The following is a 143,315-nucleotide window of genomic DNA, read 5'->3' as shown; positions in this document are numbered from 1 at the left end:
CAGTTAATCGTTTGTAATGAATTTTTGGTGTTGAGAAGGAAAACAAATAGTTGATAAAGGTTACATAGTTGATCATGCTTTATCAAGATGATCATCAGTTTATCAATGAAGGGAAAGAGTTGAAAGTTAATTCATTGAAAAGTGATTGTTAAAGAAAACAAAAATTGATTCCATTGTACCATATGATTAGAGTCAATTAGGCGATGAAATTTAAACTCATCAAGTTGAACATCAACATGAAGGTTGATGATGAGCAAACAGGAATCAAGATTGTTTCAAGATTCTTACAGGGATTGGCCTTGTTTTACTTTTCACCAAAAATGTTGTTCAGTTGAGAAGAGGAGAGAATGACTGAGCGTAATATCATGAGAAAATGTTGAGGAAAGTTGAAGGAACCAGAGAAAAGAGTGGAATAAGATTTTGCGGATTTAGACAGTAAACGTGATTAGAATTGTTGCCGGAAGAAAATATTATTTTTCTTCTTGTATTGTCAAGGGAATTTGATATGAGCTAGTTGATAAGTCCGTTTAATAAGATAACTGTTAAATTAAGAGGAAAGATTTAGTTTAAAGATTTTGTTGAAACTTTTTGCTTGGGCTTTGCCTTTTCACTTTCATTTACAGATATTCATCAAACATTTTGACGGAAACTTGACTTGAATTGATAAAAAGGATTGCAGTGTTTTTGGACAGTTGAATGATGAGTTAATCTAGTTGAGAGGATTATTTATGTAGATCTATGAAGAGAGAGGAATGAGAAAGAAAAATGCATAATTCGTTATTGCATTCCAACGATTTTCGATTATATCATTTTGATAATACCATCACGACGGTAATAAACGTCTAGATGCAGCTGGATATAAATAGATATTCAGTCTCATTCACTACACTTTTTATTAATATCTCGCGATTCGATCAAAACTCTAGGTTATTTATACCGAGCGTTTTTTACTTCTTACGCCTATTTGCAGTCATAACTCGCGAACGAATCCTGCTATAGACTTCGGATTCAAACCATGCGCTTTCGTAGATTGAATTGATATAAGTCCTAACACTTAATGTCGTTCAAGGTCATTTCGTCATATACCCTTGAAAGACATTGAGTGTTAGGGCTTATATCTATTCAATCTATAGAAGCTAAAGGTTATTCAAGGTTATACCATTATTTGACCTTCAAATGTAATTTAAAGGTCATTTTCTGAAAGTGCGAAGTTTTCAGATTGGTTGAAGTTTGTCACCGGATCACCTAGATTAGCTGAAGAGCCCAGAAAAATCACGTCAAGCCATAGAGTTTATCTGATAAGTAAATTTAGTTGGGCCTGTTCTCTCGAGTTGGAGGGTAACATCGTAAGGTGAGACATAACTCAAAATTGCCAAAGCATCTTCATTATCATCTTTTTGAATGCAACTTTGATAGTTTTGACTCGATCCCCTGCTTTAATTGTTGTATTGGTTGGTCCAACGTCTTCAATGAAGATTCCGTCGCTCATATTTCCAGTAATGCTGAAACCAAGCCAAGTAAAATCATATCCAGTCTTTTTAACTCGAACTTCTTCATTTTTCGTCATTATAGATGATTGCTTGGTTAACGGTGAGCTCTCATCACTTGATGGTGTGGCACTTTCAACATCTATAATCAAATGACTATTGCCTGGCAAAGTTGTAGTTTCTTCCAAAGAAACCAGATAATTCCTAATGAATTTATTGATGTTGATACAATAATTAGAACAAATGTACAAATGATACTCTTGAAATCTTCACTGGTATAAGGGCACTTAAATGGACTGATTTCAGCCGTGTACATTTCAGATCTTTCGTTGGATGCCTGACCAAAGTGCAACCAGATAGAAATAACATGGGCTTACCATGAAATGAAAGTAACAATTGCTGGGAGTACTCTTTTCTGAGTTAATCTGAAGTTTTGAGTCAACAAGATTTGCAGTCAATCGCAAATAGATAGAAAGTCATTTAGCCAAGTTTTTTCATCTAATTAAGCGAAAAAAAAATCAAAACAAAAATGAAATTGTGAATTATTAAAATTTATTTTAATAAGATTATTCAAATTTGATTTTGAGGTGAATTTTCAACGTGATTTTTTACAGTTTCGGCAACTATATCCAGTTTCATATTCAGACCTAAAAGATGTGTGAGATGTGATTTTAAATCCTGCCAAGACTCGTCTTTGTTGTCAATTGCAAAGGTGCAAGGATCAATCGATTCATCTAGAGAATAAACTGCACCATAAGGTTCATGGTCAGATTGGTGAGCTACATTTGTTGGTTTTGCAATTTCAACAGTATAAAGATATTTTAAATTTTTGGATGTACACAAATAATCAATTTCGTATCCACGGCCTTTGTCTTGCCATTCATTTGGCACCAAATTAGTGAATAATAATAAATAACATAATAAGATTTGTATTTTATTTTTCGGATCCTTTGGATTGTAATTGCGGTCAACTGATTTGCCATAATAAAAATTTTGCAAATCGAAATCACCTGCAAGAACTATTGCATCAACTGCGTCCCACTAGATATCTCGAGCGTCTTTACAGCCGTTTGCAGCCGCATGACTGCAGAAAAGACGTCCACTAAATATATAAATTCATCTTTTGATCCTTTACACGTCCGTTGGCAATTTACGATTCCAAGCGTTTTGTCATCACATTTCACGACTGTCACCAAAAAATCTCCACGATTATTGGCAAAGGTTTGGATAGTCCCTTGGAAATCCTCTCTTTTGAAACATGCTGCTCGTTTAGTTGGCGAGCGCTTAGCTTGGTTATCTAGTTTCCCAGACAGTCTATGTTTGAATTGATTGCTTGCACTTGGTGAAATTTCCTGGAGGCAAACTACACATTTTACATCATGATAAGAGCGTTCGATATATCCTAAGAAGAGCAATTCGAGCAAAGAAGAAGAGGAGAAGGAGAATTTTTAATGGAGCATAATTGGCCATTTGATCATCTATCAGTCTACTGGATTTAATCCATAATTATTGTGCTTATGAGAGAGCCTTGCCTCTTTCCTACGAACAGTTTAACCTGTTTGCCCATTTGAACCTCTTCAGCTAATCTCCTTCAAATGAAATTTAGAGGTCGAATCGTTGAGTGATCTTGAATGACCTTGAGCATTCGACTTTATAATTCTTCAATCTGCGGAAGCTTATGTTTCGTATCTGAGGTCTGCAGCATAAACCTTTCGTGAGTTGTTACTGCAAACAGGGGTTTCCGGACTAAAAAACGTCCAGTATTAACACTGTATGCTAACAAGATATTTGAATTGCCAAAAGTGCTGACCTTATGGCCTGGAAACTTTGAAATAAAGGTCCTGCAATTCTCATAAGCATACAGTTTAGCATAATTTAACCAGTATGCTTGGTTCGTGAGATATTTAATAAAAGGTGAAGTGGATGGGACTATGTTGATCCTGTATAGACTCAGAAAATAGAGCACAATTACCGAACAATCGATGCTAAAGATCACTTAGCCATTGGTTTCTGCCAAGCAAGAAATCACAAGTTCAAGTTTTCAAGGTCATTGCATCTCTGACTCATATTCGAAATTCATTTCTAAAACTTCAACTGTATGCTTTCAGTTACGAGGCGGGAACTTAAGTTACGAAGATACATGAGTTTTCTTAAGACTAAACTTGTTCAGTTGAAGAAGAGTTAAAAACTCTTAACTCTAAAATTGCAGGGTGCTCTAGCCAGCAGCTCATATACTCATCCAGTGTATTAATAACAAAACAACTCTTTAGATAAAAGCAAAAATACAAGAGCATTGCCAGCTTTAGCCTTAGACTAGGTCACTCAGCTATGTAACTTTTGACTGAAATCTAAGGCTAAACTTGAAACTGCTTTCTCTTTGTTGATGTTTATTGTCATTCGATTACTAATGTCACAAGATAATCGAGTTTTCCGTGAAAGCGTTTTACGAAGACCTTGCTCTCAGAATCGATCAATATGCATTGTTCAATAAAACAACCTTGGATTTTGCATTTCATCAGTGATTGGTTCTTGATTAATCTGGCATTTGAATTTTGAACAGCATAGCAAATTGGTGACACCAATTTAGATTGCCTCTTCTCTTTCTTGTTGTACACTTTGTTTCCTTTTGTTTATCAAAATTTCTGCTTACCTCATTGAATATGATAAATAAGTGTAATCATGTAAAAAACAGAGATGCTTGTTGTTGTGTATTTTACATGAAGATGAGAAGGAAAAGAAGGATAAAATGTCAAATGCAAATGCAAAAAGACATCAGTTTTGTTGAAAGAAAAATATCTATCATGAAAACACTTTCTCGACTCAACACAAGCTAATTTGATATTCAGTAAACCATTTCTATAATTATTTATCTCAACCATATTGGTTAAATTGTGATCCAAGCAACTAAGAAGAAAAGGACAAATCATATTTTCATTCTTGTACTTTTCATTGGAGCACAAATAAATTTGCATACATCAAGCGTTAACAGTTTTTTGAAAGCTTTACAATCCAATTTTGTTATTAAGAAGGAAAAAATTTCAAGAAAATTCTGCCCATTAGAAGGGAAATAAACTGAAAATAGTTGTTTGAAATGTCGTGTTGCACATTGGCTTATCCTTTATCGACTGATTTGAAGATGACTTTTACTGTTGAAATTGCATTGAATTGAAATCAAAGTGACTTTGCGTGTTTCTCAGAACAATGATGAAGGAAAATAAATATCAAATGAAATGAGTTTTTCTGTCTTATTTAAACTCTTTTCAAAGCCCAATCAAAGTTGCAGTTCAATGTTGATATTGATACAATTGGAATTTACACGCAACCATGATTGGTTCAATTGTTCATGATTCAGCAAAATTATCTGACAATCTTGATCAGAAAGATTGAAAAATTCAGAGTTTATTCAATCTCCAAATTTTCACCTTAAAAGTTGAAATTGATATTAAAAACGAAATTTTTTTTTCTCAGCAAATTCCAAATGCACAAGTTTCAGAATTTGAATATTTTTCAGAGAAAAAATGAAATTCTCTTCTCAAGAATTATTGTTTTTTCCATCAAAACTTATTGATAATGTTGAGTTGTGCTGCGATTTCAGTTGCAATTTTCAGTTGGAAATTCATTTTGAAATATTTGCAACATTCTTTCAGAATTTTTGTTTCCATGGAAAGTGAAAAGACTGTTTGAAATGCTTTGATTCTGAAGCATGGAAAATTGTCTGGAAAAGAAGAGAAGAAATTCAATTGAATAAAACTGAAAATCAATTTACAACTTACAAGTTTTTCTTCTTTACTGTCGTTCACTTTTACCATGAAATGAAGTAGCAATAAACATTAAATCATTAAGCAAATAATTAACATTTACATTTGACGAATTAAAAAAAGTGAAAAAATCGTCATTCCATGTATAAATAACTATTAACCAAATAACAGTAAATGGTTCATTATTGATTAAATAATGATAAATAAACATGAATAATCAAAGAAGCAAAAAAGTTGAAAATCGATATCATTTGAAATAAATGTTGAAGAAAAAAAATTGTCCAAAAATTGATAAAAAAAAGGTTGAGAAAATGGCAAAGAAAATTGTGACTTTACCATGAAAATATGTACAATTGAGCTGTACATTTGGTAACATATTCTGGGCTCTCTTGGTGCGTCAAAAGATGAGCAAAATAGATGAAGATGAAGATTATAAATAAACATGAAAAAAATGTAAACAGTAAATGAAGTCGTTTTACTGTAAACGAGTGAATCCATTAGGGCTTTGGGTAAGATGAGAAGCATATTTGCGGCAAATTAAATTTCATCTTATACAACAAGTTAGTATTGAATTAGGATGTTGGGTAAAAGGCTGAAAGGCAAAGAGAGTGAATCTCGATTAGATAGACACGAAGAGACTATTTATGGTTCAATAAATCGTAAAGCAGAGAGAGAGAAAGAAAATGTATTCGATTCTTGCAAGGTTTTGGTGTTTTGGTGTCTTTCATTTCTCATGATTCTGTCAATTCCCTTGTAACCATTGAAGCTTTCACAATTTGCAGTTGGAAGATGAGCAAGAAAGAACGGAGAGGGAAAAAGAAGAAGAAAAAGAAGATGAAATTGAAACTGAAATCATTTGATATATCTTTTGATATCAAAATAATTTTCTTGTCTCCAAGTTTTTGGTACACTTTTTGGTCTCTCATGGTCTTTGTATTACAATCAGGATATCAGATTGAATATTGTCTTTCGTTTTTGTTGCATTAAAGGTGAGACAATGAACGGGGAAAGAAGATGATGAGGAAAGATCTTCATCTTTTTGCTATTATCCTTTTTGCTTGTCTTTCACTTGTTCATCTTATTGGTTCAACTCACGTACTCATCATTTCAACTAGAAAAAAGTAAAAACTTTTTCTTCTTCTTCTTTTCTCGCTTGTTTCAGTAAACCTTTTCATTGATGTGGTTTGATATTGTTTTGCATCAACAACAATTTTACTTGAAAATGTTATTTGTTTACTTCTTCTTCTTGCAAGGCTTCATCAAGCATTGGTCGAATAAATTGTTTACCTTGACCAGAATAGATGGTCAGTTGATTCACGATTCAAGATTATCACGAAGAGAAAAGACAATTGAAGAAAATGAAATCAACTTTTCAAGAATGTTCATTGAATATGAATTTCCATCCATTTCAAGTGTTTATCTTTTTCCCTTTACTCTTTGACTTGAAACTATTTCATCCATTTTGGCAACGTTTTATTGTTCCTTTCAACAATTCTCAAGTTAATCAAGTGACGATCAAAGGTGAGAATGAAAACTGAACCAGAAATGAAATGGTGTTGAAAAGCATTTCTACTTGAATGAATCGAAGGCGACTCTCAGGGAAACAGCAAATGTAAAATTTTAACAATGTTTATTGACTCTATTGCTTTGCAAGTAAACAACTTTAACAGGGTAAATATAATATCTAATAAGAGTGAAAACAAAATATGACATGACATGAATATTGACAGGAAAAGTTCAAGGCAATCTTTTGCTCTCTTTGAATGTCACTGTTTGGATGAAATGGTAATTTTGCTTCTTGTACTTGGGACCAAGCGCGAGGAAAAAGACTGATAATTGTTTTATTGTTTTGGTAAAACAGCGAACAAGGATTGTAATGAGAAAATGTTTAAAGGTTTGTTTAAATGTTTGCCAGTCACAAGAGTCTTTGATTGATGTTAAGGAATGAGAAAAGAAATGAAAACAAATCCATTTTCACTGCAATCAAATAAATCATTTCTCTTTTCCTTTGCTCAATGGATGGATGAAAATGTAGTTATCACCAATCTTTCATCCCTTGCAACTATTAATATCGTTAAATAAAAAAAAAAGGATCACAATCCATCATCATCATCGGCACAAATCTGTTTGCTTCCAGTCAGAGTTTATCTTTGATGGAAGAGACATAATCAAGCAAACAAACTCGCAAGATTCCAATGTAACATTGTAATTGACGGCAGTACACAATAAAAAGAAATTGCAAAAAAATTTGCTCTCTTGTTAAACTCCAAGCAAAGAGTAAACTAATGTTTAGATGAGCAAATGTGCTAAAAACAAGACTAAACAATATGCAATACAAGAGCAATAGCAACTCAATTTGTTAACGCCAATAAGTTACTACATTTCCTTATTTTTTCGATAGTCTATCATGATGGCAAATAATATCGTAGACAAACGAGAATTTGAACAATCATTCAATAAGAATGTAATTGGTTGCGACTTACTTCCACAAACGGCACTGACTCCTTTTAAAGTCTTATAAGAGGGTAATGAGCATCAGAACTCCGTACAACAGTATTTTCCCATTCTAGTTCTGCAACTAACACCGTCTGGCCATAACAGCCCTTCTCATAATAGGTAATGCATTTGTAATTGTAATCACCATCATCGGCTTTGGCTGTGACATCAGTTGAATACCGATCTTCGTTTGACTAGATAGATAGACTTTGTCGATAGACTTATTGATCCCTGAAACTCCTGGCAAACTTGTCATTTCCTCCGTTATTGAAGTCCATTTTAACATTTGTAACTGGTTGAGTAATAATTTTGATTGCTAGATCTGTCTCTAGGCAAATAAATTCGCAATATATGTGAGAAGTCGTTTCGGCCCATAGTCACACAAACATAAATGGATAATATGAGAATAAAATTATAAAACGAGGAAAGCAGGAAGAAAGAGACTATAACGGGAGAACGCTCGAATAGCCGCCTTCTATGATTTCACTATTCAATTAAAGATATTAAAACAATTATGGCTAATGCAAGTTACTTCGTTTTGTGCGATCTTCTGAGTAATATTACACCTTAATTTGTTTTTTATCTTCCAAAAAGCATTTCAATCTGGTTTTTGTATAATCGAATCTAGACACTGAATTCCCTCGCAATTGTGCAGAAGTGATTTGAAATATGCGCATTTTGGCTTGTTAACAATGTATTTATGAACATATGATACATTTAATAAAATGCAAAGTCAATTTTGGTGAGTGAAAAAATGGAATCAATGACAATAAAGAGATGATGAATCGACTTGCAATCTGTCAACAATAGAGTCGACAACAAAGGTTGACAATCACTTTGAATTTGATTGCCAACAATTTCAATTCTCCTTTTCATCCTTCAGTCACATTGTGATTAAAATTGAAACCTAATTATATTTTATAATCAACTTGGTAAAGCAAGCGAAACAAGAGCAAAAAAAGTCGAAAAAGGAAAACCAAAGAAGCAAAAAAAAGACTGGAAATGAGCTTGAATTGCAATGATAAAGGTGTTATTGATGCATCAACCATGTTGTTGGTCAATTCAATCTTTCACCTTTCATTCAACTTTTATCGTTTGATTGATGATGAGATTATATTGAGCTTTGATCACCATAATTCCCATTGATAATCAATCCCTTCTCTTTGAGACACTTTTTTCCATCGCATAATTGCATATAATTAAAGTAATCTGATTAAACATTTTTTGTCAACTTTCCATGTAAAAGAAAATCTTTTCAAACTTTCAACCGAAATTGTTAAATCTTTCAGAAAACACTTTCTTCTGGTAAAATCAAAGTTCAATGAAAAGTCAATTATTTTGAAAAGCTGATTAAATTGATAACAATTGATTCATTAATAAACTCAACAAGCGCAAAAAGAGTTTTTACTTACATTGATTAACAAGTCTAATTATTAAAATGGAAAGTCGAGCATTAATATTGCATTGTGTTTCTTGTATCATCGGTTCATCTTCAATATTAATATTCCATTGAATAATTGATAATGATTACATGATGATGAATAGAGAAGTTGATAATAATGATTTATAATAATCATTTCATAATTTCTTTTTCATCAGCATTCTCTTTTCCTTCCCTGAAAAGTTATCAATTATTCCAATCGTATCATTGTAATAATTATATTTTTGCTACAATCAGAATCGCCTTTAAACTCGATAATGCGATGAAACATGATATTAAATGTTATCAGATGGAAAATTTTATCAAAAATGAATCATGTAATTTGCATTAGAGAGACGCTATTCTTTGCTTTGGCTCATGATAATGCCAGCAAATATTGAAGCATTTTCAGTCGACTTTGACTCTGGATGTCTTTGGCATTTTGTCAAAGAGCTTGAATTATAGTTGCTCTGCTCAGGTTTGATCGATGAAAGTGAAACTTTTGTAAAGACATTCGCTATTTATCTTGATATAGACTGCACTCTAGGTTGATATTTCGAGCCAATTTGCGGTTCAAGAATCGCACCTAATTATTGATGAGCTAAAAGCAGAATACGAGTTCCCTGCAGAGTCTGATAGTTATTCTTCGATTTTATGCAAGATTTGAAGATTTGAAGAATAATGGATAAAATGTTCGATTGAAGTGCGAACCATTTGTCAGAAGCTAAAATTTTTTTTCGTGGATTGAATGAAATTCAATGAAATCGAGTTGCATTTGATAATCATTTTAGGTTATTCAAGGTCACTTTTCTAGCATCTCAAGTCATGATAATTGTTGCTTTTTCATTTTTGCTGAACAATCTTTTCTATCAATGTACTTTTTCTGATCATTAAAACACTTTTTTCCTCTAAAATAAATTCAACAATTCACAGCATTTCTTAATGATCACATTTTTGGTAAAACTCCCTGCAGGGATGGAGCTTATTAACAGTTATTAAAGTAGAAATGACAATCAATTCAACTCTCTAATCACATCGATCAATACAGATATTTTTATTCTTTTCAATTGACAGTTCCACTTGATTCTCACACGCACAATGCTCCTCATTTCAGTACAAGCATTTTGTTGGCTCATTATTCTTCAACCGTCAAAAATTTCCAATTATCATTACTAATATCTAATGCATTTAGTGGTTGCTGTAAAACTACCCTTAATAAGAAACGTTGGTCAATCTGAATGGAAAGCAAAAGAAAAAAGTTTTCTTTAATTCATCCAATTCGATAAACTGGCATTCCATTGCGATTCTCCAAATAGCCATTAAATATTTTCTCAATTAACATCGACTTAGTATCAAGTCTCAATTGCAAATCAGTAACTTTCAATCAACATTTCTGAGCTTTGTTGGAAAAACTAGTTCAAGAAATGAAAAAATTGATGAGTCAAAGTACAAATGAGGAGAGTAATAAAAATGTTTCAGATCAAAATCTAGAATGACTCTTAAGGTGAAATTATCAGAAAATGAAAATAAATTATTGTCCGCAAACATGATTCTCGAAGTTGAAAGGTGAAGAGGCAAATTTGTCGAATTGTAAAATTACATGAACTTTCAAAATTCAAAAGTTCTGAAAAGTACAATTCCATCTCGACCATTGCATCATTTTCCATGTTTGCATTCCCTTGCTTGCCTTTTGCACTCCCAGTTGCTTTATTAAGCGATTATCAACTTTTGTTAAAATGTATATTTTCTGATGAAAGACCTTTTGACCTCCCAGGTGAGCCTTTGAAAAATGTGTCGAATGTTTGATTTTATATTGATTTTTTTTCTCCTTCTCTACTTATCATCTGAAATGGCATCTTTTTCCATTCCAACAGCTGAATCATTTTTTCATTGTAACAAGGAAAAAATATATAAATGCATTTATGTACAAAGAAACGAAGAAGAATCAACATTTTTTTCAATATCGACAATCGAAATGCTTTTCAATTTGATTCTTTACCTTTTCACTCATCCTGTTCATCTTGAGCTTGTATGAAGCAAACAAGTTTTCAACATTCAAGTGAATGAATTAAAGGTAAAAATGACGAGATATTTGGTATTATATTTCACTTAGTTTCATCTTCATCTTCAACTTTCACATTAAACCTTTTCTCACCTTTACATACAAGAGAAGAGAAATTTTTTGCCCTCCAAAATGAAAATCAATTTTCATCTTCATGTTACTTTGAAAGAAATCATTTTTTCATTTCATCTTCCTTCATCCTCATCTCCAACTTGAAATGATGAAAAAAAGCAGATGAAAAAAAGTAAAGTTAATCTGCATAACAAAAGTATTTTTACATTTACAAAGCATTAAAAGGTAAATCTCGCGATCAAACATTCACTGTATTGATATTTAATTATGTAAATTTTCACTCGTAAAACAGCGAAAATTGAACTTTTAATTGTATCATCGTATTAATGGTTAAATTAAACATGGTCATTATCAGTCATGAGAGTTGAAACAATTCCAAGCAATAAATTTCATGAGATTTATGGAAATTAAATTTTTCTAAAAAAAATTCATTCCAATTGAATGTTGAAATGAAAAGAATAAAAATTTCAGGAAAATCGAGTTTAAAAGATTATCTTGCAATTTGCCAATTTCAAAGATTGACTGGGAGTATTTTGTTGTTATATCGATTGTAGCTTCATGATTGTTTCTTAAATTGTATTTTAAATGATGTCAAATGATTGATTATTTACTGATCCAATTATTGGTCGACCCTGTAAACCATTTGCCTCTCTAGAGCATCAACTTTGAAATGTAAATAGTGTGTCCCAATGGGAGTCTAGATTAGGCATTTGGATGAAAATAATGTTACTCATGATGATGTTAGTATCGTGATGAGCTTTTCTGGGCGGTTTTCTTGATCATTTAAAGATTGCATTTTGTACTGTCAAATTGATTCATGTTGTGGACTTTGTTTTTTTTCTTGCTTGTACAAAAATAATACTTATTTGGATTGGCATTGTGTAAACTTTGAATCATTTTTTAAATTTGTTTGTATTGTGATTTCATTTCATTGCCTTTTACCCCGTCTTTTTGTGTATAAAAGATTGTAATGTAAAAAAAAGTTGGATGACAAAGAGTGACACAAGATGAAGATATTGAAATGATTGAATGGCTTTAGTTGACACTGGGAATGATCAGTTTACTGGGAGTTTTTTGTTAAACATTTTAAATTCAATTCAATGTCACTATTGACTGTGTTTGTGAGGCATGTTTAATAGATGAAGTTGATGCTAGTGTGAATGCATCACTCGGTTCACTTTCACTCAATGGTTTGCCTTGTATCATCAGGATATATCGAAGGGTAATAAAGGTGTGTAAAGATGGATAAAGGATAAGGATGAAGATGAGGAAAAAGGATGATGATAAGGATGATGAGAAAAGAAGAGGAAATGAGACTTTTCTCGATGCTATTCAATACTTAGTTTGTGATAAAAGCGGAAGCACAAACTGACTGGGATTGACTGGGAAGGAGGTGGTGGGAGGTTGGAATCCTTAATAGAGACTAAAAGTGCTAAGTGATCTTGTAAATACAAGAAATTAAAAGAGGCCAACTAAGCATTTAAAGGGAAGCCAATTTATATGGGAATGAGGCTGGGAGTGTATGCTGGGAGGGGAAGCTGGGAAGGATAGAGATGATGATGGTAATGGAGAGATGAAGAGATTCAAGGGAATGGAGGCGAGATGATTAAGGATGAGAATGAGAAATGTAATAAGATGTGTTTTGGAAGGATAAAGATGAACAAGAAACAATGATGAAGTAAAAGTTGACATAATGGGAGGACGTAAGTGTTGTTAAGAAGATGAAAAAGAGATGAGTGTGACTTTTTTTTTGTTGCTCATCATCAGGCACAGCACCATCAGCATTAGCATCATCATTTAGGCAAAAAAGCGTAAAAATGGTGAACATTATTAAGTGATTATGAGAATGGCAAGTTACAATTTAGAATCAAACTGTTCCTTTTAACTTGTCAAATTGATGATGAATCTGAAAATGAAGTCAATTTTCAATTTTCCCATCTTTTCTATCAACTCTGTATTCTTGCAAGTGACTAACTCTTTACATGCAAATGATGAGCTATCTTGAGCAACTGAATAGCTAAAGAACTAGACTAGAACTGAAATTGAGCTAAAGAATGCAACTTTTCTCATGTTTCGATTGAAATCTAATTATAACAATAATCGCTTTTATACTCTTCACTTGTTTTATGCAATAATGTCATTTATTTTGATCGATTCAATCTTGTTTATTGTTGATCAACTTGAGGTAAACCTTGATTCACTTATTGAATCAGGTTCATCTTGATACGCTTTTGCCAATAAAATTTTAAACTTTAATTTTCTGATCAAAAGTGACATTTGAACATTTTCACTTTAAATTTTTATTAACCAGCAATGATTAAATTGTCAACTTTTGTTATTATTTGATCAAATCAGTCAACAGTTAATCGCTTTTGTCACAAAAGTAAATCAATTTAAACTCTAAATGCATGAATTTTGCAAATGCGAAAAAGCTTTTCCTATCAAATTGAACAAAAAAGCAAATGAAAAATATAAAATGTCGAGACTTGTTATCTCGATCAAATGTTGATTAAAGACAAAGTTTTCATGATAAGATCTCGATACTGAATCAGCAACTGAATCGACATTAAAATGCAGAGTTTGCTTTTGTGAAATTATCTAAGAATTGAATGAACAGGAAAAAAGTGAACACAAAATAGGAACCTTGAACTTTACTCAGGTATTGGGTGGAGTTGGTGAACAAATGAATATCAACTGATAAGGGAGGTAAAATTGCACACAAATAAATGACGAAAAGTGATGATAAAAAATTGAATTTTGCCAACAAAAAAATCTTTTCATCTGTAACTACATTGCAAGGTTGCATAAAATATTGAACATTAGTCATTTAATATTCGACAATAATGATTAGAAGATGGAAAAATGAAAAGAAAAATGAAAAAAAGAATAAAAAAGAAGCCAAAAATATCTCTTTTCCTTACAACTTATTTTCTGATTTAATAATGAGCTCTTGATCAGGCAGTTGGACGGTCAGATATTTTACTTTAATAATGTTAATACCTTTGATGTTGGAAGATGAAAGATTCACGGATGACCGGAAATGTTGTTTCCATTGCTTCTTATTCCATGGCTTTTCATCATTTATCCCTTTTCCCTGATAATATATATAATCTTGTTTCTCTAACCAAACCTTTCCAGTTCAATTGACAACCCAAATTATAACCATAATAGTAGTTGTAATAACGTGAAACCCAAAGGGATAAGTCAACTTATCATTTGCTTTCCCATTACATTGAACCTTTGTATAATTAGTTTGTGATGAATGAATTGGAAAATATTTTTTGTTTAAAGTTTTTTTTCTTCTTTAATTTCACTTTTTTATACATTTGAAGTTTATACATTATTACAGTTTGCTGATTGTTTCTTTACATGATACAAATTGACTGAGATCAGAATAGAGAGTTTCGTTGATTTTCCAGTTTTTTCATGGTTTCAGTTTTGCCAAAGTTTATATGTCTTTTGCGGTACTTTGAACGATAATCTTTATCATCGCTAATTGTCTATTTACAGAAATTTAATTCTGCTCTTCAATCAACTTTTCCAACTATTGAATCTCACAAGTCTTGACCTTTTCCATGTCAATTGCACTTGAAATTTCCAACTCCAATCGGCTCAAAATAAAAACTTATAACTCTTGAATCGTCAACAAATTCATCGATAAATTTGAAAATGAACTTGGATAAAGGCATTTTATTCAAAGGTAAACAGAATCGAAAGCTCATGAGTTTAATAAAAAATGAGAATCCAAAAGAAAGGATTGAAACGAAAATGAACTCAACATTGACTTAGGAATGGAGTTGGAACAATTAATATGGAAAAGGCCAAAGATTCATATTGTTAGCTAATATGGTTCACTTGAAGTTTTGGTTTGCATTTGAAAATAAATATCAATATTTCCACTTTTCCCTTGTTGGTATCAATCATTGCATAGACAGATTTGAATAATCTTTGAATAATACTTTTCATCCCTTTTTGGCCTTCTATCTAATTGAATTGAAAATTGACTTTAACCGATTGTCGGTTAAAAGTGATGAATAATTTGAAAAGATAACAAAACATGGCAAAGTAAAGGTAATGTTTTCCTTTTATGGCAAACCAAGAGATGAAAAAAGTCAAAGTTTGTTCAAGATCGCGCGCTTACCAAACGAGTTAAATGGTTGACTTTATGAGTGACTCTGATTGCTATCAATTGATGGTTTTAAATACAAAATACAAAAAGTGCCAATCAGTTGATGTATAAAAAAAAGATTTGAAAGGATGAAGGATGAGAGATTAATGAATGTCGAGTTGGCCAAGTTTTACATATAATACAGTTAACAAATTAATACACCTTTACACTTGACTTATGGGACCCATTTTAACTGGTGATTGTATAATGATTAGACTGGAAGATGGATGATAAGGTGAAGTTGAATGATAGTTTGGATGGCGATGTGAAGTGTTGAACTGATCGGACTGGTGTCGATGCTGTTCAAGGTGAGGTTGGTGGTGAAGAGGGTGAGGGTGATAGGGTGAAGATGAGGGTGGAAACATGACTTGGTTCTCGATGAAACGTCCTTTTTCATAGACAAACTCTTCTGTCAAATTATTGGTAAACTTTTTGTGTCTCAGTAAGATTAGGGGAAGACGAGTTCGACACCAAAGAACCATCAATGCAATTGTAATTATCATTATAAGGCCAACAATTAAAGAGACAACAATCAAGGTTGAAGTCGAGTTTGGGTTTGAACAATCGATATCATCATCGGGTGACAATGAGGTTAATCGTTTACCTGACAAGGGTTGAGGTGAGAAGCAAATTAAATCACTAAAAGTAATTGACTCTGTTGGTAAACTTGATAAATTGTTATTGTTATTGGTATTTCGGTTGGTAAAGGAATTGCCATTAACTTTCCTTAAATACTTCCAAAGCCATAAAATTGAACAATTACAATTCCAATGATTATCACGAACATCAAAGACGGTTAATTGTGTCCAATGAGTTAACAACGAATTGGGTAAACTTGTTAATCCATTGCTTCGAATACGCAACTCTCTCATTGAACCTTGTGAATCTTTGAATAGTTGACTTGGTAATGAAGTCAGTTTAGGACAATATTCAATTGTTAATCGAGTCAATTTGGTTAATCCGTGTAAAGCATTTGGATGGAAGTTAATCAATTCCCTTGCATTTCTTATATCAAGGGATATAAGGCTGTTTCCAAGTGAATGAAAAGTGTAATCTTTAATTGTTGTAAACTTGTTTGCACCGATAAACAGTTCCTCTAATGAGGTTATGTCATTGAAAAAGTGGCTCTCAATAGTTTCCAACTCATTACCGTCGAGATGTAATCGTTTTAGGTTGACCATTCCATGAGCAAATGAGGTTGCTATCGAGGAAATGGAGCAAAGATCAAGACGTAAATCGGTGAGTCTGGCTAGTGAGGCAAACCCATTGTCAACCAGTGAGGTTAGGCTGTTGTGGCCCAAGTCTAGTAGAGACAGACTGGGGACCAAGTAGAGAGCTATTGAGGGAACACTAGTCAACTGGTTTGACCGTAGACTGAGCCACTTCAACGAGTTTAAACCGTAAAAGGCTTCATCGGAAATTTCATTGATTGTGTTGCGAGACAAGTCTAGCTTCTCCAATTTGGTTAGTCCGGTAAAGGTGCGACTGGTTAGGGTTGTCAGTGAGTTTTCAGCCAAGTTGAGGGACCGTAAAGAGTCGAGGCCGGTAAAGGATTCATTGGTTAGATGGGTTAACCGGTTACCAGACAGGATCAACAGTTGAAGGTTACGTTGGTGTTGAAAGTTTTTCTTGTGCAATGAAGAGATTTGGTTTGATGAGAGGTCAAGGATTGAGAGGTGAGTGTAAAAACTAAATGATGATGAGATGCTTTTAATTAGATTGTTGGAGAGGAAAAGTTCACGAATCCCGGGATTCAGTGTGATTGGGACAACATCGAGAGATGATTCTTTACAATTGACGGACAACTTTTCCTCCAAACAAGTACATCTCATTGGACACAAACACTTAACATCCAAGGGTTGAGTGAAAATAAATATCAAGATCACAATGGTAATTGGTGAGGGTAGCATGATGATTGTGATGAACCTGAATAGAGAAAAGAAAATAAGATAAATTAATAATCAGATAAGGAACAAGGTTAGACTTGAGCTGACAAGAAAAGGTATAAAGAGTTGCTGGCTTTTCTGAATGCTATTTGGACTAAGTAATACATGATGAAGGTTGAGCTTCTTTATTAAATTAGACCAACAAAGAGAGAGACACAGAGAGTAAGAAAAGGTAAATTAAATTGCTCACAAAATTGATTAAGTACAGGGAAGGGAAAAATAAGATGAATCAACATTACTTGATTGAAAAGAGTTTAATATGATTCTCTGTTTGATTGATAAAAGAGTTGACAAGAAATTGAAAGGTAAGCATTTTCGCCTTTTGCTTTTTACTTTATCTGCTGTTGTATGGCATATTTGACAGACTTGAGCTTTTCTTTCACCAGATTATATGTATAAATGCATGAGCCAAAGGAAAAGGTTATCAGTCTTATCAAGGTTTTCATTGAGATAATTTTCACTCCCAGTGAGAGAATGGTTCATCAGAATGTAACCTCAGGCTAAGCAATGATTCAATTTGAAGGTTGATTCTCGTTGAACGCTTCCAGCTTCAAGTCTTGTAAGTAAGAAACTCAACCTTTCATCGTACAGAAATCTTAATTAGATCAATTCAAATTGTTAAATTACTTATTAGGATTTGTGTTCAACAGTGAAATGATCAAGACGCATGCAGTTGTCAACAGTAAATCTCTAGGCTTGAAGGAAACTAATTTGTTTAAGGCATTTGTTTGAGTTGAGAGGGTAATGTTGGGTTATTTAAATGATGTTAAATTTCAATTTAGAGTTGATTGTTTTCTGGTCGAGTTTCAATCTTACCTTTGCTTGAAAAATAACTGAGTCTATCATGGTGGTCCAACTGAAAGATGGTCAACACAGTTGCTGAGTTGTCTTGCTAATCCGACTGATTTTACTTTTTTACACATAATATTTGAAAGTTGTAGTGTCACTTTGGGTCGAGCAATTAGTTTGTTCACAATTAAAAGTTGGAATAAATCAATTTTAGTGTTTGGGTTTGTTGCGAGTAAAAGTTTTAGATTTGTTGATTAGTCGTTATACATTTTTGTCCAACACTTGAAACTTTTATTAGGATAAACAACGGGAATAAAAGATGAGTATACAGTTGATGATGATACTCAGTTGAAAGTTATTGAGCTAATAATGTATGAAAAGAGTAACTTGAACAACATTTTCATTTGGATGAAATACCTTCTCACTCGCAATGCTATCAGAACAGATTCTGCGTCAATTTTTTTCATCAAAACTTAAGAATGGAATCGAATGTAAATGCTGGTGCAAATTTAACATTGCCATCTATGTTACTAGGAATTGACTAAAATTTGATTGATTCGTTGTTGCCCGGACAAATCTTTGGTTATCATTAGATAGGCGTCTTTTTTAATAGCATTTCTTGCAATCTCGCGCCATTAAATCAAATCAAACTGCAATTCAGTTTACAATGATGTGTCGGATAATGGGAATATTAATAATTTTCAATGGTCTTTATTGGAAAAGGGTTTTTAGTTTGGATTTCGTCAAATCTCATTCAATGACTCAATCATTTAATTTATATTTTTTAGTTATTGAATAGCTCAATTGCATTTTCCTTTCGGGAAATATTGATTAAAAACTCAAGCATTTAGCTATTGCATCGTAAAATTACACAACATGAAAGCCCGAATTCAACTACGCGTATTTTCACCGTTACTAGTGATTATTTTATCTTTTAGAAATTATTTCTTTTTTTAGAAATTAAATCCAATATACCAATGTTGGACATTTAATTGTTTACTTTCAATTGAAAATGCAACAAAAATAAACATTGAAAAATACTAATTGTATGTTATAGTAACATCACTTTATAAAATATTAAAAAATTCTCGACTTTTTTCGTGGAAAACTATTTAACTGTCAGAAAAAGCATTAAAGTGTGAATAAATTAATCAAGAAGTGTCAAAAAAGAGGGCTCACTCGATGAGTAAAAAAGTACAAAGTGCAACAAATTTGTCACTTTCATTCACTCATGCATCGATTTAAATCTTCTTAAGATTTTTTGGTTTGAAGTTTATTTTTAATATAATCATCATGAATATTAAACGTCAAAAGTTCTGTATTTCATCTTCTCCTCCACCTCAGTTACCCCTTTCATTACCTCTATTAACAATAACTGCACAAACAGGACTTTTTGTTAGTGCGCCAACTTTAAATTTGGTAACTCCATCACATGCTCGATCATCATGTGCGGCTAGTGCAACAGGAATCACAATTCAATTGTCAGGAAATACTCAGCAAATATCATCACGGAATGTTCATCAACTATAATTCGGCAAAGTGTTGCAACTCCAATTTAACTCCAGCTCTAAGATGTGCTGTCCGGTGGCTCGACATGATACTCCATCATGGCAATAATCGCTTGACTGTTTCTCCAGTAAGACAGATTTTTGCTCGAAAGCCGAGTAGAATGTGAGTATTGAATGATAAATATTATTTTATTACGTTGCATGTAGCTAGTAGACTACAAGCAGCCCACTCTGGCACACTGTGCAGCTAGAGCTGAGAAAATTTTGTCACAACAGGAGAGTTCTGACTCTTCTGAAATTGATGAGCCCGATCTTCCAACAATAAGATGTAGTCAAGCCGCAGGTCCATCAAATGTCAGACCTCTAATTCAGACTCGTTTTTCTGATTTTCTTAGGCAACTCGTGCAAGATACATCATCTGACGATATGATTATTGAACAACCCCTGTTGAGCCAAGACCAGTTTTTCATGAATCATTTGCAGATGCAGAATTACCACAAGTAAATACAGTTTGAGAATGTGAAATTTAAGGTTGATTACACAAAATAATACATCTGTAGGTAAAATGGTGGAATCGAATTTGGCCCTAAAATGTGTGTTGATATTTATTACAAATGGGGTTATACATATAAGATAATAATCAGTTTAATTTTTATTTTGCGGTTAACACAGAATGAGTGGAAATTTTTAGGAGAGCAGATGTCAGCTTTAAGTTGAGGTCAATCAGAAGGTACACTTAAGGGTCTCAACGGTGAGGTTTTGTTTGCACCAAGATGTTGAGATGCACCTCCAGTTGAAAGGTATGGCTGATTTCTTAGATGAGATTCACCTCCAGTTGCACAGTTTTAGTTGAGTTATTAGATGAGATTCACCAGTTCACAATTCTAGTCAATATACCATCTAGTCAGTTAGTTCATTTGGTGAGTCAAATCATAACAAATTGTAAATCACCTTTAGGATAAACTTGGTTATCTATCAATTTAACAATGTACATATTTCCACAACAGTCAATTCACAGTTAACTTGACCAGAGCTTCCGCGGGGTCCTAAAATGACCTCAAACAAAGAGATTGTCAGCCATTTTATGCTATCTGAGGGAGAAAATCTTCTGCTTCGAATAATCGCCGACCCACGAAAATCCGACCAATTGTGGCCTTTCCCTACCTCAAGTAGGTAGGTACAACAGTAGTTACAACACAACAAAAAAACTGGTTAGGACCAGTTTCCTAACACATCTTTTCATGAAGATGATTTGAATGAGTCTTTCAATTTACCAAGAGTACCAGATCCACTATATGCACCTGCATTAGAGTTGTATCCTTCTATTTGGGTTGCCAAAAACTTTGACAGAACTTTTGCAAATATACAATGGAAAAAATGCAATTTGTGTGGAAAAAGAGTGGCGATGCTCAAGTTGACCCAAAAAAGGTTTAAAAATAAAATGATGAAGTTTTTGATGTTTTTTGCTTCCGGAAATGTTGTATATTGTTGAGAATGGTTGTTTTAGGGGAATTAAAAACAAAACAAGTATGAAAATCCTAGAAACACGATGTTTAAGTTGACCCAAAAAAATTTTGGAAAAAAGTGAATAACTTTAGATGAGTATATCAACAACTGCTAGTCTTCGCTTCGCTCAGACTTACCCTTGCTGAAAAAATGACAAAGGTCACAATCTTTCGTAAGCTATATCTTCTAAACCACTAAATATTTCACTCAAACTTTCTCGGTAGATGACACTAAGCACAAAAAATTCTGAAAGGAGAACGATGCTAAAGCACATTTTTCATAGCAAACCAATTTTTTGTGATTTTCACTACTTTGAAAAGTAAGTTTACAACGTGTTTTAAAGCCACTCAGTCATCTTTAGCAAGCTTATTTTACCATTTTAAACTAGAACATTCATCAAATCAGCGTGAAAGTACATTTTTATCGAACAACTCAAAGCGTGCAAGGCCAACCTCATTGCCAGTGGCAATTATGGTTGAGTTATATAATGGCCATACATATGATGGGTATGGACCAATGACACCATTAAAAAGATCATGGAAAGTAGGGGAAGATAGGGTTATACGTACTCAATTTCCTTAAGCGGTTGCACATGCTATCACAGCACATAAAGCTTTAGGACTCACACTCGAATAAGCTGTTGTAGATATAAGTGAGACTGAAAAAACATTAGGATTAACTTATGTCGCACTCAGTAGAGTTAAGACGCTCGAAGGGCTAATACTTATTCATCCATTTGAGAAGAGTCGGATAGATGCTATATTCCAATGTAACATGATGGGTCCTAGAACAAGATTTCTTCGAAAATCTCTCTGAAATTCTGCGATTTCTGAAATTTCAATATTAGACTAATACCTGTTAATACCTAATTGATTGAAACTGACAAACTGATTTTATTTTTTGATAATTTACAATAAAGTATTTTCATACAAGATATATTTATTTCATTCGCTAAAATTTGATTATTACACAATAAATCGCAAGCTCAGACTACACCGCTTCACGGCTGACCTAGTATTAAACATTTGATTATTTATTTTCAATTGAAAAATTCTGAAAGTCGGAAATTTGGATGCACCGGATGGCTAGTATTATTATTGGAGTGACATTCGGAAGGACGAAGAGAACTTTTCTAAGAGACAATTCGGAGGTGGAAGTTTGATGGTATGGACTGGCATTTCGTTCAATGGCGATACACAATTAGCTTTTGTATCACCAAATAAAATTCAATTGATTATCCCATCGTATTAATAAAAATAACTTCGAGTTCATTCAATATGTAACCTGTGTGGATAAATTATGGGACTTTTACCCATACAAATACATTATAAAAAGTCCCATAATTTATCCACACAGGTTATCATAAATAAATTTCGCAATTTTGATGATAAAATCAGAGTATAAAGCTCATATGATTCAAAATAATGATGCGAATCCAATGCCTTAATGATATCGTATCTCGCCATACCTCGTAGTTAGTGTTTTGAAAACTTATAGTAAATAGTCATCCAGGGTCAAAATCCCACGGTAACACGGATTTTTTCATAGAATATTAAAGTGAAGATCATGTAAATGACTTTGCATTGCTCTGCATAGAGATTGAATGTTCAAAAATCATACCGATGAAAAAATCAAAAATTACACAGAAAATAAATTTTCAAAAGCACAATACATGATGACATTTCAAAAACCAGCAGATTCATGGCCAAAATCTTGTTCTCTTTTATACAATCAGATGGCATGAGAGTGCGTTAGCAGAATTATCTAATGAACATTTTGAATGCGCATTCCCTCAAGCATTCAGTGTTGAACGAGAAATGTTTAATATTTCAATAGTTAACCAGCATAGCTTAGAGTCTACCCAAGAACTGAAAACTTGTATGATAACCATAATCAGTTGAAATGGCTAAGAATGGACATGTTGAAAATAGTTTAATAATGAATAACCGATAAACATTTTTCATTCCAATCGCAAATATTATTGAAAAACAAAGTATGGATGAACCAAGTCAACATCAACAAGTAACATTTATTGAAAGTTGTTTAACCATCCAACTGGGAGTGAATTTATTTTTCATATGATAACAGTAAATCACAAAGGAACAAAATGTTGATTCACTTTTCATTTCATGATGAATGTTCATAAATGTTGGATTACCGATTAAAAGTAAAATTGATATCGACAGTTTAAAATGCCATTAAATGGCTCATCTTCATATTCATTTTCATCATCAGATTCATCAACTTTTCCATCAAAAGTGTTGCCCTTGCATCAAATTAAACCTGGATTATTGTTTTCCAACCAACTATGGGTACCAATTGCACCTTTATTGACTATAATATTTATATTTTATTCATCAATTGACCAAGTCTCATGCCGAGGAGGAGCAATCACCAGAGGCTCAGGCGGTAAGTTTCCATGAATTGTGAAATACTCAGATTGATAATGATTAATTTGGCAGTTGGAAAGGTTGGGAATGTACGACAAACCAGAAAACAAGAAGCAAGTCAACTATCAAATTTCATGAAAACTTGATGAGAGCAAAAGGAATGAAAATAGTATTCAAATATCAATGATTCAAAGCTCAACATGAACATAAAGACAAACGAAAACACTTTTAAAAGAAACAAAATCTTTCACTTTATTCAATCTCGAGTTTCATGATAAACTGCATTTTGTGACGAGAAAAAAGTAGCAAAATATATAAAAGGTTTTAACTTTAACTTTAGACTGATTTTACTCAACTTGCAACACTTAAGTTTCGAAAGCCAACACAAAGAAGCTTAGCAATGATACTTTTCACTTGCATTTCTTGAACTTGAAAGTCAAACCTTAAATATTCACATTTATCCCCATCAAAGGATATTAACGGTATATATCAAAGGTTATTCATGATGATTTAAATATTCATAGAAATGAACATCAAAGTTTTTCATCAGAAAATGTTTGACGTTTGATGAAATTGCAAGCGATGTGAATGAATGATGAATGCTAATTTTGAACATGAAAAAGTAAAGATTGTCTCAAAGCTAAAGAAAATGCTTCAACTTTTTTTCAAACAAACAGAAAAATTGCAAAATTTCGATTCTAAATAATTGAATACTTTCTGGTGAAGAGTAGAAAAGAACATGAAAGAACAGTGCCAGATTCAGTTAGTTTAAATCAAGAAAATTGATTGTTAGTCTATAGAGAACATTCAATTCTATAAAAAGAATTCAAAATCTCATACAAGATTTCGAACTTTTGACGTTTAAAGAATGCTGACGACCAAAAGTTTGACGAATCGGAAAAGTTGTGATTTTCAAAAAAAGATTTTGCTTTCTCTATGTAAAGACGAAAAACCACTTTCTGAAGACGCGAACGGAATTGTATTCAGCCATTGTGATTTCTGACTTCGAAGCATATTTACTTTTGTTTCGATTATCTTTTATCGAATGACATTGAAGCTGTTTAGATAATCTTGTTTTGATATATTTTGTTCAGCAAAATTGAACATTTAGAAGTTATTAAAAGATTGAACTGGAAAAGCCAGGAGTAATCAAAGTATCAAATGAAAAGCAATCTGAGTTTCACGTTCATGATTGCATTCGAGTAACATTATTTGAAACAATTGGCAATATAAGTCGAGATCAGGTTTACTAGATTAGAATCTTCCATTCATCTTTATAGATTAATCATGAAATTTCCCATCAAATACAATTTCTTCATGATGAAATTTGAGTAAAAAAGAGGATAAAAATCTTTGAACGAAAAGATTTGCAACTTTCAGGTTCAATTTCTTGCTTTTTTACAAACAACAAGAAAGTATTACATTTGAAAGTAAATTATGTCCTTAACCATAATCTGTACTTTCATAGGCTCATGATCATCATGTTGCTCTGTTTCTTGCAGGTTTACATTAGATATTTGCCTGATATACATTTGACTGAATCAACATTCACAGGAAATAAGGTCAACAATAATAAACTGAATCAATTGTAATGATATTATCAATACCTTTAAGCAAAGACAAGATGATTTCTTGTTTGATAAATGCAATACAGGGAATGAAATCAGTTTATCTGTTTCTTCTTATTTTCAGTCAAATGCTTTCCATTCTCTTAATGTTATCCATTACATGAGTCTAATCCCATGATGATGAAAATAAATTACAATAGAAATTTTCCCCCAAAAAGCAGATATTCTTTTGATAATTATATTGAGCAAAATCTGAAATTAATTGAGTGATATCAACAGTTTTCCTTTGAATTTTTTCTTCTAATTCAAGGATCAAACTGAATTTCAAGCTAAACAAGAAGATTAAAAGATGAAAATGCTATTAATATATTGTAATCAGTTTCACCAGTGAACATGATCATGAATGATAATATGAAAAAAGGTGAGATTCTATTGATTTATGAATATTGCATTTTGCTTCTGATGCTCTTATAAAACCAGTATAATCAACTCTCTGTGAAAAAGGTTGCTTAAGCTCTTTGAATCTCACTTGACGTTAATAATATGCTTTTGTCAACATTTCATGACAAAATAAGTGACACTCTGAAAGATCAGTTCATTTCGACAAAATTTTCCTTTTTTTTCTTCTCCTTTTTGTTCTTTCATCTTTAGCTTGAGTTATCCTTTGGAAGCTATGATTTTAAGGTTTACCTTTTTTTGTTCATCATCTCTGAAGTATTGAAGGCTCAATAAACGATGGTTAATTGGTTATCTTGAAGAGGAAAAATCTGTTTGTTCATGTCAGTTTTTTTACCATTTCATTGTTGATTTCAGATAATATAATTAGACAAAGTCAAGTTTATGGTGACATGAATATCCATTTAATAATTTGAGCATCAATTTATCATTAAACATTGTCTAGGGATTGGAGTGAAGTCAGTAAAGTTGACGTTGATAAGTTGATTACTGTTATTTGATTAGTGTTGGTTCAGCAAAAATGTGAAATCAATATGCAATTTATTATCCAAATAACTGTAAATCATGCAAGTCAATTGCTCGATTGAAAAGCTTGCAAACTGTAAATAGATGTTTGACCATTAAGATCATTTGAAAGTGCAAAAAAGCAACATTTCATTCCCAATCTGGAAAATGAAAGAAACTTTATTGCGTAGTAAAACCAGGTTCAATCGGAAAGATGATTATAATATAAATATTGACCGCAAATCAATATTTTTTCATATAATCTCAGAATTAATAAAGTCTTTCAAAAACAAATGATAGACGAACAGAATCCAAAATTTACTTGACCATTCCATTAAACTTGAGCATACTATTTAAGTTTGTTTTACAATATTGTATGATATTTCATGATGTATTCAGATGTCATTAAGTGAAAATCATTTAGTACAAACAAATCCATGCAAGAAATGCCCTTCCATTTTAGTCAATCTTCAAATCTTGAAATGAATTTCAAAGCTCAAAACAAGGTTCGATTGAGCATTTTTAGAGAGAAGCAAATTTCGACTGCAAAATGTTTTGCAAGTTAAGTTTTTGCTTGAAATTGCTTCAGAATGAACTGAGAAATGAATCGATTGTGAAATGCTGAACATCTGTTATATGACCGTCAACAGACACTTAATTACTTCACAAGAAGTGAGATCTTAATGAAAGTAACAAATCAAAAGACTAATAAACAGCATCATATAATGAATTGCAAAAGTTTGATATACTTAAACCTGGGCTTAACCATTCAAAAAGTAAATGATTTTGGCTATGCAGCATTTGCTTTGGACAACATTAAATTCATTGATATTCAACTGGAAAGCTTGCTGACCTTTCTGTTTCTCTTGCCTGGTTTGTCAAACTGTGTAGGAATGGAAGTTTGAAACTTGCAAAACTGACAATCCCATGAAATGATAATGCTTTTGTTCATTTGCTCAACAGGAGCCAAAGGACCTCATCGTCGTTACAATGAAAATGAAGAAACAGATACACTTGGAGTAATTCTGGTTGTTATACTTCCTGTTGCTCAGATGATTGCTGTTCTCACGATCATTGTTTTACTACGTATTTGCTATCGACGTTACTGTTCACCAGCTCGATCTATACTCCTTGGACCAACAAATGCCACGGAAACACCACAAGTAACCACAATCAATCACATTTCAACGAAGCTGATACCGTCCCAGTGTTGATATTGAACCAGTAACTGTTCAAACAAACCCAAACTAAATCCATGTAAAGTGCATAAGCATCAATGTTAGAGCAAAGACGAAAAGTTGTTTATTAGAAAAAAAAGAGTAATTGTCCTAAAATGATCAATTAATTTCTCGAACAAACAAAATAGATTGTTATTGATCAATATTTGCAAAATAATAGCTAAAAAAGATGTATCTAAATGTGTCTTCCACCTGTTTACATGTAAATATCAACATTATTACGTACAAAAATAAACATTTTAAGCAAAAGCATATTCTTTTCGTTTTTCAATTTCTTTTAAAATGCAAATCAAGTTACCAAAACAATATTCAAATTACTTGATGCTTAAAAGGTTGTTCAATTTACTCATCAGAATCAGTGATTTAAACTCGAAAACTGAAAGACCTTTAAGTTCATTTTCCAATTCAAGTCAGGTTTTCGTGATTCAATTTTTGCTTTTAGTCAATTGAACAGTTATTTAATGTCATTAAAGCCAACAATTGAACAAAGATCTTTAATGGACACAATAAATTTCATTGACCATTGCTTTGATTTTTGTTGGTAATTTAATTTTAGACAAAATCTCAACAATTTACACAATTGAACATTTTTCGGCACAAAATTCATTTCATTTTGTAATGTTGTTGAAGTCAGTTCGCAAAGGTAAACATTGAAATGTTAATTTCGATTGCAATATTAATGTGTCCAATTACCAGAGTAAATATTGAATTTTTTCGGGGTTTAATTATTTTTGCTGGTTTCTATTTTTTTCAGTGTTTACCTGAAAATGCAATTGGAAATTGTATTTTTGTATTTATCCGAAAAGACTAACCATTCTCATTTAGACCTTGTTTGTTCTGATTGTTTGGTTGCAGGTAAAGGCTAAAAGTTCATTGATAATCAAGAGATGACACAAGAACTAATATTAAATAAAAAGGCAATCCAAGAAATGATTAAGTTTACTTTTGAGTGAAACAAAGAAAATATTTTTGGACCTTTTCTTGTTCTTTTTTGTTGCTCAAAGTTGCAGTTTTGATGAAAAAAATATTGAACATCTAAACGCAATTACACTGACCGTTTGGGTTAAAGGTGCAAACCCATGCGCTGATATGAAAAGGATAAAGGCCAATAAGAAATATTAATAAAGTTTCGTTCGATGCTTTTTGTCTCATTTTTTGGACAAATAATGTATAACAAAGATATTCTGGAAACTCGAAGGCTGCGAACAAATTTGGTGAGCAATTTTTTCCTTCAACCATTTTCAAGTTGCTTTTTAATCTGGTTTTAAATTCAGTTTTTCATTCAAATTGGTTAAAAGGTTCATTTGGTGAATAAAAAGCTGCTTTCCATTGTTTTTAAGTGCAACTTTCAACAGTAAACAAATTGTATTTCAAGTTGTAAATTGAATTTTGTTGAATGGCTCTGCACTTTTTAAGCTCGTTTGTAATATTTCAATTTGCTCTTGTTTTCTATCAAATTCTTGAATGCACTCACACCATTGCTGAGACTGTTGATCTGGGTAAGTGAATGCTTTTTCCTTAATTTTGGGTTACAAAATGGTTCGTCTACAGTTATGCTTGTTTCAAGTTTGCATCCAAGTTTATTGGAAACAATATTGAACTGGATTGAGTCTAATATATACTTTTGATCCAAGAATATACAGTTTTGAAAGCTTCAACTACCAATTTCGTATGTAATCTTGGACTTGAATTTGTTCACTTTGAGTCTATTGTTATTGTCTATTGTTTCAATCTTTAATTAGTCGAGTCTTTGAGTTGAAAATTTATGTGAGTGTCATCAACGTTAGAAGAGTTTTATAAATGCTTTTAGTGCTTTTGTACTTTAGAGTTACAGCATTTCTCGATCGATCACTTTTCAACAAAGAATGATCCGCATTTAAGTTTGCAGCGTTTTAAACGTTTCCATGTTTACTTGACAAGGTCTCGAATAATAAATATAACGAAATTTAAGGTAAACGAGAAATGAACGAGAAAACAAATTGTACCAAGAAAAGATATTAAAGCATTTGTCGATGACTTTAGACAAGTTCCCGTAATGTTTAGTTAGCTTCTCGAAATGTTTAGACAAAATCTTATTGCAACTAAAACTAACCAAACCAAAACTAATAAAGTAGTAACTTAGTAACTCTTCTCGTTTTCGAACTCAATCAATTTTAGTTCAATTAGTTAGAACTGTAGAACAGTTAGTTTGTCTAGAACTGTGAAGAATCTTCATTTTTAACTTTATTTGCATTAAAAAGAAACAAGAAGTTGAACAAATAATTTTATTTGAACATGAATTTGCTTTACTTAAACTTTTGCGGTTCGAAATTTCATTTCTTGTTGTACTTTTAGATGACAAACTTGGTCTTGAACAGCAGTACATATTCAACAATGGCTTCTCATTGGATCAAAGTGATCCGGATGAGATTCATTTCCATGAATCCCTGGCACTGTTACCTGATCTAGTTAATGTTGGTAAAAGAGCAAAGTCGAGTAAACCTCGAAGATTGAGGAGTGGATCAATGGATAGATCAAGATACAGAGGAACCAAATTGAAAAAGTTTCCCGAATCCATGAAGGCTGGTGACATTGCTCGACTTCTGATGGAACTGGCTGAGAGACGAGGAATCTCGTATAATAACAAAGCCATTCGCTATGGACTAAGCTAAGATAATTAGAGAACAGTTTTCAAGAGTTTAATTTAAAATAAAATTCTGTCTAAAATTAACTTTAATGAACAAATGAATTATTAACAAAAAGAATCCAAACTTATCTTAATAAATATCTCATTAATTCAACTTGAAATTTCATTTCATTCATCATTTGAATCTTTAATTACAATTAGATTTGTGAACATTTTTCATCTTAAATTCATTATTCAATAAAAGGTTTTACTTTTAGAGCTTTTAAGAACTTTTAAAATGACAACTTTTCAGTTCCTTTTCATAAATTCAATTCGCTTTTACTGAAATTTCATTTATGATGGAACAACTTTGATTCGAGTTTTGATTCGAAATGAAATTATTTCTAGAAATTCAATCATTTAGCTGCTCTTTAAGGCTTCAGAATTCAATTGAACAATAATTCTGCTAAGTGAAGTTTTCACCAAATCTTGACCTTGCTTGACTCAAACTCTGATTCAACCTTTACTTTCGATTCTTGACTTTACACAGAATCTCTCATTAACTTGATAACTTCATTCAACTCCAAGTTTGTTTTGTTTTTACCTTTCAACTTAATCTGAATCTTTTGAATAAACAATTCTGATTCTCATGCAAAGTCTTGTACCTTTTACTCCAGAATAAACACAGATTTTTCATTAGCCTAAACTCGTTCAAACTCAAGATCAGTGGTTAAATAAAATAGCCACTCAACTTGTCTATGTTTACCTACCTTTTCAACTTTGCAAGATCACTTTATGCTCTTTAAATGCAACAAAATCTGGATGAAAAAAGAGACCAGAATTTCATGGAAAAAAGAAGAAAAAGTTTCCATTGCATCAGATTTTCTTTAGCTCTCAAGTTCAAACCTTTTGCAACTTGAATCAGATTATCAAATGTTTCTAATAATAAACTCGATTGCCAGTTATTTACTCGGATTCAGTTCTTGATTCGATCCTCTGATACAATGAGCAAATAAGCTTGAGAAACATTTCATTAAATCTCTGATAAATCCATGAATATCGTAAATCGTGCAATTCCAACTAATTTTGCTAATATTTTATTGAATTTTTTTCTTCTCTTCATTTCTAATCAAATAATTATGATTTTAGTTCTTGGGAAGTATTCAGAATTCAATACGAGATTCTTTATTCTTTGCTTTTTCTTGTTCTTTTCTTCTTTTCTCAATAAACTCTTGAACTTGCTCAGATTAAGGAATGAACTTATGGTATGAATAAAGTCGGATCTCATGTTGTTATGACAAACGATTCGAGAAATGTCAGACATAAGGCAAAACAAGGGACGAAATAAAGAGAGTGAAGTTACGGATAAAAGATGAACTGCAACTTATTTGAATTCATAGGGAATCAGATGAATTGATGAAATTGGATAAAGACATGAGTAAAGTCGAATAAAAGAGGAAAGAAAAACGTTGAAATGATTAATGACCATTGGGAACCAAAAGAAATGTTATCATAACAGAATAATCAGTGAATCATTGAATAGCGAGAGAGAAAAGTTGCTTTTCTTTTCAGGTTCACCCAAAAGCTAATGATAACCTGAAAATTAATAATCAATTTGTTTCAACTTCGAATCAAACTCTTTCCTTTTTTCATTACCTTTCATTCAAAGTAAAATGAAAATAAGAAACAAACAAATATCAATTTAATCAGTTTATTTGTTCACAAAAGATCCATCTACAACTTTAATTATCATGAATACAATTTTCGAACAACTTTTTTCGAAAATAAAAAACTTTTACAAAATGTTCACATTACAATAGTTTTTGACTGATCTGTTATACAACAAGAAATTTCGATACAAAAAAAACAAAAAATCTTTCTTTCGTTCGTAGCCTTCCTTTAGATTTCAAATTGCCATCAGTCACCCGAATCTGAATCTTATTTTTCGATGGATTTTCGTTCACTTCAAAGAGCTTCTATACGATAAACTCCGAGTAAACTTAAGAACTCAAATGATTCCAGAAACTTCAGTCTTTACTGTTGTCTAGATGATTCAGGAATGACTTGGAATGTTGAGTTATTTTAATTTCTCGGAGTTACATCAGTTTACGAGTTTTCCAGTTAACAACAAAAGGAAGTAGTTAGTAAGTTAGATTTAGATTTTACTACAAAAATTAGATTTAATCGTAACTCAGAAAGATTCAATAATAGAATTTCTGGAAATTCAGCTTCAATTAAGCATTTGGAATGTTTTTTACACAAATTATTACAATCATTTCCTTTTATGTACAAATTTTATGTAAACGGCTTTTGTTGTCGCTTAATTACAATGAGTAAATTGTATAAAATAATATTCAAAATGATTGGCATCCGTTGTAAACATGATGAGAGCAATAATAAAGAGTAAAATTTTTTCTTCTTTTCTCAGTTTTTGATATGATTTGATTTATTAATAACAATAGTTTGGTGTGACCGACTGATTGGGTTGTCAATGAATTTTACCTTCAATGAACCTGTCAAGGAACAGAGGTAAACATTGTTGGTGTTGATGGTGATGATGATGTGAAACGATATGACGGGCTACAAGGTAAAGGGGAGGATTGAGAGGCGGGCAAAGAGAGGTGAGAGAGGGAACCGAGTGAGACGAGATAAAGGGAACCATGATGATGGGATGATGAAGCGTTCAGCGGTGAAGTTGAGCACAATTTTGAGCCTTCATTTTCAAACTCTTTTTTGCTTGCTGTTCAAACCTGTTGACGAGATAAAATTAGTTTTCAAATTGACAGATCACTACAATTGTACAGTTGATTGCTTAACTCGATCCGTTATTTGATCGCACAACAAACACACGAAAATATACAAACATTTAAACAATCATCAGTTTCAGCAAATCATTCAACAGAATTGTGTATCAATTTCAAGATGATATTAGGATAACTGTTCAACTGTTCAACGAGTAAAGTAAAAGTCAAGGAAACAAAATTAACAATCATAATTAATTGTTAATCAGTAAATAGTTTCCTCTAATAAAAGTCTTTCAATATTTACATTGTGTCTGCTTTATCCATTTACATTTAAACTCTTCATTGCTGGTAAATGCCTGGATTACATTCAAAACCTTTAACCATGATTCTGGTTTAATTTGGTTTCATTGTTACACATTCACCAATTACAAGTTTAACCAGATTTCACCTCATATTTATCATGAAATACCCTCTCTTCTGGAGACTTTACCTGTTAATCTTAAGTGCCATTTCATATACACAAGGACATGTAACATACATTGAACCTCGATACCCATTAAAGGTAAGCTCAAAATTTGGGTTTTCACTCAAGTCCAAATCATCTGTTGCTTTGAACCTTTCAAGCTTTTAATTTGAATCCAACTCCAATTTATCAACTAATTTATCCTGAATGCTGTTAATTACAAATATTTTTACACTCATGAAAGGCCTTTGGAAAGGCAATAATTGTCATTCAATGTTTAATGCAAACATTGTGCGTCTCATCGCTTCCTGACTTTTGGTTAGCTTGTCTGAATCATGAAACATGCTGATAACCATGTTAAATTGAATTAAATTGAATAATGGAATGTTTTGAAGAAGAAAAAAGGTTTTCTCTTCTCTTACAAATTAATAAAACAGGTCAATGGTGCATAAATGCTCTTGAGCCTTACATGCAACTGGATCGCCATTTCAATACAATAACGTTTGTCTTTGAATTTAATACCAAATGAAATTTAAAATTCAATTGTATTGAAATGAAGCTGAAAAAAAGGTAAAAAGAGTTACAATAAGTTGATTCAGTTAGTGATAGTTAATAATAGAAAGATGAACGTAATTTCATTTAGCTTTTTGTCAATGTTAATGTAACTGTTAAGCAAAGTAAACCAAGTAAAACCATTTACTTTGAGGTAAGAAAATGAACGTTAAATTGTCATCATTGTGATTAACATTCATGATAATGATGAACCATTCGTAAACAACAATCGATGAAAATATATATTTCAAGCAACAAAAGGGACAAAAGAATGAGTCTTTTCACCGTTTACTTGGTTTCAGTGAAATTATCATCAAACTGAAATCTAAGTAAATGTTGACTGTACTTTTGTTGCAATTTAAACTTGAACTTAACTTTTGCATTGGAGGATAAAAAAAGCATGGATACAAAACTGAGGAGAAAAAGTTTCATCTTGAAATGATTCTACTGAACCATTGAAAAGACTCTTTTTTTCACCATATCATTATTATTATTGTTATCATTACCTTTTCACTAAATCATCATTATTTTCATCATCAGCCATCATCTTGATTGTCAAATCTTCTGTCAGGTTAGCAATGAAAATCTCATTCACTTCCTTCTTTATATTAACCTTTTTTTTGCCATCCTTTCCATGAGCTTCATTTTCATCATCAGTTTCATCGTTGCCATTCATTTTATCCTTTGGAGCCTTTAACCAACTTTTATCTAAACGCTTCATTAATTTACTATTTATATTACCAATCAAATTTACCTTTCATGTTGGTTTAAATTTAATCGCATTTCTATTATTTCATTATAATCGTTATTTGATCAGGTTTACGGTGCGAAACATTATAATGATAATAATGAAATAAGCCTTTTCTCAACCATGAATATTTTCATCAATTGTTTTGTTTGGCAAATTCATCTTTTTCATCTTCAATTACTTCGATTGTTTCAATGTTTGCATCTGTGGTGAAAATTGAAACTATTAATAATATGGTAAACATTAGAGTTGCATTTTGATTGTTTTTCAAGTTGACTTTGGAATCAAATCGATTCGAAAATTTCTCTGTGAATTTATGATTGAAACTTGAAAGATTTGAAATAAACAGCAATTTTCTTGGCTAACCAATGAACGAAAATAGCTTTATCGACCAATGTTTCAAGTTCAAGTTAAAATGTTACAAATAGTAATCAATTAATCTAATAATGAAAGCCGGATGAAAACCGAAACTATCATTTATGTCAAATATTGAAGTGAAACTCCAATTAGCCTGATTCGTCTGTTCGCTAAGGCTTTAATCTATTGCAGTGAGAAAATTTAAATTGAACAATTGGCCTTGATCTTGAAAGTTTCCGTCCATCATTTGATCTCAAATTGGGTTAACAGTGTTTATGTAATAATAAGATACTTTTTTCTGTAAATTCACCTACAAAGTGCTAATTATTAGCAACAATATTGATGAGAGTTGGTTTTATCACATTACTGTAAATATACATTACCAGTGAATGTTAACGATGAGAAAGTGGATACCAAAAAAACTGGTTAAACTAAATGTTTAATTAGTTTGGTTAATATGCACTATTTTTGACCCAATTGTCTCCTTATTGCTGTTGAATATTGTCAGGTAAAATTGGTATTTGATACAACGAAAAACCAATGAGATGAAAAGAGGGGAAAACTTTCTCTTTTTCCTCCTGCTAACCCAACAATTAGTTTAAGTTGATTAAAGGCATTAACGATGATTTGAATAGCATTTGGTTGATTAACGAACCATTTAGAAAAAAATAAGATGTGAATAATCGGCTTTTAAGGTTCCTCTTTTTTTTCTTTGCTTTTGATAACAAACCCATCAATCTTTTATCCTTCTATTCACCGTTTTTTTTTTGTTTTTCATCAGCATCTTTATCATTAGTATCATTATCCGCTTAAAAACTTCTTTTTCATCATGTTTTTCTGCTACCATCACCATTATAAACAAAATTTTGAGCTGTTTTCAGTTTCATCTTTTCCAATCCTCTTTATCCTCCATTTTTTACATGGTTCCTCCAAAAGTACAGATGTTTTCGCAGAAATCAAACTTGATAAAAAACAGGTTAATCGCATCTCAAGCCTTTGACTTAATCATCAGTTTTCAGGTTCTAAATATTGTATAATCGAATCAGGTTGGAATACTTGGCTTCATTTGTTCGACTAACGGCCATTCATCTTAATAATATCTTGATAACTTCAATTTAGATGATTTAGGTGATTCAGGGTTATGCTTGGGTCACAATCGATGATGATTCAGGTGTAATCACTTAACCGTTAAGTTTTTAAATTCCTGAAATTTAGTAATTATGTTTGATTAAAGTGAGATGAAGGCTGGCCAATCATTTGGTGAGTTATGGTCCTCTATCGCCATTGTTAACAGCTTATATACTCGGGTAATTACAAACGATTAACACCAGCAAGTCTATTTACACTGTTTATCATCAACGAAAATTACTTAATAATATTGTTTGCTTATCGGTGCCTGAAGTAAATAACAAAGAAAAAGTAAACAGTTAGAATGAAAGACAAAAGTGTACCATAAGAATGGTGGAAATGATCATTGATAGATTATTCTATTCACTATTGTATCGATCGGACAACATATTGAATGAACATAAACAATACATGGTGATACGATACAAGGCGAAATGAGCATACATCAACTCTAGTTGTAAATAAAATATCGGTTTTACTTACTTAAGTAGTACACATTGAAAAACCGCGTCCAATCGTATGAGGTTTATGGCTCATTGAAGATGAACAAATTCAAAAAAAATAAAGCAGATGAAAAAGTTAGTAAGAGCTTTAGCAGTAAAAATGACATGAAGCGAAGAAAATTTGGCAAACTTTGACTCGGCGAAGATGGTGTATATTGATTTTTTGATGGTTTTCTCTCCATAAAGGGCGCAAAAAAACAAGACGAAATAGGTATCAGGTATCACAAAAAGTTGTCCAATTTATTGAACCCAATCAAATTGATTTATATTTTGGTAACCTGTTTAAAAGAGATTGTTTCACAGGAAGTAAAGAGCTTCTTATTGTATCAAAATTTGAAAAAAATTGAGCTATTAAGCCAAAAAATAGATTAAGATGAGATGCAGATGAAAGAGCAACATACTGTAAAAGATTGAATTAAGGCAAAAAAAATAAATTTTGCAACCAAAACTCAGAGGTACAGAAAAAAAACGAACGAAAAATGATATTTTACTTACGAAGGTGATTTTCCTGGTTAACCTTTTATTGTCGACAGCGTTTCAAACGTATTCGGATCATAATATTTAACCAACGGTTAAAATGGCAACCTAATCACAAAAATGTTTCAAGAAATAATAACAATTAACGTTAAAATAAATGTAAAAATGATAGTCTCTCAAACTAGTCGTTTAAATTTCCGTTGTATTAACCTTTAATTAACCAGTTTTTACCAAAGACCAACTCCGGTTTACCCAATTACCCAATTTACCCAAGTTGCCAAGGTGACATTTACTTTTCCTCCCCTACCGTTTTTTCCCTTCTTTCTAGTCTCCCATTGGTTAGCCATTGGCACCATTGGTTTCAAAACAAGTTCAAAGGCTAAATAAGTTTCTTTGTTTTTTTTTGTAAACCATTTTCAAGAATCTCTTTTGAAAGATGGTTTTTGCTGGTAAATTTAATCTTTTACAATTCTTTTTTTAATTAAATGTGATATTTTAATCAACCTTTGACGGTCGGTGGTTGACTTGGAGTTTTTTTATAAAATTTTTGTTCCTAAACTGTGAAAAAGAGCTTACAATATTTGAAGGTTTTTCTCACCGTGTCATCAACAGTATATTTTAAAAAAAATTTTATTAATTTATTGTTACAATGGTTAAACGATGCAGAGTGGAACCATCACCAGTAGCTTCAACATCTAAACAGCGTGATCAACGATCACCATTATCGGCTATCCATTCACACCGAATTACTCGACGTTCAGCTACCAAGCAAAAGCGACTCTTGGACTTTGCAAATATTCCCATTGATTTCAATGAATTTGCAGCTTTACTTACGGAAACTGTTGGGGAATCGGATCCCAAACAGTTTTTCATGAAATGCTTTCACATGTTTCTCATTTCAAGGAATAACAATAAGAAAGATGAAAGCATACCTGGACCTGGTGATCAGAGGGAAAAAAATCATGAACCTCAAAGTACAAATCAACTTGTGAATCAACTAGAAAGTCAAGATGAAAATCAGCATAAAAATGAAATTAAACATGAGACGACAGAGGTTTTACATAACTCTGAAGACAGCGAAAATGAACTGTTAGAAATGGTTGTCAATGGACCAGAGGGCGAGCTAAAGGTTTATTTCTATTACCTTGTTGATGGCAAAAAACTGGATGACACGGAATACGAAAGTTTCTTGTTCAAACTCAATGTGGAAAAGATCAAGCTTGGTGTTAACTTTTATGAGTGTGGCTGTCAAGAATGTCTTGCTAGTAAAAACCCAAGAACTGGTGATTTTAAAACCATTACTCGACATCAACTGTTGACCTACAATGCCAAGTTTTCTTGCAGCTTATGTGAATATCTTACCCAAGAAAAATGCAATTTCATGAAGCATTTGGAAAGACAACATACGATGAAGGTTGTCCACAGAAAGAAATAACACAATCAATTTTGAACAATCTAAGCATTTTAGCTCTAAATTTGGAATCTGGATTTATCAAATTTAACCATAAGTTCCAGTTAAATCAATTTAATAACTCATATTTATTCACTTTGGCTGTACATTCTCATTGTCATACTATTGTAAGTCATTATTGTTTAGTAGCTAAAACCTTTACATAGACCTTTACAGAACTATATGCATGGTACCCGTAAAATACTGGATAATCTATATTGAAATTGTGAATATTGTGCTCTAAATTTGATTAAAATTAGTAATCTATCAACATTGAATCGATTTCCCGTACGTTCATTTGAGTTCAAGTACATAATGTTCATCAATTGGTTCCAACCTCTGTGATTTCACCTGTGAATCTATTTGGATACCTTCAAACCTATTGTTAACATTTCTAGACATCAACTCTAGAAGTTTCTTCGTTAAATGTATTTCTGTTTCCTTTCATTTATCATTTTATTCATATTGTTATCCTATTGTGACCGAGATATCTGACAAAATTTTTAGTGCGTGTCCATCTTCCAGGATTATGGGTTAACCTTATATCAAAGAAGAAGAGAAACGAATTCAAGATTGCCAGCATGATTTCCTGTGCTTTGCTTACTTCCATCATCAACCTAAAATAGTAGCATTAGTAATGCTAAAAATGGTAATGATAATGGTCAACATAACGTTTTGTTGGATAAAACCAGATTATTTCAACAGTAAAATGGAACTGGTCATGAGTTACTTTCTAAAACCTTCATTGATTCAACAGCTACCAAGAAAGATGGTAACGCACATTGGAAGAAACTCTTCAAGTTTACATGCATAATTAGGTTGATCACGGGTTTTCACCAAATTTTATACTCAACAATTAGTGGTAGACAGTTTAACGCGTCCATCAAGCTGTTGATTTTCAGGATGGTTAGCAATTTTGGCAGCAAAAATTCAACATTTCATTACAACTCTTCATAGCCATCATCATTATCTTCATCAATTTCAACAGTTTATTTTACTCACTCTTAAATAACCATGTACATGAAATAAGCAGTAAAAGTAGTGGTAATAACTGACCTAAACCTAACAAGCATCAAGTTTACCCAATTTGGTTGTTGACTTGATGATATTGATGATTATGGTGATGATGCTGATGGTGGTGATGATGATGGTGATGATGATCAAGTGAATCTCTTAATGATCCGATTCAGATTGATGAAGCTTACCCTTCATGTCTATTATAATAATGATTTTCTTTCTTGTTTTATTAACCCAAGACTTGAAGACCAATAATTTACTTAATCATTTACTTAATCTTACCTCCAATTATTGGATTAACTGAAAGAAAATTTCCATCTTTTGTAAATCCTCTTATAAATCTAAATATTTACTCGTTGCACCGAAACTAACAGTTAAATTGGGATAAATTCCAGTTTAATATTTACCCAGACAAATTCATTATTCAACCTTAAAGTTGAACACAATTTTCACTTCAACCATAATAATTCGAGTAAAACCGTAATTCCTTTTGTAAACATTACAAGATCACAACATTTACTCATTTTAATTTAATTTAAATCCAACCTGTTTTAACCTGAAACTTGAAACAGAACAATATTGAACAATCACTCTTAATTGTGTCAATCAAGGTCCAATGTTAAAATGCATTTTATCTAGTCAAATCTTGTATCTAAAACCATGTGTTTACTTGAGCGTAAAATGAGCATTTGCCTGGTTCATTCTTGTTAATTCAGTCGTTTTTTTGTGTTTTTACCCTACGATTCAGATTTAAAACATTGTTAAAGCACAAATGTGGTTAATGTTGCACAAAAATGTTGCTCTGGTTGTGGTGAAAAAAAGAAGAGAAAAGCTCAACTTAGAATATGATGAACCGAAATGATGATAATGATGATGAATAGAGGAATAAAGACGAAAAAACAAACTGAAATAAAATTTGAAATTTTATCATTCTGGTTGAGCTGAATAAGCTTTTACTCAAGTGTTAAGAAAGAAGAAGGAATTCAAATCTTGAAGCTTTCAATATTTGTAATCTAATCAACATTTCCTATTCACTTTTTCCCTGATTATTCACTTAAATGTAAATATACAAAAGACAACCGTTACATCTTATTTGACAATAAAGGGCTCCATAAAGGGTAAAGTATCAATTAAATCTGCTTAATTTGTTGCTTTCAACATTTCTCCTCAATTCCATGTGAACTTGGAAAAAGGAAATGATCAGAAGCAGAATAATCTACGAATGTTGATTATTAAAGTTGTGACATACAAAGAAGCATGATTAACGGTTTCATCTTAATGAATTTATGTGACAAGCTAAATTGCAACCATGTAATGTATATTAATGGGCCTGGCTTGGGGAAACTTCAACAGATTGTCCAACGGATGTTGTCGTTGTCTTAAATTACTTGCCATTCAAGTGTTCAGCAAACATGAAAACGATGAACTAAATGGGCCTCAAATTTAATAGTGTAAAATTCAATTTAATTTGAATCATCTTATTGTTTCATCTTTTTTTACATCCATTTGCTTTGTTTACTTTCCTCTTGCTTTTGTCAACGTGACTTCTTTAGTTGGAAATGGTAAGGAAACATCAAGTGAAAGAGGCAACAATCAACATTATTCCAAAAAAAGTGTTTGCTTCAATTCAAGTAGAATCCCATCTCTTTCCTTTCTTGATCCTAATAACATAAGAACTTTTTTTGTGTTGAAACCAGAAGCTTATTCGTTGAAACTAGCTTACAAGGTTACTCATTTTCACCATGAACACAATTACGAAAGCAATGGGATCGTTAACAGCCCCATGGTAGTCTTAGACACATTGTTGTTGATTGCTTTTCCTTGGAACCAAAAGTAATGGATACCTTGAATTAACTGAAAATAATTATAGATGAAACGCAAAATTAGTAACTTTTCCTACGGTTTCTGCTCCTGTTCCCTCTCAATTCGATTACCTTTTTTTTCTCAAGAAATGGTAAATACAATGTGTATGATTCGAGTTGCTTTTCCTCCTTTCCAGCTCAAAATGAAAGGGTGAGTATTTGAGCAGAGTGACCATTAGAACTGATTGACTAAAACTGACATGAAAATTGTTGTTACCATTCAGACACTGGTAATTATGAAGTCAGATTTCAAACAAGATTGGTCTCTGCATAGCTTGGTTTCAGCTTCAGCTTCTGGAGATGGCTTTGAAAAAAATAAACTTGAAAGGGCAATGATGTGTGGCTTGTGGTATCATTTTTTTAGATGCTCCTCTTGTCTTGGTGAGCTTTTTTGATATCCGTTCATCCATTGAATCAAGAATTTCTGTTAAAGTTGCGAGAAAAGAGAATAAGATTGATAAGATTTTGATTAACATTGGTTAGATATTTTTTTCAATCTGTACCCATAGATTTCCGAAACTCATGGAAGATGATGGATGTAATAATGACAATTTTTGTGGGTGAATGTCATGAAATTTGATCTCATGTTTTCTCGGCAAAATTAACTTAGTCCATTAAATGTTTTGAAGTCCAGTATAACGAATTCCATAACGAATAGTTTTTCCTAAAATGTATGAATTTTTTATGAATCCAATTTTGTAAACTCTGCAATAGAAGAGGAAAATGTAAATTAGTATTAGACTTGGTTTGAGCATATAATTTGACAAGTGAACAAATGACAAAATTGTGAGCTGAAAATCTAATGAAAAATGCCTGGAGTATAAAAATTGTAAACCATTAGAAGCTATTGTTAACCAACTCGGCATTTATTTTATCTCATCATCATGGAAAGTCAAAATAAATAGATAAGAAACCATGATGAATCGGTATGATTTTCACCTACCAATTGAATGTAATGGAAAACCGTATTCCCTTTCAAGTTCACCAAATTCAATGATCAATTGAAGATTCAATAGAATTGAACTTATTTTTGCTTGACTCAACATTTAACTCAACTCAAGTCTTAAAGCTAAAGAAAGAGCAAATGATTCCTCACTTCGAGTGGAAAAACTCAAAGGTAAATTGTAATAGAATCAATTCTATCAAAAATCTGTTGAGCATGAATGGATACTGACAATTTACCATTAGGATTAAGCCTTGAACTTTCAGTAGGCTTACGAGTTTATCCATAATTTGTCAATTTTTTATTCTCCCGGTGGACCAATAAATCTAGTTTTGGTATGGTGGGCCAACAATAATGTAACAATGTATCACAGCGATCAAAATAGACTCTAATTGAATAGCGGTCTTCTCTGAGTGTTCATTCCTTTAGGGTTACACACTTTTGGTTCACCAGTTTTGACACAGTTTGAAGGATTGCTCATAAATAAACAGCATTTCACTAATTAATTGGACTCAACTATATCAGTAGTTTCACATTTCACTCTTTAATTAAATCAGAAAAACAAAAAAAACATAAAAATAGCATTAATTTGATGACAATTTATATTTAATTGAGAAAACAAAAAACAAATTCAATGGTTATGAAGGGTAAAGGCAGTAATGAAACTCGCTTAATGCTATCCTTGGGGAAAAGCCTTAAACTAAAATTGGCGGAAAAAATCAAGTGTAAAAAACAGCCAATAAAAAAGCTTCCCCATTGTATTGCTTTCAATTTACGTGTTACTTTTATGACAATTCAATTTTATTGTTAATTGTTAAATGTTTAATTTTGACAATTTGTCCAGCTTTTCAATCACTCCAGACAATCAATCAATGCTTGTCGCCTGACAGACAATCAGTTTAATTGATGAGTAATAATCGTTTAATGAATTTAAGTTCAACCCTTCTTTCAACTTGTGCTTCCTTGAGTTGGTCATAAGATTCAAAGAGATTTCACAAAATCATCTGTTACCATCCTTAAATATTATCAATTCAAGCCCAGAAATTGATACCATGTGCTTAAAATTTCCTCACTAACCATATCCATCACGTTTGTTTTTAATGTATTGAATTTACCGTTGCAAAAATGGCCCAGCTTAACGATTATTCAGTCATTTCAACGTTATTCCACTATGTTGACATAAATGCCTTCTTGCCAACTAGATGCATTTTAGATGGTTAATAATTTCAATTTTAGGAATTACGAATTACAGAACAACTTTTTCAGAATCTATAATTTCTCCTGACTCAGCTGACGACAATTAAACATCACTTTTCTTTGACGTATTTTCAGTGGTCTTCAATTATGACATACAAAGTGGTCTTTTAATGAAATTTCCAGGCCTACCATCATTTACTGTGATTTATTAGATAAGTCAACTGGTTTCACATAATCTACAGTAACTATTCTGGCATCATGTTCCATGTTTGAAGAAATAAGTTATACATTAATTCAATTTGAATTACTTTCAGTTACTTGAATTGGATTCAAGTTAAAGATAGACTAAAGATAGACTGGATATTTTGGATATTATCTGGACATGTCAACTACATGGAAATGTATTGATGTTTCCAAATCAGATCAAAACATAAGTGATCTCAATTGGTCACATAGAGCATTCTTGTGGGTGTCTTAATGATGGATAATGACAAGTTGAATGACACAAGAAATGTCAATCAATATAGAGATTTACACCATTTTCATCTTGATTTGATGATCATTATAATAATAGTGATCCAATTATTCAGAATTTCGTGTTACAAATTAGTGTCTTGACGTTTGTTTGTTGAATTTTGACGGTAAATAGTTGAGTAAGATATCAATTGTTGACTTGTTAGCTTTTGCTCAAAGTTGCCATCCATCACCTGATAACTCTTACTCTTTCACACAGCAATTAACATTCTTTATCTTTATTTTCTCAGGGAGAACGATCACCTCCTGGATCACCTTGGCCTCTTCCAAGAACATGGACCCGAATGACATTACAATATAGCTTAAGTCCTGATCATTTTGAGCTTAAATCAAATCTTAATTGTGAAATCATTGAAGCAGCTCTCCTACGTTACCGAGGCCTCATCTTTATTGACAGATCCAAAACCATATCACCCAAACACAAGGAACTTGAATCTCTCAAGGTTCATATCGATGACACTCGCTGTGGTTACCCAAAATTTGGTGATAACGAAAAATATAGCCTTACCATTCCAGATAAAGATGCCAGTGCCTCACTTAGAGCCAAAACAGTTTGGGGCGCTCTTCGCGGTTTGGAAACATTTTCCCAGCTTGTATACATTGACGAAAAAACTGGTTATTACCTAATCAATTCAACTCGAATCGAAGATTGGCCAAGATTTTCGTACAGAGGAATCATGATTGACACAGCTCGCCATTTTATCCCAATGAAAGTGTTACTAAAGAATCTTGTAAGTTATCATTTTCGCCTAAACCACAGCCTTTAATAATTTCACAGCTTCTGAACATTTGAAGCGATGAAAAAAATTTCTTATTCCATTTTAATCCTGTCTAGCAGCTGAAATTTACCTTGAATAGATTTCTCGACTGTCAATGAATATTATCCCGATCACTTTGCTAAAGCTATTCAACCAGACAGAGTCAGCTGTTGAGCTTCCAGTTGATACAATTAGGCGACTGTGTTTACCAGAGATTCATCTAAATGCTTCAAATAGTTGGTTCAACTCTTAATTTGGTTACTATCTTGTAGATTATTAAAAATCAATAGCTAAAGAATGTGTTCTGAATACCAATCTTTGTCTTCGTAAATTAGAGTCCTTAGAATCTATTTGACGTCAATCTCACAAAATTTCGACTAAACTGTATAAGCACAAAGTGCTCTTAAATGAATGAATCAAAGTCAAAGGCGATAGAATGCAAAAGTGATCCAAGGAAATGCTCGTAGATAAAGAAAGGTTAAATGGTGTAAAAATGTGTTTCCAGTGAAAATAGTTGAATGTCTATAATCTGGTGAAAGTATCAGTAAATTAAAGTCTAATTCAGCTTGCCTCCCTCATGACTCTTCATCTCAATCTGCATCTTCTCTGTCTTCATCTATTATCTTATTCTCTTCGTCAGTATCATTTCCTTTTCTCGTCTTTCTGTTCACCATTATTTTTCATCATCACTCAACAACAACAGTAGCTATCAACCCAATAATATAAGCTTGTTAACAACTAATGGTCCTTACTTTTAACCTGAAAACTCTTGAAATATATTTCTGCTTACTTTTTCCCTTCTCATCATCAGTACTTAAGCTTTACTAAAACTTGAATTCACTTTACTATTTTTCCCTCAACAACTGAGTTTTCCTCTGCTAATAGGAAATAAAAACTGATCCAGTTTCTCCTAATGCTATTGCTGTGTTTTTCAAGTTACAAGCAAAAATGCGAGTAAAAACTCATAAAATTATTTCTATTTTGACTAACCATCAACAATCTTATGATGAATTTTTCCTTTCCTCCTTTTCAAATCATCATCTTCATCATCATCATCAAATATCACTTTAAGTATAATCTATCATTTATTTCCTAAATTTTTCATTTCTCTTTCAATTCCATTCTTTTCAATCACTTCTCTCAATGATATTGATTTCAAATATTACTTCACATATCCTTTCATTGTTATTAATATCAACCTGTTCAAACGTTTGGTTACCGTTGAATCGAGCAAAATTTCAATTTCTTATTATAATTGTTGTATTATTACTGTTCCAGAAATACATTTTTCAAATTAACATTTTTTCTCTGCTTCTGTATTCTTAATAGGATGCTATGTCTTGGAATAAATTCAATGTTTTTCATTGGCATATTATTGACGATCAATCATTTCCCATGGAGAGTAAAGTTTTTCCCAATCTAACCAAATTGGTAATAAGTTAATGATTAATTATTTACACTGCTTTCAATCTAGTAATTAAGATGAAAAGTAATCAAAGGTTAACTCGCTGTAGACTGTATGAAGTCAGCTGTCAGCTTGTGTAAGCTTTTGTCTTTTCATCATAATTTCCAGATTCTAACCAATAAGTTCAAGATTGAAAGCCTGGTTGAACCTGGTTTTTCAATTCTTGTCACATTAATTTGTCAAATCACTTATTAATTTTTGTTTCTTTGTTTTTTCAGGGAGCCTACAATGATCGACTAATTTATACCCAGAAAGATATTAAACAGTTGATTGAATATGCAAGGTTTCGAGGAATCAGAGTTATCCCTGAAATTGATACACCAGGACACACCAAAGTAATGGGACGAGCATTTCCATGTAAGTTATGATCACGACGAGGATAAGATGCAAATCATCAAACAACTAAACATTCAATCATCATGCATATGCAATGTTGATGAATGGTAATGAGCAAAGCCTACTTTGATTGTATCCACATTGATTGTGTCCACTTTCATGTGCATAAATTATCTTTCAATAAAGCCTGGGTTTTCTGGAAGAAACAAGAAAAGGAAAAGATGAAGAGGAAAAATAAGAAAAGGCTATTTTTTCAAGCAAAAAATTTATCTTCATGCTTCTTTGGTCATTCTATTTTGATGTTCAGCTGAACTTTACTTTCAACCTTTTTTATCAGCAGATTCATTCAAAGCCTGAAATATTATGAAGCATTAAGTATAAATATCAATGTAAATTAACCTTGCCAAGTCTTTGCCCAACTAGAGTTTGAATTTTATATTCAAAGCTACCTGAAAAAGTCCTGAAAGTTTTAGCTTACAGTTCGATTCTTCTTTTATTGTAAGAAATTATTTTTATTTAATATCAGTTTAACTCGATTCCTTTGTTGATTATATCATTTTATCAGTGAAACTTTCTTGTATTGTAATGGTTGATTAAAGCGTTTCCTCCATAGACACCTAAACTCGAATTGATTTTTTCAATACAATTTCCCATTCTTATTAAAATATTAATAAATTTCATTCCAGATAAACTGTAAGATATTATTCAACCTTTTCATCATTTTCTTCCTCTCCTTGCCTTAGATCCAGATATTATTTATGTGGCAAAACAATTGTTAGTATTTAATTGAAAATGTTTCAAACTGTTTTTGACAAGTTGACAACTCAATCAAAAAAATTACATTTAAAGCTTCATCTAACTCATTTATTACCGACAATGTTTCCAATTTCAGGCCATTCATGGTTAGATTGTCAGTTTAATGTGAAAAAAATATGGTAATTGAAAAAATTGTGAAGAAAAATTAAACATTTCAATTTTCTTGTCTTTAACCTAAAATCGAAGCTCGAATTAAATTGAACCAACTAAATTATGTCAACCAATGTAAATTGTTTGACTTTAATTTGTGATTTAAATTACTTTTCCTCAACTGCAAGTGATTCAACATTGGCTTCCATGATTGAAATACATTATTATTTATGTTCCTTTTCAACTTCCATTAACCGTTTCCTTTAATTTCTTATTTAATTTCAGCTTTACTGACAACTTGCTACGATGGTGACACTCCTGCTCAATCCGTGTATGGTAAACACTCGTCCCATGAAAATTTAAATCCTGCTCGAAATGAAACCTTTGAAATACTCCGTCAATTGTATACTGAAGTTAAAAACTTGTTTCCCGATGATTTTATCCATCTGGGTATGGATGAAGCTTATTATGATTGCTGGAAAAGCAGTCCAGAGATTCGTAATTTTATGGATACAAAGCGTTTCACGGAAATGAAACAAGTTGAAAAGTATTACATTGACAGAACCCTTGAAAATATCAAAAGCCTGGGCTATAAATACATTGTTTGGCAGGATCCAATTGATAATAATGTTACAGTAAGTCTCATCTCTTGGAATGAAAATGAATAACATCAATCATAGATTTATTATCCAAAATTAGTTCTTTTAAAACCTTTAATTTTATCTGTTTTTTTATCAAGATTTCTAAAGATGCCATTGTTGAAGTTTGGAAGGGTGGTCCTCATCATGAAAAAGACGGTTGGAAAAGACATGTCAAGGAAATCATAGCAAGACGCCATAAAATCATCTTGTCTTCGTGTTGGTATCTTAATTATATTCATTATGGTGAAGACTGGCGAAGTTACTACAACTGTGATCCTGTTTTAGGTGTAAATGGTAACAATTAACATTATTTGAACATTATTCATCAATCGTTCCAAAAATGTTCAAACCTAACTGATTTTAACCTTTTTTCATTCCTTTTATCGCTAATCAAGCAACGGACGAGGAAAAGGAATTCATTCTTGGAGGAGAAGCTTGCATGTGGAGTGAATATGTCGATCAAGTCAATTTACTCTCAAGACTGTGGTAAGTTGACATTTCCTTTTGTCTTGAAATTGTAAATTATTTTTATTAATTTTAATTTTATCTCTATTTTTTCGCAGGCCTAGAGCTTCAGCTGTTGCTGAAAGATTATGGAGTCATCCTGGTGATACAAATGACTCTGATAGTGCACTTTTCAGACTTGATGAACAAAGATGTCGAATGCTCAGGTATAAAGATCAATTGGTGCTCTCCAATTGTCCCATTTCCTGTCCTTTTCCTATTTTCGTGCCATTTTTTCATTAATGTTATTCAATGCAAAAGTCCCAATTTACTATCTTTTATGTTGCATCAATTGGCTTTTCAATTGATTCACATCCTTGTAATATTAATGCCATGAAATCTGCAGTTGCTATTATATTTTGTGCTAATTTTTTTCTGTATATTATTCTTTCTTTTCATCATAGACGTGGAGTGGAAGCTCAGCCTTTAACAAATGGATATTGTGGCTCATGGGAGTTGGATCTTCAATTTGGTGCCCTTGATTCATCCTCCATGCAAATAGTCAATAACCAGTCACTGTTTTTATCCTCTTTTATTCTGTTAATTTATTTCGTTACAGTCTTCAAGTCATTTTAAATAAAACAAATAGACTGTACAAATGTTAACAAAATAGTCGTTATCAAAATCCAAGCTCAAGAAAATGTTCTCATTAATATATTTTATGGATAGTCAAATAATATCGATGATTTAATCCAGGGTTCAGTTATCACCAAAAGATTAACCAAAATTTGCAAAATTTACTTGCAATATAAATAATTAAAGTACATTGATTTTAAAAGATAATTACTCCGAAGTCATTCCTCTATTGGTAACCAACCAACTCTTGAACAATCTAATCTGTAGTTTAAGAGTATGGTTGAAAATTCATTCTCAATTAACTACTCAATTTGTTAGGCTGACTGTGTAATTGAAAGATAAATTTCAAGAGCAATGAACTCAGCCAGAATTGTTTGAATACATCTGTAAGGGATCTACTCTAATCTCTTTTCACTTACAGTTTCTAATTTACAGTTAAACCCTTTAGCATTTCCCTCTGGTTAGCATTTACTGTTGGCTTTTTCATTAGTTTTGTATAAATAGGTAAGGTTACGTATTAATTATTTATGAATACTTCTTCAATTGTCTAAACAAAAGTTAATTAACTATTCGAAGAGTATGAGCATATGATCTCAACTCTCTGACTCTTAAATTAATTGAGTATCCTTTAATTTTAACATTGTAAATTTACGTTTTACGGTCACCTACCAGATACTTCACCACTCGCAAAATAGCTTATGATTTTCAATTCATCTTAATTAGAGGAGATTTAACCTAAAATGTTGCTTTAAGAAACTCTGAATTTATGGCTCTTCAATCTAGTGAGCTCAACTAAATCTGTGTTCTGGTTCATAGCTCATTAGCACAAACAAGCGTCAAGGATAAAAATGCTTCGTATTTAACATTTTAATAGATTAAAATAACTTCCAAAAATTAAGAGAATTCATTTGGTTTAATGGATTTTGATATTATTAAATAGTATTGGTAGATGGCAGTATATTTTGAAATTTGCGATAAACGAAGTTGATTTTTATAAAAGTAGATGGCACTTCTTGCATTTGTAAGTGCAACTGATTGTTGTCACCAATTAATGAATGTTTCAAAGTTAAATGACTTTGATAAACTTGACCATGCGATTTCAATGGAAATTAAAGTAAAATAATTCCAATTCCAATTCTGATTCATTTTCAACTTTTGATCCAAGAGTTGAAACTCGAAAGATTTTCCAGTTGATTTCTCATTCAACTTGAGTGGCTCAAGGCTTTGTGAAACACTAATCAAATTTAACAAGTAAAATGATCAAAAATTAATCGTTTCTTATAATTGATTCAATGGAAAATGTGTCTTTAATATTAGTTGACATTTTAATTGAATTGCAAGACTAGTCCAGTTTACATATGCAAATGTATCACTTACAAATTAACAATAATAATTGATTATAAACATTTTAAATCAGTCTCATTGATCTAGAAAAAAATTATCCGAACAGTTATTTACAATTTATCACAACTAATTGATCTTTTCATTATAAGAGCATATTCAGCGTCATTTTGAATGTAATGATCAGGATTCGGTGAGCATTTATCATTTGATGAACCATTAATAACAATACGTGAAGCTTTATTATTGCTAATTGTTGATTTGACTGAATCTTCTGGCATTAAATTTACATAATCACCTTCATCTAAATCAGTTGTGATGCAGTTTTTTACAATGGAAAGGCATCCATTGGAATTGTTTGAATCATTTCCGTGGACTTTGTTGTCTTTCCTATTTGAGTAAATATTTATTAAATGATGTTTTGCTTTTTGATTAACATAATCAACTTTGTCATCGAGCGAATTGCTCTCTGGTAAATCACAAATTTCCGAGTATGGCGATTCATTGGAAGATTCAGATCCAGATTCTTGTTTGTTTACTTCAAATGATATTGATCCACTAACAGTTGGTCCACTTGATAATGAGCTATAACTTCCTTCACTTGATGAAGATGATTGAGAAAATTTTTCCAATTTAACAGATTTACGAGAGTTAACAATATTACCCAAATTACCGGTAAACATTGATCTAATTACTGAAGTTAAACGTGAAACTTGAGGATGGATACGAGGAAGCTTTTCATTTACAGTTTTACCATCAACTGTTGAAATTATTTTACGATCATAGCCAATCTCGATGAGTCCATTATTTGTGATTGTTACTTGCTCATAATTATGAGTAGACGAATCATTATCATTGTTGACATTACCATTAACAATTACAGGAATTTCATAATGGTTTTCCTCTTTATCTTCAGCCTTTAGGCCAAACAACTCTTCTCTTGAGACAAAAATGGGATCTTCATATAATGGATCAACAATTGTAACAGGAATGGCGAGAGTTTCAATAGAACCATCTGAAAGGTTGAAAGTTAATTGTTTACCATCACAATTGAATCGACCACGTCGAGGTGGCTTAATTATTGACTGTCCATTCCTCATTTCATCTGAAATAATTATCAACCCGTTTTCTTGAGGTAATATAGTAACTGAATCCATTGGGTTCAAAGTGACCATTGAATTTGCTTCTTTTTTCGCTTGCAGTGAATTGCTCAAAGCTTCATTCGGTTTAACCATTTTGTGAGTCTCAAAACTTAATTCATTCATTTTGGGCTGCGCTATTTGATTGTTATAATGATTATTTGGCTTTGGATTTTGCTTGCCATTCGTTGAATGATTAGTGCCAAAAGTAACACCGTTTTGATTAGCTGACTCTCGTTGGTTGGGACGAGCACCTCTAGGTAATGTTGGAGGTTTAGGTGAAGATGGACGTTGATAATGACGAAAATTAGTATTGCTGACAGTACTTAATTGTTCAGACTGGCTTGAGGTTGTTGAATTGGTTACTGTTTTATCTGGTGAACCGTTGGCTGCAACAGTTAAAATGGATCCTGATGTAGCATTGGTTTGTTGTGAAGGATTTGATTTTGGCATTGATAAGGACGACGAGGATGTCGACTGTGTTGGAAGAGACGTGACGGCATTAATATTTGAATTAGCAGTTTGTCCATCAAATGTTACTTTATTAGGTGAGAATGTTTGTTGGCAAGGGTTTGATTGTTTACAATTTGATACTTCTGTCTTTTCATTTGTTGACATTACAGTTGAACAGGAAGAAGACGAAGTAGTCACGGTAGTTGATGCTGGTACAGACGATGAAGTGGCTGATAGCTCGATAGGTGATGAACGAGGAACTGGAAAAACACCATTTGGCGAAGTTGTCTTTAAACTTGTTACATGACTTGCTACACATTTAAAAATGGCCGAACCATCCGAGGTAATAAACGAAAATAAACCTTCTCCAGTTAAACATTTTCGCCCCGCTTCTAGACTAAAGCCATCCTTAGTACAACCATAGCGACGTATATGACGATACGGCCAAGTCCACAAGATTTTTCCTTGTCGGGTGTCTGGTAATTTTTCAGCCAGTGATATTGACACAGAAGTCAAGACTAAATAGTAATCTGTTGCTGCTAATTTACATCTAATTGTAGCCTCAGAAATAACTAACTTAACATTATACAAGTCAGGAGCATCAACCGAAGAGTAAAGCATATTTTCCTCTTGTTGAGGAATCGACTGATTGTTACTATTAGCTGTAAGTACACAGACGTGATTAATTGAGGCATCTTTATCCAGCCTTGGATGATGGTGATTATGGCAATTGGTTAATGGCTTGTCTTTATTTGGACCATTAACAGTTACCGTTACAGCTTCTGGTATTGATTTACAATTAATAACTCCTGGTGACTTTGCTGGTGTATTACTAATGGCTCTAGATGGCGAGTTGTTATCGATTGCAAATGCGACTGATCTCAGTGCTTCTAACCACAACTGCATTTGTTGATAAGTTTCCGCTGAAAATAAATGAACGGCTTCTCGAGTTCGTATCTGTAAACAAACAGAACAAAAAAAATGTTAGATTCGGTATTAAAGGAATGAATGAAAGTCAAGGTGAAAAGACGATTGTAATAAAGTCAATTTAATCTGGTAACATTAGCTTTATCCGACTAACTGCAAATGATCAAAGTGAGCTAATTTTGTTACAATCAAGCAATCATTATCATCATGAAAAGTTGAAAGTCAGCACGACAAAATGAAATGAAATTGAATTGATATTGAAAAAGTATAAATGTAAATACATTCAAACCAATCAAAGATTATTTGTAAACTCATTTTTTTATGCTACTCTTGGATTAAATTTTTTTGTGATTCCAATCAATTCATTTCTCATTCATTATATCATGATCAATGAAATTCCTTGTCAAGGTTTTACACAATTTTTCTTTACTACAATAATGAGCTGAAATTTTCTTACTCTCAATAAACTGTGTTTATCCATCAACATTCAAAGTCCAATAATATTTTCATTATTGTATTTTATTAACATATAATCCACCTTCAATTGTTGTCTACAATTTAGTCATCAAACTATCCAAACCTCGCCTAAATTCACCTAATTTCAAATCAATCATGGTCAATGTTTGATTTGAAATTGTGATGAAAAGCAGATCTGTTTACGTCTTTTCCCATTGCAAATATGTAAAAATGTAAAGCTTTGAAGCTGGTCAACTTACCTCAAATACATTTGATTGCTGTTTGTGAGTTGTAATTGAAACCTTGTGACACTCGTTGAGAGCAATTATCTTGATTAATGTGTTGGACTTTTTTAAATGTGACTCTTGACTATCAAACAACTCTAACCGTTGAATGCCACTTGAACTGCGTTTATAGAGAGCGAAATATTTTTTACTCCAAGACTGGACACCAAGAGAATCGACAGGTTAGATGAGGTAAAATGAAATACAGAAGAAGGAAATTAGGGGAAAAAAGTAATCATTAAAATTAATTGAAATCAAGATTGTTAAACAGTAGAAAGTGTTTACTCAAATAATGACATTACGCTTTGTTGACATTTAAAGGTGTTCAGAAAGGTTAACCTTTTCAGGCATCGGGTTTGAATGGTCATTTTGAAGCAAGAAAAACACATTAACTCAAGGAAATGTCCATTTGATAATGAATACAGCTTTATTGTTTATTGATTACTGGCCAAGTTATGAGAGAAAACGGTAAAAATGAAATTCCATCAATTTTTCAATTGTAATGATTCAATCTGCACTAATCATCAAGAAATTAATTTTGCACTTGACCTGTCTTTTATTGAAATTGTTTCCGTTCCAAGATTATTATTGAAATGATTGAGTTAATTGTCATTTCACATTCAAAGTGAAAGTCGCAAGTAAAAGTCAAAGGAATCAAAGTAAATATTGAAATTGTTCAGATATTTTGGGCCTACTCTTGACTCGCTCATTTGTTATCTTGAATTTGCTGTTAAATTGTTTAACCAAAAATGTTCAATTATCATTATAATCTGTCTGAAGGTGTTTCTTGTCAGGTTTCATGGTTACATGTGTGAGAGTAATGATGAAACAAGAGTATCAGTTTCATTCACTGGAACAACAAAAGATGTTGAATTACAAGCATTTGCATTCATCAAATGTTACCTGTTCATTTATCAAATGAAAAGCGGAAATGTTTCATTGAGATAAAGCAAAAAAGGTTAACAATGTTTTCCTTTAAATATGGTTATGATTAATGATATTTAACAAAACGATGATGAGGCGAGACTAACACCTTAAAAACATTAGACTTTTAATCAATGATTTTGATTATCTCTTTCACTCTACATTATACTTCATTATCATCATCATCATGGAAAAGCTGGAAATATCTGATCTACAGAATCACGGATTAGAAGGTGAATAAAAAGGTTGAGATTTTTAATGAATGTAACAAAAATGGTTAAAACAAAAGCAAACCCATTATTATGATTATTGTTCACAGTCAAGTAAAAATGGAAATATTTTGTTGTTGTAAAAATGAAACCTTTTCTTGTTGTTCATCATTTCATTCACCAATGATTCCAGAGTCAGATAAGCAATGAATTTAAAATTAAAGCAACGATTAATTGTTGAAGCTTCCCTGTTAATCATTATTAATTAGAGCGTGAATAAGACGTGCAATGTTGATCTTGATTAACGCAGGAATAGGAAGAAACATGTTTACTCTGATGGTTTTTATGGATAAATATGAAGATGTTGTCATTATTTATGCGCTCTTGTCACTCATTTAAATTGCTTGATTGATTTACATTTCAACTAATCAATGATTTAAATTGTAAACTTGAAGCTTCCAGTTGACTGTTAATCACGTATTCAATGTTGATTTGATGATCTCATTTGATTGTTTACTAATTAATAAAATCAATCAAATTTACAGCTAATCATTGTTTTGTTTATTGGGTTGATTTTGTCTGAGCAAAAACACCATAAAACAATGAAATAACATCTTTCCTTGATTAATAAATCAATTTTTTCCTTATTTTCTCTCACTGATCGTGATTGATTATCTTTAAATTTTCATCGTATTCACTTTAATTGATTTGCACAATTGAACTAATTTTCAATTAATCAATCTGAGCACGTTTAGGCTAATCAAAGTGTTTCATCTTTTCGCTGACAATTTAACAATGTTTACCAGTAGTTGATGGATTGTTTCATTATGATTAACAGATTAATAAAGGATAAGGAAATCTGGTTTAAGATTAAGATTCCAATCCGTATTCAGGTTAACTTTGAAAGATTGAACATTAAAGTTAATTATTTTAATTCGGAGTAAAAATATTGATAATTAGTTGATCTTTTACGACAAAATCATCTTTAGTTGATGAACATCAGGGAAAAGTTTCAACTCATTTGGCATCAATTGTTGAATATCTTGATGTTGAGAAACAAAAGTGTTTAATTGCTGCTCATAACAATGATGATATCAGATAATCAGTTAATTGTTGCATTCAAAATCAGTGTTAACTATTCACTGAGAAGGCGATAAAATTAATGAATAATTTATTTACACAATTTGGGAAAATATTCAACAAATTGAGATCAAATGAATTAATCTATTTCATAAACAACAGAGTCATTAGCTTGAGATGAAAATTAATCATTTGATGAACAGTTATTAGCATATAAATTGCTCGTTTGATCATAAATCTTGGATAATCTCTTTAACAATTAAACAAGATTGTCTAATAACTCGTTAAACTCGTTGAAAAGTTGGCATAATTTGAGAGTGAAATTAGTTCTTTGGATCATTTTGAAAAACATTTTTTGAAATATTTCAATGAATCCATTTTTTAGCATTTTTTTGGCGTTTTCTATCCGAATATCAACATGAAGTTTCAACCTTTCCATCAGTGATCATTTCAACACTTAGTGACTGACAAGTGTGAGTAATGGAAGTGAAATTTTTGTGTTTTAATGTTGATTTAGCTTGAAATTGAGATCTCAAGTTGAACCTGAATATTCAATGTTAATGGGTTCATTAGAGTAAAATGGAAAGCTTTTATTGAATTGACAAATGGATAGATTGTGATGAAGATTAAAGCAATTTTAACGCTTAATTGATCAACGATCAACTGATAACGAGTCCAGTTAATGTCAGTTGGTTCGATCGATTTGGCTTGTAATTGTTTATCACAAACAGTGCCATCAGCAGCATCAATTGTTGATTCATTGAATCAGTCAAAAGTGATCTGATAATTTTTGTCGCTAGTTGAGGGAATGAAGCGTGTTATGAAGCAAGAAAATAGCTGTTCATCAGATTTTCAGGAAAACTCTTCAATCATCTCAGATAATGTTTCTTGTTTAAAAGTTGATTGTTAGCTAATTTTCAAATACTAATGTTAATCATTTTTGCACATTTAGATTGAAACATTTACCGATCGCACAAAGGCAAACACAATGGACTGAGGCTTGAAAGGTTGTTGATCGGACTCAATTTGGATCAATCGAAATAAATTTAACCATTTTTAAACAAACAAATGAAACCATTGCCTAATCATTTCTAATTTGATAAAAAATCTTCCCTTTAATTTGCATAATTATCATAATTATCGGAAATAGTTTAGTAGCAATTAAGAGACTTTTCATTTTAAGAGGCAATATTTATATATCAAACTAATGGAAGCCATTTGATTTTACTTTTTCTGGTTAAAAGTGAAGGTAAGATTAATTTTGGGATAAAAAAAGGTGAATCAAAGTGAAACAAGAGGAAAGATTAAAGGTTGATCATTAAAGTAAATGAAGATGATTAGTGTGATTAGTGTTAATTATAAGATTATATTATTGACAAGAGGCCGTGAGAAAAGGCCTGCAGGGTGAGTTGAAACCAGGAATTGGTAAAATAACTTTCAGTTAGACAAATAAAGCTAATTGGATTTGTAGAGAATCCAATTTAACATGAAAATTCAACAATTAATCATCGACTTCATGATTAACATTTCAATCTCATTGAAAAAGTCTAAAGTTGTATTGAATTTGACTTTTGAATGAAAAAAAAACATTTACAATTGGGTAAAAATTGAATGGCAAAAGTAACCAAAATGATATCAACACACGATACTGGTTTTGTTGGGAAATTTGAATTTGACTCAAAGAATCACAATTTGAATGGAAAATTTAAATTTCCGGATTTGTCATTAAAACTGAATCACTATTAATGGAACAATCATTCGAAATTTGATTATAAACACAATCTATTCATGACAATGTTTGAGGTCAACGGTAATAACAATAACACATTATCAATTGGATTAACTCTAGACAAGTTCAATGATGAGCCTCAATTTAATAATCAAATTGAACAATTTACATTTTAAAATAGCAACAAATGAACTCGGCATTTGAATTAATAACAATTGGCTTTAATCAAAATGAGATTGAACCATTCATTAAACGTTAACAAATTGAAAGCCTACAATGAGTTTGGGTTAATTTGATTATGAAAATGGTCAGGCTGGTTAATGGTGTTGCTGATGATTATAATGATGGATTTAATTGTATTTTCATTTCAACACATTTCAGTGTTGATTAGCTTATAAATGATTAACCATTAAGTGAATTTCATTAAAACAATGAATTGACTTGAACAGGATAAATACTGAATGATACTCTGGATTAGAAAGCATTTAGTGTTGATTACTTTTAAACCTTTTCAAATTGTTGCTTACAAATGGGTTTGAAAGTTGATGAATAAAAGGCAATCACAGGCTTTCAGTTAATCAAGGTAAATCAATTTCACCTCAAGGCAATGGTTAACCTGGTCAAGACAATTGATTAATGAGTTAAGAGACTGAAAACGTAAAACCTTTTTCCTCTAACAGTTGTTTGATTGATAACTTTGTATTGTAATATCATTTGATTGCTTTTACTTTTCACCAGATTCAGGTTGAAAAGAGTTGAAAAACCGCAAACAGAGTAAATAGTAAATTTTGATTCTCAAAAATATTGTTAATCACAATAATCATCACTTGATAATTTGATTCCAAAATTGCTTTATTTCGTTATTGGGAAAAGGATTAATAACAATCAATTGAATTTTGGTAACAATGTGAAAGTGCAAGTTGATAGTCAAGGTTAATTGTTGCTATTTAATAGTTGATTAACTTCTTCTCACGTTTGTATTTTATTAATGATAGCCTCAATTGTCTATTGATTGTTGTGTTTATTGTTGAGGCTAATAGGCATAAATAACATTGATCATGAAAATATTACAATACATTTGTAAACCAGTAAACATGTAAACATGATTGATCAATTTAAACATTTAATCACGTAATTAAACTTGGAAAGAATGGAAATATTTTAATTGTAATTCAGTAGCAATTAAAGCTTTCAATTTTAAGGGAATCAAGTTAATCCATTTTTTCCTGATTATCCATGAAATATCTGGTTATCTGTGATTTTGGTTTTCAATTTTTCCATTGATTGAAGGTTTCCTTGAAAGATGTGTGTGTTGTTAATAGTGATTTGACGCTTATGTTAAACTGTCATTATATTTAGTTTAATGACAGTGCGTTGCTGATTAACTTGTAATCAGTGTTGAAAACGTGCTGATTATGATGGTGATGATGATGGTTTCTGAGACAAGAAGCTTCATGATTATAACGATCATCAGCATTTTTTTATGGCAAAATACCTTGAAAGGAGACAAAAGTGTTTTTCATGTTGATCATGATGATGTTAATGGACAACTTGTTGCTAGTTAGTTAATAGTGAAAGGCAATTGTAATAATGGTAATTGGTAAAGAGAGAGGGTCAATTACAGGTATTACAATTGGAGACAAAAAATTATCAACAGAATTGTTTTGTTCTGTAATGTGTGGTGTGTGTGTGTCTTAATTTAGTTTATATTTTGTTTTTTTTGTTATTCAACTTGTTGGTGCATTGTGAATCAGGTTAAGTTATTCATGGTTACTACAATTACAATTTCAAATTGTGACTATCTATTCACTTTGTCTCATCTTCATCAACAACAAAACTATCATTATCAGCCCATCAGCTTCTTTATTTAGAAACCTTTTAACACAATTTATTGCTCTTGTTTTCATTTTCAACGATTAATCTCAATTCAAAAGTTATGCAAAGGCGACTTTCATAGGAATTTCATCCTGTCATCTTGATCAGAAATCTTCATTTCCAAAAGGCGTTCAAATCATACAATCATTCCTCCGTAATTTCAAACCCACATTTCATCAAGTATATGTCTGGTCGACCTGGCTTCACACGATCATTCATATAACCTCTGCACCATCAATTCAGCGGCTCATTGTTTCCAACGAGAAGAGTCATTGGCTCCAGAGGAAACTGATGTTGAGTTCATAGGAAAGTAAGTCACTGCCGATATCAGATCAACAATAAACTGGTGAAGGCGTTTTAAAATATTTAGAAGTGTTCCAATCGCTTCGAATAAAAATCAATCTTTTCATCGCAAAACAACCAGCTTCTATGATTATCTAGTTATCTCAAAATCTTTCAGGTCGCTGAGGTAAACTAGAAAAAAATATCAAAAATCAATGTTTCTACATGTTAGTATGGTAATGAGTGAAACTAAAGGCTCATCGCTATGGACTCACACCATTGCTTATCTCATTGATTAATGTATACCAACACTAAACGTTAATGGACAATAAATGGCGTTTCACAAACATTCGTGCGAATCAAAAGACATGGAACTCTATTGTTAGTTTTAAGCTTGAATGGCACGCTAATAATAGCAATCGTTTCGAAGCGTTGGAAAACTTTCCTTGTGAGTTATCAATGAATCTCAAAAGCAATTTACAATTGGCAGATTCGGAAGAAGCAAAATTAAGAAGCAAACAAATCAGTGAATTTTCACTGAAACAACCTTTGCTAAAAGTAATAATTTGTGTTGACCAGAATTGATAACTGTTTGTTTTGATCAGCCAACTGATCCTATCAACATCACTAAAGGTGAACTTATCTATTAACAGAATCGTATCTTTTATCCACTTTTATCAAACACACTTCCTGATGGTTCAACAATAAGCTGAATATTTCATGGTTTTTGTTAATCAAATACAAAATGATCAACATCAATCTGGACTCTTTTTTTGATACCTAATTATCGTCATTATTGTTGTTGACCGTATGATTATCATTATGATTATTGTTGAGTTAAGGTGCTTCCGCCTTTGACATTTTTTTTTACCACCAAATATTGATGTTCTTGTCGTTAATGTTTTCGCCTTTTGAGGCCAACCAAACAAAATCAAGAGCTTGTCAACACAATCAACAAGCATGTTGTTTGGAATCATTCATGAAAACACTTTTCCTGCACACAATTGAACATTATTCATTCTTTACCATTAATATTATTATTATCATTATTTTTATTGTAAACCTTTCTTTACCAGTTGCTAAACAAAACTAAATTTGATAAGCAAAAAATGCCTTAAAGGACAACGTGATTCAGGTCAAATGTTTACCGGTTCAAGCAAAATGTAATTTTAAATCATTTCATTTAATTTCTTTTTTTTCTGGTAAAAGCAAAATTCCTTAAATACAATTTATCATCATTATCATCATCTGGTTTCTACTTATGTGAACATTAACCTTGTAAACATTGAATTTGTAAATATTACCAGATGATTCAGAGTAAAGGTAAAGGTTAATTTAAAACAATTAAAATGCTAACCTCAACAATCAACATAATTCTTGGATAATTTAATAATTTGATAAACAGTTACAATGATATCTCATGACATGGACTGTTGAATATGTGGTTGACAAATTGGTCAAGTTGCTTGTTTTTACAAGCAAAGTATCAAAGATGTCATTGAAAGGTTCTTGTTAACCAATCCATCATCTGAATTATTTAATGAAAAAAAAGTTATCGAAAGGTAAAAAGTGTATGAAAAAAGGTTAATTGTGATAGTTAACTGCAATGATTGATGATGGAATGGTAATTGTCATTGTCTTTAAATTGGGTTTAGCTTTTGCTCTCAACCCAAAAGTTATGCCAAAAATTGTCTCACTTTTTGAGTTATTCAATTATCGGCTATTTACAGCAATCAACAAATTATGGGGTTAGAGTTTCATTGTTTAACTTGATTAGTGAACAAAATGGTCAGTATTTTTGTCTACCAACCAATGAACCAAGGAATCATGTTAACATGATACAAAATGGCTTGTTTTTTTTAAGATTATTTTGCTGGTTCCTTTTGATGTTTAATGATAGTTTGGATGCAACAAGTTTAATTAGTGAAAATATTGTGGGTTTATTCATAATATCATTGATACGGGACTTTGAATTTGATTGAGAAAATGCAAATTCTTATGTTAATTAACGAATAGACGTCATTATTTTATCATTAAATTGTGAATAGTAATAGTATCATGTTGAATGGAAATGAAGATAAAATTATTGATTGGTATCATTATATTTGATGTATTTGATTGATAGATCTTTTCGCATTTTCATTCTATCAGAAAATTCCTATCATCAAATCTAATTTTCACCCTAAAATTAAGGTGCAATTTAAGCCACAATTTGGGTCATAATGGATTGACCAGTGTCTTTAGCCTTTTACCTTTTTAAGCTCAACAGTTGAAAGTATTTTCCCTTTCCTCTCAATATTGGCTTATTGGTCATGAATTTGATTGAGCACATTTAATGTACAATCAAAACAGCAAGATGTAACCGTAAAAATGCCAATTTAATGATTGATTAAAATCTAATAATAATGATGGACGGTAAGGACAAAGAAAAGGTAAATATTGAATTACTGCCCATTGGCTTGTAACTTCAATAGCGACCCACAGATTGTTACAGTTGCAGTGGTTTTACATTATAACAGATTGGACAAGCTTTCAATTTGGATTAACCTTCAAATTGTCAACAAATAAAGGTTGATAAACAATTATTCTTAATCAATTTGACTGAGGATAATCTAATTGTTTCAAGTGCGTAGGATTAAATCATTAATAAAATTTTTTGATTTCTGTTTATCAACCTTATTTGGATTGATCATTATTGAAATTGGTTCGATGAAAAGGGCAAGCCTGCAAATGGGAAAAAGGACTCCTTTTAAGTTCAATTTGAATTTGTTTGTTTCAACAGTTTAAATCATATGATTACAATTTATGGTTGAAAAAAAACTGAATTTCATAGTTTCGATTCATTTATTCTTGGCTCAGATTTCATCAGATATTCAATTAAAACGGTGCTGATCAAAGATTTACAAAGATTGCAATGAATGGTTAACAAGATAAGAGGATAAAATAGTTAAAATCTGGTGTTAATGATATAAGATGGGAATAATGATGAAGTTAATGAATTGCCGATCCTTTGTATAGATGATATTTGTTGAAATATTTGGTGCTTTTGGTATGTTCAAGCAATATTAAGGCGAAAAGAGAAATGATATAAATTGATGTTGACAGATGATGAGATATCAAGCAGAGAAGGTAAACTACAGCATGGAAACTTGATCCTTAATGGCTTAATAATAAGTTATTATTAATAACAATAATCATATCACAATTAAAATGGAAAGGTAAAGCGAGCATGTTTAAAGTTTATAGTGACCACCAACAAAATGTCAACAAAGTTGGTAAATGTGAGAATAAGATTGAATATAAAATAATTGGACTTACCTGCTTTAATTTGAGAAAAGATTGACTTGGAATGTAAAGGTAACCAGAAATGACAAGATCATCTGAATCCTTGTTATCCATTTTGTCAGTGGTAAACACTTGGTTGAATTAATTTCAATTTAATCCAAAATAAATCCGTTATTGGATGGAAACAGTTAAAAAGATGAAATATCAAGCAAAAAGGGTAAAAATGGATTCAACTTTGAGAGGTTCAAAAAAATGGTGAAACGAAAAACAAAATTAGTCAAAAAGGTTAAATTATTCCATTGATTGTGGCTTCCAATTAATGTAAGATGAAAGGTTATGTGGGAAAATTGATAAGAAACAAAAACCAGATGGCAAATGGATTAATCAGAAGGTTAACAAGGTCTAAGGTTAAAGTAGAGATGGTTATCACAATAAAGACAATGGATGAAACCAGAGACACATTAGAAGAGTTGGTAAAAATTGAACCTGATGTCGGTTAAAAGAATAAACTTGACAGTCATTGTGGTGAATTTGTTTTCTAATGTTTCTTGAATTTTGTTATCTTTGTTATCGTTTTCTTAAGCTGGTGTTTATTGTCTGTTGATTTAAAGTGATGAGTAACGGGTTTATAAATTTCAACAAAAGTTACTGCAACAAGTTAACAGTTTTCAGGAATCAAATGAGAAGAGAAAAGGTAAAACATTTCACTGTAAACGCTGACCAAACCAGTTTCAATCTATTCCATGCCTTTTTCACATTCACAATTCATCTTCATTCTCTTCATTCTCCTTTTCTCTCTCTCTTTCTAGATCACTTCATCTTATTTCCCTTTTTTCACCCTTCTTCCATTCCTCCCACCTTTCCTCCTACCCACCCACCTCTACTCCACCCTGACACTCTCTTTTTTTAAATTGTGCTCATAAAACAACAACAGTAACTACCATTCATTTACTATTCATCAACGGCAGTAAAAAAAAAGGTTGAAGACTTTGCTGATTAACTTTACGTATCAGTGAATCACAGATTCGTTTACCATGCATGGTTAACATGGATCATTTTATGCCAAACTATCCATTCTTTTAATTTCCTTTTCTTCATCGTCTTAATTTTTCTTTTCTTCACTCGGACTTATTACCATCTGAACTTGACCTGATTGTGTTATTACAAGGTAAGTATCTGCATCAAGTTGTCATGAAGCTACAAGATTATTGATACATTATTGATTGATTAACGTATTTTCTCGGAATCAATTAAAGGATACACAATGACTATTGAACCCAGTTTGAATCAATATTGTTCACCTGTTGGGTTAATCTTGACAAATCAACCAGATCTAAGTAATTCAGAAGCTTTGATATGGTTCCAATGGATAAAGATGGATTACAAAGAGATGAATACCTATGATGGGAAGAAAGTTAACAACTTGTAATACCTTAATTGTTAAGGAATACCATTATTTAGTCACAATTAGAATGAAATCAAAGTGATAAACAGGAAGGGTGTTAAACGGAAACTGAGTTGACTTGTTTTGTTTTCTCATTGAAGGTGAAAGAATAAAAAAGATGAAAAGAAACAGAAGTCAACAAAAGTTAAGACTCTAGAATGTTTCTTGAGAAAATAAAGTTCATCAAAGGTTCAATAGTGAGTATATTATTTTAATTGTAATCATTGTTATGTAAATCATCTCTTCTCTTCCTAAGAATACAATCATCAGCACCAGTTGAAGTTACGTTTTATTGGCCTCACTCAACCACTTGAAGCCTGTGAATATGAAATGACATTAACTCCATCAACATAATCCAACATAAATCTTCATTATGTATTGTAATATATTTTACATTCTGAAAACTTCTCAATGCTTCTCCTCATTTCATTGCAGTTCCCTCTCCCCCTTACCTTAATCAATTTCACAGTCATCGCAATAACAGTAATCAAGTCCAGCTAAAGTAAACCGTTGAAACAAGGAGGACAAAAACCTGATCCTGTTATGATGGTGGGAATTTTGATATGATTTTACTTTCCATCAACTCATGTTTTTCCTTTTTCTCTTCCTCACCTTGTTTAATATTTTACTCATAAGATGTTCAGTCCAGCGATAACCTTTGGTTTGTTTGGTTTGTTTGGATTTTAGGTTGATTAAGAGTGGCCATTTTCCTCACACTATGTGCCTGTAGCAATTTCAACCAAGATTGAGAATACTTTTTTGGATAATTTGTTTTTTTTTCTACTCTTCTTTCTTCTTAAAATCAGATATGATTAGATAATTGTTTGTCGAGATGATTTGTTGATGCTTAATAGTAACCTGGACACTCTTACTCGTAATCTGTCATCATCCTCAACCTTTATTTCAACAGCTTTAACAGATTGCACTTTTCGTTTTTCCTTCCATTCTTTAAAACTTGACGTGATGGACGGTTTTAGATAATTGTTAAAAAAGATTTCCGAAAAAAACTGTTTTAGAGAGTAATCAACGAAGAAATATTAAAATTCAAGTCTGGTCTTTTAATTGTCACAAAGATTAAAAATGAATTATCCAAAGTCCAGGCAAAAGAGTGAGATATTAAAAGCAACAATTCACTACTTACATCTTTCAATTGTTAATGTCATCGCTTGAAGATATCAGTCAAAAAAAATAAATTGGATGGCAAATTAAGGAAATATGTCTTTAAAAGTCTAGAACAGTAATTGTTTCAAACAATTTGTTTGATTTCAACTCAATCGTTGAATTCAACTTAAAAAGTGAATTTTTATTCATTCAATGACCTTATTACAGGATACAGGAGTGCCTATCTCCAAAACAGGGCCTGCTCAGTAAATAGAGAGGAACCTTTACAATAACAGCGGTATGGGCAACCGCCGGGAATTGTTTATTTCCAACTGTAACGCCATCTAGTATCGAGAATAACCAATAGTAATAGTTAATTCAAGTAACATTTAATCGGTAAATTTTGGACACATTATGCGGCCTAGCGCATTCGAGTTTTCTGCATTGATTTATTTAAGTCAAACAGAAATAAATTTAGTTTCACTGCTATGGGGCTGTATTGAGAGGATTATGAGTAAATCAAGAGTTAGAGAGTTAATTATGTGTATTTCTAGAGATCTTTTTTTTGAATCACTCAAATCTAGTTGAGATGATGCGTCTCTTGATCTTGAAAATCTCGGGTAATTGGCCATTTATGTGATTTTTAATAGAGTCAGCTCAAGTGCTAAACTAGTCAGCAAAGAGCTCAATCATCAACAAAGAAGTAAATTCAAAAGCAAAGAGCAATTTTCTTAACCAATAACCTTAACGCACGATTGGTTCATATTTAATCCGTTAAATTGCAAGAGCCAATTCCAAATGTTGATTAAGTCAATCATTGTTTAATGCGCAGCCATAAAGAGTTGAGGATTTCCAAGGTTGCCAATTTGTTACATAAAGTTGTCAAGTCTCTGTTTAAAATTAATAGAAGAGATTTGAGCTTTAGAAGGTCAATTTTTTACTCAACGTTTAATATTTTATATTTCAATTTTAAAAATGTTAATAAAATCTGTATCATTAGTTCCTCGATCAGTGCTTTCCCACTATCCAAAAGTTTGTATACCATTGACCTCCCTTTTGGTTGGATGGGGATTAGTCTGGCTGGCTAAAGCTGTTCGTAAATCTATCAAACGTCGTGGTGAATTGCCTTCTGGACCATGGGGTCTTCCTTTGCTTGGATATTTACCCTTCATGAAGAAACACACATATCTACAATTCGATGAACTGGCCAAAAAATATGGACCATTATTTCGTTTAAAATTGGGAGGATGCAACGTTATTGTTGTCAGTGAATGGTCTCATGTTAAAGATGCATTTGCAAATGACGCTTTACTCGCACGACCAGAGCAAACTCTGTTCCCAGGTATTATTGATCATTTATCTATTCTTGAAATGTCTGGTGAGGACTGGAAAGAACATCGTCGTTTATCAATGCAGATCCTTCGCTCAATTGGTTTAACTAAAAGCACCTTGGAGATTAAGGTTAAAGAAGAAATCAACAAATTTCTCGAGCTTCTCGGGGAGGGTAAACCCGTTGACTTTGGTGAAATAATTGGTCGTTCAGTTTCTAACAACATTACTATCCTTGTTTTTGGACATACCTACGACTACGATGATCCAGCAAAGACGGAGTTGGATGAGCACATTAACACTGTTTTCCGTGAATATCAATTTGCAGGACTCCTTGCTTTTGCTCCTTGGTTGGCAAAAATTTACATTGCTTTGGGTAAAGGCAATTTGGATCGTATCGCTGAAGCTGTCTTGTATGGTGATAAATTTGTTCAACTTGAAGTGGATAAACATCGAGCAGAGCTTAACTTAGATTCTGATCCTGTTGACTATATTGATGGTTTTCTCAAAGAAATGGCAAAAAGAGAAGAAAAAAGAATCCCTGAAGGAACATTCAATTTGGAAGTGTTGAAGCGAAATGTAGTCGCCTTTTATGGAGGTGGAATTGAAACAGTAGCAAGTACAATGATGTGGATAATGTATTACTTGGTGAGCTACCCTGACACGCAAATCAATATCAGACAAGAGATAGCCCATGCAATTGGTTTCAGCAGGCAGCCAGAGTATTCTGATCGGTCAAGAATGCCCTACACAATGGCTTTTATCAATGAAGTACATCGTATGGGCTCAGTTCTTGCAGTCAATTTGCTGAGACGTGCCTCAAAAGATACATATGTTGGAAAATATCTGATTCCCAAGGATACTTATGTGCTCTTCAACTTCTGGTCTGTCCATCGTGATCCTAAACTATTTAAAGATCCAGAAACGTTTGATCCAACTCGATTTTTATCTAAAGATGGAACGCAACTTCTTAAAGTACCTCATCTGGTGCCCTTTAGTGGTGGTAAACGAATCTGTCCTGGTGAAAGTTTAGCCAGTATGGAATTATTTTTATATGTAACTTTTATTATACAAAAATTTAAAATAAAAGTACAACCAGGATCCGTACTATCATCTGAGGCTGAATTTGGTGTTGCGAGACGACCAGCTAATTTACCACCATTGATCTTTGAAGAAGTCGGTGAATGTTCTTGCGACCATGATTGAATTTTTTGTTATTCAACAGATATTTATAACCTCTTCTTATTCTGAAATTACTCTATTTTTAATACTCTCATTGCAAATTTTATTTCAAGGGTTGATTAACCTTTTAAATTTTAATAAACATTGATTCCAAAATTGAGCCTGAATGGTGTTTAAATAGATTATGTTGATAGATTAAGTTCAATGATTATACCTACTTTTGTAAATTTTTGTTTGAGATCATTAAATCATTGTTTAAAAGAGTAAAATTTACATGGACTAATTGCTTGTTTAAAAAATTTCCAGTTGATAAGGAAATAGAAAGTTTCTCGAAAATCAACCTTGAAAAGTCTTGAATTTAAATTATTACTTATCATGAGTTTTATTTATTTTAACGTTCGTCAGGCTGAATTGAAAATTTTAACTTGTACTTGAAATTGAATGAAATTATATCAGATAACAGATAGATTCAATAAGCTCATTAAGCTTGAGAAGTTTATCTAAATTATCACCCAAATTACTCAACATCGACTCTTATGATTTAATATTGACAAAGCATTCAGGGTTTCATCTGATTTAGTTGAAATACTTTCTGACTGCAGACATGAAAACGAAAGCATATGAAAGCACGAGAATTAGAAGCGTCTTCTGAAATAATTTTGAAAAAGATTGGTAAAATTTTACGTTGTAAATTATATTTTTATATAATAAATCTCAGGTTTGATGATAGAACAACTAACAAGATTGGTTACAAAGATATCAGGCTAACAACTATAATAGTTTATGGCTAACTAAAGATAACTTTAATGAATAAACATTTTTTTAATAATTTTCCTTTGTAATTACTGAAACGATTTCAGTTGATTACATTATCATCTGTCTCCTTTACATTCTATTTCACTGGGATTTGTTTTTTAGAAAAAAACTCATATGCATGTTGTTGGCAGCATTGGAATCAGGCTTTAATTTGGTTCATTTTATGAAATTCCGGAGAACTAGGCAGCCAATTCCAAGCCCATACCAAGCTTGTGACCTCCAGAGTTGAAATTTTTACCATCAATGGAAGCACAAAGTGTTAGCAAAACACCAGGTCGTAGACGATGAGTGAGTCCAAGACCAATAGTTCCGCTATTGTTTACTTTAGCTTTAACAGATGTTTCACTGTCAAGTTTGTAGATACATCCAAGACCGAATCGAGTGGAATTATTGTCAGTTGACCAGGCTAGGGAAATACCACTTTCCAATTGATCATTTACACGTTGGTAAACTGTACTAGTGGCTTCTTTTCCATCGGCACTTTTGAAAAAAATTAAATCAAGAAAATTAGTCTCAAGTTTGATGCAACACGTTTCATATAGATGAACCTACAGATTTGTTGTCCAATTAAATTCAGGTGTTTGATATCCAACGGCAATGTTGTTTCGTTTGATTGCATTTTTAGATGGGTCAAAAGAAAGCTGGGCACCTCCCAACCATGATTGGAATCTATAAGAAATTTGAAAAATTTAATTTCATCATGATTTGAGCTTAGAGGTGAAAAAACAGCTGGTCCATGTATAGAATAATTTGCAATATCTTGATACCAACCTAACAACTCCAGCTCCATGTACTATAAAACCACCGTGATCCAAATCAACATCACCATTAAGATGTAATGCATCAGTTTTATATGAAGTTTTGATGACTCCTGACTTTTTACCAGACAATGGGGTGAATGATCCATTGAAACCAAGTTTAAGACCCTTAGCAAATTGATCATCTACGGTAAGCTCGGTGGATAAAACATTATCAGTGGTCCATTTTTCCTTCATTGTTAGTCCATAATCTGGAAGAAAATGTTTGGTTTCCAAATTCGCAGCAATGTTGCCAGTTCCTGTGTTTGAAGTTCCACTAACATTGAACTCGACTTTATTTTGAGTTTTAGTCTTAAAGTCAAGTTTAACAACACCAAGATCTGAATAGAATAAAGAAGCAGAACATGTGAGACAAAACAAAATATGTGACAAGTCACAAAATTTGGTGTGTGTTTGTTAAATTCCTGGGATGGAAGTGCAAAATTGATCAAAACCTCATCATAATTAATTCATAACTATTGCCAATCAAAAGTTAATACTGTGCAAAGAATTTTTGAAGGTCAAATTGAAGATTCAAAGAGACAGATTACATAAGAAACTACTTACGGTAATTTTTGTTGAACAAATCTTTGGCTTGTTTACCCAAATCAGCGAAACATGGAGTAGTCATTGTGGGATAGGACAATTCAACAATCAACAATTGAAATAGAAAGAAAGGAGAAAGTGATTAGTAAATTAATCCGAACCGGTACCTGAAATAATACGATGATATAAGATGATATGAATGGAATCAGTTTTTAAAGAAACATGTATACACCTATACGCATGTTCTCTAGCTAAAGCGGTGAATTTGATTGCAATACAAAGTTTTCCTAATGAAATTCAATTTTAATTACAGTTTTGATCAACCTTTCACCAAAATAATCATCTAAATTGACTTCCAAATCAAGAGCTAAATCTCAGTGAGTTTTAAGATGCATAATACAGCATCGAAAATTAAGTTACACCTTGTTTTTAGTATCTTTGAACATTGAAAGCCACTTTAATCCAAAAAATACTGTCAGTGGTTAAAGATTATCAAAGGCAACACAGATTAATAAATATCATCGAAGCCAAAATCTTAATTTCCAATAATCCTTAATTTAATTCCTATTCTGTATTCAGTTTATTTGTGTAATCAGTTTTCCTGATTGACAGCAAAAATCCATAAATTCAAACTTCGATTGATTTAGTATGATTACTGTTAATATTTGCCTTTAAACTGATTTTTCAATTAACCTTTTAATTATTGAAGATGAACTGCTAAGGGAACAAAATTAGCTCAATTTCAGTTCCAAAATTTGTCATGAAATTGAAAAATAAATGAAGTTTTTAAGCTCAAAGGAAAAGTTTTGTTACGATTAACGGATGGTTCAAAGCTCCATCTGTTGGTATCAAAAGAAGGTAAGTTTATGTTATTTTCCAGTTTCTCCCTCAAATGTTCAGCATTATGTGAAGACTGACTGGGAAGAAGCAGGTTTTTTTACGAAACTAGAAAATCAATAAATCATTGTTAGTCTAATGAAACTGTGTGTTGTATTTTTTCAATTGTTCAATTCTAGTCTCACTGTTAACCATTGATAGAGATTTAATCTACACCAGTTAATTAGACTATTGTTTACCAACATTACACAATGTGTGCTTCAAGTTGATCAATATAATCGAGTAATATATTAATATAATATACACTGACTGTGGAACTGTTATATTTGTGTTATTTTTTATCAATATACATTTCATTCGTCCAATCCTGTTTCATTGGTGTGTTTCTTGTGTCTACATTATTATTTTACTATTTCATCTGATTGAGTTACATTTTTTAGTAGTTTTTTAATGTTCATATTTTACCAGTTTTATCACCAATCCATGGATCAATCAAAAAGGTAAATATAAATTTAATAATTTATCTAAATTAATGTCTCTCATTTTTGCCTTAACATTCCCTCCATTATTATCATAACTCTATGTAACCCCATAATATTGAATATTAGGCGTTAGTTATATTTCAACTCATGTCAACCTACAAGACACTATTTATTATCAGAATTATTCACGGAATATTTTTTCACTCAACTAAAATGTGATTGAATATTTACTTGTCATTTTGATTACATTTTCATCCAATGTAATCTCAATTATTTCATCCAAGTTCAATAGTAAAATCTTTGCGAGTCAATAAAGTTACTGATTGACATGGAAAAATACAAATCTCATGTTAAAATCTCATGTTTTTTTCTGATGAATTATCAATAATAGACTAATATCATTTGTGAAAATATCAAACATTTTATTACAATTTTAAATGATTAACATTAATGTTTCTTTTCTCATGTACCTTATCAATAATTACATTGTATACCAGTTTACTTATTAAACGATATTGATCGGAGTGAAGATGGTAGAGTTGCACTCATCTTTTCAATCTCTCGATCTACTGTTACCTGACTCTGAAAGTTAATTAGAAATTAGAGAAGTTGATTGTTTTCTTCTAAATTAATGTTTTTTTTCATTAATAGATTAGAAAATTAAGAAGAATCAAGTTACAGCTTTCATAAGGATTAAGACCTCAGCTTGAATTTAACCAATTATTCAGTTCATAGACAAGTTAATGAGTAAAAAAATTGTTGTAAATTTGAAACAAATTTGAAGCAATCAAATGAAACAAAGGAAAGTCTGTTGATCAATGTACAAAATTTAATATGAAACAGACAAATTAATTGGTTGAAAGCCAATTTTAGTCGGCTAAATGCTGATGATTTATCATACAATTATACAACAATTTGCTTACTTAATTGAACAATTAAACGTTGAGCAAGAAAAATGAAGAAAGTTAAAAGGATAGATTCAATTCAAGCTTGATAAATGGATATCACAGTTGATGGTAATTTTGTATGTTATCATGTAACATTACAATACATTTTTACCTCAAACAGAATCACTATTATTATGTAGAAATCAAGTTAATTTTAAGCTTTACATAAAGCTGAATGTGATTCATTGTTGGGAACCACTAATATGGAAGCCAATCCAATGTAATTTAAACCCAATATAATTCAATCCAATTTGCATGAAACAAAAAAAACACAACAAATCACATTTTCTGTATATGTTATGTACAAGTGTTTGCCTTGAGAAACCATCAAGGCAAACACAAAAGCTTCATCTCAAAGATACTTTTTCATTCTGTATTCATCTAGTTGGCGAAATAAGAGAAAAAGGTTGAGAATTCATGAAATTGATGAGATGATAAAGTTGGAGACTTGAACATGATCATCAAGAGCAACACAGTTGCGAGTAAAGAGACAAATAATTGAAAAAGATTGAAAAAGACGGACATGAGAATAAACAAAGATTTATGTTAACCTTGTACAATCAAATTGATTATTTGATTTATTTTGTCTCCATCTTTCACTTTATCTTGACCCATTAATGAAAACAATTGAAATAAAATCGTTGAGCTGACAGTTTTCGTTTTTGCAACTGTCCCTTATCTTGTAGCAATTGGTCGACTAGGAGTTGTCCTCTTGAGTCAACCCTTTGTTTTTATAAAATAATGCATGTATTTCATCTTTTTTTTTTGTTGTTTCTCTGTTTTTTATTCAAATTGTAAATACAGTGAGGTGAAAGCCAACAATTTAATCTAATTATAATGTTATTTAATTGTGATATATATTATTAATTGCTATTTTTGGGGCCAAGGAGAGTTAAAAAGCATCCTTTTAAAAGTAATCCTTATTACATTTTAAGAATAGTATACTTTATTCCACTCTTCATCTTGTGTTTCTTTTTTTCCCTCTCCTTTACATCTTTCTTTCTGGAAGATTTTACAAGATTCTCCTGTTCCTTTATTTTAACATTGATTATCTAACTAGATTTACTGCAAACAGTGTAGTCTGAGCTTTTGATATGCAATTTCAAATATTTTTGATTTGATGTGTTGATTTTATCGAAAGAAGTTCTTATTTAAAAAGAGTGCAGGCATAAAGTCGAGCATTCGAGTTAAGTTTCGAGTCTTGGTAGGTTTGTAGAAGAATAAAAATTTAGTTCATTAGAGTTATTAAATAAATTCTCCGATTGATAGAATCGAGGCCAAAGTTGAAACTTGGATCGGCTTTGTTCAATTATGGAAGTAGTGTTACTCAAAATAAGTGTTTTTTCTGGTTGACCATCAAAAGCTACACCATTTACTTTTACATTACTTTTATAATTTAACAAAGGCGATCGAAATTTCAACTTTGAACTGGTTTTTCTCAAAAACTGTGGATCAGAGAAATTTTTAAATCGCACAAACAGACTCAGGTTTTATGTCCCTGCAAACTAACAGAGTCTTAATTCGAAATAAATTAATTTTTACCCGTTTTTGCCCATTTGTGTCAATTTATGCATAAAGTGACAAATTGTTTTGGCGCCCTCTATTGATAGAAAATATCCCCAAATTTTGGGACTGGGCCAATCTTCACCAAAAACTATACAGTAAATTTCGACCCTTATAGCAAGCTATTCTGAAGATTTCATCAAAATCGTGATTATTATTTTTGAGTTATCGTCGAACAAAAATTCTCATTTTCACCTCATATGTCTTCGCTTCGCTCAGACAATAATAACTCTAATCACTTTCCCTTTTCTCTTTTCTTCTTTCGACAGATTAAACCTTAAAATGGTAAACTATAAAAAACAATTAAACCTCTAGTCAACATTAGGTTAATCAAAAAGCAAGCATAAAATAATCCACGCAAAGATAAATAAACAGAGCAACAACATTTTCTTCATTATTGCTATCATCAACTGGGACACAATCAGTATCATCATTTTGATAAACATCGAAAGAGAGGAAAAGAATCTGTACTTCCGTGGCATTTTTCAAAATTATGGCGGCATGTTGCCCTGACAATTTATCCTGAGCGAACGATCAGTTAATCTTTGGAATCATTTTTGTTTGTCTTTTTATATCTTTGGTTTATACTTTTGGCTATTCAAACCTTTCTTGTTGAAACATGTTAACCAGCTCGTTATCGATGGATGAAGATAAGGAAAATAATGCAAATGTCTCAGACATGGAGACAGGTTTCCAAAATAACTTTAATCGCCGTATTCGTGCAAGGAAAGGTGCTCTTAAAAAGAAAAACATTTTCGAGGTTAAGCAACACAAATTTATGCCTCGTTTCTTCAAACAACCAACCTTTTGCTCTCATTGTAAAGATTTTATTTGGGGATTTGGTAAACAAGGTTTCCAATGTCAAGTGTGCTCATTTGTTGTCCACAAGAGATGCCATGAATTTGTCTCCTTTACCTGCCCTGGCATTGACAAGGGCTATAAAGGAAGCGATGATACCCGTACCAAGCATTCATTTATCGTTTACACCTTCACTTCTCCCACCTTCTGTGACCACTGTGGTTCTTTATTATATGGACTACTTCATCAAGGATTTAAGTGTAAATCATGTAACATGAATGTTCACAAAAGATGCCAAGAGAGTGTCCCTAATCTATGTGGCTGTGATCATACTGAACGGCGGGGTCGCCTTGAATTAAAGGCATGGATTGAATGCAATAAATTGATCTGTGAAATTCGGCAAGGTAAAAATCTTCTTCCAATGGATCCTAATGGTTTGTCTGATCCTTATGTCAAATGTAAAATCATTCCTGATGGAGGTGAAGGCGTTAAACGTAAAACTCGAACCATTAAAGCAAATTTAAATCCTCAATTCCACGAAACATTAGTTTTTGATTTGAAACCAGATGATAAGGATCGAAGATTATTGATTGAAGTTTGGGATTGGGATCGAACCTCACGAAATGATTTTATGGGCTCGCTATCATTTGGTATCTCAGAGTTAATGAAACGTCCGGTTGAAGGTTGGTTCAAATTGTTGACTCAAGAGGAAGGTGAATACTATAATGTTCCGGTTCCTCCGCCGGATGCAGACATTTTAGAGATAACGCGGCAACAGAGAACAGGATTTTCATCTTCCCTTGCACCAACCCCTCCACCGCCACTTGGTACATCTTCCTCCGTAACTTCACCTTCTGGCGGTGTCAGTGGTTCCCGGTCATTGTCCAGAGCTGGATTAGAAGGTTTAGATGGTCGTTTCACGTCCGAGTTACCTCATAATATGGGTAAACAAGATGTTATTCGTGCATCTGATTTCAATTTTATTATGGTGCTAGGTAAAGGCTCTTTTGGTAAGGTTATGTTAGCCGAGAGGAAAGGAACCGATGAACTTTATGCAGTTAAAATATTAAAGAAAGACATTATCATTCAGGATGATGATGTTGAATGTGCCATGGTGGAAAAACGAATACTTGCCCTCTCAGAGAAGCCACCTTTTTTGGTTCAACTTCATTCCTGCTTCCAAACAATGGATCGGCTCTATTTTGTCATGGAATATGTCAATGGAGGTGATTTAATGTTTCAAATTCAGCAAACTGGTAAATTTAAAGAACCTGTAGCTGTTTTTTATGCCGCTGAAATAGCAATTGGTTTATTTTATCTCCATTCTCGTGGTGTTATTTATCGTGACTTAAAACTGGACAATGTGCTTCTCGATCAAGAGGGTCACATTAAGATTGCCGATTTTGGAATGTGCAAAGAAAACATTTATGGTGATCGGACAACGAAAACTTTTTGTGGTACACCAGATTATATAGCACCAGAAATTATTCTTTACCAACCTTATGGTAAATCGGTTGACTGGTGGGCCTACGGTGTTTTGTTATATGAAATGCTGGTGGGTCAGCCTCCGTTTGACGGAGAAGATGAAGAAGAACTGTTTGCGGCGATTACTGATCACAATGCTTCTTATCCTAAAAGCCTTTCAAAAGAAGCCAAAGATGTCTGTAAAGGTTTCTTAACCAAAAATCCTAATAAACGATTAGGATGTGGAGCATCTGGTGAAGAAGATATTCGTATGCATCCATTTTTCCGTCGAATTGATTGGGAAAAGATTACTGCTCGTGAGGTTCAACCTCCTTTCAAACCCAAGATTAAACACCGTAAAGATGTTTCCAATTTTGATAAACAGTTTACTTCGGAGAAAACTGATCTCACTCCAACAGACAAGCTGTTTATGATGAATTTGGATCAAACAGAGTTTGCTGGATTTTCCTATCTTAATCCAGAATTTATTCAACACATCTGATCAAAATTATAATCACTTTAAAAAATACAAAAAAAAGTAATACTAAAGTAACCCATCATCGAGAAACAAAGAAACAAAGATCGCATACCATTGCTATTGTTTTTAAAACAACTACTTACTATTACTTGAGGCAATATTTTAATTCAAAAGAATATTAATTCAGCACCAGATGAAGAAACATTCAACATTTTCATTTCAATCGAATTTTTATTATTTGACTTTTTCTAGTCTTTCCACTTATCATTTCTTCTTCTTCTGGCAAATCTGATGATGACGATTATGACAAGCATTCAAATGGCATAACTCAATATTTCCAAATTTTTGATTAACTCTGATTAACTTTTTTTTCATTTTAATCAGCATAATGTTCATACAATCACAATGCCTTCCATGATGAATGACGCTGATGGAGGATAACCTCACCTCACCTGACCCACCTTTATTCCCTCACTGACAAAAATCTCTGGAAGCAAGCAAAAGGAGAAAGCAACCACAAATTAATATATGTTTAATTTAAAATGTCAACACTTTAAAGTTTGCTTGAAATTATTTAGTCTAAGACTGAATTTTACTCACTCATACAATTGATTAATCATTTGAAGTTATTACAGCACTCAACTAGTCTTCATCTTAAACTAATGCTTCATTCAAACTTTAAAGATTCAAGTTAAGTCATTAAGACTGAAAAAATTTTTCTCGATGAATCGACAAAACTCAAATATATTATCACGCTATACTTTTCTAGGGCTACAAAGTAATTTTATTTTATTATCTCACCGATTTTGTTGTTTTTTTCTGTTAATTTTTATCCACATTGTTAATTTCAATCCAATTGATCTCCTTTTTTATTCATTTCAATCCTTTTCCAAATTTGTTGTGTTTTGTTTCGTTTTTGCGTCAAGACCAAAAGAATTAAGAAATTTATGTAAATATATTGACACCAATCGAGTTTGTCGACTAATCTAGTTTGTTAAATTATATTGAAATTGGATTGTTGCCTTGTTTTTCTTTGTAAATTATTATTATTGAACCAATCAACATTCCAGTTTCACATTGATGATTAGTCATTAAAACCAATAACCAGATGATTCCTGTAATAGATTGAATCTTCTGAATATGAAATAAATAGTGTACAATTACAATACCAATTTAGTATCAATATATATTCAATGTTACATCACATTAGATGCTCTTTTTCCAGCCACTGAAACTGTATTTTCAATCCGAATATGAACTTCTTTCAAAGCTTATATTATTTCTCGTTCATTCATTTGAATTCAATTAAATTCAGATAACGCATCAAAATGATTTGACGATGAAAGATCTTCTATTATATTCTGGATTAATAAATACTATCCTTTTTGAACAAGTATCGGCCTATTGTGTTTTCCATTTTTCTTAATCAATCAATGTTTTCACTTTGATTAACGAGTCAAATTCCGATTCAGTTATTATTAGAAGAGTCAAATATCATTGTGATTAGAGGTACTTTATGCAGTTTATTTGACCAAAGATTACAGAATAATTTAACCTTAAATAGCTACATTTACTGACTCAACAATTATGAGAAAATCCAAAAAAATGAACAATCAAAAAATAGATTGGTTTGTTGATTTGAATCAAGGAGAAGAATTTCACAAAAATCGAACAGTTATGGGACAATCATTCGAATTATTTGATAACATGGTTTCGAAGCGAGAAGATGCTACTGACATTGTCCATATACAATTAACGTATTTTAATATTAAATTTACAAGAAGAAAATGTAAAAGAAATTATATGAATATCTTCAATAAGAAATAGATGAGCCTTTAAAATAAAATTTTCATTTTATTTGAATTACGTAAAAATCATGGACAATTTAATTTAACTGGACAATAGACTGTTTAAATCATTTGGGTGGTACGTGTTGAGCTAAAAGCGCACCATATTGAGAGATACTTTGGACTTTAGGAATGTTTCCACTTCCCATTAACTGATCATAATAAGTGGATCCAGTTGATTGTATGCTTCCCACTGATGGTGATTTAGGTAAAACTGAATGATCATCAGTACGGTCTGATGATGGGCGATGATGTCTTGAGCGTTCCTTCAGACGTGCTGCTCTCCTATGTAACGCCTTAGCATTTTGATTTCTGAGTTTACAATAGAATAAAAAAACAACAAATATCAATATGATGACGACGACTGAAAAAGCGGTGATTAGAGTTGTATCGTCGGTTATATCTCCATTTTCCTCTGGTGGTGTTACCGTTGATGTTTGATTTGCACCACCTTGCAAAAATAGTGATTCAGCATCATTCCTATCCAAAGTGACATCATTCATTGAGCTGAGATCTGTTTCATCGACTGCGAATTTGCTCAGATACCAAATTTCTACGCAAAATTAAACTGGGCGAAGATAAAATATTTTTTGACATTAAAAAATGTTAACTCTCAACATTAAATATATAAAATAAACAAAATAATTAACCATTGTTATAAAGGATAATGAAAGATTCTGCAAGATGGTATAAAATTTGGTTCATCTAATCTTTTGTCTTACCAAATTTAAAGTGTAATTTTCGCTCTTTTGAATTCAAACGATTAAGTTGATTGATATTCAATGGTATGAAGAAGAAGATGGCGGACTTAAAAACAATGGAAATGTATTTTACTTTCAAAACAAGTCTTAATATCAATAAAAAATTAGTCACAAATTTAGTTGAAAGAAATGGAGTGTCAATCAATAATATTGCTGATGGGTCAGCGGTAAATATCAATGTTGCTTGAGTCACTGATCAAAAGGTGAACGGAAGTATATAATACTCAAAGATGAAGATACGGTCACTTATTTGACTTTTCTTTTTTTAGGTGTACCTTTTCTAGATTTTATTCGTTTGGACTTTCGATTACTCGACTGCTGTTCATCTTCGAAATCCTCATCTTCCTCTTCATCAGCGGCGCCATTGCCATATTTAGCAGCCAGTCTGTCAACCAAAGATGTGAAATTCTGTTTGTGACGCGCTTGAATGGCCTTAACCAAATCATCATCGGCCATAACATCTTTTCCTTTAGATTTTTCTTTTTCTCTTTTTTTAGCTTCCCTTTCCGCAGCTTTGGCCTCTCTTTCAGCTTTCCTTAATCGTTTTGCTCTCTTCGCTTTAGGCTCATTAGTAAAAGCTTCAAAAGCTGGGAGTTCATCGGCTTCAATTAGCTCTTCAATCATAGCCCTGTGTCGCTCTTCATCAAACCCAATCATTGACTCAGAAATAGGATCAAGGTCTCCTTCATATCGAATGTACAATTCTTTCAGATCATTTTTCTCCTCTTCAGAATTGGTATATTTTTCGATGTAACTTTCAATGTCAGTTTTGGAAATCTCTGGAAACAAACATCTCCAATAATCATACCAATTTGCTTCACTGTCTTCCATATCATCCTCGGAAACAACACCACTGGCATCATAAATTTCTCTTTTAGACTTGTCCGTTAAAACAAAACTGACCTTAGCAAGAACTTGAAATTTAGCTGTGATTGGTTTCTTTTCCTCCTCGCTGGCACTAGGAAATCTATCAGGATGATGTTTTAAACTGAGACGCCGAAAAGCTTTTTTGATTTCCTCTTCACTGGCATCTTTGTCAACTCCAAGAACCTCGTAAAGATCTTTAGTTCCAAAGAACGATTCACAATCCTTAATTAAACCCATATTATTTAAAAACTAAGACAATAATAATCAACAAAGTTACAATTCAAGTGTAAGGTGATTTAATAAAGACTTAAAATGTTTTGGCGCCTTCAGTGGAGACAAAAACTAAACCAACAGCTGTAATGGCATCTAGTGGTACAGAAAGCTACTATCAGTTAGCGCTCGTTGCAACAACTCAATTGTAAACATTTAATTACATTATACAATTTTAAAATCCAGTATCGATAATAAATTAATAAGTATCTTCATATCTGAATCAATGTGACTTTGACTAGAACAATGCCTTTTGAAGAACCTTCCAGATATCTCAATAACTTTATAACAATCCAGCTAGAAGTGATCTTTCATCAATAAAACTGTTCTGCTCAAAATTAATGTTGCTCTCATCTTTCCATTGGATAAATTGCATGGATGCTTTGATTTAATGTTGCCTTTTTAACCTACCTTGACAGTATTTAAATAATCTGACTTTATTTTGTTAAAAAATGTATCTTAATATCTCGTCGTTTACCAGCAATTCAACATTACTAAAACATGAATATGCACAATCGACAATTTTCAAAGGTTAATCCAGGGCTTGCCCAAAATTGCTAATCAGTCACCGATTAGTTGATCTATTTAGCATCTTCCGTATCTTACCTAGAGAGATATTATGAATGACATAAGCTCATCAAAACAAAGCTCATCAGAAAAACATAAGAATTTAAATTGTGTTGTGGTAATCAAATTGTTTCTCCTAGTAGCTCCAATTTCTTGGTAACCTACTTCATCCTTTTCCTTTCGCTATTTCTCTTTCGTTCTCTCTGACTTATCTTCCGATCCATTCTTGCTATTATCTGATATAAATGGTGATATAGCAGATGAGGGGAGGAGGGAAAGAACCTCAAAATATACTGTCTATTAGCCAAGTAGTATGTATTTTGGAATGAGATGAGGAAGAAAGTTAACAGTGTAAACAGTTGAGTTGGAATCTGTTTCATCAAGAACTTCACTATTATTATTATCATCATCATTTTTCATAATTGTGATTAAAACACTTTTTAAGAAGAAATCAAAGCAAACACAATAATTGTCTAAAGAAGAAATAAATCAACCAGTACATCAAATTCCAAGGGCAACAATAACAACCTGTTGGTAACAGAAATCACTGAAAAATTTGTCCAAATTAACAGTTCAAGGTTATTTATCCCAACATCTAGCATCAGCAAAAAAATTAACCGACAATTTAGCAAAAATCAAACGAAAAGGGAAAAATTTTGAGCCTTAAAACCATTAGTTATCATTCAGCAACAATGTTAATGATATTTAGAGGCAAAAGACGAACTGAGCTTCAACTGATTCTTATTTAAACGAGTAAATACAGTTTCTGTCTCATAATTTATCCAAACAACAAGAATGGCTTGTAAAGGAATGAATACAATGAATGAACGGAATCTGGAATAAATATCTTCGATATATATCTTTCGATATCATGGACCATTGAAACCATCAAGAACAATGGTTGATTGTAATAATGAAAAGCTTAAAATAGCAGCAATAACTGTGAATAGTTTGGGCTCAATTCAAGAATGATTAATAAGTCTCGCTCGTTTTGCCGTCTTGCTAATCACAATTGATTATCGTACCAAAACCAGCATCTATATCAATCGCCATTTGGATTCGTCTTTTTTTCCCAATTTTTTTCTCTCCTCAAACCAGAAAAATGCTAAAAACCGCAAAAATTATGGCAAGTTATGTGAAGATGAAGACAAAAATTTGTAATTTTTTTTCCTTCCAAAGGATAACTTGATTTAATGAAAATGGTGAAGCCAGAGGAAAGTAATAGCATAGGAATTCTCAGCCTCTTGCCTTCGCTTCTCCTTCGACTTGGCTTAAATCGTAAAGAGCCTGAAGAAGAAGACGAATAAGATGATAATGTTGATGAGAGAAGAAGAGAAAGAAAAGTAAGAGACAGAGAAAGAGAACTAAATTGGTGAACTTACTGAAGAGCAAGACCAAAAATAGCGAAGAAAAGTGCCTTCACTTTTTATCGAGCTTCCCTACTATTCTCCTTCCTCATCTTCCTTTCATCATTATCTTCAGCTTTTCTCTCTCGATCTGTTCGTCTCTTCCCTTTCATCTTTCCTTTTCTCTTTCTTTAACCTTCCTTTGCGAAAAAAGAACTTTCAATTCTAATCTTAGGACGTGAAAATGTTTTGAAACTTTCTCCAAAACAAGTGTTAAGGAGGGCCACTTTAGCTGAAAGATGATTCTGCTCCACTAATAGGTTTATCGAGCATGCCAACCAAATTAATATCATGAAATTCATGCACCGTGTATTAACCATTTTCTCGAGTGGCTCTAGAGGGAAGGAAAAAGAAGAAGAAAAAAAAGAAAACAGAATTTAGAAGAAAGTTTTTTTTCAAAAAGCAAAACAAAAGTTAAGTGATAAAACCACAATTAAACGCGAACCATCATCACAAATATAACATACTCGTGGACTCTTTATCCTTGTTCATTTACAGTCTCTTTATTGTTCCTTGTTCTTGTATTTGTTTGTTGTTTCGCTGCCTTTGCAATTGTCGTCTATTCACCGTTTCACCTAGAAAACAACTTTAGAGTTAAAGTTTATCTACAGAATTGTTCAACCGATTTAATAGAAAATTTAAAAATATTTACAACAATATTTACCTTCAATAATAAGATATCACCATGAGTTCCTCATCCGTTAGAACGACTAAATATATGTACAAATCATCCGGTGGTGGTGGACATTTGGATCTTGAATATGGAACCGATATTGGAGCCCTCACCAGGCTTGAGGTAAGTGTCCGTTAAATGTTAAACTCTGGTTAACACCAAATGAAAACCTAAACAGATTTAAAGATAGAAAACGATTTTACTCAATCATCTAGAGTCAGATTTACTTACAGTTATTCTGGTTCTATTGCTTTTGAAGATGTCAGTCAATTTGACTTTAAGGTCAACTCGGGTTTACCCATTTCTGGGTAAATCTGTATTCAATGTTCAATTTATCATATCATAACTATTTCTATTTAAACATTGGTTGATTCATCCATTGATTTTTTTTGTATTACAGGATAAGATTCGACTTCTCCAAGAAGATTTGGAAAGTGAACGGGAACTTAGACAAAGGGTAAGACTGACAATAATCTACAACTATTTGGATAAAAAACAATTACTAATGGATTTGTGTGAAAAAAAGTAAATAATTGTCAACTGAAGGATGAATAGGCTTTTGTTTCCAAGATTAACCAACAATCAGGTCAATATTTTGCAAACCTGTGTGAATATTTATGTTAATCTTGGTGAAAAAAGTTTTTGAGTAACCTTCATCTAATTTTCTTCATTCCTCAGCTCAAATTTCTGGTGATGAAGAAGATGATAATGATGCTGATGCTGATTATGATGAGTCAAGGGAAACTGAGTAATCCAAGGAAAGGGAAAGAAAACTTAAAATAGATTGTAAACTGTTGCAGAAAGGTTACTCAAAATCAAATCAATGTTGATTTTTGTAACAAATCAACAAATGATTCGAATGAAAATTAATCTAAAAAAATTAAACATTCAAACAAACTGAAATTTCAATTTGTGAATGTAACTTAAGCGGAAATTGTCCAGTTTAGCCAAACGTTCAGTGAAATAATTTACTAGTTTTGAGATTTTGATCAGCTACGATTGAATGAATCCTTATCTTATTGAAAAGCTTATCAACCTTCTTCCTTTTCCTGATCTTTGCCATGATAGATTCTAGCGATGAAATAGTCTGGATAGAAATTGAAGAAAAATTGAAAAGGTTATTAGACAGATTTTATCTTTCAAGAGCCAGAAATATTTTTATGCAAAAAGCTTCATCAAATGTCTCTTTTTTGAGTCAAAATTATGGTGTAAAATTATAGTTAACCATATCTTTTCACATTCTAGTTGGATGATGATTGCTTGACTCAGTGAGTATAAATTATTAAAAGAAGTGACTAACGAAGAGAAACAGAAAAAAGACAGAGGAAAGTGATTCCAATAACAGGGGAATTCTCGGTGTTTTGTCTCTTAACGTTGATCTTATTTTTCTTGCTATATGTAGATCTTATTCTCCCTCTTAGGAACTTCAGGAAAAAAAACTTCAGAGATGATAGTAAAAAATGCAGCTCAGAAAGAGATAGAAAGAAAGAGAGAGAGGAACAGAATTTTAGAGATAAACTGAGGAGCAAGACCAAAAATAGCGAGGAAAGTGTAGCTGTTTCAATGAGCGAGTTTTCCACTATTCTTTACACTCATAATCATTATCATCAGCATAATCATCCTCGCCCGAATCAGTTTCTCCTCTTTCCTCTCTTCCAAACTATTCAATCTTTAATTCTAATCTTGGGTTGATCCTTTTCAATTCTTTACGCTGCTAAAATGAAAGACAAAGAGTAAAATAGATAAATTAGAATAGAAACTCAATGAGAAAATTCAAAGTATAAAAAATATGAAAAAAATAATCACCAAGAAAATACCATTAAGATTGGAGCAATTGTTTGAAATGCTGAACGTAACCATTCTTTGCCATAACTATTGCCACCACCACAGCAAGAATATTCATATTATCGATAATCTTTAGCTTTGACACCAAGAATATTTGATTTGCTTGGTTTCCAGATTCTGGCGAGTTTAAGGTGTGCTGATAAGAAATCAGTCCATCCACTTATAGACACAGCAATCTATCGGCTTAGAGATCGTTTGCATCAATGATATCGGATTATATTGACGATTTTCCATGTACTTTCATTACCACTTGTTGCTTGTTGTTTCTAAGCTATTCATGGAAGATATTTTCGTCAAGCTTTGCCTGTATCTTGTATAAATGGTGGAAAATGATGTAACTCTTTTGCTCCCTTTATGATTAGCCATTTCCAGTGCCCATTGATTCGTAGTAAATCATTCATCAGCATGTAAAACTTTATCCAAGGTTAACCTGCAAGTTTATTCCAGAGTTTCTAAATTTGTTACCATGTGATTGATTTTGCTTTTACAAGCTGAAAAGTTGATCCTTCAAATGAACAACATGAATAATGAGAGGTGAGGAGAAAGAAAAAAGATTGAGAAAAGATGAGAAAAAACGATAAAAAAGGGAGACAGTTGTTATTCAGAGGAAAGCCATGATGAGATAAAAATGGACAGAAAAATTGCCAGGAGAGAAAAGTGAAAAGTGTTTCTTCTTCATTCATCTTTGGACTTTATTTTACTCTTAGGTTATTAGGAAAAGGGGCACAAAAATATTTCAACGATTCAAGATATATTGACATTCTAAAAGTGTATAGATGAATTTTACTTCTTACTTCTTCTGTTTTTTTCCAATTAATCACGACTGGCAAACATCCAGATTCTGTTCGAAATCAAATACATATAAGTACATATAACAGCTTCGAGTTTTTTCACGGAAGATTCAAGCAAGTCAAAAGACATGGAGACTGTGTCTTTGGAAAAAAAATTATTTCCAGGATTCCTTCTCCACCTTCAATCTTTCTCTTCTTTCTTTTTCTTCTTGTCTCTTTCTTCATCAGTCTCTACTTTCTCGTTCTCATTCTGTTTTACACCCTAAAAGAAACAGAGACAAAAAGCTTAATAGAAGGTGCCAAAATTTACCAATACTAAATGCTCTAAGAATACACTTTTTAACGGTTTCAAATTGACTGCCAAGTAGATCGGTAAATTTGGACTGCTTAGTTCACTAACCTACCTAGAAACTTTACTTTTACTCTGGCGATGATAAAAATAAAAATTTATCAAAATTTAATTTTCATTACATTTTTAAACATATTTTCATATGATAATTACCTTGATAACTGTTTCCTAAATGGAAATGAAATTGGGACTAAACAATTGATCCTTGAAGTTATCCTTTTTCTGGGGTTGTTTAAAAAAAACAATCTCATCAAGTTGACAATTACAATTTCTGACAAATCCTTTGACATTTGTTTCTTTGACTTCTGTTTATTCTGAATTTGAATGGAAAAGAAAAAAAGAAAAGATTATTGCATGAAGATGAAGTTTTTGCTTCAATAGTTTACCTCATGTTGTAAAGCTGATTGGTTATGAATTGATTATTTGACCAATGGTTTGTGTTTCCATTTTTAGATCGAACGTGAAAAATCCGACTTGACTGTCCAATTGATGAGCCTTTCTGAGCGACTCGAGGAGACAGAAGGTTCAAGTGAAACTTACGTAAGTCGTCTAGCAATAAAATCGGAAAGATTGTAACGGGTTTAATTGATTGATGCATACTTTTGTAACTTGACATTTATATCAGGCTGAGATGAATAAGAAGCGAGATTCTGAGCTTGCTAAGCTTAGGAAATTGTTGGAAGATGTTCATTTGGAGAGCGAAGAGAATTCTCATCATTTGCGATCAAAACACCAAGCTGCCATTGCTGAGATGCAAGATCAAGTTGATCAATTGCAAAAGGCCAAGAACAAGTTAGTAAAAATATTTAATTGGCAATCTATTAAGTTTATAATAGATGGCAAAAAGACAGAAAAAGCTCACTTTTAAGAGACTGAATAAATGATATAAATTGTTTAACCATTTTGTTAGGTCTGACAAGGAAAAGCAAAAGTTCCAAGCTGAAGTTTATGAGCTTTTGAACCAAATTGAGACTGCCAACAAGGATAAATTGGTTATCCAAAAGACTGTTGAAAAGTTGGAACACACTGTTCACGAATCCAGCATCAGAATTGAAGAGTTAACCCGAACAGTAAATGAAGTTACCTCAACAAAGAGTCGATTATCCCAAGAGAATGCTGAGTTGATCAAGGAAGTTCACGAGTATAAGGTTCATCTAGAGAATGCCAACCATTTCAAGACCCAATTGGCAACTCAATTGGAAGACACCAAACGACGATTAGAGGATGAAGAAAGGGTAATTTCTGCGAGGAAAAATGTACAATTAATATTACTGTCTAACATCGATTGTTTTTACTTACTTTTTTTAGAAACGATCTTCCCTTGAAAATCATTGCCACACCATTGAAATCGAATTGGAATCTCTTAAAGTCCAACTTGAAGAGGAATCAGAAGCCCGTTTGGATATTGAAAGGCAATTAGCTAAGGCTAATGGAGACTGTGCTTCATGGAAGTCTAAATACGAGGCTGAGCTTCAAGCTCACAACGATGAAGTTGAAGAACTTCGGTGAGTAAAATTTGATTTCAGCTATTTTTTCTGTCCAAAAAATATTTCATTTCTAACCATTTTATTCTTGAAAACAGACGAAAGATGCAACAAAAGATTTCTGAATATGAAGAACAGCTCGAGGCATTACTCAATAAGTGTAGCTCTCTTGAAAAGCAAAAGTCTCGACTTCAAAGCGAAGTTGAAGTACTCATCATGGACTTGGAGAAGGTAAATATCGAGCGATTAAATAAAGTTACAGATGAAAATAATACAATCATGAATTTTCCTTACAGGCAACAACTCATGCTCAAAACTTAGAGAAGAGATGTGCTGCTCTTGAACGATCAAACTTGGACTTGAAGACCAAGGTTGATGAGCTCAATGGACTATTAGAGAGTACCCAACGTGATTTGAGAAACAAGATGGCTGAATTGCAGAAGTTGACACATGAATATGAGAAATTGAAGGATCAAAAGGATGCTTTGGTTCGGGAGAACAAGAAATTGCAAGGTGGGGTTTTGAGCTAACGAGATTGTCTAAGCGATCATTAGTTATTGAGATTTGGTTGCTAATTTTATTTTTGGCTTTCATTTATGTAGATGACCTTTCTGATGCTAAGTCTGCTCTTAACGATGCTCATCGACGAATCCATGAAATGGAGATCGAGATTAAGCGCCTGGAAAATGAGCGTGAAGAGCTTAGTGCTGCTTATAAGGAATCTGAAGCTATGAGGAAACAAGAGGAAGCTAAAGCTCAACGATTAGCCGCTGAGTTAGCTCAAGTTCGACATGACTATGAACGACGACTTGCTGCCAAGGAAGAAGAATTAGAATCTCTCAGGTAAGAATGAAATATTGAATGATGGTCAAGATTTAGATAATTTATATTCTGTTATGCTTACCCTTTCACAGAAAACAAATGCAAATCGAGATTGAACAGTTGAACATGCGATTAGCTGAAGCTGAAGCCAAATTGAAGACTGAAGTTGCTCGAATCAAGAAGAAGATGCAAGCTCAAATAACCGAACTCGAAATGAGTCTGGATGTTGCCAACAAACAGAACTTAGAACTCCAAAAGACAATCAAGAGACAATCCCTTCAAATCAGCGTAAGTTGTAACATTAGCTCTTAAATTCAAATATTTTGCGAGGGTTAAACTAATTTTTCTAAAATTCTTGTTTTAAACAGGAACTCCAAGCTCATTATGATGAGGTTCACCGACAATTGCAACAAGCCGTTGACCAATTGGGAGCCCAACAACGGCGCAACCAAGCTCTCCAAGCTGAATTGGATGAACTTCGAGTCACCCTTGAGCAAACAATCCGAGCTAAGCGTACCGCTGAGCAACAATACGAGGAGTCCCAAACAAGGATAAACGAATTGACCACAATCAACATCAACTTATCATCAGCCAAGAGCAAATTGGAAACAGAGTACTCTGCTCTTCAAGCCGACTACGATGAAGTCCACAAGGAGTTGAGAGTGAGTATCGCAATAGTGACATTTCCATGTTCCTTTTATCATGATGAATCATCAACTAACCAATACTGTCTTCCATTTAGCTATCTGACGAGAGAGTACAACGATTAACCATTGAATTGAAATCCACCAAAGACATTTTGATTGAAGAGCAAGAACGATATGTTAAGATTGAGTCAATCAAGAAGTCCCTTGAAGTTGAGGTTAAGAGCTTACAAGTTCGTCTTGAAGAGGTTGAAGCTAATGCTCTGGCTGGAGGCAAACGAGTTATTGCCAAATTGGAGAGTCGAATTAGAGATGTTGAGATTGAATTGGAGGAAGAGAAGAGAAGACACGCTGAGACCCAGAAGATTATGAGAAAGAAGGAACACCGAGTCAAGGAGTTGCTCGTACAATCAGAAGAGGACCACAAGAATGTCACTCTTCTCCAAGAAACTTGTGACAAATTGAATGAGAAGGTTAAGGTTTACAAGAGGCAACTCGCTGAAACGGTAAGTTGAAAATTTCGAGAATAAATTTCTGAGATAATTTAATCCTTGCTAATATCCATCTTTTTGTTTCCACTCCAATGCAACAACGACAACCATACATCGAATTAAATTATTGGTTGATTAATGGGGTCCACTTTCGCTGATTTACCAACCATTCACTGATCACATTTGGACATCAAAGGAGGGAATGAGTGCCCAAAATCTATCCCGAGTTCGACGATTCCAAAGAGAATTGGAAGCAGCTGAAGATCGAGCTGATAGCGCTGAAAGCAATCTTTCAATGATTAGAGCTAAGCACAGATCATGGGTAACTACTAGCACAGTTCCTGGTGGAATCAAACAAGTCTTTATAACTGAGAGGGAAGAATCATCTCATTATTAGAATCAATCAATCCCAATCAAAATCCTTTAAAATAAAAAAACCAAATAAACAAATTAAAGCAAACCAAGCCACCTGAGGAAGAAGCAAGATCCATAAAAGGCAGAAAAACCTACCGACGAAAGAAGAACACGTCCACCAATATCTTAAGATCCATTATTAAATTTACATTGTCAATTCGAATGTCAGCCATCAACAACTGCTACAATCAATAACTACAACAAAGACAACAATTAAATTGAGAATTGCGAAAAGAAACATAAGGTGAAGTTAATAATAAAAGAAGAAAGGAACAAAAGGTTGATTCATTTAATTGAGAGGGAAAAGAGAGAGAAAAGGATGATTATGTTGGATTTAAAAGACAATGCACATTTACACTTACATTTACACTTGAATATATATTTAATTCCAAATTTAACAACAAACACTTTTACAAGGGTTAATCAACCTAATTGGGAGAGATGGTGATGATTGATCAAGAAAATTTATCAAACAAATCAATAAAAACTCAAAACAGATTTTGAAAAAAATGAAGACAAAAAAAATAATAACATCACGGAAGACACTTTATGTAACAATAAATATTTACAAAGACAAAAGATAGGTGTAGTTGGTTGTTTATTAAACCAACTAGCCTTACCAACTTGTATCTATCATATTAGCTTTCAATTGGATTGATGGAGGTTTGAAAACAAAAAAAAATGATTAATAATAAAAGAAACAAAACTAAAACAAAAAATACAAGATCGAATATTAATTAGCGCAAATTGGTACTATTCAGCGATTTCAAGTTCATTTCTTCATTGTTTACCAAAAGCGAGATATTGAAAAGAAACGGTGTAATTCAAGCCCGAAGCTTAAGTTAGGAATCTATCTTGACTACCGAGTTTTATTACGATAATAATCACTTGAATTTTGCAACGTTTTCAATTGTTTAACCGTATTAGGATTCAGTTTTAACAATATTTATTTATATATTTTTTAAAATTTAATGCTTTTTACAAAATTTTAAATCAAAGATAAGATGGTGATAAAATAGGATGAAAAACGTTTTTTGAATATTATATCATTGATTCGCGTTTTGGCACGTCTTGGAACAAAGTTGCTGGAAAACAAACGATTTGAATATCAGATTAAGATTACATTTTGATGCAGTTGGTAATCACGGCAACGAAGATGCACTGCAAATTAATCATTGACTGAGAAAATCTATTTCTGCTCTAACTTTTCGTCCTGATTGTACATCAATGGCTGTCACTTTGATCTCTGTATCACCAAAAATCATGTTGGTTTGGATCTCACGTCCACGATTTTTTATACTAGAGTCTAATGATGGCGGTGGCAATGGTGGAGGAACTGGTGGTGGTGTTGTTGAGGGTGAATCGGATTCCTTCTTCTTTTTACGAGATTCATGATTATTATCATTGTCACTGTTGTCATCGTCAGCAGTGTTACCATCATCATTTGATGAGCCTGATTTTAACTTTCCATTGATTCTTTGCTTTTGATCTTCAGTTAATGGTTGGCTGGAGTTAATTTTTTTAATATTTTTCTTTCCATTAATTTTATCCACTTTTGAATTTACACCATCACTGTCAGGGTAGCCATTTAAATCATCTAAATCCAATACTAAAGTACCACAACGATAGACACCTTCATCGGTGATAAATCTAACGTCATCACGCTCAGAACAATAAATATTGAGAACGGTAAATTTTTGACCATTTTTGGCAGGAGTATAGCTTCGAGTAACAATATCACCAGACGAAATTGATTGATCGGTAAGAACAAATTTATCAAATATATCTGAACACCATTCAACTCCATCTCGAACAACAAGTTTAGATAGAGGATGATATCCGTGGATAAAACGATTAAGAATACCAATACCATAGGTCATTTTAGATCGACGAACCGAAATAATGGATGGATCAAGACCAAAAAGTACAGCTCCACGAAGTATGGAGGAGCTAACACCTTGCGGTATTATTACACGAAGACGAGAAGAAAATGCTGATCGAATGTAGCTTTGTAAAAGTTGACTTTCAGCAAAACCACCGACCAAAAAAAGGTAACCCAAATTGGTTCCATCACAGACACCGGAGCAACAGTTTTTACTTTCCAAAATTGAATTTATTTGGGAAACAATTTTCTCACAGGTTGGCTCGAAAAGCTTACGCATCATCGTGGCAGAAAGACGAAGTATGCCAAGCCTTGGATCAAAAGAGATATCAGTGGAACCATATTTTTTAACAATAGAGTCAACTCCTGACCCTTTCCATTTACGAACTGATTGAATAAATGAAAAGGGTAAAGAAATATTATACGGAGTTGTTGAAATTGTATTTGCAGCTCTTTTGCGTCCTTCGAAGGTAGTCATTAAAGTGACATAACCAGAAGGTAATTTAATGCGAAAATCGTCTAAAAATTTAGCACCAAATATATCCTCCAATAGGTTTTCAAATTCACGGTCAACACCAGTTGAGCCAAAAGGGCAACCGGTTGCACGGTGAAGCTCCTTTAATGAACGTAAATCATCATGAATTTCATGGACAGTTATATCAACAGTTCCTCCGCCACAATCAACAACCATATAACGGGTGCCTGTATAAATTAAAGAATAAAAATTTTAGTAAAAACTGGTTGTAAGTTGTGATTTAATCTCATGATCTTAATCAACATTATGGATAACGTGAATGAAAAAATTGATGCAAGTCAATACCTATTCACTTTCTACCTCAACAGCTACTGAAAAATTGAGATAAACAACTATAATTAAACAATTGGGGTGTTAAGCGCTACAATCCATTAAGCAATTTAACTAGATCAACGGTTGGTTAACTTCTAGTCAAATGTGAACTCTTCTGTGTTGTTAGCATGAGAAAAGCTTGTCAAATTGTAAAATGATAATTTCACTTTAAACAATCTGTCAATCTTTCTATTTATCTTTCATCTAAACAATTATTATCAAAAAATACAATTATGGATCATTGAACTTTTGCCCAAAAACTTCATCACACAATAATAATGTATCGATAACCAGAAGACCATAATCAACAAAAGACATTATTATTCTATCTTTAACATGTAACCAGCCAAAATTAAATTGTATCATCGTAATTAAACTTTGAAAGATTTTATCTCAATTTCTGTCTCAATGAAGGAAAAAAAAGAATCCGCTAATGAGTATAAGTTCTGATGATCGTAACTATAAAAGTACTGATGATAGCAACATCAATAGTTGATTGAAAAGTTGAGCTTTTTCTTTAAAAATTTTCCAATTCAAAGAACAGAAAAATTGATCATCTCAATCAACTGCAAACCATCAACATCAATCAATTGGTTTTATCAATAAGAAAACAAAAAGAGAAACTCAGCAAATAAAAAAATCTAAAAAAAGGTTTTCACTAGGCAAAAAAGGGCTAACAAGGAGTAAAAAGGAGACCAAAATTGAACCAAGGAAAACTCGTTTCTTTCAATACCTTTCTTGATTGATATTGCTTGATCATTTTCAGAGTTATTATCTTTTTCATGGTCAAAAAGATTTCCATTTGTACTGAGTCGACCAGATTTATTTGGTCCTTCCGGAATAAGTTGATTAATCTTCAATTTACGGCAGTAAATGGCTGCAGCCTCAGGTTCAGGTGATATTAACAATTGACTTGGATTATCGGGTGAGGCTAGGCCAGCCTGGTAGGCAGCCATTCTCATAAATTGTTTCGCCGTTTGACGCCACAAAGCTGGAACCGTTACAACCCAGCGTACATCTTCATCTTCAATTTTGGTTGCACATTGTTCACTTAATTCCGTAAGAGCATGATTTTTAAAATATCTCAAACTATGAGCAAAAACGTTTAAGGCAGCAACTTTTTTCCCATTGGCAGCAGTTAATTGGGTTTGCTTGGTTAAATGAACGGTTGTGTGTAAAGTCATCTTAAATTTTTCAAAATAAAGCCATTCTTTAGCTTCTTCAGATGATAAACCATGATAAGCTTCTCGAGCTGCTGCTCCAAATGCATGAAATTCCCCACCAGGATTGAGTAGTAATATGGTTGGTGTTTTATGATTATTTACATCAGGATCACAGCTATCATCCCATTTCCTCATCATATGAATAGCTTCTGGACTTCGAGTGAAACTAAACGCATATCCCGAATAAGTTGTCCCAAAATCGATGGCAACAACAACAAAATGTTTAGAAGCCAATGAAAGGTCATTTCTACTGAAAAAAATACAAAAAAAAGAGAGAAAATTAATTAGAAGAATATCATTATAAAAGCATAATTGATTAAATTAATGAGATAAAAATAGGTAATACAAAATGCAGAAATGAGCATCTTGTTTCATTTCATTAGATTAACATTCTAAATGCTCAAGTCACATTTACAATCATGTTTATCATGATAACTTCAAGTTTTGATCGTTTTCAATTTACAGTTTTAATCAAATTGAAAGATATTTTTTGAAGAAATAATTATCCAATATTGCTTTAATTATTAATTAAATTGAGGTAAATAAATATTTGAGCAATTGAAAACAAGAAAAATTATAGCAAAAGATGAAGGCACAATTAATAGAGGATAGTAAAGATGAAAATTGAATAGAGTATGTATTACTATTTAACCTGATGTTATTATTAACTGGTAAAATTAGGTGTGTTAACCATCAGCATTGTGAACAAGATAAGTCTCAATTGATTGTTGTAATGAGTAGGAGTTGAGCGTGAAGAGGCCAGAGTAAGGAATCAACATATCAGAAGATGCAAGAAGTAAAGGTAAATAATCAACAAAAGAGAGGAGACATTAATAGAAACTGTCAATCAAAAGGAAGGTAAAACATCTCAGTTGATTGTTCGAAAAAAGGTAAGACCAATAACTAAAGATTACTCTTCCAATGCCTTCAAAGCCAATTGAAGAGATTTGTTTCAATCCTTATTAATCCTATTGGGGATAATTTTGGATTTGATATTGAAAGAAGAGTCTCGCGAATATGAATTTAGATGAAAGATTGAACAAATAACTCGCGTTAAGGAGTTGGAGCAATAAAGGTAAGGTTAAGCTGAAAGTTTGATTAATAATTGGACATTTTGATTGGGAAAAAGGCGTTAATTGAAGGGAAATATTGCTTGTGGACAAATTGATGATTAGATTAGTGTAACAGTTTTAGCGAAATGGACAGTTGAAAAAGATAATTTACTTCATTGATTAATAGGAAGCTGAGGAAAGGACTCATTGGCACTGTATTTCAATTATTGAGCTAACAAGATAAAATAAAGTGTTTTGATTATGATCAAAGTTGATTGAAAGTTCATTATAAGATGCAATTTCCTATTAATGAATGGATAATAAAAGTGAATATTATTCAAGCCGTAAGGAAGAAATTAAAATGCATATTTAATTCAAAATATACTGAAACTCAGTAGAAAGGAGTCTTGATTAAAATCTTAGTGAAAGTGTAAAGACAAATTAATTTAGCTACATGAAAGTTGGCTCTTTCATGATACCACTCATGACCAGATAGTTTAGTGAATGAATAAAACAAAATAAGCAGCTTTTGAAAATATCTACTCAATATTAATTTTCAAGAAAAACAATAAAGCTTCAACAATTAACCTGCTGACTTGAAAAACATTGAAACAGCAAAATGAAACGATAAAAAAATGACTCGAAAGTTCAGGATATAAATCATGACAACAGGTAACGTTGAGATAATGTGAAGCTTCACTGAAAATTTGATTTTTTCTCAACAGCATTTTATAATGGGTTCAATTTTGAATTTTTTGGTACCTTAAATTGTTGGTCTCTGTTTTGTTTTCCAATTGTTGAACTTCTTTAATCACTGGTTCGGATTCTGCAGCTAAATATATTTCCTCGACCAAATTATCATTTTGCTGTTCAAATCCGTTCGAATCACTAAAACAGGGTTTCCGTGGAGGCTTGGATGGTCTGCTGTCTGGTGAGGGTGGCTGGTTCACTTGGTTTTTATCATTTTCATCATTACTGTCAGAGTTTTCCTTTGTCTGTCCCTCATTAGCTGAAAATCCTTTGGCATTTAGGTTGTTTGGTGAAATACATGATTTAATCTGTTCAACATTTGTTTGGCTTATTGTGCTTATCTGTAAAATCAAAGAGGAAAAAAAATTAATTACAACAATTAATGTCAAGTTAAGATGAAATGATTTTGATTAGCATGATTAAAAACGATGATAAAATCAAAGAAGCACGATTGAATTTAAATTTCAACCAAAATGGAAAAGGGCTAAATAAAGGAGAAGAAGAAAATTGATCCAAAATATGGATAACCATGTCATTATTCATAATTAATTTCTTTATCCAACAACAGTGAATTAAAATTAACTGTTAAACAAATGGCCAACTCTTAATTGGCATTCATAGTTGAATGATAGCTCATGAAGAGCAAAAAAATCGTCTACTCATTGAAATTAATCAGATTGCGGTGAGAAAGTTAGAGTTGAAAAAGAGATAGCAAAAGGTTACAAGTTAACCAAGTTGCTAATCAATAACAAATTCCAGTCGTTGATCAAATATAAAACTGAACATTTTTTTGAAACAAGTTAATCCAAGCTGGTTAATTAATTTGGATTTAAAAATAACAGTCAAATATAATGAAGCATTCACCTTAATTAAAACTTTGGTAAATCCTGGAGAGAATGATGAATTGGTATGATTGTTACATGTTGATAAAAGTAGAGTTTGAATTGGAAAAGGTGAAGCTAATGGCGTCGATGAGGTTGATGATGAAAATGATGATGAACCATTAATCAGCTTTGAACGGATTGACGGTTTAATCATTTGTTGGTTTGACCAATAAGATGCATTGATACAGACAATTATTCAACAGTTCAAAGTTGCTTATCTTTTAGGTTAACAAATTAATCATAATATATTTTGTTGAGAAAAGAAAATGTGAAAATGGCAAAGATGATCAAAATTGGCGGCAGAACAATGGAGAAGGAAAATAACCATTTCTTTGTTTGAAATGTGACGAATGGGTTTAGTTGAAAATGTGAGAACTTATGAGAAACATGAAAATAAAGGTTTACGTTTGAAAATGTATCATGATTTTTGTTAAGTGTTAACTGTGCCTATCAAAAATGAATTGTGAATGATTTAAGTAAAATGGAAACATGTTACTGATGTTAAGAATCATCTACTCAACTTGATCATCATCACCACCAACTATACAATCAACTTTCTTCTTCTCTTTTTTTAGTGCTCAAAGTGATTGTTACCTTACATTGTTATATTGTTGGTTTATTCAAGATGCTTCATTTAAATGTGTACAACACTTAAAATAACTGTACTTGGGCCGAATCAAGATTTAATGGCGATAAAAGTGGAACCTTAATTACTTCATTAGTAAGTCCATGTTGAATGTATAAATGAAAGAAGAAGAAAAAAAAACTTGAATAATTCTTCTTAATTCAATCATTTTTCTCCTTCTCTCGTATATTCCCCCATTTTCATGTATTTCATGGTTCTAAATTCATTCTTATGATTTTTTCTTTTCAGTCGTCCATTACTCTTATTGTTACTGAAAATATTGGTTGATGGTAATGACCAAGAAAAGGATGGACGGAGTATAAGATGATGGAGAATTGAGGATATTTTAAAGAAAGGTTGGGTCACATGTGAATAATCAAGCTAGATAGGTAATCAAGTTGGAGAACTGATTAAACCATATTCATCAAATGTCATGGAAGGAAAAAAAGAAAGAAATAAGGATCAAGAAGAATCTGTTTTTTGATGGTTTGTCTTGGAAACTGGATAAAGATTAGAGATGGGCGATTACCTCGATTATATCGATACGGATCGATTCTTTTTCAGAAAATGAGCATCGATTAGTTCTTGCGAGAATCGATAAACTTCATATGAGCTAAAAATTTACAAATTTTGCGATTCCATGTTTGCAGAAAAAAATAAAAGCGAAATTGGCATAATTTTAGCAACTCAGAATTAAAATAATTGGCTCTTCCAGTGATTTCAGTGCAATGCAAAAGATTAATTTGTACTTTATTGATGTAAAGAAGAGCCTAGAACTTGGAAAATTTGGTTCAATGCTTCAAGATTTAATATTTTCCTACCTTGATTAAGCATCGATATAATCGATTCCCTTGCGCGAATCGCTAAAAATATCGATTACCTGGTTAATCGAGAATCGCCCATCTCTAATAAAGATGATTCAAATTAGGTTCAACTCATTTTTTTCTTACCACCACTCCTACACTCATCCTAATCTGTAGTATTTCATTGTTTCTGATTGAATCTGTTCAACAATTAGAGTTGAATTAAGCTACTCATAGTTAGCCTGCATTTCCATGTGATCCATTTTAATGTCTTTCAACAAACTTCCTGGGCGATTTATTGAGGAAAGGCCAATATCAAGTGATGATCAATGCACAAGACCTAATAAGTAGTCAAGATTATCCCATTGATTAAAAGGCTAGTCTAACTGTTAACCTTTAGGCTCTCATTATTTGTTGGATTAGTATCCTTTAATATCAAGATGTAGATTTGATGGTTTGAAAAATAATTAATCACTATCAAATCAACTCATTGAGAAGAGATGAGAAGTTTAATTTTGCAAGCTCTCTTTCCTATTTTACCATCAATTGCTATTTTGATTCATTATTTGAAGGAAGAAATGATGAGAAAAGAAAAAAAGAACTTTTCAATCTTCGTTTCTCTTTCAAAACATCATCAACATCACATTAACGCTCATATTTTATGCATAATCTGATGTTTTTTTGTCGAATAGTGAAATGAGCAATTTTCTCTCCTTTCCAACTCTCATTTAACCTACAACCGGACAGTTTAAATACACTTTTGCTTCAATTACAGAAATCTACTCAATTGACCCCAAGAATTATTCAAAGATTTGCATACAACATAAATCAAGCATAATCAAGGAACCTGATTGCGTCGCGAACAACCAGTGATTACGGACACAATGAAAGTTGGATTCAAAAATAACTACACGATGGATTTAAAAATATTGGACAAGTGTTAATTGTAATGATGCAAATGGTTTAGTTGCCTAAAATTTTAATGTCATTTAGTTGGTTGGTTTATAAAAAACCAATCTAATTAGTTTATCATCATTATAGCCAGCCAATTCAATAATGATTCCAGCAGACTATTCGTAGATTGATTATAGATATATTTGACAATCAACACTTAGCGTTCAGACTGATGACCAGTATTAAGTTTGTATTCTCACAATTTAGATCAGTGTTTGAATCATTTATTTGTTTGCATCATTTGCTCAATTTTTAGCTAATAACTTTTCTGAAACAGATATAGAATAATCAAACAGCAGTAAATGACTAACGATACTGATAAAATTGCGTCAAGCAGATAATTTGTTCATCTTTCCGTTTGCTCAATTCACTTTCTAATTGTTGAACAGTGTCAAATTTGACTGATTGTCATCATGATCGAGACAATTATTGTCCAATCTCTTCAACTTTTCACTTCAAGTTAACTAATTCTTTTCGCCTGTCAAAGTGCATAGAAAGTGACAAAAAGCCAACAACAATCAATGGAACAATCAACCCAAGAAGAACTTGAAAGCAAGGAAGAAAAGGCCGGATTTTACACTCAAATGCATATAAACTATAAAATTGAATAGTTAAAGTGACTCAAAGATGAACCAAGAAAACGTTTGTGATACAATAAGTGCTTACCTTGATGTTGCAAGTGTTTAAATGATTAAGGTTTAAAACAGATTGAACACAATTTTTCATTTAAAATGTTGCACTTTCTCACATACTGTATTGTTATTTCAAGTATTATATTTAATCCCTTTGACAATGAGTAAATTGTTATTCATAACTAATATTGCAAGTTAATCAAGAAAGTTGATTACAAAATAAGGAGTCACTATCCGAATGAACAAGGTCAATTCCCTTTCTTGAAATGAATATTGTAAGAGAGAATAAGGTAAACCTGTAAAACATCATGTAATTTGTTCCTAAAGGTTAACTCTGATAGTTATCTTTATAAAGATGAAACCTCTTCAACAATTTTCAAGAAATAACTTTGAGTAATCAATTGTTGTAGGCGTTTGGATTCAATCAGAAAACATTGTAAAAGCTGAACAAAAAAAAGTGAATTTGATTGAAATGACTGTTCAATCAATGTTAAATTCAATAATAGACTCTGTAAATTGACTAGATTTTCACTGACTGCGCTTTTCAATTGAATGATTTTATATGTTGTCCAATGAACCACTGATATTTTATGCTTTTTCTGGATAAGGTGTGCTTCGCCTTGAGGTAAAAACTCACCTTATCATTAATAGCAATCCTCTACATTTAATGTGAGCAAAGGTTGAGTTTTGTACAAACACCAAAATTGGGTCACTACTTGAGTTGGCCTTAAAAACATTGAGAAACTAAATGATGACCAGGCGAGTTTGACCAACTATATCAATCAAGTTGATGACAGTAAATTGTGAGCAAAACGGGGATCAAGCAAACAAAATAATGATAGTTAAATATTAATAGTAACGAATGGAAACAATGATTATGATAATTATGAAGCAACTATGTTGGTGGCTTTCGAAATGGATAGTTGATTAAAATTTAAAAATAACAACAATGTCGATGGTTGATTAAAGTAGACAAAAATCAACACAACATTGGTTTCAATTTAAGGTTAACTGTGGAAAGCGTCAAAATTTTCACTGGAAATTGCCCAAACTGGGTCAAAGGTTTTCAATAATAGCTAAGGTCAAATGATAATAACATACAATTACCTATCCATAATGATGTTTCACTGGGAAGTGGTTAAATGATGGACACAACAAAGTGATAGAGACAAACAATTATGTAAGAAAGAGCTTAAAAAAAGGTTCCTTCCAATTGTTAATGTTTCAATTGTTTCAATTTATAAATGGATTGTATTGAAACGCAACAATTTGAAATATTTGTCTCATAATTTAAAATATTTTGATTCTGTGGGAAAAATAAATGATAACAGCAAAAAATGGACTAAAATTTTCACCAACAGTTGAGATTATTGTTTCAAAAACAATTGTTTGTTCAGAGCAATAATCAGAGTAATCAAAGTGACCTTAAAAGGTTGCCGTAAAAGATTGTAAACTTCAACAGTTAATCAAGAAGATCATAAAATGATTTGAATAACATTATTCAAACTTTCAATTGGACTATTGATTGAAGCTGTTTGAACTATTATTAGTAATCGCAAGTTAACAGTTGGTGTGTCTAACCAGAATTGTTATCAATTCATTTTCTTTCTGCTTGCTTATCAGATGGTCATTTTGGTCAGTGATTGTTAAAATAAAGGGCAAATATGTAGAGTGATGATCGTCATGATTGTAAACAATAAAGTCTGACATGGTGGCCTGGAAAAGTGAAATTTAACCTGAGAAATTTTTCCCGTTCATCTTTTTCTTTTGTTGATGTGATTCAACTTGCGTGATCAACATGGCCATGTTTACCTGAATAAAAGGGCATTTTTCCGTTTCTTTTTCGCCACCATCATCATCTAAATGATCATTTCTCTTTTATTTATTTTTTTCAGTCTCCCATGAAGACTCAGGTTTTATCATAAAACGGTAGTAAAACTTGAATCGTATTGTTGACAAAATATAAAAAATTGAAAATGATAAACTTGCATCAAGTCGGTAACTGTAACTCTCATCAAAATGATCATCGTTTAAATTATTCTAACCACTTTTTACTATGACTATTCATTAATTTTAATTGTTGACGGACACAGCAATATCTCACAGTTAACAGGACGGAAGAGGTCATCTTACTGGGAAACAAATAATCAACTAACCAGTGCGTAATAATAATGATAATAACAGTAATCAAGTTAATAACAAATGAAACTGTGTGTTTAACAATGAGATGAGAAGCCAGAAAGAAAATGCTTCAAAAATTAAGGAAAAATGGATTAATCTTCTTGAAATGAATTGATTTCGTTTCAAGAGGCGCAATTAATGGCTAATGATTCAAAAGGCACTTAGACTTTGATTTATCATCGATTGAAAACGAGAGACAAATTTGACTTTTATTTACCTTTTCGTTTTCTTTAAGCTCATGATCATCAGTTATTTTGGCCGTTTTACCTTTGGCCATGTTTTTCATTACTTCTTTAATTATGGTTGGACTCATATGAGATGGTTGATTTTCCTGAGGAATGTTGTCTGAATGTTCGTTTGATAAAGCTGAATATTCAGTATCATTAGGTGAAATGGGTTGGTGAGTTGATTTCAATGTTGGTTGAAAGTTGCCGTTTGATTGTGAGGTTTCACTATTAACGGAATTATTTTCACTCAGAGATGAACAAGTTTGTGTCGTTTGAGAGGATGAAGTTGATTTTGATGATGGAGTAGAGGGTGATGAGGATGATGTTGATGGATTAATTAATTTACTTTTGGATTTAATTTGATCACTAGAACTGGTGTAACTACAACTACTACTTTGATTGTCACCACTGCTTAAACTGCCATTGGGCCGATGATATTGGACAGTTACATTGGTTATTGGTGGTGTAAACGGTGGAGTTGCAGTTGAAGTGGGTGAGACTGAAACAGACGTTAACTTTAATGGTAAACAATAGGAGCAACTTGATTTGCGATTTAAATCACGGCCATGGCTGATGAGAGTAGAAGATGAACTTTTAGATTGACTTGATTCACGTATCTTTTGCTGATTTGGTCCGTTCTTTATTGGCTTTAATGTTGAGTTGGTTGGTAGTGAATATGGTGCTTCTGGCGGTGTGTAAATTGCTGTGCAATAGATTGATTCCCGGTGTGATGGTCGAGCCCATCGGTCATACGGATCATTAACAGATGTACTAACTGTGTACCGACGAGGTGGTAAACATGTATTTGATCGTTTAAGTATTGAGGCTCGAGGATTACAAGTACGGTGTGAGGGTATTGGAGGTAGTGATGAAAGAGGTGGCGGTGGTGGTGGAGGTGGTGATGGGAAAGGAGCAGCTAAAGAATTGGCTGAATAATATAAAGTTGATCGTTGTCTTGATGATGATGATGATGACGATGGTGATGGCTTTTGCTGTCTGTTGATACTTTTTACTGGTTGCTTCAGGATTTGCTTTGATTGTCCGTTTATCAATCCAACATTTGATTCATTAAATTTGACCGGTAATTGTTTTTGTTGCTGTCGAGAATAATGTTGCTGACTATCATTATTTCCAGTGAAATTTGAATATTGATTGTAATTAGGATTATTTGCTTTTACCAATCCAAATATTACTCCATCGCGTGATTCACTTTTAAATAAGGAAGCACTAAATTGTGATCCATCAAATGCGACCGATTGACTCTTGAGGCTAGCCTTTGAGGGTTCACTTTCTGTTGGTCATAATGAAAAAAAAGAGAGAGAAAAACAAAACGCAAATTAGTGACAGTCATCAACAATTAGTAACACTACGGTAATCCATTGCATGCAATGTATACATTTGTAATACAATTGAAAATCAATCGTTAAAGCGTTGTATACTTTCACTGGTCAAATTGATAAGTAACTACAAAACAATTAGCATTTGTAATCCCATGAAATAATGATGTCAATGGATGAGTCGATCAAATGGGAATCACAAATTGAAAAACACAAATCAATAGTTGAAAATACGTTTCAATTTGAACAATAAAACACGTTTTCAATTGAAGGAATCAAGTTTGATATTGAATAACAGACTCAATTTTAGAGGTTAAATGTCAACAGAATCAGATATTTTTTTTGTTCAAAATAATCAAAGAAATGGTTGAAATTGTAAACTTGATTGAAATGATGTTTAAATAAAGAATGGCAATGATTATTGAGTATATGAGTGCATTTACAAGTGACCAATCTTTAGACAAAAACGGGTTTTAAAACACAGTCCAACATACCAGGTAACCAGTCAAATGTTACCCAAAATGATCTCTTTTTTCATTCAAAGTTAACCTTACCTTATTTTACCTTATCATTATTTTTCTTGTTCATTCTCATTTTTGATTCTTTTTTCTCTTGACTTTATAATTTCAGTTTGTTATTCAAGAAAAGGTTCATTTTGCTGAGCTTAACTGTTAAACCTTATTCTGGAAACATTCAATTGGGTTTTATGATGAAAGGTAAGGCTTAATGTATTAATAGTAATCATCATTACCATGATAGATGAAGAAAAGACAATTAGTATTGAAAGGTTGATACTTGACACTTGATTAGACGAGGAAAAACATCTACATTAGATTAATAACTTTCTTTTGTTACACATTTTTGGTTAATTATACATTTTAAATCACTTTTCAGCAAACAAGGTTGGTTATAAATTATCATCAGAATTGGTTAACTTTTGTTTTCATGGAGAGATTCAGTTATTAGATTGTAACAAAAAATGTACAGTAAAAGTAAATTATTTCATTAATTAATTAGGTAAAGAAGATAATTAAAGCCAAGCACACCTTTTTGTTGCTTGAAATTTGAAATTAAAATGATAGGGAAAAAAATATCAACAGTAAACAACATTGAATTAAGCTAATAAACAAGATAATTAACATAGATTAGTCAATTGTTAAGGGCTTTTCAGTTAAAAGTAATATTTGTTGACCCAATTTCTGGCTGATGAATGATTTAAATATGAAAATTACAACTGAATCATGATGCACAATATCAATCAGAAAGATTTGATTTTTGGTTTTTTCAATATTACAGTTGATTTTAATCAGATTAACAGTCGATTAGTTGAAAAGCTTTAAACAAGAGGAATAAATTGTTTGCCTTGATTGGTGCTTGAGCAAGTCTTAATTGTTGAACAATAATGATCATGAGTAAATGCGATTTAATCATAGCAACAAGATATAATTAAATTGGGTTTTGGTTTTGCAAGAAAAAAAAATGTTAACCATTTTCATGTTGATGAATGTAAATTCAGCTAATTATGATTATGGTAATTATAATTGTTAAAAAAAGCTGAAAATGATGATGATGATGAAACAAAATTCATTGAGAATCAGAATCATCTGAAAAGCTTAAATCGTGGTAAAGAAAAGTGTAAATTTGTCTAATTATAAGGGTAAAGATGTTACCTTTTATTTCCCCTTTCCTTTGACTTTTTTATTATTTATACAAATCAAAGTTAATTGTGGTAGATGGTATAATAACTTTTGATTTATTTATCTGATTTATATTGAGCTACGATTAACAGTTATTAATTTAAATGAGAATCAAGAAAAGCCAAGAAGGGTCAACAACGTGAGTAACAAGTCAAAATTTTCTCTCACCAAATTCAATTGTTGAGTGTTGAACATGATTAATTTATAAGCTAACTTGGAACACTTGTTAGATTTTCATTTGCAAAGTGATTGGGTCGATGATCAAATTAAAGATGGTTATAATTGTTGAGTTGATTTTCTGGGTGATGACGATGATGATGATCTGATAATCTGATGGAAATAATAGCAACAATGGTAAAGGTTAACCCCATTCAAAAATGAAACTGCAAGAATATTATTCAGCTAAACATTATACATTTAACTTGGAACATAAAGGCTCATTTTATCGTGAGAGAGCTTTCAATTAAATTTAATTATTGATTGACTTGAGCACATAGTAATCAATTGTATTCCAATAATTGAAATCATAAAACATGATCACAAGCATATCCAGAGAATAAAGGTTGAGAAATGGATTCACCAAACAATGTAAAAGCCAACATTCACAAATCAGGCTAAAAAAAGGTTTGGAGAAAGTTGAAATCACAATCAAACCAAGACACAATTAACATTTGATTTAGATCGTCACATGTAGGGATGAACAATTTATTCAAAATGTCACTTGATTTAAAATGAAAATCATATTAAAATGAATATAATTGTAGTTATCTAACATTGCGAGATGAAACGGACAAAAATGGCAAAAAGAGTTGCTGCAGCCATATTGAAATCTTTGTCATCGTCTTAATCTTCATTGGCTAGAGATGACAATTAGGTCTTTCTCATGGGTTACATTGTAAAAAATGGTTTATAAATGCAAGTTTCCCACGTTTTCTGGTTTCTTAATTTTTCCCTCTCAATCCGGTTTCGTCTTTAATTTTACTTAAAATCCTTTTGTTTTATCCATTAGATAACATAAAATTAAAGATTCTAAGGAAAATCTAGTTTCTAACCAAGTTAATTAATCATTCATCAGTATTATTTGTCTTATTTTGTGCTAATAAAGTTTCTTTTTTCCGACGAAGAAAAGATTAAACCAAACAACAATGTGAATGAATACGAATTTGGATGAGTTTAAACAACACTTCAATCGTCTTGAAAAACATGGATTTTATTTGCACAAAAAGAACTAATTGCTGGTAATAACTAAAAAGCAAATGAAGTCGTTCAAGTCAGTTATTATGATCCGTGTTCATCATAATTCTGGTCACTTGAAACTCACCTACACTAACAATGAGACCAATATGAAGGCAACATTTAGTGTAAACTTCTTACCTTAAAAATGTTTCAAGTGCTATTATCCACTGTAGTGTTCAATCACAAAACTGTCGTATGGAATTTAGAATCCGTTAACATAAAATGATCAACCTGATATATCACAATGGAACCAGTGAATTAAGTGCTCAAAAATTTCACTGTAACACGATAACAACATACACAAAACAAGGAATCAAGGTAAGTGTAAAACTCGAACGTGTATCAACTGTTGATTGTTGCAAGCAAAATGTTATCCAGTTAACAGGCACAGTTGATGTTTAAAGATGAGGTTCTCAAATGAAACTGATTTGCTTTTGTTTAATATGAGAATCAAAAAAATGTTAACTTTCAAGAATGATAAAGTAAAGACGAAAAGATGATTATCAACAAATCTGTAACCGTTATTGAAACATAAAAAAGATAGATGTTTATGTTAATGTGATTGCGGTGATTTAAGGTGATTTTTTGTAAACTGACCGGCTTATTTTTAGATTTTGCGATGAAAAAAACAAGCCTGCAAACAAGGTAACAAAAAATAAGGGAGATTGAAAAGTAAGGTAAAGGAAGATACAAGGAGAGAGATGAAGAGGATGGAAGATGGGAGGGATGAGAGAGAAAAGACACTCAAGGAACGTATCGGGCGTATCCGATGTGCTTTCCCTTTGACAGTAACAACCATTTTTTTGTTGAAGAACAGAATTGTTCTACGAAATTATCTTCCATATTGATTATTTCAATGTTAACGTATTCACTAAGATTTACATTTTCTTTTGTTTCTCTCTCTTCTATCCATTTTTTGAACGCTTTCCTGAACACAATTGTCATCGACTTGTATAATAAACTTTTAACACTATTAAATGTCTTTAAGATGGATAAACAAAAAACATGATGGTGATGATGACGAAGATAATGATGGTGAAGACGATGGTGATTATTGTGATAATGGTAATTATGGGGACAGTGATTGTGATACATAATTAGACTGGTCCCTCTTCACCTTGTACACATTGTTTAACTGAAATGGTCAGGTAAGTGTTTAACTTTTTTTCTTCCTAACATTTCTATTAATATCTTGATTAAGAAACTCTGGCTAATGTGTCAATTATTTTGCCTTATACACAGGGATAATCACTTTCAGGATAATTTTCACTAAATTTTGTGGTTTTATTGTTTGGTGACAATTTAAAGATCAGGTAAATGGCTTGAAATCTGTTTTAATGTCAACCTTTTCTTCTTATGGCCGTTGCTGTTGGATTGATATCATAAAAGCGGAAATGTTGAACTTTCAAGTTAACTGCTCTTGAATTATCCTAATTAGATGGTGATTATGATGAGTAGATAAATAATTGAGAAATATTAGAAGCTCCAGAATAACTTTTAATAAAAATGAAAAGCTAAAGGGCTAGGTGAAAGGATTAAGCGCGAATTTGATTAAATAATTGTAACAATTTACTAATGTTATAGCTTTTTTCATGATAATTGGATGAAACAATAATTAAATTGTTTTTCATCTTCTTTGCGTAAATATATAAATGTCCTCACGCGATTACCTTGTTTGCTTAATGAATTTAATTGTATGTTTGATTCAGTAATTGGTTGTAATATTAATGAAAATAACATTTGTAATCATCAATCTAGGTGCTACGGTTTACTGGGGATCAAAAAGTGCCACAGGATATTGACGTTCAACCGAAGGACCAGAAAATAGACTGGACAATGTGTTTGATTTGGCGAAGGATACAGAGAAGCTCATGAAATTAGACTTATAACGATGGAAAGGTTACGCTTGATTCAAGTGTTGTCTTAAAGTGCGTCACGAAATGTTCAAAGTGTGCAACAGGATCGAAAATTCAGATATTTTGACTCGTCTTCGATAATCAATCTGAATCCATATTTTGATCGTTACATTCTTAGTGAATTATGACTGACCTCACGTTTGATGACAGTCATTTTCGTCAAAAGCACCCGTCAAATTATGCGAGACTGCTTACGATTATTGCCTTGTATTGTCAAAAAGTAATGACGGAATCTTTTGCAAATCTAATTCAGATTTTACTACGGATTATTTTATAGTGAAATATGATGAAACCTGATTATCAAGGTAGGTTTAGTCACATCAAATAATGGTCTAACCTTTAGGCATGGCATGTGAAGTGTGTCTGATAGAACTATCATCATAACAATAATCCAGTGACAACGGTTGAGACCATTTAACTGTTGAAGGTACTTTCTTGCCTACCAGTGAATCGTCTTTCACCATTAAAGCCACAACACGCTCTCCTCTATGGTTCACATCAGTTGTGCTGAGGTTTGAATCGACAGCCAGAGAGAAGAAAAAATACGAGAGAAAAAAATGATTAATGAGTAAAATTAAAAGATAAAACGGAAATTTAAAGAAACGAATAATAAGAAAGGAAAGAAAAAGAAGAATAAATGTCATGCAAGAATAAATTGATGTCTGCAATCAAAGTTAATATTGTGGTTTTTAGTCTCTTTTAGTTTTGGGTGGATCCAGCGAAAATACAAAATAATACAAATTGTAGTTGAATTTGCCATTTTAAAACATTTCAAGATGAAAATTTAAAACAATCAAAGAGTAAGGTAACAAGAGAGAACACGAAGATGTTAAATTTTTCAAGTTGAGATTATATTAATTCGGTCACTCTCAGATGGCACTGGAAATCAAAAACCCATTGATTTGTCCAATTAAAGAGCCAGTTGAAAATTTTTTATTAAACATTGGATTGTTTGTTTGATTAAGGTTTGATTAAGATTTGATTAATGTTTGTTTTCATTTTTTTGTCTAAATTTCACTAAAAGCGCCTTCTGATAGTGAACTGGAGAATTACCGTGTTTCCGCGCATTCTAGCACCGAGCTTGTTAATGAGTGAGTTCACTTTTAAGCTCTGTTGACACTCATAATTTAGCACTGTGGCTTAAAAATGAACTTAAAACTGGTTTTTATTACATTGGATACATATCTTTTTGTTATCGATTCTCGCTTTTTTTAATCATTTTTAAGTCACAGAGCTAAATTATGAGTGTCAACATGACTTGCAAAGTGAAAATTTTCATTATTAAGCCCGGTGCTAGAATGCGCGGAAACACGGTAAATCTCAACCTTAATCTGAGCTCATCTCGTGACGCCTCTTATTACCTTACTCTTTGAAAACAATTTAATGTAACTTGGACTTCAAATCTATTTCAAGATTCCAAAAAAAAAGAAAGCTGGAAAAGCTATTGCAGTTATCAACAGGTTAATAATAGACCGACTATCTCGGGAAAGTAAATTTTGTCGATTAAAGTAGATTGAGACAATTATTGAGCTATCTCTATGTTTGAACGATTGAATCGCTAATATTTTAGTAAGATAATTTGGAGATGAGCAAGGTACTCTTGAAACTAAAGGAGGAACTCAATTGTATCAGCTTTTTCTTTCAATTTAAACCTTCCATCATGATAGAAATGTTTGTTTCGTGTAAAGTGACTAACCTTTTGTGATGGAGTAGCTGTTTTTGATATAATGATGAAGATCTTTGAAGTCGAATTGCATTAACTTGGCCATTTAGTTTGACTCTTTCACCATTCTCATCACCATTTGAGTAGCCCGTCCAAACACTGACCGATCCATTATGTTTATTTCTCTTCAATGGATCAACTGGCAACAAAAGAAGAGAAATAAAGAGATGAAAGATCATCATTTCACAAGAAAACATTAAAAAATGAAAGTTAATGACACCAAGATTAAAAGTTGAATATTATCTGTTTCAAAAATTAGCACACAATTGAACAATCATTACCTCGTGAATATCCATAAGAATACAAATCTGGTCCAGAGGGTGTTTGCACAGGAAAATGGTTGATTGAATGAGTTCGGTAGAGTCTTGGTCGATCCCTTGGTTGGTCATAATTCCTGTTGAGTATCATTTTCAACCTTAAAACGGAAAGCACCAGTTAGATAAGCTTTTTCAACACAAAACAGAAAGTCGGTGTAACCATTTTAAGGCCACTATTATCAACAAAAACCACAATTTCTTGCAACTTTGACAAAAGCTTATACTTAAAATGGCTGCAAAAATGGTTAGGAAAAGTTGAGAATCACAGTTCAAATGAAATGAACAGAGGTTAGCAATTTTAAGCTAATGGATTCATGGCAAAATTGTGACTAAAAGGTTAAACAAACAAAGCTGACAACAACATTTGGTTAAAAATGAAGTAACCGATCATTTACCTTCTCTCCTACAAATAATCATAAACTTTATCATTTTTCTGCTTCTTTTCTTGTCTTCTCTCTTATTCATATCCTGACCTCAACACTTGAATTTAGTCTACCGTAAATAAGATAATTGACTGATTGATTGTAATAGTACATAGAAAGAGGTAAGAGAGGTAAAAAAGGTGAATAAGTTAGAGAGGTGAGAGAGAAGAAATGATAATGATGAAGAAGAAGATTTGACAAATAACTGTCACAACCGTGATCATAATTGTGTATGCCGGAGATGATTGGTTCAATAATTGAGATGAAATGATATAATGGAGCCATTGAGGGTGATGATGATGATCCTGATGATGGTGATGATTTGAACAAAAGAAGACAATAAATGACGTTATTCATATTTGCATTAATTTACTGTTAAAAGAAATGGAACACATGACTATAAAGATGAACATACAAAGGGAGGTTTAATGTTTCCAATATTTCAATTGTCACATTTTTTGTCTTTTTTCACTAATTATGATTTATTAATTGACACTAAGGTGACACAATCAAAGGTAATATAATCCCAAACATATTGAATAATAATGAAAACCTGATGAAACAGACGCACATTACAATGAGTTGATTATCAAAGTTGATTCAACAATAGATTTCAAATGAAACCAAATTACCGGCTCAGTGGATTTAACTGTAGATTAACATTTGCATGTTGAGTGTGTGTGTGAAAAACACCATAAAAATGATTGCGCCAATTGATCAAAACCAAGCAAATAAATTATCTGTTGAAGTTAACTTTATGGTAAATGAACGATAATCAATCGTCTTCACAAACAATAAAAACAGTGAAAAAGATTTGCAATGAAAAACTTCTCTCTTCTCTCGAAGGAAACTTTGAAGTAATAAACCTAGATGGAGTTGTTAGCCAATAGCTTTATTCATTTTTTTGTAACAATGTTTTTATTGTTAAAATTGTTCAACTTTGACCACTGCTTGTGACATTATTAAGACTGTAATTACTGATTAATGTTGGATAGCTGGCAATTATGTGATATCATGATATTGAAATGAAGAGATACGAATGTTCCAAGTGATCAAAATTTGATTTTAATCTATTATGCTTCAATGGTCAAATGGACTGAGATGATATTATGATTGGGACTATTTTTAATCAGATGATTACAGACTAAATGAGTGAAAAAATGGACTTCATGATGATGGATTAACTAAAGGTTTGAGACATCTACATTGACACTTGAATTGTTGATCAAAGCCTACATTTAGTGACGTTAAGGTAAGTAAAATTGTATAATTGGCCAGAAATAATGAGTTATTGAAATAAATGTCTCAATCTTTACGTTGATGAGTTCACATTGAACGGATTATGATAGTATATAAACAGGTAAAAGTTGACCATGATGATGATTAAGATGAGATGAGGAAGGAGGAGTGAGTAAGCTAAATTGATGCAAATGTATGCCATTTTTTGCGGTTCACTAATTCATTTTATAACAGAAAATGCAGTTTTTTTTCTTGATACATTTTGTTTTACTGTTTTAGACGTGATTACGGAAAAAAATATTGAGGTAAACCGTTGAGAAACAATAATAAGTTGGATGATTACGGTTATTACCTATTCTTATCATTGGAATAATAATAGTATCTTTTTTGAAGATGCAGTAATGATGATCATGATTCATGTTTATCAACAAGAAGAGGAAACATGTTGGTCTTTAATTGAAACGCAAAGTGATAATACTTTATGCTGTTATGCTGAAAATGAAACTATTAACATGTTAATTTGCTCCTAATAATATGAAACATGATTTAGAGGGAAAACTCAATTGGTTCAATGTATTCAAATATTACTGGACACAAAAAAGGGTAAATCAAGAAAAGATAAGACAATAGTATAAGAATGTAAATCAAAACTTACCTTAGTTATTGCGATTCTTCAATCGTGGTTTAACTATCACATAATCCAGTTGATCACTTTGGTGCTTAATTAAACTGTATTGAGTTAGTTGTAAAAATGAAAGTATAAGTTGATTTTAAGGTTAACATGGAATGAGTTTGACACAAAAGTGATTGTAAACATTCATGTTTATTGACGAAATTTGATAGCTTATAATCAATTCTATTTTTTCTAGTAAATATCAATCTGTGGCACAGAGTTACAATATGAAAATTGAGAGGAGAAAATGAATTTCTTCAATAAATGGTGGGAGGATTTCACTGATTGGGAAGCTTAGTTAATTTGTCTTTGACATCTAGAGTATAAAATTATTGCAGACTTTGAAAAGTGTTACAATTTAGAGTTAAATGTCAACACATTGACGGCAAAATGTGGTTAAACAGTGATTTCTATTGCGCTTGATCTGGTTTGAGTTGATTCACATCAGAGGCTGATAATTAATAAATGGCCTTTCCTTGAAATTGGTTTTTATATTAATTTTGAATTGTCCAAAAATCAAAAACCATCAGATACAAATATTGGTGCAACATTGGACGGAACAAAAAAATCTTTCGGATGACTTGAGTCTCTAATTGCAATTGGTTGTGGTTCTGGTTTATATTTGTCTCTTAATATTTTAATAAAAGGATCATCATAATCATCTCCCAATTCATCAAAATTGTAGTCGCCATTTGTAACAGGTTGACTTCCGCTCGTCGCCTCATTTTTGTTTTCAAGGATAGGTAAGGTGTTAACCAGATTAGACTCTAATTGGGTAAGAAGAAAAAGAAACAACAAAGTTGAGTGAAACATAATTTAAGTTGCAGTTATTTACTCTGTTTATACGTGATCAGGATATTTTAGAGCTTCGAAATTTGTTTGAAACTGAATAAGAAAGAAGTCCCTTGTTAAGGCTAATCATAAGCTTAATCATATCATAATAAATATTAAATTGACTTGTTAAAATTGTCTTGAATCTTAAATAAATGAAATCCTCATTGTTACTTGAACAATATCTTGCGGGGATAAGATTAAATACTTTTTTTGCTACAATTAAGGTAACAAGTTTATATAAACGACAAAAGTAATTTATAACAATTAAATTTAATAATTGATATGCCTACTTATTTTATACATTATAAAATGTTAACTTTTACAATAAAGTTGAAAGCTCTTACCATTTGACCACTTGAAAAAATCACAATTAATGCAAATAGTTTAATTGCATAGCTGTAAGCGCAGTATGAAAGTTATGAAAACTTCTGGGCTAATTTCAAATATGAATTGGTCTCATCTGATTCTTGGGAATAAAACAGAATCTACTTTATCACATAGACTGCGTTCCGTAGATGAATTGCTAGGTGGTAAGCAGGGAATAGCATCAGACCAGTATCTTTGATTAATTGGCACTGCTAATCTGTCTAAAAGTTTTGTTGCCATTTTGGGTATCACAGGCTGCATTAGAATACCACATATCCTGAGAGTTTCAAAAGTGATATATAAAACTCCATGAAGGTATTCTTCAAGGGCTGGATTTTTCACAAGTTCCCATGGCTTTGTATCATTTACTAGTTTGTTTGCTAATCGAAGAGAGGCCAAAACTTGGTCGATTCCATCATGAAATTGAGCTTCACTAAATAGCTTATCTACTTTCAGTCCAAGTGGAAATAAACTTTCTATTAATTCATCCGCTGGAAATTGAGCCAGTACTTGAGTGCTTGGAGCAGCTGGATAGATTTGCTTAAGATTAATTTTAGGCGCACAACATCGACTCAAGAGATTGCCAAGCGTATCAGAAAGATCCAGATTGAGGAAATACTGCATTTGAGACTCACTAAAGTCTAAAAGAAAGAACCGATAGAGATTAATAAATCGTTAGATCCATAGATAAGGCTAGATTCAACTTACTTCCGTCATCGTGAGGGACTGCTTGTCTCAGGAGAAAATATCTAATAGCTTCTGGTGAATAAGTTTGAAGAAGATCAAATGGATTCACTATATTTTGACGACTTTTTGACATCTTGACACCATCAACGGTCCAATGCGAATGACATATTATTTGTTTAGGCACCTCCAAATCAGCAGCCAGCAGAAAAGCAGGCCAATAGATAGCGTGAAACTTGATGATATCTTTACCAATGACATGGCAATCAGGTGGCCAGAATTTCGAGAGGTTAGGATAACCCGCAACAGTCAGGTAGTTGACTAAAGCATCTAACCAAACGTAAATCTTAAGAATAAAATTTATCAAGTTAGTATAAATGCGGCATAATTTAGGAATATTGTTACAGATGATAATCTTACTCGATGAGATGAATCTGAAGGCAAAGGTATTCCCCATGATAATCTTGAAGATGGTCTTGACACAGAAATATCATGCAGTCCTTGGTCAATCAAACTTAATACTAGTTGATGAAAGACATCAGGTTTGATAGTAATTTTGCCGGATTTAAAAAGTTTTAAGAGAGGCTCTTGTAGCTCGCTCAATCTGAACATATAATTTTCTTCTTCGACCCATTCCAGGACATGTCCAGATTCAATTGAGACTTTAACTAATTTATCATCTATGATCTTCTCCTCGATTTGAGTAGATGGTAGAAATGTTTCGTCTGAAACTGAATACCATCCAGCATATTTAGACTTATAGATAAAACCTTTAGTACACAATTCAGTCCAAAAATTACTGACAGCATTTATGTGACTAGCATCAGTTGTCCGTATAAAGTGTGTGTTTCCAATCTCAAATGCTGAACATAATGTTGAGAATCTTTTTGAAATATTGTCACAGAATTCTTGAGGATGAAAACCTTGGGATTTAGCTGCTCTTTGAATCTATTGGAACAAAAACAGTAATTATTAACCATGCAGTGTCGAAAGTCGTCAGATGAAGTACCTTGAGTCCATGCTCATCAGTTCCAGTTGAGAAAATGGTTTTCTCAGCCCCTTTTAACTTGGCAATATGATGTAAAGCGTCGGCGACTACCAGTGAATGAACATGTCCAATATGAGGATCTAATTCGGAAAATAAAAAGTTGAAATTATACAAATAAAGTGTTGATGTTAAATTGAAGCTCAACCCAGACTTTGGAAGTATAGAGTATATTTTAACCAGAATCTTACCTGCATTAACGTAAAATATCGGTGTAGATATGAAATAATGGCTCACAGGATTAAACCTGGATAAAAGTTTATTCACAATTCTCATTTACAAATTTATAATTCAAAACAACTAAGCGTGAATGAACCAGCTTACTGAGTGACTCAGATAGAGTCACGTGACCTTGTAACATATGTTTTGGTTGTAAGTTGACAACAGTAAACATTATTTTCTCGAACATTCTGTGAAACTGACGACTGGTCTCTACCTAATTCCTAACAATTAAAAGTAATTAAAACAATTTACTGATTTTTTTATTTCTTTACTGACCAATTATTAATATTTAACACCATGTCCTTTATGTTACAGCATCTTCACAATGGCTGGGAAGTTGACCAAGCTATTTTATCCGAGGAAGATCGAGTTGTTGTTATACGATTTGGACATGATTGGGATCCTACCTGTATGAAGATGGACGAAACACTCTATGGAATTGCTGCCAAGGTAATTATTAAACTTAAGCTATAGATGCGCTAACTATTGAGCTTGTAAATCTCCATCTTTATTTGTCTGGTCTGTAGCTCTTTTTATTACAAACGATTTTCCATTTAGATTGGTTTCCTGTTGTACTGTACAAATTTATTATTCCTCGCTTGTATTAATATGTAAAATGAATTTTTAATACTTATTCTATGGTTTCTTTTCATTTTTAGGTTAAAAACTTTGCCGTTATTTATCTAGTTGATATTACAGAGGTTCCTGACTTCAATAAAATGTATGAACTGTATGACCCATGTACAGTCATGTTTTTCTTCCGTAATAAGCACATCATGATCGATCTGGGAACTGGTAATAATAACAAGATCAACTGGGCTCTTGATAATAAACAAGAGATGATAGATATCATTGAAACTGTTTACAGAGGTGCCAGAAAAGGTCGCGGTTTGGTGATATCACCCAAAGATTATTCAACGAAATATCGATATTGAAAAATTTATACTCTTCATCATTTCACCACTACTCAAATCGCTTGTGACTTTGAAGTTCTCATTGTTATCCATACAAATATTCCACATGAGCCGGACATTTTTAAACTGACATCAATTTTGTTGAATGAGTTGATTCCATTGTTCAGTTCAAGTACTTTTACAAATCTTTTGGCGGATAATTTTGCTTTTAGAATGGTCTAAACTGAATAATTCTGTATTTATTTAAAGTATTACATTAATAAATGCATAACCATTGTAACAAATACAATGTAAAGCTATTCCTTATTTTTGGTATGAATGTGATTTGCTTCTCTCCAACCACAAACTTTTGGTTCATTTTGTTGAATGCCCATGGAAGCAAAAATGTAAAATTTCACATACTTATTAATAGTATTATATCTTACTTTAATTATGTATTATTCTTGCATTCATGCTAGAAAATATTTACTTTAATGTTTTACTTTAATTTCTGATAATCTGAAAAATTTCAGCTATTATCTTACGAGACAGCAAGAAAAAAATTAAGAATGCCCAAACTTTTTCCCCGCAATTCAATGTGTATGGGATTGTTAAGTGGATAATTTCAACCATAATGACGATAAATGATCTAACTGTGTATCTGATCGTGCCAGCTAATGAAGGGCAAACATAAACAAAATTTTATTTCGAAACACGTTTGATTTTAAGATAGACCTTTAACAGCTTGGAATCATTAGATTGCAATAGCTTTCAGAATAATTGAAAGTCTCTGTTTCTTATCATACCATTTGAACATCAAAACATTAAGATTTCAACATTTAATACATCAACCTAAGAATACCAATCTTAATAGTTTTTGCTATAAAAATGCATTTCTATTTCTATTTGATTTGCATTTTATAAATATTAAATTTTCAATAAGAGATTCTGAATCGATAAAATTATTAATTTCTTTATTCCATCAGAATTCACGTTTCAAATATTGAAAAACAGTTATTCAAATGAAATTAATCTTTTTTGTCTCCCGATCTGAACTTTACACTAATGGAATGACATTTACTTCTCATATTAAATTCCTGCAAATATGTTGAGCATTTTTTTCCCTGACCAAAAGGATCATCGTACAAATGCGTCCAAAGATGTGATACGGTCAAACATCACAAAATTTTTCAAGTAATCAACATATAAATTATTTCTCATCATGTAAACTTGAGTTTATCGAATCGAAATAGATTTATGTTATGAATTCAAATTTTCAGTTCAAAATTGGTTACCTCGATCGGACTCCATCTACAAATTATGATCCTATTAGGAAAAAATTTACTGGTCAACTTTCTCAGTTCTTCACCAAACAAATGGAACGCTATAGTTCCATTAATTACACTATTGTGTTTCGCAAACCAATAGATTATGGAGAATGTAATTCCGGCAATTGTACTGGCCTTATTGGACTAGTTCAACGAGGTGAAGCTGATTTTTGTGATAGATTATATTCATTCGCAACAATTCCTGATTCAACTACTGGACTTAAACCAGGAACAGTGTTAGGTGATCTTTCCTGTACCATTTTTACAGCTTTACCCGAAATTGGAATAGTTCGTGAAGATGTCTTTACATCACTTTCGATATTCCCTTTAGATGTAATTCTATCTTTGGCTTTCCTTTTTCTATTTCTTTCATCAATCCCTTTCCTTTTATGGTACTTCAATCCTAAATTGTTCAACATTAGAACCACATCTCCATGGATAATCTGGCCTTTGATTTGTGCAATTTTACGCCAAGCAGCGCGTCTCAAAACTCTTTTTAGTCGTTCATATTTTTCGTTCATTTGGATTTCCATCACGTTAACAATATTTTTTATAACATCGCTTTATTCTAGTTCCTTCACTACAGATCTTTCATCTGAAGCAGCCATAAAAACGATTGATTCACTTGAAGAGGTTGCCGATTGCGGTAGGATTCCAGTGTGGATGGAAGAGTCATTATGCAAAACCATGGTGTATAGCGGTTCTCCTCGAGCTCAACAAGAGATTTTAAAACGAGGACTGTACAGACCGACGGGACCGCTCATGAATGAATTCATTACAAAGAAAGAAGCACAAAGTTTTGTTTTTATTGTTACTCCAGATCAGACTTTTACCGTTCGAATGGGTTATTGTATATACAACCACGGGGCAAAATGGCATCGATCAAAAAATTCATTTCCCGTTCATCTGTTATTTACTGTATTGAATTCCAAGCTCCCTCCTCATGCCACCAAATTTCTCAATATATTTCGCGAGAAACAATTCCAAAGTGGCATCGATTTTTATATCGCAAAGAAATGGCAATTGTACCTTGAAAAGCGACTAGACCCTAAACAAATAAAAGGCTGTTACCATAAAACTTCCATCAGCCCCAATCCTGTTTTGGCTCGCTTCAATCAACTAGATATACAAAATTACAAGCTATTTTTTAAGTACTTGTTATGTATGATTCCAATTTGCATTCTCAGCTTGATTTGTGAATATTTGTATGCCGAGATGAACTCAGTAAGACCCAGTATTGAAAGACATAAAGAAAGAGATTGTAGTTAATTAAAGATAATCTCGATGGATAACCATATTTAATTTAATCATAATTTCAGATAGCAGCTTTTATTCGAACATTAATATCTCAATATCTGTTCCCTTTACATTCTAAATCACTGGGGTTGGACTTTTATTAACTTTTATGCATATTGAAGAAAGCATATCACGCTTTCACTTCACGTTAAAAATATCTTAGGCGGCCAATTCCAAGCCCATACCAAGCTTATGACCTCCAGAATTAAAATTTTTACCATCAATGGAAGCGCAAAGTGTCAGTAAAATACCAGGTCGAAGGCGTTGAGTAAGCCCAAGACCAACAATACCACTATTGTTTACTTTAGCTTTCAATGAGGTATCACTGTCAAGTTTGTAAATGCAGCCGAGACCGAATTGGGTGGAATTTTTATCAGAAGACCAGGCTAGGGAAATACCACTTTCCAATTTATCATTAACACGTTGGTAAACTGTACTAGAGGCTTCCTTTAAATCGGCCCTTTAGAGAGAAAAATAATTAGAAAATTTATAGCAAGATATGAATTTAAAAAAAAGTAGATAAACTTACAGATTAGCAGTCAAGTTGAACTCGGGTGTTTGATATCCAACGGCAATGTTGTTTCGTTTGATTGCATTTTTAGATGGGTCAAAAGAAAGCTGGGCACCTCCCAACCATGATTGGAATCTATAAGAAATTTGAAAAATTTAATTTCATCATGATTTGAGCTTAGAGGTGAAAAAACAGCTGGTCAATGTATAGAATAATTTGCAATATCTTGATACCAACCTAACAACTCCAGCTCCATGTACTATAAAACCACCGTGATCCAAATCAACATCACCATTAAGATGTAATGCATCAGTTTTATATGAAGTTTTGATGACTCCTGACTTTTTACCAGACAATGGGGTGAATGATCCATTGAAACCAAGTTTAAGACCCTTAGCAAATTGATCATCTACGGTAAGCTCGGTGGATAAAACATTATCAGTGGTCCATTTTTCCTTCATTGTTAGTCCATAATCTGGAAGAAAATGTTTGGTTTCCAAATTCGCAGCAATGTTGCCAGTTCCTGTGTTTGAAGTTCCACTAACATTGAACTCGACTTTATTTTGAGTTTTAGTCTTGAAGTCAAGTTTAACAATACCAAGATCTGAATAAAATAAAGAAGCAAAACATGTGAGACAAAACAAAATATGTGACAAGTCACAAAACTTGGTGTGTGTTTGTTAAATACTTGGAATGGAAGTGCAAAATTGATCAAAATTTCATTATAATTGATTCATAACTATTTCCAATCAAACCTTAATACTGTTCAAAGAATGTTTGAAGGTCAAATTGGAGAATCAAAGGGAGAGATTACATAAGAAACTACTTACGGTAATTTTTGTTGAACAAATCTTTGGCTTGTTTACCCAAATCAGCGAAACATGGAGTAGTCATTGTGAGATAGGACAATTCAACAATCAACAATTGAAATAGAAAGAAAGGAGAAAGTGATTAGTAAATTAATCCGAACCGGTACCTGAAATAATATGATGATATAAGATGATATTGAATGGAATCAGTTTTTAAAGAAACATGTAACCACCTATACGCATGTTCTCTAACTAAAGCGGTGAATTTGATTGCAATACAAAGTTTTTCAAAGGAGTGGTGCCATACAATTCAATTTAAATTATATAATACAGTTGTAGTTGTGATCAACCTTGCAAACAAAGGCGCCGTCTACCCTTCCCTACCTAGGTGTCTTACCGAAAGTAGGCGCTAGGCTTTATCCAGCTTACCTAGGAATCCATCAGGAAGGGAGCATGGATTGTTCAGGGGGCTTAACCCTGAGTAAGCACTACTGTAGGTTGACTTAACCTCAGGACTTTGACGCCAACGTCAAGATGCAGAGTACAACATATAAAGGTTTGCAGTCTTATCGCCAATGCTGACCATTAGACCAATATTAAATTAAAACCGAGATCAGTCTCCATTTAACAAGAAATATTCAAAGTAGCTTTACGATCGAATTTAGTTCAATTTAGTTTTTTGTTTTACTTTGTGTTTTAAATTACTTTTGAATGCTCTGTGCATCTAGAGAATCCATCAAATAGTTTGATTTTCATTTATTTTGTGTCAGAACAATCAAGGTGAGTCTGGGTCTTTCAATACTGGGTCTTACTGAGTTCATCTCGGCATACAAATATTCACAAATCAAGCTGAGAATGCAAATTGGAATCATACATAACAAGTACTTAAAAAATAGCTTGTAATTTTGTATATCTAGCTGATAAAAGCGGGCCAAAGCCGGAGTGGGACTGATGGAAGTTTTATGGTAACAGCCTTTTATTTGTTTAGAGTCTAGTAGCTTTTCAAGGTGCAAAAGCCATTGCTTTGCAATATAAAAATCGATGCCACTTTGGAATTGTTTCTCGCGAAATATATTGAGAAATTTGGAGGCATGAGGAGGGAGCTTGGAATTCAATACAGTAAATAACAGATGAACGGGAAATGAATTTTTTGAGCGATGCCATTTTGCCCCGTGGTTGTATATACAATAACCCATTCGAACGGTAAAAGTCTGATCTGGAGTAACAATAAAAACAAAACTTTTTGCTCTTTTCTTTCTTATAAATTCCAGCATCAGCTCTCCCGTCGGTCTATACAGTCCTCGTTTTAAAATCTCTTGCTGAGCTCGAGGAGAACCGCTATACACCATGGTTTTGCATAATGGCTCTTCCATCCACACTGGAATCCTACCGCAATCGGCAACCTCTTCAAGTGAATCAATCGTTTTTATGGCTGCTTCAGATGAAAGATCTGTAGTGAAGGAACTAGAATAAAGCGATGTTATAAAAAATATTGTTAACGTGATGGAAATCCAAATGAACGAAAAATATGAACGACTAAAAAAAGTTTTGAGACGTGCTGCTTGACGTAAAATTGCACAAATCAAAGGCCAGATTATCCATGGAGATGTGGTTTTAATGTTGAACAATTTAGGATTGAAGTACCATAAAAGGAAAGGGATTGATGAAAGAAATAGAAAAAGGAAAGCCAAGGATAAAATTACATCTAAAGGGAATATCGAAAGTGATGTAAAGACATCTTCACGAACTATTCCAATTTCGGGTAAAGCTGTAAAAATGGTACAGGAAAGATCACCTAACACTGTTCCTGGTTTAAGTCCAGTAGTTGAATCAGGAATTGTTGCGAATGAATATAATCTATCACAAAAATCAGCTTCACCTCGTTGAACTAGTCCAATAAGGCCAGTACAATTGCCGGAATTACAATCTCCATAATCGAGTGGGTCGTAAAACACAACAGTGTAATTAATGGAACTATAGCGTTCCATTTGTTTGGTGTAGAACTGAGAAAGTGTACCATTAAATTTTTTCCTAATAGGATCATAATTTGTAGATGGAGTCCGATCGAGGTAACCAATTTTGAACTGAAAATTTAAATTCATAACATGAATCTATTTTGATTCGATAAACTCAAGTTCACATGATGAGAAATAATTTATATGTTGATTACTTGAAAAATTTTATGGTGTTTGACCGTATCACATCTTTGGACGCATTTGTACGATGATCCTTTTGGTCAGGGAAAAAAATGCTCAACATATTTGCAGGAATTTAATATGAGAAGTAAATGTCATTCCATTAGTGTAAAGTTCAGATCGGGAGACAAAAAAGATTAATTTCATTTGAATAACTGTTTTTCAATATTTGAAACGTGAATTCTGATGGAATAAAGAAATTAATAATTTTATCGATTTAGAATCTCTTATTGAAAATTTAATATTTACAAAATGCAAATCAAATATAAATTCAAATGCATTATTATAGCAAAAACTATTAAGACTGGTATTCTTAGGTTGATGTATTAAATGTTGAAATCTTAATGTTTTGATGTTCAAATGGTATGATAAGAAACAGAGACTTTCAATTATTCTGAAAGCTATTGAAATCTATTGATTCCAAGCTGTTAAAGGTCTATCTGAGAATCAAACGTGTTTCAAAATAAAATGTTTGCCCTTTATTAGCTGGCACGATTAGATACACACTTACAAGGGAGGTGACCCACCTGGTTTGATTTGATTCGTGAAATTTCATGATGAATCGATGGAAATAGGTTAAAAAAGATGTTTGCTCAAGTCATAGGACCTGCAAATTTTCGCTCCAATTTCATTCCAATTCTAAGTCTAATTCAGCCCAATTATTGTAATAAACTTAAACTATGAAAAATTACCATTCTCAAGTTGAGACTGTTTAGTTGAATTGAAAATGATAAAAACAAAGACATTGCACAATGCACTAAACAAAATGAATGTTAGTCTCAACTTAAGAATGGTAATTTTTCATTTCATTCAGTTTCAGAAAAGAGCTGATGAAGAGCGGATTTTACGGGTGTCAGGTTGATACGAATAGTTTTGGTCAATGTTTGGATTTGATTTATGAATTGAATAGCGAATATAATATAAGGTTTAATTCAATATAATTTGTTGTATAATTTCAATGTTTACTGAACAAGTATAAACCTTAAACTAACTCTTCATTTTTATTCAATACTAAACATTAAAAGAAACAACTTATTGTTGTAACAATGATTGACAAGGATATTGATAATAATTAGTAAAAATGATCAACAAAAACCCTAACAATACTCAACAGCCCCTCATGTTGATTATTTTACTGAATCTCATGTAACAATAAACCAAGAAATTCATGAAACTTGGGACTTACAAGTGGTTTCGTCACGATATCAGCTTTGTTAGCTGAGCTTTGCACATGTTTCAATCTTATTAATCCATTTTCAATTTGATCTCTAATAAAATGATGGCGAATGTCAATATTCTTCGTTCGTGAGTGGAATACAGGGTTCTTAGCTAATTTGATTGAACCTTGATTGCCACAATTCATGTCTACAGGTGTTTCAACCTCATAGCCTAATTCATTCATCAATGATTTCAACCAAATAACCTCTTTAACTGCCTCAGTCTGACAAGGCAACCCCGAGAATTGTTAATTCGATTTCTTTTTGAAAATAGTTTTATTGGGTATTTCTGATGGTGGTTAGAAAGAAAATACACAAAGTAGCTGCCACATTTCAGTCGTGGTAGTGTGGGACTGAAATTAGATGGCCACAGCATATCGTTTTCTGGCAATGGGCGCATCTAATAAAAGAGCTTTTGTCGCATTCAAATGCACATTTTTCACCACCTACATTAAAAAGAACATCTTTAGGGTGTAGAAAATCCTCTACTTCGACTGGAAATCCAGACTTTTTTCAAGCATACTTTATCATATTTTGAAATAGTGGAGCTCGGAATGATTCCAAATGATTGCTTGCATTCTGCAAACAGTAGCTCTATCATGGACAGTTGTAACAATCCTGCCAATCATTAATCTTTGTGGAAATCTTTTGTGGAAATCTTTCCACTGCCTGAAAAAATAAACGTCTAAAGGCTGAAAAAATCCTGTTGTACCAGGAGGTAACGTTTTTAAAACTATCTCTTGGTCATGTCCTGCAAAGATCTGTGCATTTCGTTGCGATGAAAATGAATCAAGTATCAAACATGTTTTGGACTGAACATTTGGATACAAACAATTGTCACGCCAGGCTAGTAGAGTTTCTTTATTCACTTTACCAGACTTGGTACATGTGATATAAAGTCCATTGATGTTTAGTAATTGGCTCACAACTCGAGGACCAAAACTACCACTTAGCTCTTGCAATACTATCATTAGATTTGGGCAAAGTATACCAGATATACTTATGATAGGCTGCACAGTGTATGAATGGGTGAGTGCCCTTGATGAACCAATAGTACAGACAGTATCAGTTTCTACTTGGAAAGAGAGGGTTCGCTTTCCATGCATTTCATACTGGAACCCTGATTGGTCACTGTTGAGCACTTGTTCTGCACTAAATTCTGGAAATATTACATCATTGAATTGTACAAGAAACGCAGCACCATCATTCTCAATTTGTTCTTGATCTATTGAATATTTCCGCCTTGTGAATTTAGTGATCTTTCTGGAAACAATTTTATTTTTTCTTTTAAACAAAACAATCCAAGATGAAGACGCTTTGAAACTTTCCAATCCTAATTCAGAAGACTTCTCTAGAGCCCAACCTTTCAGAACATTGTCATGTATGGCCACGCCCAGATTTCTAGTGTCTTCGAATCTTTGCCATACATACTTGCTGATTTCTGCATACTTTTCTCTCACGGTACCAAAGTTTTCTGGATATTCTCTGAATCTATATATGTATACTGGGAATCTCACTCTTCTAAAAGTATGGTTTATTGATTTCAAAACCAATGATGGAGATGAGGATAAAATTTTGGTCTTCGCAACTGATAAATTCCTTGGCTATATTTGTGATTCAGATCATGTATATTCTGATGGAACTTTTAAAAGTGTTCCAAAACTTTTTCACTCTTTGTACACTCTTCATGCTACTGCTCTCCACTCCTAATGCTACTTATTCAACCTACCTCAGGTTATTCAGAATAATTCAGGATTTATGCACAAATATCGGAACGGTATGGAAACCGAACAAGTTCACAACTGATTTTGAATATGCTACTATCAAAGCACTGAATGTATGCTTCCCAGCCTTGGAGATCAAATGTTGTTTATTCCACTTTGGACAAAGTTTATGGCGTATCGTGGTCAAGCACAACTTATCTGCTGAATACAATCAAAGTGATGCATCTGTATTCATGGCGATAAAAAGAATTCTTGCTCTTCCGTTTTTGAAGCCAGATGACATTCAGGATAATTTTGATTACATCGTGAGCGATTCACCGTAAAATGATAACCTGGATGAATTCTTTTTTTTACTTCAAAAACACTTATCTACGAAATCAGGCCCGTTTCGCCGCTAAAACTTGGAATCATTTCAATGACAAGGATCCAAGGACTAATAATCATGTCGAAGGCTGGCATTTCGCTCTCAATAAGTCTGTTGGACGGATTCATGCAAACTTATAGATGTTCTTGGAACAAATCGTTCACCATCAAAACGCATTCGAGGTCAATTTGGCAATGCAGCAGAATGGTGCTGAAACTGTGGCCAGGAATAGAAAAGCGATTGAAGTGAATGCAGGGATAGCTTATTTAACTGAGAAATATATTGCAAATCAATTATCAACCAACCAACTCAAAATTCAATAAGAAACAACCGGGTAAATGTTACCGTTGTCTACAACAAGGAAAGCCAAATCAATTGCATTGGTCGTCAGATTGTCCATAAAGAGAAATGGTGATCGATTTAATGTTGTCAATTATACTTCAACTGGCTATCAAATCAATGAGGGACAATCGGATTTGAATCCAGGTCGTAGTGAACAAACGCACACAACCAAAGCGGTGAATTTGATTGCAATACAAAGTTTCTCAAATTAAATTCAATTTTAATTATCGTTGTGATCAACCTTGCAAACAAAGGCGCCGTCTACCTTTCCCTACCTAGGTGTCTTACCGAAAGTAGGCGCTAGGCTTTATCCAGCTTACCTAGGAATCCATCAGGAAGGGAGCATGGGATTGTTCAGGGGGCTTAACCCTGAGTAAGCACTACTGTAGGTTGACTTAAACTCAGGACTTTGACGCCAACGTAAAGATGCAGAGTACAACATATAAAGGTTTGCAGTCTTATCGCCAATGCTGACCATTAGACCAATATTAAATTAAAACCGAGATCAGTCTCCATTTAACAAGAAATATTCAAACAACTTTACGATCGAATTTAGTTAAAGGAGGGTCTCCAAAAATCTTTACTTTTTTGTCGTTGCTAGTTAAGATCTCAACTTTTTTTGAGAGCTAATGCAACTATGAAGATCTTAAAAATCTTATGTATTTTTCTCTGAGATCAATAGTTTTTGAGATTTTTAAGGTCAAAGCCCGTAACTTTCGGGTCTCTTGCAGGCCAAACCAAAGCATATTGCATCTTTATATTGCAATTCTATGTAGATTATATTTAGTACAATTGATTTAACGTATAAAAAGTTTTCTATCAGTTACGCGTGCTGAAATAATTGAGTTTAGAAAAATTCTGAAAAAATGCGCTAATATGATTACTGCTTTAGATATCAATACTTGTCTTTGTTAAAATAATAAAATCAATATTGTCCATGCAAATGACCTTCAACTTTTGATTATCTATTAAGATGAGCGAAAAAACTCAGGTTGAATATAACGCTAATGCCCATGTTAAACCTCATAGGAGAAAATAAATGTCATCTGAACCTGACCATTTTCAATATTCTTATACTTCTTTACAGCGCGGATTCATATCTGAAAATGGAAAATTCGTGCGCGCAGCAGATTTATCTATAACCCAGTTTGAAGCATTGCATTGAAAAAACTTTGTTACATGATAACTTTTTGTCAAAGACAGATATACTGAAATAGAATTCATATTTACAATGCTTGAACAATCGAAAGTATGTGTGTGACCTTGATGGTACTATAGAGGTCAAAAGATAAAAAGACCTTGTATGACCTTCAACCGTTTCTTTTTAACATCTGCGCAATTTTTTAAAATATGAGACTGAAAATCAAGTCTGAATAACTTCTGGTTAAAAAGTTCTCCGAGCAAAAGCCGATAACTCGATGTATAGATAAATGCTTATTAACTAGATTATCTTTCATATTTTTGCCTAACAGTTTTCAGATTTGAATCTGCGCTGTAAAGAAGTTGATCTCAGAGAAAAATACATAAGATTTTTGTGATCTTCATCGTTGCATTAGCTCTCAAAAAAAAGTTGAGATCTTACCTAGCAAAGACAAAAAAGTAAAGATTTTTAGAGACCCTCCTTTAGTTTTTTGTTTTATTTTGTGTTTTAAATTACATTTGAATGCTCTGTGCATCTAGGGAATCCATCAAATAAACAAATCCATTTAACAAGAAATATTCAAAGTTGGTAAAGGGTCAAAATAGCTAAAGCAAAACAGATAAGGTCAAAACAGATAATGCCGGATAAGCGTCTCTGGGCTAAAAAACTATAATGCGCTTAAATACGTAATGATCAGTTTATTGTTAATCGATTAAAATAAAACTTTTTCTCTCTTTTAACTCAAAATATTCATAAGAATATTTGTCCTCGATATACATTACTATAATGTACAGGGCATTTCAGCTAATTTTCCCGTTGTAAATTGGCTATATCTTTGCCTCTGTGTGACCTAGAGGTTCGATATTTTGTTACTGGAAATTTGGGCGATACTCAATTGTCATATTCTAAGGTCAAGATCATTCAAGGTCGTTTCGTTATTTGACCTCTAACTGATATTTGGAGGTCATTTTCTGAGAGTTCAAAAATTTTCAAATCGGTTGATGCTAGTGACATGTCCATAATTTATTCTGGTCAAAAGATATGAGTGTTTACACATTTTTGTATTGATCGATTGGTTTTAAGAAAAATGCATTTATTTTTCCAACGGTGTAAGATACTGACTCGTAGCATACATCAACCGATTTGAAAATTTTTGCACTCTTAGAAAATGATCTCCAAATATCAGTTAGAGGTCAAATAACGAAACGACCTTGAATGACCTTGACCTTGGAATATGACAATTGAGTATCGCTCAAATTTCTAGTAACAAAATATCGAACCTCTAGGTCACTCAGGGGCAAAGATATAGCCAATTTACAACGGGAAAATTGACTGAAATGCCCTGTATGTGAAATAGTCAGTAACACTGATAGTGGATCTTTACTATACGTTAATATTAATAACTTGTGTTAAAGCTATATAAGATTTTTAATGGTTGAATCGAAAACATGAATTTAAGATAAACATAGAGTAATGTATTAAAACATAAACTGAATGAATCTATCCGTAGATGGTCAATTTTCCTTCAGTTTTTCTCTCCAATCCTTATTGTTAATTAACAATACCCAAGTCTTTTTCAAGTAAAGGATGATAATATTAACTTCAACAATCAATCTTGATTTCTAATAATTGTTGGCCATTTACATATTTATCATGCATTTTTTTCAAACAATCTGAATAGAATAGTGAATCTTTTCTTTCTTACTGAATATGAGTGACAATTTTACAATTATCAAGTCTGCTAAAGGCACAGGCTAAGATCACATAGTTTTTGATAATTATGAGCATGGTAAATACAGAAAAGTTGGATTAACAAGTTATTGACGCTGTGTCAATGCTAATTGTACAGGGAGATTCATCTTAACGTAAAATGTAATTGTGAAAAAGGGTGAACATGACCATGAACCGGATAAAATGAGATTAATCAAATCAACCCAGCGTAATTATGCAAAGAAGGTCGCCACAACTGAAAATTTTTGACGAATAAAAGAAAATCATGATAAAGCGACCATGTAAACGATTAATTCTGTCAATCAAACGAAAGATGAAATAATTGCATCTTTACAAACTTTCAATCAACTAAGAGAAACAATTCAAAGAGCTCGTTCGAAGCGTTTCCCTGACCAGCCAAGAACTATTGAGGAAATAGTCGTCCCTGAATGCTTTCTTCGAATGCAAATGGACTTTTCTTTCGTTCGAGCGCGAATAACATGCTTGTCTTTTTGATCAATGAATTTTATCGTATTTATGTTCAGCTGAACATATTCATGCAGACGGAAGCTTTCGAAGTGTACCAAGAATGTTTCAATCCCTTTATTCACTGCATGTTATGAAAAATGGAATCATGGTGCTATCGTTTATGCGCTATTACCCGATTCAACCATATCAGCTCATTTACAACTTTTACGGGCGATACAAGATCTGTGTGCTGCAATCGATTTGGTCTGGAATCCATCTAAATTTACGCTTTATTTTGAAGCAGCAGCAATGAAGGCTATTCAGATAACATTCCCGAACTGCGAATTGAAATGTTGTCTGTTTCATTTCGCTCAGAGCTTATGGCGAAATGTTGGCAAACATGGACTCATTGAGTGCTACAGATCAGATAGCGATGCAGTTAAGAGAATATCGGCTTTGCCATTCATTAAAGTCCAACATATTATAGAAACTTTTGACAGAATAGTTGCTCAAGCCCCAGTCGATTCTCAAATGCAATCTTTTATTGATTATTTTAAGCGAACTTATCTTAACGAACAATCAAGATTCCCATTGACGATATGGAATAACGGAATTGCGACCCAAGGACAAACAATCATGTCGAGGGATGGCACTCAGTATTCAATCGTGCTGTTGGACGAAACCATGCGAATATTTGGATTTTTATTGAGAATCATATTAAACAGCAGAATTCTTACGAAGTTAGCGTTCTGATGGCGGATTATGGTGCAAGAATGACGGGCTCAAGAATTTATAAAGAAATTAATCAAAGAATTATGAATGTTACTGAAGATTATGATGCTAATATCATAACGGCATTCGAATGTGTTGATAAATTGAAATATTATACAAAACTATCTGATCTGAATTGATTTTGATGAATTGATGTGGACTAATGATAAGTGCACGATTCCCTGCGCAGTAGTTCATCGTTCATTTTGTATATGCGCATTTACATTCGCTCTTGATTAAATTGTACCCGACAAATTATTTCCAATAAAAAAATCATGTTCAATTCCATTCTATCGCCATTTTCATTCAAGTTTGAAAAAAGTTTTTGATACCACGCCATCTATTGGCAAAATTTATTTCAGAGTCATGCGCACATTTTTTTTTATCTATTTTGACTTTAACCAACCAGCTTTTGCTGCAAAGAGGCCTATCCGACATGGTTTTATCTGTTTTGACCCTGGACCTTCAAAGTAACTTTACGATCGAATTTAGTTCAATTTAGTTTTTTGTTTTATTATGTGTTTTGCATTACTTTTGAATGCTCTGTGCATCTAGGGAATCCATTAAATAATTTGATTTTCATTTATTTTGTGTCAGAACAATCAAGGTGAGTCTGGGTCTTTCAATACTGGGTCTTACTGAGTTCATCTCGGCATACAAATATTCACAAATCAAACTGAGAATGCAAATTGGAATCATGCATAACATGTACTTAAAAAATAGCTTGTAATTTTGTATATCTAGTTGATTGAAGCGAGCCAAAACAGGATTGGGGCTGATGGCAGTTTTATGGTAACAGCCTTTTATTTGTTTAGGGTCTAGTCGCTTTTCAAGGTACAATTGCCATTTCTTTGCGATATAAAAATCGATGCCACTTTGGAATTGTTTCTCGCGAAATATATTGAGAAATTTGGAGGCATGAGGAGGGAGCTTGGAATTCAATACAGTAAATAACAGATGAACGGGAAATGAATTTTTTGATCGATGCCATTTTGCCCCGTGGCTGTATACACAATAACCCATTCGAACGGTAAAGGTCTCATCTGGAGTAACAATAAAAACAAAACTTTGTGCTTCTTTCTTTGTTATGAATTCATTCATGAGCGGTCCCGTCGGTCTGTACAGTCCTCGTTTTAAAATCTCTTGCTGAGCTCGAGGAGAACCGCTATACACCATGGTTCTGCATAATGGCTCTTCCATCCACACAGGAATCCTACCACAATCTGCAACATCTTCAAGTGAATCAATCGTTTTTATGGGTGCTTCAGATGAAAGATCTGTAGTGAAGGAACTAGAATAAAGCGATGTTATAAAAAATATTGTTAACGTGATGGAAAGCCAAATGAACGAAAAATATGAACGGCTAAAAAGAGTTTTGAGACGCGCTGCTTGACGTAAAATTGCACAAATCAAAGGCCAGATTATCCATGGAGATGTGGTTTTAATGTTGAACAATTTAGGATTGAAGTACCATAAAAGGAAAGGGATTGATGAAAGAAATAGAAAAAGGAAAGCCAAGGATAAAATTACATCTAAAGGGAATATCGAAAGTGATGTGAAGACATCTTCACGAACTATTCCAATTTCGGGTAAAGCTGTGAAAATGGTACAGGAAAGATCACCTAACACTGTTCCTGGTTTAAGTCCAGTAGTTGAATCAGGAATTGTTGCGAATGAATATAATCTATCACAGAAATCAGCTTCACCTCGCTGAACTAGTCCAATAAGGCCAGTACAATTGCCGGAATTACATTCTCCATAATCTATTGGTTTGCGAAACACAATAGTGTAATTAATGGAACTATAGCGTTCCATTTGTTTGGTGTAGAACTGAGAAAGTTGACCAGTAAATTTTTTCTTAATAGGATCATAATTTGTCCATGGAGTCCGATCGGCGTAAACAATTTTGAACTGAAAATTTGAATGCATAACATAAATCTATTTCGATTCGATAAACTCATGTTTACATGATGAGAAATAATTTATATGTTGATTACTTGAAAAATTTTATAATGTTTGACCGTATCACATCTTTGGACGCATTTGTACGATGATCTTTTTGGTCAGGGAAAAAATGCTCAACATATTTGCAGGAATTTAATATGAGAAGTAAATGTCATTCCATTAGTGTAAAGTTCAGATCGGGAGACAAAAAAGATTAATTTCATTTGAATAACTGTTTTTCAATATTTGAAACGTGAATTCTGATGGAATAAAGAAATTAATAATTTTATCGATTTAGAATCTCTTATTGAAAATTTAATATTTATAAAATGCAAATCAAATAGAAATAGAAATGCATTATTATAGCAAAACTATTAAGATTGGTATTCTTAGGTTTCTCTGGTCAATGTTGAAATTTTAATGTTTTGATGTTCAAATGGTATGTTAAGAAACAGAGACTTGCAATTATTCTGAAAGCTATTGCAATCTAATGATTCGAAGCTGTTAAAGGTCTATCTTAAAATCAAACGTGTTTCGAAATAAAATTTTGTTTATGTTTGCCCTTCATTAGCTGGCACGATTAGATACACAGTTAGATCATTTATCGTCATTATGGTTGAAATTATCCACTTGACAATCCCATACACATTGAATTGCGGGGAAAAAGTTTGGGCATTCTTAATTTTTTTCTTGCTGTCTCGTAAGATAATAGCTGAAATTTTTCTGAAAATTAAACATGTTATTGTTTATTATTGCTTATTGCTTATGTTATTGCTTTGATATCTGCGAAAGTCAAAAACTCAGATCATCAGAAATTAATCAAAACCTCTCAATAGAACGAACCTTAAATTAGGAACTTATTATTCAATGTTTAAACATTAAAGTAAATATTTTCTAGCATGAGTGCAAGAATGATACATGATTAAAGTAAGATAATATTAATTAGTACAGGCTATTCAGAAATTGTCCATGAACTTTTTTTCTGAATATCTTTTGAGAAAAATATTTTTCATGCCTAATTTTATTTTCTAGTTAATCCATAACGAAAAGGTAATTTTCTGAGACCATGTTCACAATTCTAAGACTTTGCATACGGATTTGCACAGGAAAAACATTCTTTGATAGCCCTCAATCGTTGATTTATACGATGCAATTGATATGCTCTTGCTTTCTAGAGGGATTTCATGTCTTTTGGCGATAGTTTGATGCTTTTAGAGGCTTTTGTTAGTTGAATAATGCTATTTAAAAAAATGAGCATTATAACTTTAACTATAATCAACTTTTATCCAGGTTTAATCCCGTGAGACATTATTTCATAACTAAACCGATATTTTACGTTAATGCAGGTGAGATTCTGGTTAAAATACACTGGTTGACAAAATTATAAGACCACTTAACTATTCAGCCTGCATCTTTGAATGTTTAGATTTCATGAGTTTTAATAATAGATTTGAAAAGAGCATAAAAAGTTGAATCAGATAAGACCTTGATTGGAAAAATATATGAAATAGTTAGAAAATTATTACGCAAAAATCCAAATTTGAAGGTGACAAAAGTATAAGACCACTTTATTAATTTCACGATTTCTTGATACATACATTGCGAATTTTTTGGTGCAAATAATGTAGTATTTATGTAAATTAAGATAATTTTAGATTTTGGTGAAATTATAATCAACCAATTTTCGTAAAATTGAAGAATTAGGTTTCCATAGGAATGCATTGAAAAATTAGGTAAATTCCAATTAATTATTAGATGAAACTTAATTTTATGGATTTTTTTCATGCTGGTTGTTTAAAATAATTATAAAAACAATTAACTGTTTGAATTTTGGCAATCGGATGATTCGTTCTCAATTGATGAACAATTGATTTTTTCTTATATGCTTTTCCATTGAAAAGCATATGTACAGTGCATTGCAAAAATTTAGGAATCGCGCGCTTTGGACTTGATTACATTAAATTAAATGATAGATTCGGGAATTAAACTATGGAAACTATTCCCACAAGCATTTGTTTACATTTGATATCAATAAAGTTAAAATTCGTTATGTTATAATTAGTTAATTAGTGAATTAAGTTTAGTTAAACAATCTTTCTATTGCAAAAGTTTAGGAATTGTGGCCTTAACTTCTCAGATACAAACTTTTTTCAGGTAATTTTTTCAGAGCATTTTCAGGTCAGATAGTTAATTAAATTGTTTTTATTAGGATTGATTTCAGCAACTCGTTAAAGAATGGGCAAAGCACAAGAGCTTAATGATACTGAACGATCTCAGATACTTCGTCTTCGAGAACTGCACCCTGATTGGACTAATAAAGCGATTGCAAATCATGTTGGCCGTAGTCCTCAAACTATTGGACGATTATTGAGATCACCTCAAACCTATGGCAAAGCTAAAAGATCAGGTAGACCCAAGGTACTTACACCAAGAGACGAGCGTGAAATTGTTAGAATGGCAAAGAACGATAAATTAAGCACGCAAAGCATAACGAAAGAGCTAAATTTGACCTGCCATCAAACAACAGTATGGAGAAGTTTGCAATCTCAGCCTGATATTGTATACGGAAAGCTCAAATCCAAGCCTGTTTTGACACAAAGGCATAAGGATAGACGATATGAATTTGCTTGCAAAATGATATCGTTACCAGATAATGAATGGAATCAGATCATTTGGTCTGATGAAAAAAAATGGAACCTTGATGGTCCAGATGGGATTCGGTCATACTGGTATGACTTAAGGGCTGATCGGCAATATTTTTCTCGGCGTCAAAATGGAGGTGGCGGTGTCATGATTTGGAGTGGATTTGCATCTGCAGGTACTCTTCCGATTGCTTTCTGCAATACTAAAATGAATTCAATTGATTATCAGGACATATTAGCTGAATATTTACTTCCTAATGGACCTCTAATTACGAACGGAGACTTCACATTCATGCAAGATAATGCACCGATTCATTCGTCTCAATCAACGAAAGCATTTCTTGATGCGAATGGAATCAAAGTTCTTGATTGGCCTGCATGAAGTCCTGACCTTAATCCAATAGAGAACCTCTGGGGATGGTTAACAAGAAAGGTTTACGGTCAAGGAAAGCAATATCAGAGAATTTCAGATTTGAAAGCGAGTATTATTCATGAATGGAATCAAGTGCCTAATGACCTTTTAATTAAATTATCGAGCTCAATGAAGAATAGATTATTGCAAGTTATAAAAAATAGAGGAGGTTCTATTGAATATTAGGCACTATGATGGACTTGGTCTGAAATTAAACCGAAAGTTCCTAAACCTTTGCAAAAAAAAACTTTAACATAGCTTTAAATTTCCTACTTTTATAAATTTTCTTAACATTTTGCATATTTGATTAATATTGATTCATGGTTTGATGATGAAGTTACATGGAATGCAAAAAAAATGATCAAATTCCGTCAATTATATCTCTAGATATCAAGCAATAAAGGTTAAAATGCGCGATTCCTAAATTTTTGCAATGCACTGTGAAAGGTGAAGAATTTAAGCAATTGTTCATCAATTGAGAACGAATCAATCGATTGCCGAAATTCAAACAGTTAATTGTTAGATGATTATTTTAAACAATCAACATGAAAAAAGTTCTAAAAAATGAACTCAATCTAATAAAAAATTGGAATTTACGTAATTTTGCAATGTATTCCTATGGAAATCTAATTTCTCAATTTTACGAAAATTGGTTGATTATAATTTCACCAAAATCTAAAATTATCTTAATTTACATAAATACTACATTATTTGCACCAAAAAATTTCATTTCATAACTACACCGATATTTTACGTTAATTCAGGTAAGATTCTGGTTAAAATATACTCTATACTTCCAAAGTTTGGGCTGAGCTTCAATTTAACATCAACACTTTATTTGTATAATTTCAACTTTTTATTTTCCGAATAAGATCTCCATATTGGACATTTTCATTCACTGGTAGTCGCCGACAGTTTACATCAAAGAGTAAAGGAGAAGAGACTACTCTCAACACAATTTTTTAGTTGTTAAGAAGCGACTCTATTGGGGCGCCAGATGAAAGAGCTCTTTCTTTTTACTCTCTTTTTCATTTTTCGCTCTTACTTTTCACTAACTTTTTTAAGTAATTTTTCTAAGTTTGCTGCAAAAGCCTTAAGTTTAATTAATTGTTTATTTGTTGTTTGATGGTTCAATTATGATTATTTATGAGTTATTTAAACAACTGCCACAAGCAGTTATTTAAAAAATTTACGTAACGATGTCCATTGAAAGAAGCCGAAGAGAGAGAAATGAAAGAGAATGAAGATGAAGCGAGATAAGGTGAAGAAATATGAGGACAAGATAGAGAGTGAAAAGAGAAAGAAAGAGAAAGAAAGAGAAAGAAAGAGAGGAGAAAGAGATTGAAGAACAAGAAAAAGAAAAGAAAGCAAGAGAAGACCAAAACAATGCACATAAACTGTGCGATTAAACAGTGCCTGTTAAATGTGCCACATTATGTAGTTTAACCATTGCTGATAAGTTGATTTATCAACCACTGAGTTATGTAAGCATTTTTATTATATTTAAACATAAAATGCATTGCATTTTCAGTAACTTAAAAGCAATTGTATCAATATTGAATATGAATTAATCTGACAATGAATATTGAATAATGAATAATGTGGTTGATACTTTCATTTATTTCTTATTCAACTGATTAACATTAAGAATTAGTATTGAATGCTATCAAATTCGGATGAAACATCTTGCATTGACAATTTAAACTCACTGTTTTTGATTTTTCAAGAGCTTTATCATGCACTTCGTAATTTTCTGGATAAACTGAGTATGGTAAATATTATTGGTATCAAAAAGTCCTTGCCCTTAGTGGGTAAAGGTCTGCAAGAAGCTTTATTTTAGAAATAGTCTCCTTCGGAGTCAATACAGCTTTCATATCTAGATCGAAGTTGACCTAGCCCGTACAGATACCAATCGGCGGGCTTGGAAGCAAAAAACTCTTCAACGGCCGTCTTTGTCTCTTCAAGGGGCGTGTCCTGCCGTTTGCGTTGGAATCTTTTCAAATTTGACAATAAAAAGAAGTCGCTAGGGGCCATATCTGGATAGTACGGGGGGTGGGGAAGAGGTACCCAATTCATTTCCTTGATTTTTGCCAAGGTATGCTTTGCCTTATGACATCTGGCATTGTCTTGGAGAAAGAGCGGCCGTCTTGATGGCCTATTTGGCCTCTTAGTTTCCAAAAGTCCATTGACTTCCTCCATTTGGCTGTACTCACTGCTGTTGATTGTTTCACCCCGTTCCATCCATTTAATCAACAAGATCCCTTCTGAATCTCACCAAACGCATGCCATTGCCTTTTGAGTCCGTTGGTCAGTACGGGCTCGTTTAGAAAGCTCTGACGTGGAGGCCACCCACTCTGCAGTCTCCGTTCGGGTCCCAGGATTATCTGCATAGACCCACGTTTCATCCATAGTGATCAGACACCTTATAAATGTTGATTGTTGTTACATATAAAGGTCAAGACCGCTTTTCGCCAGCGTTAATCTTTGTTGATTATGATCCTCTGTCAACTTATGGGGAGCCCACGCTTTTTTAGGCCAAGTTGATCTTTAATAATGGCTTGCATGGTACCATATGAAACGTTAAACCTTGCAGATAAATCCTCAATGCCGATTCGCCGATCAGATTCGATGATCTTTTTAACAGGGCCTTGAATAGCGGAATAGTCGATTTCTGTCGGGCGGCCTGATCTTGGCTCATGCTCCACATTGGTACGACCAAGGCGAAATTCTCGATGTAGCCGCTTGATGGTTGAGTCACTTGGGCACTCGTCCTGATAAACAGATTTCAATTCTGAGGTCACTTTTTGGAGATCGAACCCCTTTTTAACTAAGAATTTTATCACAGAGTGATATTCAACTGGTTTCACTATGGTCATTGGGAAATTACAACCGACCTATTTGAGTCACATAAATGAAATGTGACATCCGTTTCCTATGGCCTAATAGCTTCCTATCGCAACTAACGCCATCTAGATGTGACCTGGGTAACCCACTAAGGGCAAGGACTTTTGATACCACTAATATGATAATTTAGCCCAAAAATGAGCTCAATAGTAGTCATCAATCATACGTTGATTATATCTTGTGTAGTTTGAATAAAAACCTTATTTCATATTAACTAGTTGCTGATTGACATATATTCAATTCTCATATGAATGGGATTATCATTTATTAGTTCGAATTATGTTCTTGCTTAGTAAAATTGCTTCAGAATTCCCAATCTAAATTCAGCAAAATTCATTTTACTTTATAAGTTATCCGAAAGTGCATTAAATTTGTGTATATGATGTAAAAGTGATGTAAAAATCATTATTAAACTTGCTCAACAATTAATTTAACTTGATTCGCATTGAGAAACTTAATAAAAATTGTTTCAAAAAGAAAGAGAAAAGAAAGAGAAAAAGTAAGAGAAAAAAGAAAGAGACTGGTTTGTATGCCACCATCGGATGTGCGCCAAGCTTGCCTTTAGCTTGTCCATAGGAGATCTCTTTATTCTTTATTTACTCTTTGGTTTACATCATGTTGCCAAGTTAAAAGGTGCTGAGAAAACCATTTTCTCAACTGGAAACTGATGAGCATGGACTCAAGGTACTTCATCTGATGACTTTCGACACTGTATGGTTAAAAGTTATTGTTTTTGTTTTCGATAAATTCAAAGAGCAGCGAAATCCCAAGGTTTTCATCCAAGGTACTCATCACCGCAAAGATTGAAAAATATTTCACTAACTCATTATTTGTCGCGATTCATACAATTTACTTACGTTATCGTCACTGAATGTTGGGTTTGAAATTAAATTGAACTTATTCGTTAAGGAAGTACGAGAAAACCTGAAAGCCTCACTGGCATCGACAACATACTTTATTGATTACCTCAGTGCTACAAGACCAAAATTTTGATTGTCTGAATCACCATCGATATTGTCCTCTTGGCTCAAAGTTAAACAATTTAAAAATCTAAGAATAAGGCTTAGTGAATTTATGCTGTTAGAGCTTAATTATCCCTCCGATATTACTATCTGAATTGTGCTGTTAAACTCTGAGTTTATTTTGGTTATAATTTGGATTTTATTACTAAGCTTTATTACTTGTGCCAAGGTAGCTGTTTTACGCTATTACCTGTCCAGCCAAGTTAGTCTAAGACAACTCTGTGTGCACAACATTTTGGCCAATTGTGGTTACTAATTCTGGTAATCTTGGTTGACCTAAAAGTTAATTCTGACAATAGTCTAAGACTAACCAGTTGAGTTTTCTGGTGATCCTCAAAGAACCTGAAGTATTCAGGATTTGGAAATCTGAATAAATCTTCTGAGTTGGTTAATTAAGGTTAATTGTGAAATTTAATAAAGTTTATTTAATTCAGTTTAAAACTATTAACTCTTTCTTTCAGTTGAATTTCTTGTTTTACCTGAAAATTTTACCTACGTAGTATCTTACTTTAAGTATGTATCATTCTTGCATTTCAGCTAGAAAATATTTACTTTAATGTTTAAACATTAAATGATAAGTTCCTATTTGAAGACTTCTCAATTGTCAACCACAAGATGAACGAAAAAACGTCCCAACAGAAAACGAGAGGCATTTCAATGAAATTGAAATAAAATTTGTATTGCACACGTTACTTTTGTGAAAAATAGAAATAGAAATGAATATAAACGATTGGTTATTTGATTTTGAATGCACTAGATGATAAAATTCTTATTGACTTTTGATCAGTGAAAATTATAAATACAAGTTTGACTTTAAGCAAAGTCATTTAATACTCTATTAATTTAGTTGAATCACCTTTAAATTCAGTAAACAATGAGTAAAATAGTAAATAAAAAATTAAACATTGTAATTTACTTTTTATTTGTTCATTTTTACAGAAATACTATAAATACTCAGAAATTTAGCTTTCACTCATCATATTCAAACTCAAGTCAACTGAATCAGTTATTTTCAAATTATTTTCTAACAGTTTCAACCAATCAAATAAAAATGAATTCCCCTATTGTTAAATTAATTTTCACAATTCTTATTCTCTCAATTTTAGCATCCACTTCATTTGCGGCATCGAATGACGGTCCAGTTGATACTGTTGAAAATTCCTTCGCAGGACTTACTAGCTAAAATAACCAATATTTAACATTGTAAAAGATTTCAGACCATGAATAAATAATATTTTATTTTATATGTCAATGTTTTTGTTTTTTTAATATAAGTTCGGTCTAATTATTAATTTCGTGAACTTACCGACTCAGTACTAAACTAAAGCGTAAATCATGCCAACTAAAGATTAGCAATAGTCTAATTGATCACATCATCTTATCTTTAGATAGAATGATTCATGCTTGCAAATTTGCTTTCAAGTTAAGAGTTGGAATTTTGTGATTTGTAGAGGCATAAAAATATGTTTATAAGTGCATAAGATCTGAAACTCCTTTGATGAAGATAAAAATATCAGGTTAACCTCAAAGAATGGACACTTCTTTCATTGTATTGCAAGCTTTTTTGATTTTTGCATTTTGTCTCAAAAATTTTAATCTCAATATCTCGAGAATGAATTATGAAAATGCGGGATACGGAAATAACTAATAACTTCCATGCAAAGGTTGAAATTGAACTTATTCGTTAAGAAAGTACGAGAAAACCTGAAAGCCTCACTGGCATCGACAACATACTTTATTGATTACCTCAGTGCTACAAGACCAAAATTTTGATTGTCTGAATCACCATCGATATTGTCCTCTTGGCTCAAAGTTAAACAATTTAAAAATCTAAGAATAAGGCTTAGTGAATTTATGCTGTTAGAGCTTAATTATCCCTCCGATATTACTATCTGAATTGTGCTGTTAAACTCTGAGTTTATTTTGGTTATAATTTGGATTTTATTACTAAGCTTTATTACTTGTGCCAAGGTAGCTGTTTTACGCTATTACCTGTCCAGCCAAGTTAGTCTAAGACAACTCTGTGTGCACAACATTTTGGCCAATTGTGGTTACTAATTCTGGTAATCTTGGTTGACCTAAAAGTTAATTCTGACAATAGTCTAAGACTAACCAGTTGAGTTTTCTGGTGATCCTCAAAGAACCTGAAGTATTCAGGATTTGGAAATCTGAATAAATCTTCTGAGTTGGTTAATTAAGGTTAATTGTGAAATTTAATAAAGTTTATTTAATTCAGTTTAAAATTATTAACTCTTTCTTTCAGTTGAATTTCTTGTTTTACCTGAAAATTTTACCTACGTAGTATCTTACTTTAAGTATGTATCATTCTTGCATTTCAGCTAGAAAATATTTACTTTAATGTTTAAACATTAAATGATAAGTTCCTATTTGAAGACTTCTCAATTGTCAACCACAAGATGAACGAAAAAACGTCCCAACAGAAAACGAGAGGCATTTCAATGAAATTGAAATAAAATTTGTATTGCACACGTTACTTTTGTGAAAAATAGAAATAGAAATGAATATAAACGATTGGTTATTTGATTTTGAATGCACTAGATGATAAAATTCTTATTGACTTTTGATCAGTGAAAATTATAAATACAAGTTTGACTTTAAGCAAAGTCATTTAATACTCTATTAATTTAGTTGAATCACCTTTAAATTCAGTAAACAATGAGTAAAATAGTAAATAAAAAATTAAACATTGTAATTTACTTTTTATTTGTTCATTTTTACAGAAATACTATAAATACTCAGAAATTTAGCTTTCACTCATCATATTCAAACTCAAGTCAACTGAATCAGTTATTTTCAAATTATTTTCTAACAGTTTCAACCAATCAAATAAAAATGAATTCCCCTATTGTTAAATTAATTTTCACAATTCTTATTCTCTCAATTTTAGCATCCACTTCATTTGCGGCATCGAATGACGGTCCAGTTGATACTGTTGAAAATTCCTTCGCAGGACTTACTAGCTAAAATAACCAATATTTGACATTGTAAAAGATTTCAGACCATGAATAAATAATATTTTATTTTATATGTCAATGTTTTTGTTTTTTTAATATAAGTTCGGTCTAATTATTAATTTCGTGAACTTACCGACTCAGTACTAAACTAAAGCGTAAATCATGCCAACTAAAGATTAGCAATAGTCTAATTGATCACATCATCTTATCTTTAGATAGAATGATTCATGCTTGCAAATTTGCTTTCAAGTTAAGAGTTGGAATTTTGTGATTTGTAGAGGCATAAAAATATGTTTATAAGTGCATAAGATCTGAAACTCCTTTGATGAAGATAAAAATATCAGGTTAACCTCAAAGAATGGACACTTCTTTCATTGTATTGCAAGCTTTTTTGATTTTTGCATTTTGTCTCAAAAATTTTAATCTCAATATCTCGAGAATGAATTATGAAAATGCGGGATACGGAAATAACTAATAACTTCCATGCAAAGGTTGAAATTGAACTTATTCGTTAAGAAAGTACGAGAAAACCTGAAAGCCTCACTGGCATCGACAACATACTTTATTGATTACCTCAGTGCTACAAGACCAAAATTTTGATTGTCTGAATCACCATCGATATTGTCCTCTTGGCTCAAAGTTAAACAATTTAAAAATCTAAGAATAAGGCTTAGTGAATTTATGCTGTTAGAGCTTAATTATCCCTCCGATATTACTATCTGAATTGTGCTGTTAAACTCTGA

At 32.3% G+C, this 143,315-nt stretch overlaps 14 protein-coding genes and 4 long non-coding RNA genes across 34 annotated transcripts; 10 read left to right on the top strand and 8 right to left on the bottom strand.

Moving 5' to 3' along the window:
• Positions 1–14,572: 14,572 nt before the first annotated feature.
• LOC107359273 (uncharacterized) lies at positions 14,573–18,582 on the bottom strand. Its single transcript, XM_015925759.3, has 2 exons — positions 18,226–18,582; positions 14,573–17,389 (listed from the first exon to the last, which is right to left on the bottom strand). The coding sequence occupies exon 2, from the start codon at positions 17,371–17,373 to the stop codon at positions 15,628–15,630; it is 1,746 nt and encodes a 581-aa protein (XP_015781245.1). The 5' UTR covers positions 17,374–17,389; positions 18,226–18,582; the 3' UTR covers positions 14,573–15,627.
• Positions 18,583–23,053: 4,471 nt separating this feature from the next.
• LOC107372003 (uncharacterized) lies at positions 23,054–27,620 on the top strand. The gene is made up of 2 exons (XM_015940146.3): positions 23,054–23,621; positions 27,094–27,620. The coding sequence occupies exons 1-2, from the start codon at positions 23,405–23,407 to the stop codon at positions 27,342–27,344; spliced, it is 468 nt and encodes a 155-aa protein (XP_015795632.1). The 5' UTR covers positions 23,054–23,404; the 3' UTR covers positions 27,345–27,620.
• A 902-nt stretch (positions 27,621–28,522) lies between these two features.
• On the top strand, positions 28,523–30,148 carry LOC107372051 (uncharacterized). Its single transcript, XM_015940192.3, has 2 exons — positions 28,523–28,867; positions 29,703–30,148. Exons 1-2 carry the CDS (start codon positions 28,765–28,767, stop codon positions 30,017–30,019), a joined length of 420 nt encoding a protein of 139 aa, XP_015795678.1. The 5' UTR covers positions 28,523–28,764; the 3' UTR covers positions 30,020–30,148.
• Positions 30,149–32,632: 2,484 nt separating this feature from the next.
• LOC107359110 (beta-hexosaminidase subunit alpha) lies at positions 32,633–49,341 on the top strand. Of its 3 annotated transcripts, none has more exons than XM_015925557.3 (9): positions 32,633–33,279; positions 44,179–44,679; positions 46,036–46,137; positions 46,390–46,528; positions 47,699–48,048; positions 48,153–48,348; positions 48,450–48,540; positions 48,618–48,725; positions 48,963–49,341. In XM_015925557.3, the coding sequence occupies exons 1-9, from the start codon at positions 33,178–33,180 to the stop codon at positions 49,132–49,134; spliced, it is 1,761 nt and encodes a 586-aa protein (XP_015781043.1). In that variant the 5' UTR covers positions 32,633–33,177; the 3' UTR covers positions 49,135–49,341. The 3 variants fall into 3 exon arrangements, with proteins under 3 accessions (XP_015781043.1, XP_015781046.1, XP_015781045.1); XM_015925560.3 differs by lacking the exon at positions 32,633–33,279 and adding an exon at positions 42,970–44,055; XM_015925559.3 differs by lacking the exon at positions 32,633–33,279 and adding an exon at positions 42,978–44,067.
• Positions 49,342–50,424: 1,083 nt separating this feature from the next.
• Positions 50,425–66,404, bottom strand: LOC107359302 (uncharacterized). 2 transcript variants are annotated; one of them, XM_089270258.1, is made up of 4 exons: positions 65,704–66,404; positions 63,152–63,351; positions 53,711–53,893; positions 50,425–53,024 (listed from the first exon to the last, which is right to left on the bottom strand). In XM_089270258.1, exons 2-4 carry the CDS (start codon positions 63,230–63,232, stop codon positions 50,589–50,591), a joined length of 2,700 nt encoding a protein of 899 aa, XP_089126384.1. In that variant the 5' UTR covers positions 63,233–63,351; positions 65,704–66,404; the 3' UTR covers positions 50,425–50,588. The 2 variants fall into 2 exon arrangements, with proteins under 2 accessions (XP_089126384.1, XP_089126383.1); XM_089270257.1 differs by having other exon boundaries at positions 63,152–63,249.
• LOC107359303 (uncharacterized) lies at positions 63,547–65,700 on the top strand. Of its 2 annotated transcripts, XR_003081720.2 has the most exons (5): positions 63,547–63,812; positions 63,928–64,286; positions 64,375–64,759; positions 64,819–65,111; positions 65,199–65,700. It is a non-coding gene; the product is annotated as an uncharacterized LOC107359303 (long non-coding RNA). The 2 variants fall into 2 exon arrangements; XR_001568064.3 differs by having other exon boundaries at positions 63,548–63,812; positions 64,819–65,700.
• A 39-nt stretch (positions 66,405–66,443) lies between the features above and the next one.
• LOC107359215 (cytochrome P450 2J4) lies at positions 66,444–68,334 on the top strand. Its single transcript, XM_015925688.3, has one exon. The coding sequence runs from the start codon at positions 66,639–66,641 to the stop codon at positions 68,196–68,198; it is 1,560 nt and encodes a 519-aa protein (XP_015781174.2). The 5' UTR covers positions 66,444–66,638; the 3' UTR covers positions 68,199–68,334.
• A 518-nt stretch (positions 68,335–68,852) lies between these two features.
• Positions 68,853–70,520, bottom strand: LOC107372092 (non-selective voltage-gated ion channel VDAC2). The gene is made up of 4 exons (XM_015940241.3): positions 70,355–70,520; positions 69,762–70,128; positions 69,543–69,659; positions 68,853–69,470 (listed from the first exon to the last, which is right to left on the bottom strand). Exons 1-4 carry the CDS (start codon positions 70,416–70,418, stop codon positions 69,170–69,172), a joined length of 849 nt encoding a protein of 282 aa, XP_015795727.1. The 5' UTR covers positions 70,419–70,520; the 3' UTR covers positions 68,853–69,169.
• Positions 70,521–71,222: 702 nt separating this feature from the next.
• LOC107372093 (protein kinase C, brain isozyme-like) lies at positions 71,223–78,070 on the top strand. Of its 3 annotated transcripts, none has more exons than XM_015940242.3 (2): positions 71,223–71,670; positions 74,432–78,070. In XM_015940242.3, the coding sequence occupies exon 2, from the start codon at positions 74,782–74,784 to the stop codon at positions 76,924–76,926; it is 2,145 nt and encodes a 714-aa protein (XP_015795728.2). In that variant the 5' UTR covers positions 71,223–71,670; positions 74,432–74,781; the 3' UTR covers positions 76,927–78,070. The 3 variants fall into 3 exon arrangements, with proteins under 3 accessions (XP_015795728.2, XP_089126386.1, XP_089126385.1); XM_089270260.1 differs by lacking the exon at positions 71,223–71,670 and adding an exon at positions 73,203–73,512; XM_089270259.1 differs by lacking the exon at positions 71,223–71,670 and adding an exon at positions 73,294–73,538.
• Positions 78,071–78,736: 666 nt separating this feature from the next.
• LOC107372094 (dnaJ homolog subfamily C member 9) lies at positions 78,737–80,667 on the bottom strand. The gene is made up of 2 exons (XM_015940244.3): positions 79,786–80,667; positions 78,737–79,317 (listed from the first exon to the last, which is right to left on the bottom strand). Exons 1-2 carry the CDS (start codon positions 80,612–80,614, stop codon positions 79,313–79,315), a joined length of 834 nt encoding a protein of 277 aa, XP_015795730.1. The 5' UTR covers positions 80,615–80,667; the 3' UTR covers positions 78,737–79,312.
• A 2,358-nt stretch (positions 80,668–83,025) lies between these two features.
• LOC107372097 (uncharacterized) lies at positions 83,026–86,805 on the bottom strand. 11 transcript variants are annotated; one of them, XR_016201017.1, is made up of 9 exons: positions 86,665–86,805; positions 86,432–86,592; positions 86,334–86,353; positions 85,933–86,191; positions 85,100–85,643; positions 84,594–85,007; positions 84,266–84,380; positions 83,525–83,773; positions 83,026–83,463 (listed from the first exon to the last, which is right to left on the bottom strand). It is a non-coding gene; the product is annotated as an uncharacterized LOC107372097 (long non-coding RNA). The 11 variants fall into 11 exon arrangements; XR_016201014.1 differs by having other exon boundaries at positions 84,266–85,007; XR_016201015.1 differs by having other exon boundaries at positions 83,525–84,380.
• Prm (Paramyosin) lies at positions 83,027–90,411 on the top strand. The gene is made up of 13 exons (XM_015940249.3): positions 83,027–83,416; positions 83,694–83,750; positions 86,732–86,818; positions 86,904–87,070; positions 87,189–87,513; positions 87,587–87,783; positions 87,861–87,993; positions 88,059–88,275; positions 88,365–88,605; positions 88,677–88,872; positions 88,953–89,246; positions 89,327–89,734; positions 89,916–90,411. The coding sequence occupies exons 1-13, from the start codon at positions 83,306–83,308 to the stop codon at positions 90,114–90,116; spliced, it is 2,634 nt and encodes an 877-aa protein (XP_015795735.1). The 5' UTR covers positions 83,027–83,305; the 3' UTR covers positions 90,117–90,411.
• A 651-nt stretch (positions 90,412–91,062) lies between these two features.
• On the bottom strand, positions 91,063–111,431 carry LOC107372095 (uncharacterized). The gene is made up of 8 exons (XM_089270256.1): positions 111,413–111,431; positions 110,384–110,517; positions 110,076–110,241; positions 108,717–108,886; positions 102,184–103,484; positions 95,900–96,228; positions 93,596–94,332; positions 91,063–92,717 (listed from the first exon to the last, which is right to left on the bottom strand). Coding segments are annotated over exons 1-8 (4,251 nt in total). The 5' UTR covers positions 111,415–111,431; the 3' UTR covers positions 91,063–91,305.
• Positions 97,061–100,310, top strand: LOC112538545 (uncharacterized). The gene is made up of 3 exons (XR_016201019.1): positions 97,061–97,492; positions 97,646–99,145; positions 99,641–100,310. It is a non-coding gene; the product is annotated as an uncharacterized LOC112538545 (long non-coding RNA).
• Positions 106,155–108,627, top strand: LOC107372098 (uncharacterized). The gene is made up of 4 exons (XR_001570959.3): positions 106,155–106,781; positions 107,452–107,611; positions 107,706–107,776; positions 108,222–108,627. It is a non-coding gene; the product is annotated as an uncharacterized LOC107372098 (long non-coding RNA).
• Positions 111,432–112,884: 1,453 nt separating the features above from the next.
• Positions 112,885–116,035, bottom strand: MetRS-m (Methionyl-tRNA synthetase, mitochondrial). Its single transcript, XM_015940250.3, has 6 exons — positions 115,874–116,035; positions 115,647–115,765; positions 115,058–115,585; positions 114,662–114,983; positions 113,932–114,594; positions 112,885–113,520 (listed from the first exon to the last, which is right to left on the bottom strand). The coding sequence occupies exons 1-5, from the start codon at positions 115,956–115,958 to the stop codon at positions 114,044–114,046; spliced, it is 1,605 nt and encodes a 534-aa protein (XP_015795736.2). The 5' UTR covers positions 115,959–116,035; the 3' UTR covers positions 112,885–113,520; positions 113,932–114,043.
• Positions 116,036–116,083: 48 nt separating this feature from the next.
• Positions 116,084–117,107, top strand: LOC107372101 (thioredoxin-like protein 4A). Its single transcript, XM_015940251.3, has 2 exons — positions 116,084–116,354; positions 116,564–117,107. The coding sequence occupies exons 1-2, from the start codon at positions 116,202–116,204 to the stop codon at positions 116,837–116,839; spliced, it is 429 nt and encodes a 142-aa protein (XP_015795737.1). The 5' UTR covers positions 116,084–116,201; the 3' UTR covers positions 116,840–117,107.
• Positions 117,108–119,394: 2,287 nt separating this feature from the next.
• Positions 119,395–120,913, bottom strand: LOC107372102 (non-selective voltage-gated ion channel VDAC2). Its single transcript, XM_015940252.3, has 4 exons — positions 120,763–120,913; positions 120,170–120,536; positions 119,951–120,067; positions 119,395–119,881 (listed from the first exon to the last, which is right to left on the bottom strand). Exons 1-4 carry the CDS (start codon positions 120,824–120,826, stop codon positions 119,581–119,583), a joined length of 849 nt encoding a protein of 282 aa, XP_015795738.2. The 5' UTR covers positions 120,827–120,913; the 3' UTR covers positions 119,395–119,580.
• Positions 120,914–143,315: the final 22,402 nt, after the last annotated feature.

Source organism: Tetranychus urticae, chromosome 1 (genome assembly GCF_039701765.1).
Source record: "Tetranychus urticae isolate SD_2017Ah chromosome 1, NJAU_TeUrti_SD_1.0, whole genome shotgun sequence".
Taxonomy (NCBI): Eukaryota; Metazoa; Arthropoda; class Arachnida; order Trombidiformes; family Tetranychidae; genus Tetranychus; species Tetranychus urticae.
Note: the sequence above shows the minus strand (reverse complement) of the source record. Positions and strands in the feature narration are given on the sequence as shown.

Bases quoted from the DNA above. Each gene is read 5' to 3' on its own strand.
- LOC107372092 (XM_015940241.3), bottom strand. From the start codon at position 70,418: ATGACTACTCCATGTTTCGCTGATTTGGGTAAACAAGCCAAAGATTTG. The intron at 70,129-70,354 runs GTAAGTAGTTTC...TATTCTATTCAG, and splicing joins TTTGTTCAACAAAAATTACC to ATCTTGGTGTTGTTAAACTT. The intron at 69,660-69,761 runs GTTGGTATCAAG...AATTTCTTATAG, and splicing joins CATGGAGCTGGAGTTGTTAG to ATTCCAATCATGGTTGGGAG.
- LOC107359302 (XM_089270257.1), bottom strand. From the start codon at position 65,725: ATGACATTAACAATTGAAAGAT. The intron at 53,894-63,151 runs GTAAGTCCAATT...CTTGGTGTCCAG, and splicing joins CTTTTCTCAAATTAAAGCAG to TCTTGGAGTAAAAAATATTT. The intron at 53,025-53,710 runs GTAAGTTGACCA...GTTTGTTTACAG, and splicing joins AGCAATCAAATGTATTTGAG to ATACGAACTCGAGAAGCCGT.
- LOC107372102 (XM_015940252.3), bottom strand. From the start codon at position 120,826: ATGACTACTCCATGTTTCGCTGATTTGGGTAAACAAGCCAAAGATTTG. The intron at 120,537-120,762 runs GTAAGTAGTTTC...TATTTTATTCAG, and splicing joins TTTGTTCAACAAAAATTACC to ATCTTGGTATTGTTAAACTT. The intron at 119,882-119,950 runs GTAAGTTTATCT...TTCTCTCTAAAG, and splicing joins TTCAACTTGACTGCTAATCT to GGCCGATTTAAAGGAAGCCT.
- MetRS-m (XM_015940250.3), bottom strand. From the start codon at position 115,958: ATGAGAATTGTGAATAAACTTTTATCCAGGTTTAATCCTGTGAGCCAT. The intron at 115,586-115,646 runs GTACTTCATCTG...TTGTTCCAATAG, and splicing joins CTGATGAGCATGGACTCAAG to ATTCAAAGAGCAGCTAAATC. The intron at 114,595-114,661 runs GTAAGTTGAATC...TCTTTCTTTTAG, and splicing joins AGTCCCTCACGATGACGGAA to ACTTTAGTGAGTCTCAAATG.
- LOC107372095 (XM_089270256.1), bottom strand. The intron at 103,485-108,716 runs GTTAGACCATTA...TATGACCAACAG, and splicing joins TTCACATGCCATGCCTAAAG to AAAGTGAACCCTCAAAGGCT. The intron at 92,718-93,595 runs GTATTGAAAGAA...TAATTTATACAG, and splicing joins AGCAATATCAATCAAGAAAG to GCACCCGTTATATGGTTGTT.
- LOC107372003 (XM_015940146.3), top strand. From the start codon at position 23,405: ATGCCATTAAATGGCTCATCTTCATATTCATTTTCATCATCAGATTCA. The intron at 23,622-27,093 runs GTAAGTTTCCAT...TTTGCTCAACAG, and splicing joins AATCACCAGAGGCTCAGGCG to GAGCCAAAGGACCTCATCGT.
- LOC107372051 (XM_015940192.3), top strand. From the start codon at position 28,765: ATGGCTCTGCACTTTTTAAGCTCGTTTGTAATATTTCAATTTGCTCTT. The intron at 28,868-29,702 runs GTAAGTGAATGC...TTGTACTTTTAG, and splicing joins TGCTGAGACTGTTGATCTGG to ATGACAAACTTGGTCTTGAA.
- LOC107359110 (XM_015925557.3), top strand. From the start codon at position 33,178: ATGAAATACCCTCTCTTCTGGAGACTTTACCTGTTAATCTTAAGTGCC. The intron at 33,280-44,178 runs GTAAGCTCAAAA...TTATTTTCTCAG, and splicing joins AACCTCGATACCCATTAAAG to GGAGAACGATCACCTCCTGG. The intron at 48,349-48,449 runs GTAACAATTAAC...TCGCTAATCAAG, and splicing joins TCCTGTTTTAGGTGTAAATG to CAACGGACGAGGAAAAGGAA.
- LOC107372094 (XM_015940244.3), bottom strand. From the start codon at position 80,614: ATGGGTTTAATTAAGGATTGTGAATCGTTCTTTGGAACTAAAGATCTT.
- LOC107359215 (XM_015925688.3), top strand. From the start codon at position 66,639: ATGTTAATAAAATCTGTATCATTAGTTCCTCGATCAGTGCTTTCCCAC.
- LOC107372093 (XM_015940242.3), top strand. From the start codon at position 74,782: ATGTTAACCAGCTCGTTATCGATGGATGAAGATAAGGAAAATAATGCA.
- LOC107359273 (XM_015925759.3), bottom strand. From the start codon at position 17,373: ATGCTACCCTCACCAATTACCATTGTGATCTTGATATTTATTTTCACT.
- Prm (XM_015940249.3), top strand. From the start codon at position 83,306: ATGAGTTCCTCATCCGTTAGAACGACTAAATATATGTACAAATCATCC. The intron at 83,417-83,693 runs GTAAGTGTCCGT...TTTGTATTACAG, and splicing joins GAGCCCTCACCAGGCTTGAG to GATAAGATTCGACTTCTCCA. The intron at 89,247-89,326 runs GTGAGTATCGCA...TCTTCCATTTAG, and splicing joins AAGTCCACAAGGAGTTGAGA to CTATCTGACGAGAGAGTACA.
- LOC107372101 (XM_015940251.3), top strand. From the start codon at position 116,202: ATGTCCTTTATGTTACAGCATCTTCACAATGGCTGGGAAGTTGACCAA. The intron at 116,355-116,563 runs GTAATTATTAAA...TTTCATTTTTAG, and splicing joins TCTATGGAATTGCTGCCAAG to GTTAAAAACTTTGCCGTTAT.